Genomic DNA, 123,562 nt, shown 5'->3' on the forward strand with positions numbered 1-123,562 from the left:
GTAGTAAAAATATTTGGTCATTTCATTTTCAACTCTTTTTTTGCAATAACATTTCGTTCGTTTGTTCGAACAAACTTACTGCTAAATACTATACAACTTTAAGAAACTGCTTTGAATAGAGCTAAGCTTTCATCTAAAGACCTTCAATAGAATGCTAGCCTTTTTGACTTCCGCGTCCCCACAAATATCGGAGATATTTAGGTTTCTTTCAACGGTACAGAAAATGTGAAGGTACTCCTCTAGTGTGATTTTGGTTTGAACCTTAAAAGGTAGGTACATTCGGCAAAGCCTGGAAATAAGTTCGAGTGTTATAATGCGTCTTTTGAAGCTGGGTGACATAACGATTTGATTCATACCAGTACTCGCAGTTAAAAGCCGTCGCATACTAACGGCGACCGACGAAAAAAAGCAAGCATTTTGGTATAAAAAAAATTCCAAAACTGAATATCTACTTTCTGCTGACACAGTGTTATTTTTTTCATGGTGGGTCAGCCATGAACATCATTCTTGACAGAAAATAGATTCGGAGGTTCCCAAAACTCCGCTGCGTCAACATGCCATATGTCATCGCCCATGTGTTTGAGTACCTACTTTTAGAATCTTATAACTGCATCATCCAACGTCAAAAAACGCATTAAAAAAAATTGAGGATCTGCAACTTTTTATCGAGCTTTCGGGTCCTGTTAATTCCTCACAAGTAGATCTGGTAGACTAGATTCTGACTAAAAATTTTAGTGTGACAGAGTCCACCCATGCTTTTACGTCAAGGGATAACTCTCTTTAGCTAGGTTAAAGTGTTTGAAAGCTCTTATACGAAAGGGGGAATTAATTAGGTCTACTGTCATTTATGACCTCTGAACTCTCATTTCTCCAAAATCAAAGGAGTATTCAGCTCTCAAATTTTAGTTACACAGTTTCTATTGGAAATTTACTTCCGTAAAAACGAAGAACGGTTATCGTCATTTGTGGCTGCAAAAGCCCTCTATAGGTTTGGATTGCTTTAAGATGATGTTTTTTCAAAATCCATTTCGTTGTGTTTACTGAAACAACAGTCTAAATAAGGCCCCATAGTGCAAATAAGGCCCCATATGTGACTAGATCCACCTGGCTATCCAGAATGTATAAGATACAAATTAACTTTGTTTGCGGTAAAAAAGTTGGTTTAATATCATAAAACTGAAAAGTAAAAAAAACACATCACATAAACAAACAATCCATCTAACGCTGTGACCGACGGACGACGAACGACGGACTATAACTATCAATTTTATTGCAATTTCACATCGTGTAGGTATAGACGATCGGACGATAGTGTAGTTTATACCGCATGTGAATAAATTAATTTCAAAGCAAATAAGCACAATTAGACAAAACAAAAAAGTAATAATAAAAACTATTCATATAGCTACCTTCATACATATAAACACCGAGAATAGCCATAATTTCTAAAAATAGAATAACTGCTCATAGTGCATATCGCAGTTCGCGGCGTTTGTATCAAAATTGATGCTGGTTAGCGGCGGGCGGGGACATTTGCGGTTTCTTTAGCATTTTGTCAATTCTTGTCATCGATCTGTGGGAACATGGTTCGCACGTTTATTTTAGTATTTGTTTTACTATTGCGATACACGTATTTGAAGGGAAGGCACTTTACAAGTCTTGCAAATGCAAGTAAATCAAATAGTGCATTTGCAAAATCGATCGGACTCAAAATTTTGACCCAACACGATAGGAGATATCTTATTTAGAGATAGGCAAGGTAATTCCCAAAACTTAATGTTTTATTAATATTTGATTTCTTGCAAAAAGAGTAGGTATACCAACCAACTTTTCAAATTCAAGGCCGTAGCCAGGATGATCACAGGCGTTTGATTCCACACCCAAACAAACTCGGAAAACTTAAATTAAGATACATATCTCTTAAGAAGTGAATGCTCTATGAATACCAGTCTGAATGTAAATATTCGGTTAACTTCATTTTAGCTTCAGTAAAGCTTTGGTAAGAAGGATGTTGGACATGTTCGAGATATCAAAAGAAGAACTGAATACAAGTTTGAGTCATTATAACAATGTCTTTATAAGGTAATACTAAATCATTACAGTAGCTGTGAGTTTTTACAAACATCCTCGAAAGAGCTGGTTTAGCTTATTAATGCAAGTCTTATCGAAGTTGTGAAAAATAAAAAAGGTTTTTGCATAGTAAGCAATTTTTAAGTGTAAATTATTTTTATGTGTTTGATATGAAAAGATCAAGATGAATTGAAAATTCCACGAATCGTGTCAAGGAGAGCTTCATAGAAATAACTTTTTTTTTTTTTTTTTTTTTAATAATTTAACTATATGCCTGTAAGACCTAAGGTCTTTTAAATGCAACTGCACGGCACTAGTTAGAAGGAATAGAAAGATAGGAAAGATTTTTTGTTGGTACAGTGAATTGAGAATAAGATGATTATTAACTCATATAGTCCCACGGGTGGTTTCCAAGCTGGGGGATTAAGAAAAGAATGCTGCCTGAGGTAGGGCTCGAACCCACAACCTTCAGGTTAGCAGTCAAGTACTACATCCACTGCACCATTGCCACAACAAATGCTGAAACTTATTTTAGTAGAGATATACACGGAGAAAATAGACCACTTAAAAACAAGCGGATTCCGCATTAAAATAAGCTGTTTTTTTTTGGCAAGATAATGTCCGCCTTAAATTAAGCGGAAAAATCTTCTTAACTTCTTGAATGCGAAAATTTAAAAGAAATATTCTTAATTTAAGCGGATAATCATTTTATTTTTATGTGGAAACATTTTAATTAAAAAAAAAAAGAACTTGGCAATTGGGGAACTAATCTACAACTGTTGGGTCATAAGGCGAGGGCTTAATACTTTGTTTAGATTTAACTAAGTAGATTAAGAATAAATGTCGAGATTTATGTATTTGTACCTATACACTATAAGTAGATTTAGAATGAATGACGAGATTTATTCTAAATCTACTTTGATAAATCTTGGATTTGGGTTCACCTACCACAAATCCGAGGTTTTTGCCTATACCCTGAATCCAAGATTTAGAATAAATCTCGAGATTTATTCTAAATCAACTTAATTAAATCTCGGATTTAGGGTTAGGTAGAAAAGTAGTATTACTATCAGCCTATCTCACTGTTGGAAATAAGTATGATAAACTTTTACTTAAGCTAAGGTATAACTATAATTTAAAAAAAAAATTATTTTTAATCAGTTTTTTTATGATGAAAATTCACATTTGGGGTATTCATTCAACGTTGTAAACTTCAGGTAAACCTGGTAAAATGGTAAATGTGGTAAACGAGCTGTCAAACCCATACAAATTTTTACACATTTGCCATTTTAAAACGTTTACCAAGTTTGCCCAGAGCTTACACCGTTTCATGAATACCCTTGAAATGTAGTTCCCAACTAACAATTTCGCTTTTATAACGAGAAGCTTCTCGTTATGATTAATTTCAAAGCTGAAAGACTCGTAAGAATCTAAAAAGCGTAACCTTTTTTCACTCCTATTATACGCAGAGAATTACAATGTAGATACTTAAGACTCAAAGCAAAAAGCTGTAGAGAAAAAAACAAAAAAAGACCACTTCGCGGGCTGAGTTCTTAAGTGTTAGTAGGAGAAAAAAAGGAGTTTGCGAACGTCCAGAATAACGGTGTCATTAGCTGCGTGTTATTATATGACCAATGATCCATATTTATAGATTTTAATTAAGCCTAGTACGTAGATCGAGCTAAATTTTGCTCCCATACAAATTATCGAAATATCGGCTTAATTTTTTCGATAATTTATATGGGATCTGAATTTTAACTCGAACTGCGTACTAAGCTTTAGAAAATAAAACGATCAATGTTGCAGTGGATGTAGTGCTTCACTGCTAACCTGAAGGTGTGGGTTCGAACCCTGCCTCAGACAGCATTCTTTTCTTTATCGCCCAGCTTGGAAGCCACCCGTGGAATTATGTGAGATAATAATCACAATAGTAACAATTTAGCTTTCAGAAGAAGGACAGGTCTTATGCAAATCATTTTGGCGCATTTTACCGAAATTGCATAGGACTTTCCTTCACAGGTAATCCACAAGCTAATAGCTTGTGACAAACAGCTTAAAATGGCCTTATGGAGGTCTTCCTGCAGAGGGTTTATCTAATGCACAAACCGGATTACTTGCGTAGGATGTAATAATAAGGCCTTATAGAAGTTGTTGTAGGTGTTGTAGACAATTTTGAATTTATGCATACAAAAAAAGAATTAATTGAATTTTATTTAATTTTTTTTATTTTCTTTTGATTTTTTCTGTTTTGCATTTTTTACATATTATGTTATTTATTTTAATTTTTTCCTATTTTGTTTCTTTTCCTTTTTTAGAAATTCCACTGCTTTTTCTGTTGTTCTGAAATGATGAGAATATTATTTTAATTGAAAAAGAACACATTTTTTTATTTTCATCACATCGCCCGGCCAGGAATCGATTACACGTACCTCTGCATACCAAGCCAGCACCTTACCAGTAGACCATGCTCTAATATTAAAGATGAGTGGAAAATTGGGAGCTAATTGAAACCTCACATTGAAATGCAATGTTGTTTTCTAATGCGTTACAAACATTGCATATCTGCAGGATAAAAACTTTGCATACTTACAAGTGAAAACATTGCATACTTACAAGAACCTCTTGGAACAGGTCTTATAGAGGCCTTCTGTCACTTGAAAATACAAGGCTTCTTTAGAACGGTTCAAACAGGTCTTATAAAGGTCTTCTTTAACTGATATTTACAAGGCTTCTTCTTAACACTGATTTTCGTCCCATCAGTATATTGCCTTGATTATCTAAGATTTTTGAAAAGGTTCTATCAAACCAAATTTCAAACCACATACGACAGCATAACTTATTTTGCCCGGTGCAGTTTGGATTTCGGGCTGAGCACAGCTGCTCTACGGCCATGGTCAAAGTTCTAGATGATATTAGAATTGAATATGATAAGGGTTTCTTAACCCTTCTCTGTTTGCTCGATTTCACAAAAGCCTTTGATTTTGTAAATCATGGTATTCTATGTAAAAAACTTAATCTATATTTTGGTTTTAGTAGAAGATCGGTACGTCTAATTCAAGACTACTTGGAAAACCGGAGTCAAAGAGTGAAAATTTGTGACAGATTTTCTAACTCGATTAATCTGCTTGCTGGAGTTCCTCAGGGTTCGATTTTGGGTCCAATCTTATTCTGTATTTTTATTAACGATCTATGCAAAAATGTCATGTTTCATCTCTATGCAGACGATGTCCAAATTTACCTTTCTCGACCGTTTAACCTATTGGAGGACTTATCGTATAGAAGGAACGAAGATTTGCAGCGGATTTATGAATGGGCTATTTGCAATGGCCTAACACTAAACCCGGCCAAATCTCAAATAATTGCCATTTCTAGACAGAAATTTGATACAATAGACTTTCCACCTATAATACTATCGCAACACAAACTTGAGTTCGCGTCAATGGTTACAAGCCTTGGTTTCAAAATAAATTGTTTTCTTTCAGCCAACGACCATATTAACCTCGCTGTTGGTCGTATTTATGGTGCTCTTCGAAAGCTAAATATGTTTGCCGGATTAACGCCAGTCGATGCGAAATTGAGAACAGCAAATCCTTGCTCGTTCCTATAATTGAGTATGCTTCAGTAGTTTACGCCAAGCTTGATTCCATCGCTGTACATAAACTGCTTGTTGCTTTTAATAGCATAATTCGCTACATTTTTGGTTTGCAAAGGTTTGACCATGTTTCGCAATACCATCAATTGGTCCTAGGAAGCAGTTTTCAGCATTTTCTTGATGCAAGATGTTGTATTTTCTTGCATACAATAATAAACAAAAAAAACACCTTCATATTTATATGATAAGTTAAACTTTGCCCAGTCTGCTCGAACCTTGAATATTATTACCCCCTTATGTACATATCTAAATTCATCGAGATTGTCATCGAGTCCTTAAGTTTTTTCTATTATTTAGTAATCAAACAGTATGAAATTTATTTATTCTAAAGAAAGAGACAACTATATAGAACTGCATGGCTCTCATACCTCATTTTGTATGAGGTTATGTTGAGTCGGCTCCCGCCATTGGAAAAAGATCTTCGTAAAATATTAAAGTTAAATTTTCTTAAAGTCAAGTTGCTAAAGCATATTTTTTTTATTCTTTATTTTGTATATTGATTATACCAAATGTAAGTGACCTGTAATTATGTAAATTTATAAAATTATTTACCTATTGTTCTTTTATAGGAAATAAAATTAAATTTGAGATTGGATTTGTGAACTCAAAAATGATTGTTCTTTTTTATTAAATTTGGGTTCTCTCTTCTCTTCTGGTTGATATTTAATTTTATCTTTGGATATTCTTTTTTTGTGCTGAGAGCAACAGAGATTATTTTATGTTTATGCCACCAGGCTATGGAACTCCTTACCATTGTCTTTAAAACAAGTAGTAGGAATATTAGAATTCATCTTAGCACGCAAACAGTAAAAAGAATATATTACATTTTTTTTTTTTATTTAAAATTGTATCTTTTGTTATTATGTAATGCATAAGTAAAAATTAAGCTAAATTTATTAAATTTCCAAGTCCAACTTAAGGTACTATAAGGGCCGCAGTTGTACAAACGTGGTTCAGCCTCGGATCAAGAATTTAACTCGCCGATTTCGGCGGATTAGCAGTAGATCAACTTTGGTTCAAGGATGGAATTAGCTATTTCAACCTATATAGACCTAGAACCAGTGCTAAAAACCAATTTTACCACCGAATTCAGAAGATAAAAGTTGCTGAACCACGGATCAAATATTTGTACAACTGGACCTAAAAGACTCAGTCTTATTTGTACACCATTTTGAAAAATAAATTGAGAATTGAAAAATTGAACACTTCTAGATAGCCTTAAGGAGACCTCCTTTTCTTCTTCTCTAGTAGATAGGAACGTCTAGCAGTCTACGACCTCAAAAAGAACGCATCTATTTTTCAAATTCCTTGTATAACCATTGTATATAGAAACTATAGTACTATCATGAAAGTGAATTTATTAGGTCCGCTTCCTTTAACTAGGGTGCGCTGCGGTAGCTTTATTCCAATTTTTGGAAAGTAGAATGAAGGAATAAAATACGTGTGTAAGAAAGAGAAAAATACTTTCATCTTTTTAAAAGGATAAAGAGAAAAAACCGAAATCATATGTTTGAAATTTGAATTTCGACTGCTTGGGAATAGGGAAGGAGAAATGTAAACAAAATATTGTTTGTTTACAACGCTTTGTTTATTTCTTGTTTCCTAGGTGATAGTAATTTGAGTATTTTTGAATCAAATAATTTATTTTTGCGAATTTGAATAGATTTTTGTTTTGGGACTTTTATTTGTTATATTCTAAGGCAATGTTGCAACATTTAACTTATCTTGTATTGCTTATTATTTTTTAGGTATAGTTTTTACTTTATAGTTCAAATTGATAATATAAAAACAAGTTTTAAACTGCATCATTTTGAATTATAAAGTAAATAAAGTTAAAAACTAAATAATTAAGCGTCATCGAGGCACATAAAATTCAAAGGAAGGTTATTAGTTTTTGACATAACAAAATGCTAAATATTTTTTTAAAGTTTTATGATTTTTGTCAAGTTTGTATTAATTAATAAAAACCTGAAACATTGAACAAAAATCTTAAAATAAAAAAAAAGTTCAAAACTACATTGTATGTGTACAATGTACATACATATTTTTAATTAAAAAAATCTACTTCTCTAGAATAATCAGTTGTAGAGCGCCCTGTAATAAGAAAGCAAAAGCTTTTGTTTTTAAGTATTAAAGTACATAATAATATAGCATTACTCGCTTTATTATTTCATTAATGAATAAATTAGAGTTAAGTTAAATGTTGCAACATTGCTTAAGAAAATATCAAACAAAAATTCAAAAACAAAAATGTATTCAAGTTTTCAAAACAAAATATTCTATTCGACAACAATCACCTAGGCAACAAGAAAAAAATATTTCAAAAAGAAGAATACAAACAAAAAAAAAAAAACATTTCCAAAGAAGAATACAATTTTAAATTTTATTTCAAACGTGATTGCCACATTAGTCAAATTGAACTAAAATATTTAAGCAGATTATTATAAACGCGAAATACATACACTAAAATACAATCATCTCATGCCAAATTCACTGCAATTATTGACGAATTTTTTCGAGACCATGTTTGAAATTTAATGTTTCATTACTTTCTAACAAGTTAAAAATGCTTCTCACTTATTAAAGAGAGAAGATTCAAACAAAATATTCTACAGAATTTACGTTTTGTTATTTTCGCTGTCAAAAAAATGAATCTAAATGAAATTCAAAAATATTAAATGTTTCTCGACATCATTATTTTGATGGAATTTTATAACTGTGTTTTATGAAACTTAAATATTTTTGCGATTACTATTTATCGTAAGACTTTTTATATTTGTCTTGTTTAAAAAAAAGTATTTACTATGTATTTATTTCCAAATTTTTTAATTTATTTGAAAACAAAAAATTTTTACTTATGGGCAACCGTATTTGTACGTTTTAGTTTTTTTTTTTTCAATTTTTAATAAACAACTTTCATTTCTACTTATGCATCTTTCTATCTCCCTCTATCTACAAAGCTAAATATGTAGTCACTTTCCCCCGAATTGAAATTTGAAATAATATTCCAATATCTTAAATAATATTCCAATATTTTGACGACTCCTTCATTATCTGATTATTCTTAGTCCCCACTCCTGCCAAAATCATTCCATGAATAGGTCCGCTCTCTTGAACCAGACGGCGCTTCAGTCGTTGGAACCCATGATAGTACTATAGTTTTTATATACAAGGGTATAACAAAAACTTGCCAACAACCTTTTCGTTAAAGAATGTGTTAAAATAACTTTGAATCAATATATTTTCTAGGCCATGTTAATTTTCATTTCAGTATTCTTTATAACTAAACATTTCTTACGGCAATTTTATTCACTAGTTTAAAAAATACACCTGGATGTAAAATTGTCAAAAATAAATCCAAATCCAAAGTATTTATCCCGATTTTAAGCCTGGTACGCTGCTCGCGCTAAATTTTAGCTCCCATACAAATTATCGAAAAATTTTAGCCGAGCTAAAATGAGTTCCATACAAATTATCGATAACTTGTATGGGAATTTTATCTCAGCTAAAATTTAGCGCGAGCAGCGTACCAGGCTTTAACTATAAAAATAGTTAAAAATGACTATTTTTTCTCTGTGTGATAGTGAATATTAGGAATTTTGATTTATTTTTGACATTTCAATTTCTTTACATCCAGATGTATTTTTTAAACTAGTAAATAATATGGCCGTTATGTAATTAATTAATAAACTCACCATTTCATTTCTTTTATGTAACTTACAATTTTTATAAATTTGTTTTCCATACACCACCAAATAATTTAATATTTTTCCTCTCTAACACCCCTGTTATCATATTTCTCTCTATTTTGAACTACGCCATCTACCATCCAATCCGCACATCAAAAATTATAAACGCCAAACGCATTTCGTTTGTTTTCTTCTTCATCTTCGTTGTACACTTCGTTTCGTTTGTTGGAATTTTTTTTGCCCCGGCGACACTTTCAAGTGAAATTCGTTGTTGGCGCATTTTTTTTTTTTCATTTCAACAATTTTCATTATCTACAAAAATATTAATAAATAATAAACAATTAAGTAAACTTTTCAATTTGCATTCGATAGTGAAAAAAATATTAACAAAAAGAATTCAAATTTAGATTATATAAAACCGCGCTCTCCCTCAAACAGCGCGTCTAAATAAATCAGAAATCCAGAGCTAACCTCTAAAAAAAAATCCACCAAGAAGACAGGAATATAGAAAAAACGAAAAAAAAAAAACGATTTGCAGCAAATTAATAAAGTGAAATAAAACTTTGCGACGTTTCTTCTTCTCTAGCTTGTGTTTGTGTGTGGCTCTTGTCGAAAAAAGTGCAATTTCTCTGCCTGGCAAAATTGGCCAAATCTTTTTTAATAATTATTATATTTCAACTCAACCCAAACGTTGCAAATAAACTACAATCATTTCGCCCAAACGAAAACAAAGTTTCCATCGCATCCGAATGGAAGTGGACGCCACGATTCCGGATGAAAATGTCGATGATGACGGTGATTATATTACCGCCATGAAATTGGCCGTATCCGAGGACGAGGATGGCGGCGGCGGGGGCGATGCAATGGCCGACGACAATTCCGTAGATGGAACTAGCGCTAAATTAAAGATAAATATCGAAAATGGTGGCTCTGAGGCTGCATCTGGCAGCAGCAATAGCATAATCACAAGCAACAAGCGTAAGTTGCATCAGGACATGCTGCAGCATCCGGAGACGGATGATTTGTTTGGTTTCGATGAGGAAACTGGGAAGCCAAGTTATGGCTTGCCAGATGATGAACCAATGCTTGAAAAAGTAGAGGAACCCGAATGCGTTGTTGTTCCGCCGAAAAAAAGTCGACAATCAGTCGAAGAGAGTGTGAGTAAAATCGAAGAAGCTGTTTTAGCTTCGCCATCGCCCACACCATCGACTTCGACTGCAACAACTGTCGTTGTTACTCCAGAAGCTGTTGTTGCTGCTGCTGTGCCAGTTGCAGTGTCTCCTCCGATTGTTGCAGTGGTGCCAGCAGCTCCGCCACCGACTCCGGTGGCAGTGGTTAATAAGCCACGACTGCCGACAGATGATTTCTATAAGAAACCATTTGAGTGTGGTTGGAAAAGGGAGTTGGTTTATCGCGCCAATCCGGAGGCAAGTAAGGATAAGGCAGATATTTACTTTATTGCTCCGTCGGGCAAGAAGACTCGATCTAGAAATGAGATCAGTGCTCTTTTGGAAGGCGATTTGACCATTGAGCATTTCTGCTTTGCCAAGGAGCCTTTGGGGGGTACTACAGAGCAAGAAATCGTGCGCAGTGCAAAGCCAACAAATCGTTCAACATCAGAGGTAAATTGATATATTTTTTGGTAGTATTTTTGATGAGGAAACTCACATAGTTGATAAATGTTAATCTAAATAGAAGGTATTTTACTTATTTTTGAGGTTAGACTGTTTAGATGAGAAAAGTTGTCCATACTGAGTTGTTTTGCTGATTGTGCAGGGGGGTTACCTAGTCCGTAATTTGATTGCTTTTGAAGGAAAACCGGTTCGAACAGGTTTTCGAAATCGGCCAAAGTATGTTTGTTGTTGTTGTTTTGATTTTTATTCTGATTTTTTTCTCAAAAAGCTTTTCCTCTATTTCGTTTTCTTTTGAATAAAATACTATTTAATATTAGTTCCACATCAAAACTTGCCTAATTCAACATAATTTGCAAATTTTAGATACTTTAGATATCTGAAAAGGCTCAGCAACGAATGTCGTTTTCCATTTTGAGTTTTTAGTTTAAAGTTCCCACATTTGTTCAGCCAAACGGGACATGTCGGGGTCGAATTACAGCACACGATTACGATCATACGTTAACGTTTTGATTATTTCTGTCTCTATTTATTTAGTAGAAAAAGATAGGGACACATAGCAACGATACGATAACGAACGTATGCCGTAATTCGACCCCTGATATTTAACTATTTTCCAGAATTAATTCATTTATTTTCAAAAAATGATAAGTCCATGATTTTAAATATTTCAGATATGTGTAGCATAATTTATAAATAATATATTCTGTAGAACTTTTGTCTAGCTACAGAATATCGTTTCGTTTTTAATTTTCTAACTGATAGTTCAAAAGATAAAAAATAAAAACACTTTTGGACTTTTCATACTTTCAAAAAATAAACAGGGTTAAAATTACGGCATACGTTCGTTAACGTATGGTTGCTATGTGTTTCTATCCCGTCATATTTTATTAGAAATAATAAGGAAAAAACCAGGAAAACTGTTTTGGACTTAAGTTGTTTTAGCAAGAAATAGCATTATGTGGTATATATTTTAACCAATATAATCACTTTTACGCATTTTGTAATGAATTATTATTGAAAATTATTCTTTCAACAAAAAGAAATCTGGTCTATTTGTAATAATTCCTCTATATCTGTGGCAAATATAATCCAAATTGAAGACTTGAATATTGTTAAAACAATCAGGACGATGCAAATTTTAAACTCATCCAGATATAACGACACCGGCCATCTAACAAAAACCTCTTAAGTCCATGGACTTAAGTTATTTTTGGAATAACCGTTATAATTTGAAGGAGAAGGAATGTATTATCTTATCAGTTTTTTGTCCAGAATACGGATATACCTTTAAGGAACGATGTTCAGTAATTTAAAAAATAGTAACTTAGTGGTTTTTGCAATGACCGATTCAATTGTATTTGAGATTTAAATACAATAATCAGAGTGCGATTTTGTGCCTTTGTGGACAAGGAAGTTTTCAAGACGGTTCAAAAATGGAATCAGGAACAGGAGCTGGGGTGTTCTGTAAACCTCTCAATATAAGAGAATCATATAAACTCCCAGACGATTGTAGTGTCTTTCAGGCTGAAATTGTTGCTATAGAGAAAGCGGCAGAATTGGTACACAAAGAAAATCTAATCTCCTCGGAGATTACATTCTTTGTGGCCAACCAGGCTGCTATCAAAGCTTTAGCCAGTGAGACAATAAGATCCAAGGCGGTTTTAAACTGCAGAAAGAAAATCAATAGCATTTGCTACACTTAACCAAGTAAAACTCTGCTGGGTTCCTGGGCATAGCAATATAGAAGGGTATGAAATAGTGGATGAACTAGCTAGGTTAGGGTCAGCATCAAAAGAGGATAGCATTACTCAATTAGTAAAGGGACCAGATATCCCTATCGGTGTGCTCAAAAGGAAAATAGACTTAATGACTAAAGAACAAATCAATAAAACCTGAAAACTAGGAACGATTGTATTATCTCTAGAAGTTTATTACCTAAAATCAACGAAAAAGGAACTCGGGATATTTTATCCCTGAGTAAAAAGAATATTAGAGTCTTGATAGGTGTACTAACGGGTCATTGTGCCATGTGGTACAATGGCTATTAGAATGGGTGTAATTGCAATCTTCGTTGCCATGTACCACATGGTTTACAGATTTGTGTCTATATAAAAAAGTGATGTACTTAATGTAAGCTTTCCAACAATGTACATATATCTCATTCGTGGACGCTAGGTGGATCAATTTGCCTATTGTCCTTTTATATATCTGAAAAGTTCAGTAAAGAAAATCGTTTACAATTTTGAGATATTTTTTTAAAGTTCCCAGGTATTTTCTACCAAATGGAACATGAAATTTTAAGGATTTTTTCAAAACTATATAAGTATTATCAGTCTCAGTCAGATTCTGAAATCGGTTTCGTTTTCGATAAATATAAGAAAATCATAATCTTTAGAATTTACACTCGTTAACCCCCTGAAAAAAATTGTATACAAAGCCCTTTTCTGTTGCCCTGGACTCCCTGTTTGCAAAAATACGATTCACACAATACGTGCATAATAACCGAACAGAAATACGTTCATATTAGCCGTGTTTTTGTGGAACTCAGTATTATACTGAGTTAACATTTTATGCTGTGAATAACAACAAACGATTATTACTTGAGAAACCCTTTCCCGCTTCGCAGAGCATTTTCTGAAAAAAATGTATTTTTGAATTTTTTTTTGTGTATTAACATTCCCCTAACAACTAATAGCATACAAAACGAATTAAATCGAATTGCCTTTTTCTTCGTTTGTTATGAGCGTACAAGCAAACAGTTAGATTTTATATTGTATAAACATAGATTAAAAATCCTTTATTGTTGAAGATTCAAAAATGTATGAGTAAACAAAGAAATAAAAAACTTTTTTTATCCTTAGCAATCATTTATTGTTGTTTCCTGAGCTCAGTAATGCGTTACCAATAAAACACGACTATTTTAAAATATTTTCGTATTTGCTTAGATTTGAATTGTCCACTTCATGTTTATAAACTCAAAATTGGTCAATAAACACCATCTTTCATTTCATGTTTCGTTTCAAATACAATTTAATTGTTCCATAAATCAATATATGTAGGTACATACATAAATTTTATCCAATGATACCGAGTTTCAGACTATGATTTTAAAAAGGATTGTCGCAATTTGGTAAGACCAAAAAATGTTCCCTTAAAAAACGGAAATAACAGAGAGAACGCTTTTCAGGAGAGAAATTTCTCTTCTCAAAATCAAATCGGATTCAACTCAAAAGCAATTATGTTTTATGTATACAAAAATACTCAAAGTTTAAATCAAATCTTCTTTTATGCTGATGCTGTAATTTTTATGTAGTTACCCTCACCCAACAAATTTTAAGAGAAAAATTAGGCTAAATTCGTTAACTCCATTATGCAAACGCCTTGTGCAAACATGATGCTTTGTTGGTAAGGTAGTGTTTTCTTCCTATATAAAAAGTTGTGATGCAAAAGCAGTGTTGTTTTTTGAAGTTATAAACACGAATTTGAACTTGTCCAACAAAATTTCACACGGCAGTCATGAGAAATTACCGAAAAAAAGTTAATTTAAAAGTTGTCGTTTCTTATTAAAAAAAAATATGTATGAATCTGAAATGAGGAGAAGTCGTTTAACAAAAAAATTCCAGGGCAAACATGAGAACTTACGAAAAAGAGTCAGAAGAAAAAGTGACCAAAAAAGCCCGACTCAACATAAAAAGTGATTTTATTTCATAAAAACGGTTTATGTAAAATAAAAGATGTGAAAATTACCAACATTCTATATCATATTCATTTTTTGTAGGGCTTATAAGACCTACTCAAAAGACCGTTACAAAACTATACAAATCGGGGCTAAATATTCTTTTTTCAGTAATGTTTCGAAGAAAATTAAAAAAAATATGTCCAAGTTATACCTCAAACTTAATTCTAATCCTATTTCAAACTTAGTTTTATTCGGCCCTTTTAGAGATCAACTTATAGAGCTGCTTATAGTTTAACAGTTCAAGTTCTCACTTCCTCAATTCTTGTTTTTGGTATTTGGCATTTATTGACAAATAATTGTTTATATTTTTAGGTAACAAGCACTCCAACCAACACAAGCAGTGGAAAACGCATTTCAAAACCCAAAGCTCCCAAAGGAGCTTCTCCACCGCCACAAGGATGGACAGCAACACGAGCTCTTAAAAACTCTTCATCTTTGAATTCAAATTCGAATCAATCAGCAGCAGCAACTACCGCAACAGTGGCGTCACCCAAATCAACGCCGAAATCATCTAAAAACAGAAAGTAAGCTACAACAATTTTCTATTGTGTCGTTTTCAGTTTTAATTCCCAGATAATTCCCATCCATAATAAAAAAAAAATATATAACAATCCTTTTTCCGGACATGGACAAGAAAAAAATCAAGATGCTATTCCTTCATAGAATTCTATATCATTCGCTAATTCCTCTCTTTAGATAAATCCACTTTTGTCTGTGCCACATTTTTCTTTTTGTCCACACAAAACACATTTTCATTTCTCTAGAACCGGTGGTGATGTAACAACAACAGCAGCGGCTCAACAACCTTGCACGATACAATGTGCTGCTGCTATGGGATTGATTCCACATTTGCAGTGCATCAAGTGTCTTTGTTTGTATCATCATGAGTGCGTTGGATTGGATCGAAAGGATAATCTGTATCGGTTAGATACAGATGGTAGAGGCGCTCAGGGCTACAATCGCAAAGATTATGTTTGTCAGGTTAGTTTGGGTTGTTTTTGGACTTACTATATCGATAGCCTTCTAATGGCATCGAGAAGACTATCTAAGATACTTTTTTTTATTTTGTTTGTAATAATTCCTTTATTTTTCAGTCTTGCGTCCCCACAGTGAATACAGCAGCTATCTTTAAGGAAAACAACTTAAATCCTAAAGAACCAGACATGCAAATTCTTCTCGCAGCACTTTCTCAGCCACCTCCACCTCCCCCTCCATTACCAGCTCCCGTTTCTATAAGCACTCCTCCTGTAAGTGCTCCATCTCCTAAACTAATTAATGCAGCAATTATTGCTCCTGCACCAGCAGCACAAGCACCACAACCTACAGCTGCCGCTGTACCAGTTACAAAACCTAAATTTGCACCACCTGAGCCTACTGTTGGAGATCTTCCTCAGTCCATAGCTGTTATCAAAGGAAAGAAATACGTTGTTGTGAAGAAACCATTGATTCAACGTCCCACAGCTGCCGCTGCTGCTGAGTGAGTAGAATGTATAGTGTCTCACAGGATGTATTTATATATTTTTATCTATATTATCGACAACCATACACACAAAAAAACGAAAAAATCTTATTTACTAATTAAATGTCCATGTCCCTAACTTCCACTAACAAAAATTAAATTTGAACACGCTTTTTTCATTTTGCTTGTTTTTTGAGCACATTTTATAAAAATATATGATTTTTTTGAATTTGCAATTATTGTTTCTTTTAGGAATAATGCTAGTATTGAAACTACAGCTGAAAACGATGTTGTTACAAATGATCGTTCCAAACGCAATAACACATCTAATTCACATAGGAAACAGCAAACTGCCGTGGCCACTTCGACTACATCAGTGACAACAGCTACAGCAGCCGTACAGAGTTCACCGCCAGGCAATAGTACTGCCCAACCGACAAAGGAGCCTTCAGCATTATCAGCAGCTGCATCATTAAATTTTGCATCAAATTTCTTTGCAAATGTATCAGTAGGATATGGTGCTATACTGCATATACTAAAGTATCTTAAAATTCATGTAAGTTTTTTAATTTTTCCTTTTCTCAAAACGATCATTTCTCAAAACGATTGTGTTAGAACGAAATCAAATCGTCTTTGACGTTGAATTCGAAGACATTAGTTTTACTTTGACATTTATTGTATTTTCTAGCATTACTTACCAATCCAATTGTATTAAAATAAAATATTCAACCCTTTAGCACAAGTTGCATGATTCTTAGACCGCTGAAGTTTATGTTCATTTTATTCAAGTACGCTTTATCTCCTTCAATATTGGGCAGGAACTAAGAAAATGGACCATGACTTCGTTCTCTTCGGTATTGCATAACTAGAGTGCACCGAAATGCGATATCCTCACGATGTGGCCTATAATTTAGCTTGAGAGGTTCTCGTCTCGCTCGGATTACCATTGATATTCGTCCAGTCCTGGTATTCGCATAGTTTTTCTATATTGATTGGCTTTTCTACATCCAAGATAAAGTTTTCAGACTAGTAAACACAATTTTGGAACTTATTCAGCAAGAAAATTACTAGTTAATCTATGGAAAGCATGTGGGAAACTATGAAATTCGCAACAAAGCACGTTGGTAAACCTTTTTTTTTTAAGGAAGTTTTTCTAGACCGCTTCCAAGAAAACTTCACTCTTAGTAATTTATGGAGTGCAAAAGAACTTTCATCCATCCATTTAACCTTGTTCCAGAAAGAAAGAGTCTTACCAACGTGCTTTTTTGCGAATTTCAAAGTTTTCCACATGCTTTCCATAGGTTAACTAGTGCTTTTCTTGCTGAATAAGTTCCAAAATTGTATTTACTAAGTCTCCTGGGAATCGTTGCTTTCGTATAAGAAATTCTTCCCTAAGGATTTCATTTTCAGCTCCATGATATAAGGCTTCAATCTGGGATTCAAAGTGAATTGTGCAAAAAAAAACTTGTCTTTTTTTTGTCTAATTTTTTGTTTTGTACACATCCATGGTAGATTCTACTCAGTCCTTGTACTCTTGTGTTTTTTTTATTAATTAGGACATTACTTGACGCAAAAAAATCAGTTCTCAATTCATTTGTTTAACAGGTAACGGGAATTTTAACTTGTAACAAAAAATGCCCTAAACCTAAACCAAATATCTCGAAAACGGCTCTAACGATTTTGATTAAACTTTGCAGACGTAATATTCAAAGCAATTGCAATAAAACTGTTTTTTCGTTTTTCTCAAAAAAGTCAAAAAAGTGGGAGGTACACTTTTTTGACTTTTTTGAGAAAAACGAAAACTTTTTTGAGAAAAAACGAAACAAATTTTTCAAATTATACAAAATAACTCAAAAACGGCTCTAACGATTTTGATTAAACTTTGCAGACGTAATATTCAAAGCAATTGCAAAAAATGTTTTTTTCGTTTTTCTCAAAAAAGTCAAAAAAGTGTACCTCCCATACAAATTTTTCAAATTATACAAAATAACTCAAAAACGGCTCTAACGATTTGGATTAAACTTTTCAGACTTAATATTCAAAGCTATCACAATAAAACTACTGCAATAATAAAAAAAAAAATAATTTTTTTACATAAAAAAAAATTTGCCCTACATGTCGGCTCTTCCCCAACCTCAACAAAATTTCTTTCAAATTTATATAGAGGCAGCTCCTAAAATCTACAAGTACGCTAACATATGTAAATGTGCTTTGAACTGCAAGAGCAAACACAGGCGACCCCAGTCGTGCTTTTTATTTATGAATCTGAGCCTAAACATGTTCAACAGTTGGATACATGCTTAAAATAAGAAAATTGTATTACTTTACCTTACCAAAATTGAAAAAGAATGCTGCTCAAAATGTCACTCAAAAAATAGCACTTCTATACAAAAACAGCTGTCTGAGAGCCAAATTTCACTCTTATGACTTACTTTGACCACCATGAGATTCACCATAACATACTTAATAAATAACCATCAACTTTACCAATATAAAGTTTCGCCGTTAGATATTATTCTTATCACTCCATTCCATATTGCTGATTTATTAGCGCTGATTTATTACCGCTCATTATATTATTTTAGCAACTTTTTTTTTACACTGATTTGAGACAGTTTGTAAAATACACAGTTCCTGTTGATCGTATCAAAAGCCGCTCCATATGTAGTTGAAACTCAAATCAACCTCATTCTCAACGTTTCCCATGTTTGCCTCATTTCTCAAACAATCTTTCACTGATGATTCTTTTATACCAGATGAAGTATATTTTTCTAGGATTATAAAAATAGTTCAAGTTATTGTAAGAACAGAGTTATAAATTATTATTTGCATTTAAATCACTTCAGTATTTGTTAAAAATTATGTTTTTGGATTCATCACATCCTATTCTGCTATCCACTTACATTTATGTATGCTTTATGTTGCTTTGGTTACCAACTTAATTAAGGTTTTTTTTTATTATTATTAATACATTTATTTTAATTATTCCATTTATGCACATAACCCCCGGAGGAAGAACATAAAATAATATTAATTTAGTTATAGGAAAAGTGGGGGTAAGACCGTTTTTGTACTATGTTGTATAAAAAAAAAAGTAAAATTGGCAACACTTGCAATATAAAATAGGTGCCTTTTGGTACAAACTTACATCTGTAAGTAATGATTCTGCCTTCTACCAGCAACTGTTTTCTAGATCCAATCCAAAATATTATTGGATTAAGTGCAAAATGTGTACCAAATGGTACCACAAAGCTTGTGCTGGAGTGAGAAATAATGAAAATATAGCATAATTGTGTTACTAGTGTAAATAGACTGCATTTAAAACAAAAGAAGCGGTCTTTCTACCAACAAAATTTGATAGGGTGGTCGTTTTCTGTTAAATGTTTTTTCTAAACTTATTATCTTTGGTTCAATATTTTTTATTTTTTTTTATAATAACGAGAGTTCCTACAGTAAACAATTATTAACCTAATGAATATAGACTTTATTTCAATTCAAAGTTATTTTTTATTGGTTTTTAAGACAATCAAACACTAAAGGGGCGGTCTCGCCCCCACTTCCCCTATATACATTCTTGTATCGTATCCACAAAATAACAATAACACACATTTCTAAACACACAAGAATTATAAACAGATCCATTTATAACATGGATTAAATTTACAAAGTTCAATTTTGGTGTGTAGCACATTTGGTACGTTTACCAACTTCACTATCACAAACACACTCATCTGAATTTTCAGATGAAAATTTCCACCTGAAAATCGTAACTAAATGTAAAAAAACGTAACTTAATGCCACCTAACTTTTTATGACATGTGACCAAACAGAGCCCACAAAAATTCAGATCTTAAGTTCAGGTGGCCTGCGTTGAACGCGGGAATTCTCTTCTGCATTTAAAATCAGAAACACTCACACATTCATACTTTTTAAACGTCAAATTTGACAATCTTCATTTTTTGTTTACTTTTTGATGCGATAGTTTAGCAAAATATACAATTTAATTAAATAAACTCTTGAAAAGTTCCACAAAATTAATTTGAATTATAATTAATATGATTATTTATATTCCTACAATTATAAACCGTTTGCTATTACTCTCTTCATCATCGTCAAGTGATGTGATAATGTTAATATTTTTGCAGCAAATTTTTTATAAGGGGAGATTTTGAAAAAAAAAACACACACATTTACAAAGACTTAAAACTTCAAACTGAAAAGAACTGTGTTTGATTGTTTCTTTGGGGTTTGGGATCGGAGAGCTATTCCGGATTACCAATTGAAAACGACATAAAATTTATCTTGGTTGGAGGGGATTTTATAAATATTGATATTAAATTACTTCTTTGTTTAGAAATCACATTATAAACTTACCATATTCGCTTCAGTTCTGAAATTTGAGTTTCGGTTATGACTTTTTATTCGCGTTCATATCTCGTTCATCTTAAATCCAAATACAATTCAATCTTAAAGTAATACAAATTACATATTATTCCTTTTTTTCAACAAACTTTTATTATTTTAAAGCTAATTTTTGTTTCATTTTATTTTTTAGGAGCGTCCACGAGCTGCATCGGTTTGCAAGATTTGGAATCTTGTTGCAAAAGATCGCGCACTATGGCAAACTGTGAGAATGAAGAACTCTAAGGTTGGCAATTGGGCCGGTTTCACAGCTGCCCTCCGTCGCGGAGAGACTAAGCATTTAGATCTACGAAAGCTCTTGGTATCCAGTACCAAATTAGAAGAAACTTGGTCAGAATTCTGCAAACACATTGGCATGGTGCCATCTCTCGAACACATTGATATGTGTCGCTGTTCGGCCAAGGTCGTAGAGAGCATATTCCTCACGAATCCCAACCTGACGATCTTAAGTGCATTGGCGATAAACAATGAGAGTTTGAATTTGATTAATCTAGACAATCTAGTTATGTTGCAAGAGCTACGTTTACGCACATTGGACAAGTGTACCCTCGAAGGAGACCTATCGCCGTTACGCTGCTTGACAAATCTTCGGCATTTGTCCTTGACATCAATTCGAGATCTTGGAACCAAGGGAATCGAAGTTATTGGTGAATTAAATAGTCTCGTTTCACTTGAATTGGGTGACTGCAATGATTTTGACTCGCGTTTCACCGACAATGTTTTACCCAAACTATCAAACTTAGAACGGCTGCGGTTAGAAATCGGTCAAGAGCAATGCCGTACATTGGACATTTTAGATTCGGTAGCTAAGCTGGAAAATCTTAGCCAACTTGAGTTTGTAAATTTCGATATTAAGCCTGGCTTTGATGACAAACTTGCTCAGTGCACAAATATACTGAAGCTCTTGATCATCCCTACATACATCTCACAATCAGCCACAACTAACAATATTGTGCTTAATGCAGTTTTAAAACTTCAAGACACCCTGGAAGTGTTTACATGGGGCGTTACTGTGGAACTGCTTCGTGTCACCGCACTCTATGTGGACCAATGTGAAGATTCAACACGAAAAGAACGTCATCACTTCGATGAATGCATTCCTGTACTGAAGCCAGTACCCGGTTCGACTGCTGCAGATACCCCTGGTGATCAACCCAGTCCCGGAGCAAATGCTGTCCCACAGATTGAGATTCTCCCGCTAGATAAAGTTGAAGAAATCCTCCGAGATAATCTGGCTACCACGAAGTTCACAATAGTGAAAGTCCCCTACCACGCTACATGGAAGCAGCAACTTGTAGAATAGTGCTGCTGATCATTTCGAGGCCTCACACCTTCCTCTTAACATATCCAGAGATGTGCGACCGACCAGACCAGACTAGAAAAGACCCGACGACGCCGCGACAGAATGAATTAATTAATTTCTCTTTTTTTTTTGTCATTTTATTATTATTATAATTATGCTTGTAAGCAAAATTGAGTAGAAGGACTTTTTAAAAAAGCACGATTTGTGATCATTTTGGTTGATAGCAAGGATCACAAGTATCAGCCTAAAGATTCCATTTTGTGTCAATTAATCAAATTTTTTTTTATATTTTATTATTATTGATAATAATTTCATTTATTTTTTTCGAAACAAACACACAGCAATATTGAGAGAGAACCAACTTAAGATATTGGTTTCGTTTATTTTTTTTAATTTTTGTGTTTCTTTCGGTAACTAAGAGTTAATAAAGTAAAAAAAAATTAATAAATAATAAATATAAACAACAAAAATTAAGCGTTATAGAATATGAATTTAATTATATTAAAGAAAAAAATATTGTAGAACGCAATACAATGAGAAAAAGAGATAAACTTAATCGAGAAATAAAGGAGATTTAATTATCTTATAAATTAATGTAGTTTTATTTGTATTACTTTTTTTTAAATATTTAGCATAGTATTTTGAATTTTGCATACTAAATCTTTAAATCAATAAATAAGATAAATAAATATTTGTATCATTTAAAATTTGGATTTGAATGTAAAATAAATCATTTAATTATTGTAAAAAGTAAGTTTATGTTGGAGGTGCGATTCCAGTAACAAGAAGGAATAATTAAGTCTGATAAGAAACTACTCAAACAAAAACACATATTATGCTGTAACGTCTACAACTCCACAAAAACTCAAGCAAAACATGAAAGTGAAAGTTTATCAGAAGAGAATCGAGATTGATTGAGGAATAGATGATTTCGGAAAATTTTAGAAATAGCTTAGAAAGGATGTCAGCGATAATGAGTTTCCAATTAGTCGTCAATTGAAAAAAGTAAGTATTTAATTATTTCTTTTTTTTTTAATTAATTGCAAGTAATTTAGGTTTTGGTAAAAAATTACATCCGAAAAAAAACAAGACAAGGAGGCCTAGAAAAAAAGTGTATACAAAATCATTCCGTTGGAGTAAATTGTTTTTAGAATCATCTGTCCATTCGAAAATCTGTTAATACTGCCTAAATTTTAAATGTTGATAAAAACCGGAGCATAAATAGAAAAATTGTCAAATCAATTAAAGATCCTCTGCTAGATGCTATGATGCGGTTGTAGAACGAGAACATTCAAGTTGAGATTTTGATTCATTCAAAAGAAGAGCAAGAATGAATGAAAAGGAACCAAATGTGGTAATTTTAATTTCCGTACTTTTGATATCTGACTTTTTAGTAGTATTGGCTCATACTATACGTTTTAACGTTATTGGGCATGTTCAGAAAAATTTGGAACTAACTATCTATCAGAGGATAGTGAGGCAAATCTTCCTAACTCGATTTAACCGTCTATCTAATTTTTCTTTCAGAAGATGACGCTGACTAAATATTTAGTCCCTTAAGTTTCCTGAACGTGTCCATTGTAAAATCATAAAATGTTCGACAAACAATGCTACAATACCATATATATTGCATTTTTCTCTTTTAAGTTATTTAATATTTGCGAACATTTTTGGCTTCAGAAAAGTCTTTTTTTTCTTGGAAAGAACAGAAAAAATCAAAAAAAAACATCGAAAACATAGAACTATAGTTTTCTACGCGATTCTTTGCATTTTATAACTTACTTATTCCAACATTAAATTAAAGTAGATAAATGTCTTATAGCTCAATAGATTTATTGAAAAAATTGTCTTCTTCGCTGTATAAAACGGTTTTACTTCCGATACGTCAAACTTGGTGAGTAGCATTTTTTTTTAACCAAAATTAACTGTACTTTCCTTCCATATACCAATTTGAACTCATGGGACAGTAGCTCAGACAGCTACATGTAACCCACGTAATAGGATCACTCCTTACATCAAACAGAAACTGTTTGAATTAGTCCAATTAGTCGAAAATGTTAAACGTTTTTAATGATATTTACATTTTTTGTGTTTTTTTTTTTTGCATTCTACTCAAAACTTCTCCCTGTATTGGCCAATCGGACCTCAGTTTCGGATTCAAAATTATGCTATTTAAATGCAAAACTAGTTATGTAGTAATTTAACCCATTCGGCATGCAATTCAAGTGATGAAATTATTGAATGGTTCATATTGTAATTGGTTAAGAAAAAATTGAGACATTCTGGACATTATTGAACTTAAATTAAACAAAAAAAACTAATACATTGAATTTGTCATTGTATCATTAAAAACTAAAAACGTTATACTTTTGATAGTCCTTTAAAGATTAATTTATTAAAATAAAGTAGGTACCATTAGTGGTTCTTCTTCTTCATTATCTACGACGACTGTATATGTGCCCTTAATTATGAAAGTGGACTAAGTCACTCCTAAAAATGGCCTCAAATCTAGCCTTAAAATAATTATTATTTAAGGGGTAAAGTTTATTTGAAAGCGAAATTGCAATAAATAAACTTTTTTATTGCTCCTCTAGTGATTTCATAAAAGAAATGTAATTAAATCGTTATAAGAAAATTATTATGTAAGTTTTTCTTTAAACAATGCAAAAAGTGACTTAGTCCACTTTCATAATCATGGGCACATATATATTTCTATAGTGCTATCATGAAGGCGAATCTAGGATTATTTCAAGTCACCACTATGGCACTCAGTGTGTTTATTTCATTCAAATTCTGCTTTTCCAAGTTACCACATAAACAATGTAGATCACAACGCTCCCACTTTTATACTTCCCATTATGGCTCCACATGTCTAGTTCGCCGTCGTACCATTAGCTACTGAAATTAAAAAAAAAAAAGCATTTAATTTTGGAATTGTTTTTTTGGACTTTAAAAACATAGGGGGAAGTGGTCACCCTTCGTACAGTTTTTACTTATTTATTTTTAGTTATTTATTTACTCACTCCAGCTTCGAGAAAATGGACTTTATTTGTAATATGTATATTATTACACTTACAAAAAAATTTGACACTTCTAAGTCAAAGGCTTAAATAGTTATAGCCATTTTACTGGGATTAGATTTTTGTACGAATCCTCCCCACCCGTGGGGTACCTTCGTACAGCACATGGGGTACATTAGAGTGACCGCAACTCCCATAGAAAAAATTTTTTGTCGAATTTTTTTCGGGGGAACCCCATAAAATGTTCCGCCTTTGCAGATTTTTAGATAGCCAAAATTTCAGCTCGATTGGATAACTCTAAATGGTGCCGACACTTGCTCAAAGTATCAAAAATCTCTGTTTTTTCACTGTTTTTCGAAGAAAATTTGCTCTAGTTCCCAAACAGATCGGGTTATTTTCACTTTTTATATATTTAATTAAAGGTAGTGTTGTTACACATAATTCAGATGCTTAATTTGTTTAGTTTTACTAAAAAAGAAAAATATTGTCATCAATTTAAATTTTCAGTACTTACCACAAAAAGAGCTGAAGTGCAAACTTGATTTAAAATTAAACTTTTTTTAACTGTTTTATTCTGCGTATAGGGATAGAATGGATGTTTCTCTATCTCTGGGCCCTCGGGTAGCAAAAGTATGAGGTATAGTCGTCGGGTGAAAGAGCTATTAACAATGAAACTTTCTTTGTTATTGGATCGATGTAAGGCATCTGATAGAAATGCTTCTCGCATAATTATAGCTACAATAGAAGCACTAGGGCAAAATCCAATTGACTTTGTAGTTTAAAAATCAAACTTACATTCAACAAGAAAAAACTTTTGCTTGGTTTAATGCCCCAAGAGCTTATCTGGCTCCTAAACCAGATCTTGATCTTTTGCGTAATTGCATTGAATACCGCAAGATAGACAAAGATATTTCAGAGAAGGCTCTTGCTAAATTCGCAAACCATTTATGGTATTTGAGTTCAGAGCAGGCAGGTCTGGCGTTCTTTGACCTAACTTTACCAGATGGCGAACAAAATTAGAAACGGCCAACATAATTTTGAAAACCAGTGAAACGGAAACCAACAGAATAGTAAATCCAAAGCTACAGACACATGAAGATGAACAATTTGTCACAGCAGGGTTAAAAAATATTGTGAACAAAGAAACATTGAACTTTTTCAGCCGATTGAAAATAGACACAAGTTTTCTCAAAGAACCTGCAAATCTTTGGCCCGAAAACCCGCATTTTAAAGAAGGCTTTAAAAAAGTGCAATCACTTAAAGTCGTAAATGACATGACAGAAAGAGGAGTCAAATTAATAACGGATTTTAATAACCTTTTAACTAAAGATGAGGAACAAAAACAATATGTACTTCAAGTAGTCAGTGAGTGCCGAAAATTGTATCCTGATGCTTCCAAAACTACTTTGTAAATCTCTTGATTAAATTTTTTTAGTATTTACTTCATTAATTATGTATAAGAAATGTAACACGATGTTATTTTTTTTTTTTTTCTAGGCCGTGTGTGAATTGCGTAAAATAGTTCACATAGTGTAAAATATTTGACACTGTTGAGGTGAATAAAAAATTTTCAGCTGTTAAAAATTTATTGGGCTCTGGGACCTGGTTAAATTTGAGTTACATTTTTTTTGCAGATGGTTTTGTTTTGTTTTGTTTTTTTTTTTATTAAAAAGGAGTTCCATAGCAGAAAAGAGGCAGAGAAAAATATTAAACAATAAGCCATACAGCTGAAATTTTTTGTTCACCTCAATAGTGTCAAAAATTTTACACAGTGTTAACTATTTAACGCAATTCACACACAGCCTTAGAATTCTGTTAAATGTTTTGCACTTCAGCTCTTTTTGAGGTAAGTACCTACTGAAAATTTAAATTGATGACAAAATTTTTCTTTTTTGGTAAAACTAAACAAATTTAGCATCTGAATTATGTGTAGCAACACTACCTTTAATTAAATATATAAAAAGTGAAAATAACCCGATCTGTTTGGGAGCTAGAGCTAATTTTCTTCGAAAAACAGTGAAAAAACAGAGATTTTTGATACTTTGAGCGAGTGTCGGCACCATTTAGAGTTATCCAATCGAGCTGAAATTTTGGCTATCTAAAAATCTGCAAAGGCGGAACATTTTATGGGGTTCCCCCGACCAAATTTCGAAAATCGATTTCTTGCGGTCACTCTAGGGTACATTCGTACAGGATATTTAAAACGTTAATTTGACTAACTTTTGATTTGTCAAATGCCAAATTTGTGTTTTAAAACATTTAATTACTTATTAATTTATTAATTAATTGAACTTGATTCAGAAAAAACAAAAACAAATAAAAAACTCAATTTTTCACGATTCGACGATTCTGAAACAAATTATTATTTACATATATAAAAATACCAACCTTAATTTACTATAGAATGCGAAAAACTTATTATAGAGGTTTTAATTTCATTTCAATAAAACTGTAACTCCGTGTTTTGATTGTTATCTGCTCAAGAAAATTTACTGGCGGGCATACGTATGCGTACGAATGTGCCCCATATTTGACTGTACGAATGCTCCCCAAACTGTACATAATGCAGAAAAATCGATTTTTGAAAAAATGTACTGAGATTTTGCAATATTTATAATTAAAACACAAATTTAACACTTTAAACAACAATTCTTCATTACTGTTTAGCCAAAAACATACTTAACTTAAACACAACATGACATCAAATGTACATACAAAAATTACTCAGAGCACTAAAAAACACTAAAAGTCTTGTGGCGACCGAATCCGTTGCACTTAGGATTCAAAATTTATCTAGCAGCTCGGCGCCTACTATGTCTATGCACACTAGTAAGCACGTGTTTGAATACCGTTTAGTTTTTGTTTTAAGCTCACTGTACGAAGGGTGACCGTGTACGAAGGGTGACCACTTCCCCCTAAGTAAACGGAGTCCGTCATTTCACTCTTATTCATTTCTTCAAGTTTTTAATTGTATTTTTTTTTTGTTATTTTCACAATTAACTTCTAAAATATTTTTGCAGGTTGTGAAGCAAAAAATCCCTGTGGCGTTCAAATCGACAACGAAATACTCAGAAAAAAACTGACCATAAAACAATTAAAAACAGAATTAATTAATTTTAAATTAAAATGTTGTCTTTCCGCTTAGCAACAATATTGACAATCAATTGTTGTGTGAAAACTACATACATTACATATTTCCAGGTTTATCCAAATAATTTCTTGAAATTATAAAGTCAGTCCATTGAACTCCTTGTTGGAATTGGAAAGAGCATCTCAAAACATAGAGGTATTTATGTACAAGTACATAGTAGATACATATTACATATGTGCATATTATATTAAACTATTCATCTATATATCAGTAACTTCCATTTGAAGGATACAAATATTGAACCTTTAACCCTTTAACCAAGTATTAATAGAGTAAAAATAATAAAGTACAAATAGATTTTTGCAAGAAGAATGTGTGTAACAAACTGACAACTCTCATGTTACAATTTATAAGTAGTTATCCATACTCCATAGGCCATACCTACCAAACAAATTCAAATTTTTTTTTTAAATAATTCGTTGAGATTTTTATTTATAGAACAGATTGATTATGAGCATTTTAATTTACAATCAAAATGATGAACTTAATGTAATTTCTTTTATTTCTCGTTCCAAATACGTGACTTGAGGAAAAGAATTATTTTCCATCGCACGATTCACACAATTTCCATACCCATTAATACCAAAGATAATATGTTTATTACCTCTCCACTCGAATCTTATGGCAAGTTATCATTACAAAATAATAATTTCTTGTAGCCAGATTATGGCCTCATTTCGAGACAGTTTGTAATCAAAACTGGATTAGATGATATTAAAATTTCGATACGACTTGGATTTCCGCAAATATGGAAAGTGTAACTGAATAATTGTTAAATTGTAGCTTTATGATTATTAAAAAAATGAAAAGGTTTATTAATAAAAAAAAAAATAAAACTGTCAGAAGTGGGATTCGAACCCACGCCCACAGAGTGGACTGCGACCTGAACGCAGCGCCTTAGACCACTCGGCCATCCTGACTAGATGTTGAGTGACTGCTAAATATCTCATTTCAAAATAGAAATCAAAAAGTTGAAGTATCTAATGTAAACAATTAAAAAGTTTATAGGAAAAACGGCTAAAAGCGTTTTTTTTTATTTTTTCAAAATATGTATGATCTATTAGCTAGCATAAAATAAGTGATTAGGAGGTAATTTAGGATAAACTGTATTGATAGTAGGAAAATCGATTGGATCGTAGCAGAAGACTAGAAGTGGGTTGTGGGAGGGAAGAAAGGAGACTTTTAACGATTTCTGGGAAAAGTAGGTCTATTCGGAGAATTTTTTTTTTAATTTACCTATGAACTTTTTTTTCATATTATATTAACCAATTTTCAACTGATTTTCATAAAAAAAAATATACCGTTGGATTTAGAAATATAAAGTATTAAATAAAATTTCATCAAGAAGTGATTTTTGAAAAATGTAGGTATTTATTTTTTATTTTTATTTTAATTCCTTAAAATTTTTTTTTTAATTTCATAAAACGATATCCTATTATGGGCTGTCCGCCCATTAAAAATGTACATTTTGTCTTTTTAAGATAATGAATTTATTTTGCCATAGGAAAAACATAATGTTAAAAATATATTTTTTTTTTGGTCCAAAAGTATAATACAACGTGTCCAGTAGAGAATGGTTAGAATTCTAAAAAAAAAATTCTGTCCCTTGTAGGTTATAAAATATTAGCTATTATCGTTGAGTGTATTTTTTTTGCATGATAGTGCAATTTTTTTTTTATCATGCAAAATTTGGACAAAATAATTTTTTGAAAAAGAACGAAGAAGAAAAACCCTAACAAGTATATTATAATGTAGGTATAATCATTTTCACGACGATATGAAGATGTTCCAAACGAGTGGACGGATTTTCTTGAAATTTGGTAGGAACAGATAATTGTTTCGGAATTTCCAAAGTTGTTTTTTTTTTTTTTGTTTTTTAATATCTCACTTAAAAAGTGAACCTCCTATACAAAATTTTGAGTTATTGCAATTTTCTTGAAAACGACTCTAACGATTTTGATTAAATTTAGTATATTGTACATATTGATCTAAGCTATTCTAACCAAACTACGTTTTTAGTTTTTCTAAAAAAAAAATGGATAGTGAAAATATGGCGTTGCCATTTTGTGATAAAACTTTCATTTTTTTTATTTACGCATATCTCGTTAAAGGATGGTCCAATTTTATTCAAACAATACACATATGTAGATATTTATTATCAATACAAGATTGTGTGTTTTGAAATTTTCCAAAAAAAAAATTAAATTTTTGTTCATGATTTTTTTTTCTGATTTATGACCAAATTGTTAAAATTCCAATGTTAAGCTCTAATACCTACATATTTATAAACTTTTTATCATAAGAGCAAGTACATGCGACCAAGTCATGCATTTTATTTCATATTTATTTTTAGTAGACTGTTAGGTAAAAAAAAAAAATTAAAAATTTGTACATTTTTTTATTGCCAATAATTTTTTACCATGACTTGTAACTAACCATGGCTATGCATAGGTACGGCTTTATAAAGATCAACAGCGTTTGACATTGTTTTTTTTTTTTTGTAATATAAGTCATTTTTTTGGAAAAGTGCAACACCTATACAAAATTTTAACTATTAATGTAATAACACAAATATTTTAGAAAATTCTAAAAAACAGGGGTTGATAAAATGAAATTATTTGAAATAAAATAAATAAAATGAAAATGAAATGAAATAAAAAACACTGAACGAAAAAAGCTAATATTTTATTCAATTATAAAAGCTAATATTTTATTTCTTTTTTTTTTAATTCAGATTCATATTAATTGGAAAAGGTGTAATTTCTTTGGTGGCTAGCTTAATCTTTTTGGGGTGCTCAGTTTGAAGTTGTCCAACAGAATTTCTCATGACAAAAATGAGAATTTTACAAAAGTTTAAAAAAAATGATTATTCATTATTATTAGGTTTGAAAAAAAAAATATTTTTAAATCTTTTATAAACCGCCTTTTTATTTATTACTACAATGTATGGTGACAAAATGTGTAGGAATTTATGCAGTTCCGTTTCCATTTCCATTTGAAACCACAATCCGCAATGAAAGTTCAAGCATCTTTCTCCGCACTATACAATAAAAAGATATTTGATAGTTCAATTGTTCACACTTTGTTTTGCATCAAATTACTCAAGAAAGTATATTTATTCTTATATACAAATACATATGTACATACATGCATTCATGTTCACACAATATAATAAATATAATTGCTTTCCATAGACCTTATGCGGCTGCTGGTTTTGGAGATCTTGAAATATGCATCCACGAATCTCTTGTGCGATTGTTGGATTGCATTTTGGAATTTCTCCCACGCCCTAGGCGTCCACAATTCGTTACACATTTTCTGCAGACCAGTTCAGTAGGTTGAGTCACCGTGATCACCATATTGCTGGACAAATGTAAGTCATTTTTTTATTCAGTGGTATTATGGTGACGTGAAGTGAAACGCTTCCAGTTCCACTCGGATACTTGTCCATGGGTATACAATATACGATATCAGATTTCGCCCTCCTTTTAGTATGTGATAGGTAGGAGGTATGTATTTTCTTTTCATCAGTAAGTCAATTCATAATCACCACGAATGAGTTAAAGGGGCTAAGAACTTTGATGGAGGAGTGCTGGTGGCATGCAGCCCTATTCTGCTATTCGATTCACGTGAATCGAAGGATTCCCTTTTATTCTCATGTCAAATTGGCATTGAAAAACTTCTAACTTTCGATAGCAAAGTGTTGTTCCCGCCTGTTTAAGAAATTCTAAAGAAAAAAAAATTGTGTTAATTTAATTTTAACCACCTTTTAAGCATTTATAATTTAAGACTTTCACGTGAATCGAATAGCAGAATAGGGCTGATGGTATCAAAGTGGTATTTTATTTTAAGGATGTATGCAATGAAGAGGTTCAGTTCATACAAGCTTTTAAATCACAACCGGATGTTGGGGTTGAATACTGTCTCAAATTTATTGTTTTGTTCAGGTTTTCCTCTTAATATCTAACAACGTCCTCTTACTCTAAAGCCTCCGTTTACAATGTGTGTATTAAAAAAAAAAAAAAAAACACATAATATTCAAACAAATATCTACCTATCTACTTATAAAAATAAAGTTCAATGACAACATTGGTCAAATAGTTGTATGACTAAGAACGATTGAAAATTTCTTATAAAAATAAAATAAATCTATTATATTTAAAAATATAAAAATTAACAAAAAAAAAACAAAAACAAAACAAAATTTTAAATTTTAAAAATTTAAAAATTAAAATTTAAAAATTAAATATAATTTTTGTTCTCATATCTATGCTAATATAAACTTTTGTATAATATTTTGCATACTTCTTATTTTTAGCAATTTAATATCTTAAATCTTTTGTAAGTAAATATTTTTGATACATCTTCTCTTTTTATAATTATAGTAATTTTATTTTACTGAAATGTCATTTCCGGCAGACGGCAACATTGACATGTCCGTATTCCCAATCGAATAAATTGTTATTTATCTAATGAATAAAGGAAGAATCTAATCTAATATAATATAATCTAATCTAATCTAACAAAATAAATCGAAAACGGTCACTGTGGTGTATGCGTAATATTTTCTCTAAAAAAAAATATTTTAGAATTTTATAAAAAAAAATTGATTCCTGAGAAAATAAGAGAAGCAGTTAACATAAGTATTATAATTTAATACTTTTTCGATTCATTAGAAATGATTTCTTTCGATATTTTTTTAAATCTAAAAACTATTGGAAATAAAACTACACATAAAAATGTTAAGTCATTTGCTGTAACGTGCTGAAAAAAAAAACACTTCCACTTTGCTATACAAAGAAAAAAATGTAGATTAGATTTGCCTTATTTCTCGAATTTCAAAATTCTTAGAAAATACTATACGTCGAAATCGCTAGGAATGGATTATGTATAAGTAGTCCAGCCAAATTTTAGTTCAAGTGGAAAGTTTTGATTTAATTGTTTTTAATGACTATCTTCTCCTGTTTGGGAATGAGGGGATAAAATGACTAAAAATAAAAAAAATATATATTGAAAACTTTGGTTTATTTTTTAGAAAATCAAAATCGTTATTTAGAGTGAGACAGGGAAAATCATTTCGATTAATTTTTGACAGGGCCAGGATATACCACCAGTTTTCAGGCGTTATCAATGAAAAAAAGGATTAAATAAATTAATTTCATGAAAGAAAAGGGATGGCATTGTTAGTGTAACTATTTATTTTTAATAATATTTTACTAAAATAAGTCGAACTTTTTAGATAAATTGGAGATATAACCCCTTCCTCTACGATTTCGTTGTTTTCTTGTTGTTCAAGTGTCAAGTCTTGTCTTGTCTTGGGTTGAAGTACCTCTTTTATTCTATTCATTTTTTGTTTTGTTTTTTAATTTAAAGAATATTTTGATTTTGAAGAAGCCTTTCCTATTCATAAAACTTTACTATATCTTTATCTTACTTCCTTCAGAAATGTGGCTTATGTCTTGAAAAAGTTTAGTTTAGTTAGTTTTTAAGAAAATCAAAAATAGGAAAAACTACTCTGTTATGAAAAAAAAAAAAAAATACATTTGGGGGCATGAGTACGATAACTGTGGTAGGTATTGATCACGTTTTTTTTTTTGTAGAGGGATTGAATACAATCATTTTTTATGGCCCATATAGACGAGAGGAGCAATTTAAAAATGGATTAAAATAAAATCAAAATCACAGCAATACTTACAAGTATACATAAATGATACCTTATTCTATAGCCAGGATCTTAACTTAATTCTAATTAAGTTATTTCCATGAACCGTTTTCAAAATAATCGATTTAGGCCCAATTTATTGACTCTCCATTAAACTTAAATCGCCATTAAAAAAGGGAATTTTAAAATAAAAAACCAAATTCATTTAATTCAGTCTCTTTTAAGGATTTTTTTTGAAGTTTGGCATCATTAACTAAAATATGGGAAAAAAGTCTATTTTTTTTTTGTGACTTCGCGTCGTTGACCAAAAAATTTATAAGAACTCTATCGAATGATGGAAGGAATAAATAAAGAAAAATGAGCCGATACAAATGTCTATTAAATTATGGGTATGGATTACATTCTTCAAAGATAGGCCTAACATTTGTGTAAATATTGTGACGTGATAAAGATCAAATTCTGTTCAATCTATTGCCAATTTTTTCTGTGTGTCGCTTTTGTGTTCAATCTATTGCCAAAATCAAGCTAGCCAGCTATTCTTGAATTGCACTTTCGGGTAAAAATCGCTTATGTTCCAAAACCAGTTGTCTTTTCTTCCAAGGTACATTCGACGGTTATTTTATAACGATGCATGTGCTTGTGCATAATGTAGTAATTCGTTTTCGGAGGATATCCCACTTTAAAATATCAACATATATGTGCTTCTTCATCCTTTTTAAAATGTAAAAAAAAATTAAATCTGTTTGACTTGACAGAATTTAGCTATTGACAGATTTTTTATCAAAATAAATTAAAATTCCCTGGGATTTTTTTAACGGAGTTTTAAACTTAAAGTTTCCATTAAAAACAAACTATTTAACTAAAGGAGAGTGAATAAATAGAATATTTAATGGCGTGTATTTAATTGCTTCAATAGTTTAATGGCGTTGTTAACTAAAACGATGAAATCCAATATTTAATGGAGGGTGAATAAATTGGGCCTAAAAGTCAAATTTTGGGAAGGAAAGTTAAAAAAGAGATCACATCTAAACTTTCCTTTAACGATTAAAAACAAAATTCAAGTGATTTTGATGTTTTGATTAAAGGTGTTGAAATTTATTACAATATGGCATTCCATTTTTATTAAAGTAAGAATTTAAAAAAAAAATTGGCATTTATAGGAATCCAACTTATGTTGTAGGTCTCCAACGTTTGCACCCAATACTCGTCGTGGGGTACCCTTAGACTTAAAATCTATGTAAGTTGGTAGTAAAAATGTTAAAATTTAATTGTTCAGCTATCCCTTAAATATCTGAGAATCAACAAGAACGAACATTTTCCATGCATATTTTAACTTTATGAAAATGTTCCCTATTTTAGGAATTAATTTAAATTTTTTATTTCATAATTCTGATTTTAAATATGTAAATACATTCTATTTTTATTTTACCAGAAATTTGCAAGAAGTGTTAACTTCCTTGTTGGAATGAAATGGCTCAACTTTACTTGGAAAATGGTTAACTCAATTTTTTAAGATAACACTCAAGATGCTCTTTCCAATATCAATCTCACTCATTCCGAGTATCACAATCACAATTCACAATATACAATATACAAACAAACCATTCTCCTAACAAAAACGTTAACAAAACAAAAATATTCAAACAACAGCAACCACGAGTACAAAGTGAAAAAAGAAAAATAAAGAAAGAATTTCTTAGAAAACCAACAACAATGTTGTTAATAGAAAGGAAAAAAAAAAAGAGAAAATAATTTTGTATTAACGAATAACGTCAAAGCAAAAAACAAACCCCAAAGAGTGGAAAGAAAACAAAACACAAACAAAAACTGGCTACTCAACTCACTCAAACCCCATCCAACCAAAAATTCCAAACGAACCTCGAACGCCGCACTGAAACTTGAAGTTGCAAACAGTCGATTGTTGGACGTTGAAACGAAGCGGTCTTCTACGCTCAAAAAAAAAAGATACTTGAAAAATCCCAGAAACAGAATTCCCATTCATCCCACGCTTTGCTAAAGTATCGCGCGCAGGTTCGTCTACCTAATTTTTGTTGATGATTTTCATCTCTTCTTCTACTTCATCGGTTTGGTGTTGTTCTTGTTCATTTAATAACGGACTCTTCGTGAATTTGTAATTTACATAAATAACGGTAAAATATTTTCATTCGCAAAGTGCATCATCAAAAAAGAAGAAGAAGGTAACTACAGTGTTTGTGTGTTTTGATTTTGACTGGGGTTGGTTGAGTGTTGTTTATTTTTCTCCTCGAGAAGCTTTCTTTTGGAGCTGGACAATCCCAACTCATTTTTCATCTGACAAAAGACACATCCGTCTAAACGGTTGGCGAAGCATCAAATCAAGAATCGCGACTTAAAACCGATTCAATTCAGAAAAGATCAACAAGGAAGACAAACCGGCAAAAAATAAAAAATAGAAACTATGAGGCAGATCGGTATTAGTGAGGTGAGTTGTAACTTCTTTTCTTTCTTTATATTTTATTTTTTGCTTAATTGTGAGAGAACGAGTTTCGAATTTCTTCGATTGATTTCATCTCGTTGATGCGCTCGCTGCTGATACGCTCGCTGAAATTGAATTAAAGAAACAAAATGTAACCAATACTCTATGGACCAGAGACGACTCCGAGCTAATCGATGCAATTGATGACGGTTCGGTGAGGTCGGAGGAATTAGCGTGGTGGTGACTTGTTTTACTCTTTTTTTTTGTTAATACATTCGTGATGCTTAATGCAGTCGCGGATTAATTAGCATTGAAGTGAGAATCAAGGAAAAGTTGTCAATTCAGTAGCATCGGGTTATTTCTAAAAGTTGATAATGAAAGCATTCCTTAAGTTCTCCAAATTACCGAAAGACGAGTTTACCGGGATGATTTCAAGTGATTTCACCTGCCAACCTTTTGTTTTCCCAACTTGGTTTAAACATTAGTTGGTTTTGGTTGGAAACCCTTTTGCCTAAAAACAACTGAACTGACTATGTTATTGTTAGGGGGTTATTAACCCTCTGTCGGCACACGGGTGCGAATTTGGCAGGACAAAAATAAAAAGTGGTCACAAAAAAGGGTCTTTATAAAGGTGAAAATACATTTTTTTGGAATTGTGAATACAATATTCGAATTCCTTGGAATATTCTACATTAATTTTATATATGATTCTCTATAAAATAGTGAGACCGAAAAAAGTTCTAGCGACATGAAAAAGTATAAACCAAATTCGCAAAAAAGAGGTTTGCCTACGGAGGGTTAAATATGTTGCATTTGCATATGAAAATTCACATTTAATGTAGGTTCAATAAAAGTCAGTTATTTCGCGTCTTTGAAAAGTATAACAGCATCTAACTGACGAGTTCACTGTCGAACCTCGTACCTTTACCTAATCGAAAAAAAATCAAAGTGAAGGTCAGTAGTTATTTTTTTTTTACTTAACTCATAAGTCGAACCATAACAATAGTTCTTCAGACATCATAACATCAAGATTTTTAGATTTGCTGAAATATTAATTCTGACCTCCATAAAATTTTTGGTTGGTTTTTATTGTCTGTACGTGACCTCACTTTACTTTGTTTTAAAATTTTTATTAGAGTAAGATCTGAGTTAAATTTTTCATGTTTTTTTTTAAAGATGAATGATGTTTTCGACAAATGCAATCTTTAACTTGCACGAAACAGTCGGAAAATATAAAATAACGCAGATCTGTCAATACGTGACGCTAATATATACACAAACATTTTTAGAACTTGCTACATTAATTTGAAATTTTTTCTTTCATTTTGAGCATTTATTTGTATTCCGAATGAATTGAGTTAGCTATCGAAATATCAACTAAGAGCTATGGAACTAACAGGCTAATTTTTATATATTTTGTTAGTACACGGAGAAAAGGACCTCATAAAAACAAGTGGATTTCTGTTAGTTTTTTTTTTTTTTTTAAGATGACTTACGTTTTATATTAAGCGGAAATCCACTTAATTTAAGATGAAAATCTTTTTACTGTCATAAAAATAAAAAGATTTTCATCTTAAATTAAGTGGATTTCCCATTAATTTAAGAACGAAGTCATCTTGGCAAAAAGCCATGCAGAAATCCGCTTGTTTTTAGGTGTTATTTTTCTCAGTGTATAAGTCTCAAAAATCTTCTGTGAGTGTTGTAATTCGGAATCGTTGTATAATCCCAGAAGTTTTAAAATTAAATAAACGACTCACGTTATCGTTTAAAATCGTTAGAACCGTTTTTTTATTTAACTAGTTTTTCTTTAAAAAAAATTTAAACTTTTATAAAATCTAAAAATGATTTTTTTTTTTAATTTAAATTTTAGAGCTACTAAAATGTGTTTGTATACAAATTTTCATTGAAATAAGTCGTTTACGAGAAAATCACACATTAAGAAAAGGGTTATGTCGGAAATAGGTAGGTACCTTTAGCAACAGTTTGAAAAATAATTTTTTTATTTCAAAACTACGACGTTATTTGCCACATTTACATTTTATTTTTGTTATTAAAATCAGTAGAGCCGTTTTGGAGATATAAAACCACTTTGTGCATGTGGCAAGTACCTATCGTAATTTTTGGTCTTTAAACTTCATTTTCCCCGCTAGGGAATCATCCAAAACTGATAAATACCAAGTTTGAAGAAAATCGGTCTAGTTATTAAAGTTGTAACTCCAATTAAATACAGATAAAACTAGCAGGGGATCCATTGGCATTCTCCATCATCGTAATGTCATGTCTGATGTCTCATTGTTATCTGGAGTTCGATTTTTGTACGTATCCTTAACTTGCCCTTTATCGCACTAGTTAAGTCAATGAGGAGTCAAATGCAGGGGATATGAAAAAAGTTGTGACGTCACCTAAGTTTGGATGCAGAATTGAAGAAGGTTTTGTTTTGCAAGGACCTTTCTGATTAGAAACACAATTATATTTTTTTCTCTAGTAAACCATTTTCTTATGGAAGTAATATTTTCAGAGTTACAACACCGCAAATAGTGGGATTTTTTTTTTTTTTTTTAATAACATTTAGAGTTATTTAGAGTTAACTGAAAATTATTGAAGAACTCATTAAATTGGGTAAAAATGTCACACCCGTAGTAGTTAAAAAAAAACATCAACATCAAGTGACGAAAAAGTCCTGATAAAACCAATTTTAACATTCTTTCATTTGATCTTGATTTAACAAACTACATAAAACCTAAATAATATTTTTAATTCCAAAACTTATCATAATGAACATATGAATATAATGAATCATTAAAATCGATAAGAGTCAGTTCTAGGTAATATGTTTTAATTACTGGCTACTGGGCATTATAACTATTTATTGATATAACCAAGATTGCAAAACTCGGTATCTGGATTAAAATCTTTAGTTTTTTTTTTAATACGCTAGCAATAGTTTCCTGCTCCAGTGATTGTAATCTTCTTTTGTTATAAACGGAACGATAAGATAAGATATGCGAGATGTTTATTTATTTTTTTCTTTTTCAGTTGTTTGGTAATAAAATTTAATTTACAGATTGAAAAAAAAAATATTAAGGTTAATATTTCAAGGTAATTGTGGTAGAAAAATTAAAGAAATTATTTAAAAATATGATTTTAATTATACTTGTTAACTCAAGATAAAATCTTGATGATGATTTTTGTTATCAGTTAAAATTGTTGTTAAAATTAACAAGACACGTTTTTTTTTATAAATAGACTGAAGGAAAAAAAGAAATAAAGATATCTATGCACATTAGGGTGGGTCAAAAAAATCGAAATTCTTTTTTTTTTAATTGGTACTCCGAAAAATCGGTTGCTAGACCCCTCTAGAATATACACACCAAATATGAGCTCTTTATATTAATGGGAAGGTCCTCCGCTTTGCAATTTTCCATTTTTACATCAAGCTTCTACTAAAAAAAAATAATTTTTTTATTAATTGACTTTTTAACAAATTTCTTTTCCTATTCTTGTAGGAAATTGAACGCTCTACAAAAAAGGCCTTATACACTTTTTTCGTTTATCTAACCGTTGAATAGATATTTGAGGTCCAAAAATCGAGAAAATCTTTAAAAATTCGTTTTTTGTTCTTAATTTTGTAACAAATTGAAAAATTATAATGATCAAACGCGCAAGACATATTCTTGTTGGAAATTGATTGTTCCACAAAAAAGGTCTTGTTAACTTTTTTCATTAATCTAACCATTCTAAAGATATTCGAGGTCAAAGTTAAAAAAAAATATAAAAACATTTTATATTTTTCAAAAATTTCTAATTCACTGAAACTTCATTATTTTCAAATTAGCAAGATATATTCTTGTAGGGGATTAAACGTTCTACAAAAAATTCCTTGGAATGAAATTGATTGCTTTAACCGTTTAGAAGATATTCGTATCCAAACCAATGCTCACTGATTTCAATAGTTTTCTTATGACCCGTATGCATTGCGACTTGGATACGAATATCTTCTAAACGGTTAAAGCAATCAATTTCATTCCAAGGAATTTTTTGTAGAACGTTTAATCCCCTACAAGAATATATCTTGCTAATTTGAAAATAATGAAGTTTCAGTGAATTAGAAATTTTTGAAAAATATAAAATGTTTTTATATTTTTTTTTAACTTTGACCTCGAATATCTTTAGAATGGTTAGATTAATGAAAAAAGTTAACAAGACCTTTTTTGTGGAACAATCAATTTCCAACAAGAATATGTCTTGCGCGTTTGATCATTATAATTTTTCAATTTGTTACAAAATTAAGAACAAAAAACGAATTTTTAAATATTTTCTCGATTTTTGGACCTCAAATATCTATTCAACGGTTAGATAAACGAAAAAAGTGTATAAGGCCTTTTTTGTAGAGCGTTCAATTTCCTACAAGAATAGGAAAAGAAATTTGTTAAAAAGTCAATTAATAAAAAAATTATTTTTTTTTTAGTAGAAGCTTGATGTAAAAATGGAAAATTGCAAAGCGGAGGACCTTCCCATTAATATAAAGAGCTCATATTTGGTGTGTATATTCTAGAGGGGTCTAGCAATCGATTTTTCGGAGTACCAAATCAAAAAAAAAAATTTCGATTTTTTTGACCCACCCTAATGCACATATTGCACATATAGTCTGTATGATTAACCCAACATATCACAGCACATACATATACATATCATCATAGGACAACTCATCATAGACAATTCATCATGAGGAAAGTCATAAGAAGGTTCGATTTGAACAAATTCATTTTAAGCTCAGATTTTTAATGTTCTTATTTTGAGAAGGGGCTTTTTGGTTGTTATTCTTTTTCTTATAGTTTTTCTTCAATAAATAATGGTTTCTGTGACGAATTGTCCTTTGATGGGCTTCCCAGGAAAAGTAAAATTGCTTATAGTCTGCAAACAAGTCAAGTGGCATTTCCACAATATTCGTATTGGCGACCATAACTCAGAATCTAGAAATGCTTCCCTTTTCTAGTTGAGAAGTTCTGTTATCTGACGGAAAGTCTTTCAAGTTTGAATCATCGAACTCAAGTAATGCACAAAATTAATCAATTCAAGCACTTTCTGTGTTACACAATATCGCTAAAACTTTCCCACAAAGTCAAAACGCTAAAGCTTCACGTAGTACGTGGCGTCTAATACTCGATTGCAATTATTATTGTTTGTTCTTGACAATCAATATGAATTGGTTTTCTTCTTCTTTTATGTACTTTTTTCCATTTTGCAAAAAGAAACAATTCAAACAAATTCCTCTTTTAAAAACAAATGAAATTTTAAAGTCAGCCGAGAAGATAACAAGAATATTGATAAGATAACGAAAGCAACAAACGTTGAAGTAATAATTTTAAATTGCTTTCGGTACTTAAATAAAAATTTCTGGTATTAAATTAAAAAAAAAGAAGATAGGTGGAAACACTCATAACTTGATGTTGAAATATTTTTGTTGTTGTTTTCATTTTCCAAATACTACTGACTCGACTCTGCATAGCGGAGGGGCTTCTTTCTGATGGTAGTTTCGATGCCGATGCCCCCTCATGTATGGGTACCATATAGATAATAATTAAAAGCATCCATTGGAACGCCATGCCATCGCCAGAGGTATGGGAATGCGTGGCTGAGAACATTAAGTTCAATGGTCATCGCATCCATTCAGCTACAGCTGCTTTTTTTTATATTGAATGTGCTTGAAACTGGCACGGCTTGGAAGTTTTTTTTTTACTTCTTTTTTGTTTACGCCGGACATTACCTGTGTTCGGGGCTGTTTGGTCTTATTGTTTTCATTAATAAAACATTTTTTTTATTTATATAAAAATGCTTGTATATAATTTTACTTTCAAAATAATTTGCCCGTGAATGAGTTTTTAAAATATTTGTTACTTTTTCCATGGAGCAAACGCAACATTTATAAGTTACGTGCAGCGGAAGTGATAGGTATAGGTAACTAACTGTTTGGAAAAATTTTAAATAAATAAAAAATATTTTCTAACTAATTATGTAATTAAAAAAAAAAGTTTGCAATTTAAAAATGTGTTTACCTCGAGTTACTGGTATCTACCCGTAGCTCAGCGCCAATCTTTTCAAAGTAGGATGAATCTACATACATACATATTATATTAATACGTGAACACGAATTCTGTTCTTCCCCTTTTGACTTACTTGTTGCCTAAGCATTTTCACCGTTGAGGTGTAAAAGTACAAATGTACCAAAAATACTAAAGTACTACTTACAAGTCCAAGTTTTGTGTGGATAAAATACGAAAAAACACTTTTGAAACCATCTTTGTAAGTTATATAGTTAATAAAATTATTTTATATTACCTCGTGGCAAGATCGATGGACCCCGCCAGAGATCTAAGTTCGATTCCCAGCGTCCACCACCAAGGTTACTACATCTGCGAGGAATTTACAAAGCCTCCAAGAATATTATTGTCATGAAAAAGTGCATCTCTGCTTATCCTTTCGAAATCGGCCTAATCACACACCGTCATTGACCAACAGATATTGAAATCATTTAAAAAAAGAGCAAAAAGGGGTTAAGTTGGTATTGGAAATGATCCCACAAGTTATTAATTGTGTTTATCTTTACAACATTGCATTTAATGTGTGGTGTTTTTTTTACATCTTTAATGTAAAAACTTAAATAGTACAGGAAAGATAGACTTTTTCGTGGAACGAAATACAAGACGGCTGATTTTTTCAAATCTGAAAGAAGGGTATTGGAAAAGCTTAAGTCCTGGTTTTCGGGACACCAACCCTCTGGCGAAATCCGACATTTTGAAAAACGCGAATATGTATATATCTCCCAAACTGTTGGCTTGATCGAATATGTTACTTAACCAAAAATGTAGGTAATATAAATACATATCTTATTTGTCCATTCATTGTTCTTCAGTGAGCACAACACTTTTGAGGTTATGTCCTTTTACTTTTCAGTTTTTCGGTTTTTTTTTTAAGTTTTTATCATTCCCGTTAATAGTTACATAATTTTTTGAACAGTAAAAGTTATAGACCATCAAATTTTAAATAATTTGGTATATTTTTGAAAGTCATGCGATGTATAAGCCGAAAGTTATTGATCTGAAAACTATATTTTAATTACTGGAAAATTAGTTTAAAGGCAGGCATTTTGTGGAACGAAATATGGGAAGGCTGATTTTTTCAAATCTGAAAGAAAGGTATTAGAAAAGCTTAAGCCCTAGTTTTCGGGACGCCAACCTCCCGGTGAAATCCTCCATTTTGAAAAACGCGAATTGGTCTATATCTACTAAACTATTGGCTTGACCGAATAAGTTACTCATTCAAAGTTGTAGGTATTATAAAAATCTTTTCTTGTACATTCACTGTTTTCAGCGAGGACAACACTTTTGACACACGATATATCCTTTTTTTCGTACCTTATGCAAAAATATATTAGTATATTGTTTGAAAATATTGAGAGGGATTGTTCTTTAAAGTTCCGTATCATTGGGTTGAAAAGTCATATAGCCTTCAAAAATATACCAAATTAATAGAAATTTGATGCTCTACAACTTTTATGATGATACAAAATTATGTAACTATCATAGACTGAGAAAAATTAATAAAACCTATAAACTAAAAAATAAAAGGACATAACCTCAAAAGTGTTGTCCTCGCTGCAAAACAGTGAATGCACAAAAAATGATATTTTATTTATATTACCTAGATTTTTGGTTAAGTAACTTATTCGCTCAAGCCAACAGTTTGGGAGATATAGACATATTCGCGTTTTTCAAAATGTCGGATTTCGCCAGAGGGTTGGTGTCCCGAAAATCAGGACTTAAGCATTTTTTGCTTGCTGAAATACCCATCCGAAAAATGCGTTGTTTTTTTTTTTTGTTTTATTTTTTTTTTACATTATTCTTCTTACTCCAGTCAAAGCGTCGGAAAAAAGGGCCTAACCTTGCGCACAGAGGCACTGTCATTTTTTATTTCATGGATCGATAGGGGTATATTTAAAAGGCTTAAACCCAATTTCTCACCACCTGATCATTCTTTTTAGCGGAGTTATTCACAAAAATGCATTTTTTGGGATATTTCACTTCCAAGCTAATATCTTTGCTCCAGAATGTCGTAGACCAACAAAATGAACATACATTCTCTTCCATATAGAGCTGTAGCAAATAGTATGTATTCGTTACTAAAATGCGGGTATTTGCTTCAGTAACGAGTAACGAAACGTTACTTTCGAAACAGTATCGTTACTCGCATGTTTCGTTACTGGGTACTGAAGTAACAAAACATACGAGATACGAAACATACGTATTTCAATACTAAATCATCCGATATATGAGATACGAAACGAGGTGATACACTCAATTTGTCGCATTTAGCATCTTGTATCGATATCGTTACCGTAGTCGGAATGCTAACTCCAGATAATTATCTGGAGTTTGATTTTGTCTTGATAAAAACAGTAGTACCAAGGTATAGTTGAGTTTTCGATAATAATTTATACAGAAATATCAAAAGAGACGTTTTAGTATTTTCTCTATGTGGCCGAAATATACCCACGCCGCAAAACCAATGTGTTTATGACCTTTTTGTTAATGGTCTTGAAATGTAGCTTAAGAATGTACAAAAGTGTTTTGGTTTTTGAAAAAATTTGTTAATTTTCAGTGCAAAATTTTCAACTAAAAAAAAAAACCGAGAAAACGAGGTTTGAAAATCACTGTCAATAGAAAAAAAAATGAAAAATTGTTCGACATGGTTGTATTGAAGTGTTAATATTTCGAGATCTGCGCGATGTACTTTTGAAATAAAGGTCTCTAAAGAATTGTGATAAGATTACTGAACGGATATAAACAAAAAAATTACCAAAGTTTTGTCGAAAAAATAGAAAAAAAATAAAAAAAAGTTTCAACGTTTGATTAAAAAAAATCGAAAAAAAATCAGTATAGCTACCTTCAAACTCTTATAACATGAGAACGACTCAACTTAAATTAATGTTTATGGCTTTAAAATGTAGCTTAGATTATACAAATTTGATTTTTGGTTAAAAAAAAAAAATTTGTTCACCCTTTTACCACGAAACATACTTAAAATACCAAACATACGAAACGTATTAAATACATGAAATATATGAAAAGTACGAAACGTACGAGCATGCGAAAGTAACGAAAGTAACGAAACATGCGAAACATACGAAAGACACGAAACATACGAAATGTAAATATCTTTTTTTGTCCATTCATTGTTCTTCAGTGAGCACAACACTTTTGAGGTTATGTCCTTTTACTTTTTAGTTTTTCATTTTTTTTTTTAAGTTTTTATCATTCCCGGTAATAGTTACATAATTTTTTGAACAGTAAAAGTTATAGACCATCAAATTTTCAATAATTTGGTATATTTTTGAAAGTCATGCGATGTATAAGTCGAAAGTTATTGATCTGAAAACTATATTTTAATTACTGGAAAAATAGTTTAAAGGCAGGCATTTTGTGGAACGAAATATGGGAAGGCTGATTTTTTCAAATCTGAAAGAAAGGTTTTAGAAAAGCTTAAGCCCTAGTTTTCGGGACGCCAACCCCCCGGTGAAATCCGCCATTTTAAAAAACGCGAAATGGTCTATATCTACTAAACTATTGGCTTGACCGAATAAGTTACTTATTCAAAGTTGTAGGCATTATAAAAATCTTTTCTTGTACATTCACTGTTTTCAGCGAGGACAACACTTTTGACACACGATATATCCTTTTTTTCGTACCTTATGCAAAAATATATTAGTATATTGTTTGAAAATATTGAGAGGGATTGTTCTTTAAAGTTCCGTATCAGCCTTCAAAAATATACCAAATTAATGGCAATTTGATGCTCTACAACTTTTATGATGATACAAAATTATGTAACTATCATAGACTGAGAAAAATTAATAAAACCGAAAAACTAAAAAATAAAAAGACATAAACTCAAAAGTGTTGTCCTCGCTGCAAAACAAATGATATTTTATTTATATTACCTAGATTTTTGGTTAAGTAACTTATTCGATCAAGCCAACAGTTTGGGAGATATAGACATATTCGCGTTTTTCAAAATGGCGGATTTCGCCAGGGGGTTGGCGTCCCGAAAATCAGGACTTAAGCTTTTTTTGCTTGCTGAAATACCCATCCGAAAAATGCGTTTTTTTTTTGTTTTATTTTTTTTTGACATTATTCTTCTTACTCCAGTCAAAGCGTCGGAAAAAAGGGCCTAACCTTGCGCACAGAGGCACTGTCAGTTTTTATTTCATGGATCGATAGGGGTATATTAAAAAGGCTTAAACCCAATTTCTCACCACCTGATCATTCTTTTTAGCGGAGTTATTCACAAAAATGCATTTTTTGGGATATTTCACTTCCAAGCTAATATCTTTGCTCCAGTATGTCGTAGACCAAAAAATGAACATACATTAGGGGTATTCACGTAAACGCGGAAAACCCGTAAAAACCATAGAAACTGTAGAATTTTCTATCGGTAGAAATGAGCTGTCAAAATTTGTATGGGAAAAATATTCCGCAAATCATAGAATTTTATCTCACAAATTTGAAGCAGAAACCGTAGAAAAAAAAATCAGATAAACTTTGGGTGTGTTCAATCACATATCGGATAGGCTATCTGGGATCCCCGTATCTGGAATATCATTTTGAACGCGATTTATGTCTTATTATTCAGATAACCACAAATAAAATATGTTAATATTGAAAAGAGAATATTGTTTTATTTGAGCAAAATACATTTTTTTAATTGTTGTATAGTATTTGCAAAATTAGCTTGACTCATTTTTTTTTAATTAAACAAGTTCAATTTGACGTTTAACAAACAGCTGTTTGTTTCCCTTGTTTACGCAATTATTTTCTTCTGGGGTGTTCATTTAAACCTTTTGCGGAATTTTCTATTTTTCTGCAAAGTAGAAAATTATCTCGTTACGTGAATACCCTTATTCTCTTCCTTATAATATTTTCTATTGTTGTATGTAATTTCATTGTACTTACTACAAAATGGCAGCCAGTTAAAGTCAAATTCTAGTTGTCCAAAAATATCGTTTTTTGGGAATAACTCGGCTTCAGAATTTCATACGACAAAAAATAAAGCTGTTTCGTTACAACATTTTCTATCGATTTGGTGCACATTATTTTTGTTGAGACAAATAAAAAATAAGTAATATTAAGTCAAAGACGTTTTTTTGTTTAACAAACTCTTGCCTTATTATTTTGTAAACGGTGGAAGTATTGGCTAACAAAATAAAATACTGTTGTAGTCCTTTAAATTATCTACAATTTAAAAATAGCCTTTTACGACCCACGGGAGCCGAGTTATTATAATTTTAAGAAAGCATCATTCCGTAAGAAAATTAAAAAAAATTCCCTTGTTTATAAGTCGAATAATAGTTCTCAGTGATAGGGGTTGTTTTCATTGTTTCTTGTTATATGAGAATTTGTCGCATGTTTTTCGTTGGTCATTTGGAACTTTTTTTAAAAATTAATTTCTCGGTTTGTGTGGGTCGTAGAGAGCTATTTTTTTTTAAATTGTGAAATTGGGTTAAAGCCTTTTAAATATACCCCTATCGATCCATGAAATAAAAACTGACAGTGCGCAAGGTCAAATGAAGCTTTGACTGGAGTATCTACAACAACAGCAAAGTTTGTCTACTCCATCTTAAAGTAAAGTTTTTAATAAAAAAAATACTGATTTGAAATTTTCAAATATCTAAAATTTTGTTCTCCGACTTTTTTGACTAGGGCATGGGCAGATTTATGTAGTACAGGAAAGTTAGGAAAAAAAAACCGGAATTTTTGGGGACGAAATTATAGGAGGCTGATTTTTTTTCAAATCTGAAAGAAGGATGTTAGAAAACCTTAAGTTCTGGTTTTCGGGACACCATCACCCCCTGGCGAAATCCGTGAATTGGTCTATATCTAGGAAACTAATGGTTTGACCATATAAGTTATTTTATATACTTGGCTCAGCACAATTATTGTTAATCTGTCAAATCAACCAATAAACATGACCTTTTGTCATCAAAATCTTTTCAAACAAAACGGTTGAGTAATAATGAAGTATATTAACTTGCTGATTTTGTTTCGCCACACGCTTGTTAAACGGTTTGTTAAAGAAAAAGCTAACAAAAGATTATTTCACAGCACCAATATAACATCAATAGTAAATTAATCCCATCTCAGTGTCATCATCCATCAGTGATTTGATTGCATAACCTACTTAAAACTCAAATAGCCATAAAACAGTTATAAACAATGTTTTTGTATTGCCATACATGTTAAATCAAACAATGTGTCGCTAATCGCATGCTGGTTAGCTCCTAGCTTGTAAAAATATTTCTCAAGACTCTTGATGGAAGCCTACATTGAAATTCATTAAGCAATTTCATTCATAACAATGTTTTCATTTCAAGTGCGCGCAGATGACATGAATCAATTCACCAAAAAACCAACATCACGCTTAAACTATCTCAACTGCTTTTTCGCCGTTATAAAAAAACGCTTGAAAAGTAAAAGTATATATCTTTTAAAGAGTTTGAGCTAGAAAATAAAATTAACGTGGCTCATCCAAGCCTTTAGAAAAAATATTATCAGAAGCAATTTTAACTTTTTTTTAATGTCTTAATTTTGTTGTAGGTATTCTTCTTGTTTAAGCCTGAGTTAGGTTTCAAGTATCACTGGCGACTTGATGTATAGCTTGTTGGCGCCACGTGTAGGTTCTTTTCTTCACCAAACAAAAAAAAAATAATTTAATGAAAAGGTTCCAAAAAAGTAATTTTTTATGATGATGAAGTTTTTCCGTTGAAGAGTATAGATACTTCTTGAAATGGCCCAGTTAGTTCCAGTTAAAGAAAGTTAGATGAGTAATGGACAGATAAATCATTCAAATATACTAAAACTGACTTCGAGTATCTTATATATTTCTTCATTCTTTTTGAAAGTAAAGAAGTTTTAAAAAATTATTGTCGAATAAATTAAGATAAAGAGAGGTGCTATGCTCTATAGCCGCTATATGGTCTGATCAGCAGACATTAACTGTGAATCTTACATAATTATATGAGATGATATTTCATCTCTATAAAGCCATGTTGGGTCAATGAAATAGATTTAAGTTTGTAATTAATATTTTTCTTCTTAATAAATTCCGAAAATAAAAAGGTATGCATATGGTTACCTGGTTTTCATCATTAATTTTCATCGTTTGTTATGTTTTACATATTTTAACTGCCGTATTTTTATTAATTAAAATATGAAATGGTATCTCATATTTCGTTAAATGTAAACGATATTTATGATTATGCTTTGAGGTTTTGGGTCGATTAGACCTTTTTTTTTGGAATAATTATCCAATCGATTATTTGTTTTGTGTTTTTTTAATAATTCTTTTGTTCTGATTTTAGTTTATGAGCATTTTGTCATTTTGTGTTCACATTTATCTAATACACGTTTTTTCTTTATGCATTTTGGTTTTAATTACAAAATTTCATAATAATGCTTTAACCAGTTGATGAAATTAGACAACTTAATCTGCTTTAGAAATATCTTTGACAAAGAGCCAGGGGAGATGTTGAACTTATTGGACGTAAAAAGGCTTTAAATATAAAGAAAACACAAAAAGTTTGACAAACTTGATTAGCATATTCGAAAAAGAGCCTTGAGGTTAATAAAAAGGTAAAAAAATAAAACATATTGAAGGGAAAAAGGTAAAAAAAAGTAGAATAATTATTTAAAACTACTGTTTTTTAATATAAAGATTTTTGCTATTTTTAATCCTTATAACGAACTTTCTGGATTTTTCAATCCCCAAAAATAACTTTTTTTTTAAAAAAATAAACTTTTGTCGTTTGTTGTTTGTCTTGATACAAATCATCGTTTGTCCACCCTCCGTTTAGGAAATATTCAAAAACTAATTTTTTTATATAAACTTTGAATGAGATACCATTTTTTGTTTTCTAAAATTACCAAAAATTTAGTTTTTAGTAGTTTCAAAAATTCAAAATTTTGTTTCGTTTAGTAAACATTCAAAAAACAATTTTTTTTTAAAGCTACTTTTATACAAAATATCACCTTTTTCTTATTCTAAAATTCCCAAAAATTATTTTTTTCAAAAATTCAAACGACTATCGTTTGTATACTGACCTCGAGGCTCGAGGAATAGATAGAACGAAAAGATACCATCGTTTTTCCACCATACGTTTAAGATATATTCAAAATACAAAATTTGAAATGAAAAGCCCGAAAGTCCTCAAAACTCAAAAAAAAATAAGAACTCTAATCAAAGATTTTTTTAAATTTTTATTATTTAAGGTGTTTTTTTTTGCTTATGAACATGAAAACAAATAATGCTGCTTTCTGTTAACCCTACGTCAAAAATCGGATGGTTTTTCCATTCAGCCAGAGTGATTAAATTAGAAGTAACTAAGAAAGTCACTGTGGCGTATGCGTAACTTCTGTGTGAAGGGGGTTGGGATGTTGAACTGTTCATCTCCATAAGAGATGATGATGAAGTTAAGTAGGGTTGTAATTGCTTGTAATCACTAGGACAAGATTAAAAAGATAAAAAACCTCCTCTGGCTGAGAGAGTTGAGTTATTTATCAACACTTGAAATTCAATAGAACTTTTTCCAGGAATCAACCTTTTCCGTCAACTGCTTAAGCTTCTGTTCAAAATAATCCGCCCCTGCATAAGGAAGATTTTAAACGATTACACCTATCCATTACTTCTGAAACAAAATACTAACTCGATATCAACTTATTTCAATCGAATAGTCTTGTTTATTAATTATGTTCTTACCTTAATTGTAATGCAATCTGTCACGCACCAAAACCACACAGATAACTGCAATATAAATATCGTGGTTTGAAATAAATCTTTCCACGTATACAGACAAAACCTATATCAATGACAATACGAGCAATATGAAAAGTTGCGCTTCATCAGTCATCAAAAACTATATACATTCAACAGTAATGAAAAGATAAAGATCACTAAACTTACAAACAATTGAACTTATTCAAGTGAAGTGCAAATGTTTGAAAAAAATCAAAAAAAAAATTATAGAAAAGTGAAAATCGTTTATATAAAAAAATTGTTTATCTTACTTGGAAACAATATAAAACTAATGCAATTGAATATTCAAAGAATTCATCATAAATAATGGACAGATAATGGAAAGGGGAGAGGGATGGCGGGGGAGATCTTTATAATTGATTGAAACATAAACCCAGCATGGCGTCTTTCGTGAGAATAAATTTTCCACCGAGGAACATGTGAACCATACATTCAATTCACTCTTATCCTCCTTTAATACCAACACAACTATAGGTTCGTTATAATAATTTATCTTATGAGTCTTTTTATTCAAAAAACGAAAGTAAGCTCAGGGTGTACCACATATATGCAATGCAATAGCAATACGGCTGAATAGAAGCGTTGCTCGCTATAATAAATAATTAACAAAGATAATACAAATAATAAAAAATAATTAAACAACAAAAAAAAATCCCATAGGTAACGCGACAGCGACAATGAACTAATAATAACCATGCTCTTTCGACAGCGAAACAAGCATACAAGAAAACTAGTAGATACAATTTAACTTAGCATGAAGTACTATGCACTATGCAGGGTAAATTATGCACAACTAATATCTCTATGTACTTGTAGGTATAGTGTTGGCAATGAAAGTCGTTGGTTGTTTTTATTTATATGCAAATATGGGAACCACTCATGGTGCTGTATTTCTTTGAAAAAAGGGTGTATCACCAACTTTTAACTATAAAGCGATAATGAAATGAGATACATTTATGCATAAATGGGTTTGGTGTAACACGTCAACAAAACCGAGCTTCAGTTAATTTGTTTCCTTTTTACAGTGAATGCCCTTTCTTTCAACGCATTTTTATGTGGCGCATTTCTTTATCCTCGAACCTTAATTCAATTTTTTTTTTCTGACAAGTAACACAACCGGAATGATATACTTACATTATGAAGGTTCTCTGTTAAATGTTTTTAGACGGCGAAAATAATTCTACATTTTTTGTAAAAGTGAGAATTTTAAAATTATTCAGAAACCGAAACGATTTTTGTAAAGTTAGATGTAACATTATGAAAACTGTCGAAAACATTTATTTCTCAAATTCTGGTCCTCCGATTTTTAACGGATATTCTTGTTGTGTATTTAAAATGTTTAGTAAAAGGAGCCTAAAACAGTCTTTGATTCGTCAGATAGTTGGCACAACGCCAAAACCGCCAATCTGCATTTTTGGACATTTTTACTTTAGGCGTCATTTTACTTGCTATCGGTCCCTCTATTTACTGCGTGGGCGCACGGTTGTCCAAAATGACTTATCTCGTTGCAAAAATCATAACTTTTGAACGGATTGAGTTAGCGGTACAATTTTTTTTTTTATTTGAAGGACATTTCTAGGGCTGTTATACCAATGAATTTCAATAAAATTATTTCACAGGGTGTTTCGGAATCATCGGCCAAAAACAGATTTTCTTTAAAAAAAAAGTTTAAATTAAAATTGGTATGCCATTTTGTAGAAATCACTAATCCACATTTAAAAACAAAATTTCAAAAAAATACAATGTCCCGTTTTCGAAAATTTTATTTTTCAAAAAAAAATTTCAAAATTTTTTTAAAAATCCAAAAATTATTTTTTTTGAAATTTTATTTTTGGCTTATATTTGAGTTATATAAGTGCTTCTTCACAAAAAGTTTCGTTGAAATCGAATAAGCCGTTTTGGAGAATATCGGATTTGAAAAAAAACGGTTTTATGGCAGGTACCGTAAAAAATCCATTCGGTTCCATTCATTAAGCCGAATAGGGTATGTGTACCAATCAATTGTTGATTCAAAATAAAAATATTTAGCTGCGCATGCTTGCGCACTGCCGAGATTTTGTACTTTGAAAAAAAAATGAAGGCAGAAGGAACAAATTTTCTTTAAAAAAAATGTTTAAATTAAAATTGGTATGCCATTTTGTAGAAATCACTTATCCACATCTAAAAACAAAATTTCAAAAAAATACAATGTCCCGTTTTCGAAAATTTTATTTTTCAAAAAAAAATTTCAAAATTTTTTTAAAAATCCAAAAATTATTTTTTTTGAAATTTTATTTTTGGCTTATATTTGAGTTATATAAGTGCTTCTTCAAAAAAAGTTTCGTTGAAATCGAATAAGCCGTTTCGGAGAATATCGGATTTAAAAAAAACCGTTCTATGGCAGGTACCGTTAATAATGATTTTCCAAAAAAATTTTTTTCATTAGAAGATAGACCTTGTTTTCAAACTTACATTTGAATTTTTTAAACAAAATCGTTGGAGCCGTTTTTGAGCAATTACAGCTTTACTGAAATTGGTGTATGACAAGTACCGTTATTTTTGGCCCAAAAAAATTAATTCCAAAAACACCTCTGGAGGGTCTCCAAAAAATGCTACATACCAAATTTGAAGTCAATCGGTCCATCCGTTTAGGATGTAGATCCTTATACAGACAGACAGACAGACGGACTTCCGGGACCAACTTTTTTGGCATTCTCTATAATCGTAATATCATGGAAAAGTGTAATCTGAACTTTTTTTAGATGTGAATTAGTGATTTCTACAAAATGGCATACCAATTTTAATTTAAATATTTTTTTTTTTAAGAAAATCGGTTTTCGGCCGATGATTCCTAAACACCCTGTAAAACAATTTTCTTGAAATTCATTGGTGTAACAGCCCTGGAAATTTCCTTCAAATTAAAAAAAAAACTGTACCGCTACCTCAATCCGTTCAAAAGTTATGATTTTTGCAACGAGATAAGTCATTTTGGACAACAGTGGGGCGTGCGTCGATGAGGAATAAAAGCTAAAGAGTTATTTGATGAAATGGTCTTTTGTGCAGCTTTAGTTCAAAATGGCGAATCAAACCCTCCCTTGTTCTTGAAAAATTTCGTTCTTTCATTAGAGACAATATTTAAACTAGATTTAGGTACAAAAGTTGGAAAGAATTCACAACATTGCCCACTGACTGGCATATTGTACTACAAACAGTGTCGGAAAAATACAATTTTTTAAAATTCCATAAGCTTTAAAATCGTGATAAATAAAATGCACGACTGGGTCGCACGTACTTGCAATTGCAGTTTAAAACACTTTTATGTTTACTTGTAGATTTAAAGAGCTGCGTCTTTATAAATTTTAAAGTTTTTTTTTTTGATTTTGGGTAAGAACCGACATTAAGGGCAAAATTTTGTTAAATGAATTTTTTTTTTGTTATTTGACTCTTTTTGAGAAAAACTAAAAATGCAGTTTTATTGCAATTGCTTTGAATATTACGTCTGCAATCAAAATCGTTAGAGCCGTTTTCGAGATATTTGGTGTAACTTGGAAAATTTTTATGCTAGGTAGGTACACTTTCTAAGTGAGATATAAAAAAACAACTTTCAGAATTCTATAAAAATCATCTGTATCAAATTTAAAGAAAATCCGTCCACGCGTTTTGGATGTGGAAATGTGTACAGATGGACGCACAGACAGACACGGACGGAGTTGCGAGACCCACTTTTTCGGAATTCTCCATCATTGTAATGTTAGTTTTACTTACAACCTCAATTTTTTTTTTCGACACAAAACCAATACTTGCCCTATAAGCAAGTTAGAAATTATATATACATAGATATTCAAAAACTGGATAATAAAATTCGGTATTTTTTTTTTTTTTTTTTTTTCATTTTTGGCAATGTTGCGTTCGTCATAATGTTAGAAACTCAAGGAAAATCCCCAGAAAAAAAAACCTTTCCATTGAAACAAATCAGTGGAGTGGCTTTTGACAAATCAATTATACATAGGTATCATTGAAAAATTTACATTATTGGAAAGCCCTGTGAGTGAAATTTACTACTGCAGGTAAGCATTTGAGGTTAGAGTTGATCATTGAAATAAAAACTGACAGATGAGAACAGAAAGAGATTAGAACATCGTCAGTGAAACGATTTGTGTTCCTAATATGGAAACGAAAATCAGCTGTTCATTGAAGTCAATTTCAAGCAGTGAAATGATAAAATTGTATTTTTAGAAAGGTTTTAATCAAAATCACTTATTTTTTTAAGTAAAAATATTTTATATCTCATTATCTTCATGCTGATACACATTTTAACCATTTTTGTTTGCTTCAATAGCTGAAAAATGCAAATAAAAAATTTCAATGATAGCTATAACTGGCCCCTAAAAATGAATGAATGAATCCCTTTGGGTTTAAGGTTTTCATGTGATAACTAACATTCTAATTGGGCTTTATTTCAATGTTTAATTATTCACAGGGTGTTTCGATACATGTTGCAAATCCTTTTTTTTTCTCTCAAAATAACACCTTCTCACAAGAAATATTAACAGTGGGGTTTCTGTCTTTCACACGAGTTGAATAACTTTTTAGTTGTGATCGTTTTTTATTAAATTTTAAATTTTTTGTAAAAAAAAACTACAATGCCCTTATTCAAGTGAACCGGAATGTACACAACCTTGACAAACAACGTGATTTTGTTTCGAGTGATCTAATAAATCCAAACACTGTAAGATACCAAAAGAATCGCATTAATTATACCATTTGTAATGACAACGCCGCTGACAACTAATACCAAACTTTTTTTTAAACTCTTTATTCTCATTCATTTTCGATACTTGTTTAACCTCTGCCTGTCTATTTACGTGACTTTAAGCCTTAAAAAAATAAACGAACATAAAACCAAAAGTAGATTTATGTGCTTCTTTTTGGTTTACTTTTTTTTTAACTACCAAAAGACGCAACACTTTGTAGTAATGTTTATTCTTTCTTTCAGCAATGACCTTAAAATATTTCTTGTTTGAAACAGATAAATCAGAAAACGAAAGCCATATTTAGTCTTGGAATCTCAGAAATTCAAAAAAGTCTCCAATTAAAAAAAGAAAAAAAAAAAAAAAACAAAATAAATAATTTCACTTGGAAATGTACTTAAATATAAAACCGGTAACCGGTGTAAAAAGAATATTTATGCGTAGCAAAATCCCCAAAGGCAATATAAAAAAAAAAAACACAAAAATTGCAGTTTACTCTCGATCTTAAAAGTTAAACCAAACTTGATTTTTTCTACTTCTTTTTTTTTCGTCTAGTTTTTTATACTTTAATTTTGTACATAAAAACAACAAAACTTCTACTCTCCCAGGAGTCATGAATTTTTCAATTAATTCAAGTAAATGACAGATTCGTTTAACAGTCCAGATCAGTTGAAATAATCCACTTTGGTTGAAAGTTATCGTTTTTGTTTTAGCAATCATAAATTAATAAACATAAAGATTCTATTTACATAAGTACCTATATCAGACTCTCCCAACCGACAATTCTGCTTCCACAAAGCCTAACTAGGACGACCTCACTAAAACCAGCTCCTCTTCCCAATTGCAACTAATTTCATATAATCTAGCAATTTATATATCACGAAGTTAAGTAAGGTAGGTATGTGTTTTAGGTAACTTTTTGTTAGAAGTTCCTGCATATTCCGCGACTCACGGTTGACGGAAGTTATTTTTCTTGTCGAATAAGTTTAACGAATCATTTTTTTAAAGACGGTGATAGCAATTAGCGAAATTAAAACATTTTAGAAACATCTTGACTTAATAAAATAAAATTTCTAGTTTGAAAGGAAAAGTATCATTGGTAACAAATTTTCATGCAGATTTAAAAAATTAAGGAGATATAATAATAATATTGATATAATAATTTTATGATTTCGAAAGAATTCACTGTCGATGACTTCAAGATTTTGTTAACTATTTTTGGTCTATTTTAGAAAAAAGTACTAAAAAATAAAATAAAACTCGAAAAAGCATTTACAATCTACTCCAACTAAAGCGTCGAAAATAAAATGCACGACTAATTATTTAAAATTTGTTTTTCATCTTTTCAAATGTTTTGAAATCCAATCAAGTTCCAATTTCTTGCGTAAGAAAAAAAATTTGTTTTTTTCCTAATTGGACGATTTTGTTTAATAATTTTATGAATACAAAAATTTAAAGGAACTTAAAAAAATATTAATAAAAACAAAATTTCTAAATTTTAATTTTATATTGGGGTTATTCCATGAGTGCATATGCATATAGGCATATTTTTGTATGTTTTCCGCTCTTAGCTATTCACTTAATCAAGTTTTAGTACATTTTACACTTATGAGTATTTACAGTGAACTCTTGCTAACTTGAACATACGATAATTTGAGCAATCCAATAACATGAAAAACACTGCTGTACGGTTATTACAAGATCAAGTTGACAAGTAGAGCATCTCTTGGGTTATAGATAAAAATTCTGAAATCTCTTTATCTACTTGCAAAATATTAAAACAGAACTAAAATTTTCCTCTATGATAAATTGATTCTATTTAGACCTCCATTTATTTGAGGCATCATTTATTTGTTTTAATTTTTAGATTCTCTACAATTTCTTTACCTTCTTGTTCAAGAATACAAACTGAAAACTTGACTTTATGGATTAAATTTTTCAACGGAGTTAATTTTTGTATTTTTATTTTAAGCCTTTCTTTCAAGTACCTATACATTTTAAGTAAGATCTCAAAATTTCACTCACAGAACAGTAAAAGTTATTTAAATATAAATGTAATTAACTGAAACTTTATCTGGTATTCAATTGACTTGGTGTGTATTTGCAACGTATCCACATCATATGTAAAAGTGTGTATTGAACAAAAGTGAAGACCGCAAGTCGTCCATGACCCAAAACTTTCTGCTGACCAACATAGTTAGTTATATTCCCTACCTTCAGTCAGTTCATTTATGATAATTATTATTGGTTAGTTAAGTAGCAGTTTTTTTTTTAGATTTTTTTGGATGGGACATTATGGAAAAAAGTTTTCTCAAGAATTATTATTTGTGTTGTGTTTAAGTGCCACTTTAGGCCACAATGAGTCAGTAAGTGTGGTATTAAGCTGAGTTTTTTTTTCTTTTTCATTCATTCCTTGTTTCTTTTCTTTTTTTTAATTGTTTGGGTCGATGATGCTTTTAAGAAAACGATGGAACCTTTTTTTTTAATAATGCAAAAGCGTGTCACGGGTTCCGGTTGGTAGAATGACTTAACTTGAGCTGAGTTTGAATTTTGGAGTTGAACGAATTGTGTGTTAGTGCGCTGAGATTAACATTTTTTTTTAATTTTGTGAATTAATTTTTTTGTTTGCACTTTTTTTTTGTTGAATAATTTTGTTTCAACCAAAAATGTGAAGACCTTAATTATATGTAAGAAACCTTAATTAAAGAGTTGTTAACAAGTAAGTTCAATGTACTTTTAATAGCAAATACAAACAAAAAATAAAGTAACAAACCAAGCTGAAAAAAGTGACTGAGTTTTATATCAGCTAGTTTATTGAATAGAGGCTGAAAAGTAATAGTAATTGGAAATATATTTTTTTCGAAAGTAAAAATATGGATCACAAAACAGTTAAATTAAGAGAAACCACATTCCCCTGGTATTGTCTTAAAAATGAAAAAGAAAACCGAACTTTTTGATCTCATTCGCTGAGATTTATTGTGACGAATTATAAACTTACTCATAATAATTAGCATATACAGAATTCAACGCACTACTCAAGAAAGTGCATTCAATTATTTAATTTGTTTATTTTACATTTTCGCAGCTTGACCCAAATTTATTTGATGATGCTAATTACTTGAATAACTCAAGTCACGTCTTCTTCTAGAAAAGTTAATTACCTATTTGCACTTTGCAAACAAAATTAACAAATTTATACTTTATTTGCTAATATTTTTGACATTTTTACCAGGCTGACATTTTCAAACTGAAATATAATTGGAAATTGTAATAATTGACAGTTTTTCTTCTTTTCCACATAAACAAAAAGATACAAAGTTATATTCATCGTGAAGTATGGTTTAAAGAAGAACTTGTTTGACATTTCTATGTTAAGCTTCTGAGATGGCATTATTATTAATGCCATCCGTCATCATGCGTAAACTTTATTTATTTATTAATTTTATTTATGATGCTGATTTGACCAATAAGTAGTTAGTTAGTATAGGCTTGTTACACCATATTAAGATTAAACAAGTCAACTAAATTGATGTAATTGACGACCATAACAATTTTTTAATGAATCTTTAAACAAACTAGCTACTCTACTACAATGCAAAACGTGTAGCAATCGTTAGCCTTGAATGAATAAAGAAAAAATAGATAATTAAAATCTCAGAGATTACTTCAAAAGAGCAACAAAATGGATCCTGTTTTAACCTGACAATGGAAACATAAGGCATGTGACAGGTTTTATCATAAGATTTCAATTATGGAAAATTAGTTAACCAAGGATTTAATGATGACTTTATAAAAAAGATTTTGTCATACTTTGTTAAAATAGTTATTTCGTAATGAGTTATGGAATCAATGTAGTCTTAATTAAGGCATGCCTCAGGGTAGTTATTCAGGTCCAATATTATTTTACTTTATTCACAATGGCTTGGTTTTCATACAACATTTTCTGCGTGAAAAATGAAAAGTTATTTAGTTTGATGTTATAAAATAACAACTACAATTTTTAAAAAGATTGCATTTCATGCTTTTTAATAAATTAAAGTATAGAAAAGCCATTCAAAGCAAAAAAATTAGAATCGAGTATGATAAAATCAAATGAAGGATTTCAAGGTTTTCCAGAATTATCTATTATTTTATCCACAGGCTTTGTGAAGTTAAGAAGTTTATAGGTTTTAATTGCCGAGCACATAAAATCGGAGAATGTCCAAGAATGTTTCTGTACAAAAAAATTGAATATTAAAAGAGCAAGACATTATTATTTGTATCTCAAATTAATACAAGAGCTGTCAAGAGTGACAGAGAAAGATATGTAAGCAAAGAAATATATATATTTTTTTAATTCATTAAAATGTTATTTTGGTTTTGTAAATTTGGTTGTTTCAAATAATTCTCTGATTAGTTGTCTTTCGGATGTTGTAGTTGTTTTCTAAATTTAAATAACAGTTTATATGTGCTATAATTTCAAACCGTTTCTCAAATTGTCTTGTATTGTTTTTTTCAAAATCCCTACATAAATAGTTTTATATAAATATAATCAATTTGTTTCCAATTTTATGTAACGCAATTCAATTATTTTTGTTTCTTATTTCAGGTATGTGTCAAAAAATTGGAATTCCTTAACGTTGCAATCGTAAGTTATGTATAATTACAATAAAATGTATAAGAATTAATTTATTTATTACAAAATTGAACCTTGGAAGTATAGTTTGACGAAATGTATGTTATTCTCATATTAACATCTCTACCTGATTATTGAAAACCCAAAAGGAGGTTTATGTGTTTGACCGGTATAAATGTAGGTTCACATGTGACATCCTAGCTACTTAAGTACCTGTCGCAATTTTACAAATGAAATATCGCTGCAAGCGTCTTGCTTATCCGCTGAGTAATAGCTTTATGAAGTTGAATAAAATCGAATATGGCACCATCTAGAGGCACAATTCATAAACATTTTTTTTTTTAATAATTTACAGGAGCGTTTTGCTTTAAACTTGATAGATAGTTAAAGGTTTTATGTGAGAGGAAATTAAATTTTATTTTAACCATCATTAAATGTCGCTAACAAAGTCCTACTTTCAAAATAAATAAATAGATTTTGAACTGTTATCAACGATATCCACGATAGAACAATGGGTTCGATTTTATGTTGTGCTTTAAAAGAAAAAACCCTACAAAAAAAGTTAAAAATTTATTAATTTCCAAAAATTTAACTTTTTTGAGTAGTTTTTGTTTTTTTGTTTATTTATTTATTTAAAATTTAAATATTCACATTTTTTAATAGATATGAAATGCTTAGTAAATTTAATAGAATAGAGAGGATATTTTATTATCAAAAGAAAAAATGCTACTCAATAATGCATTTTTTTTAATTAAATTATGTCAAAGTAAAAAAAAACTAGAAACGATTAAAAAATCCACTTAAAAGAATCTTTAAGTAAATAAAGACTAAAAAGGTATTTTACTCTTTATTGCCTTTGTGTATTTCTAAAGTGTTATTTCTCCAGAAAAAAAAAACAGTTTTTTTAAAGGGATTTAAACGAATCGTGGACAGGTGATTTTCGTAGACTTTTGAATGTCAAAAAAAAAATAAATATTTACAAAGCTTTTAGTCTAATAGAGTTCATTTCGAAGCAGTCTATCAGACTTTCCCTACAAGAAAGGGGAACTTCATTCAAAAATATCAATTGTTTTCTTTTTCAACACCTTTTTTCGGCATTGGTATGTATGGCATTCATAACAGCCCCTAATATACGTACAGTTGAAAAGTTATTAAGTGCAAAAAATGCCACTTTGGCAACCATTAGCAAATATTAGTCACTTCGCACTTGTTACCAATATGCACCTTAATGTCAAATAATAGCAAAGTGATTTTTTTATATTTCCTAAAACAAAGCATTCCCGTTAGAAGTGTCATTATTTTGCTGTATAAATTGATAAAAAATCAATACAAACACTTGTTTCTGTCGGTAGCGTTATCATATCTTTTTTTCCTATTCTTTTGCAAACCTTGATAACAAAATGCGGCAGTTGGAAGTCACCACTCAGCAAATTTATCGAAATTACATTCGCGTTTGCGAAAGTCTATTGACGTGAAAAGTACCTACCTACGGAATTCAGTAGTACTTAACTACTTTAAGTTTGAATTTTTTTTTTTCATTCAAAATTAAATAAAAACAAGTGTGCATCCGAAATCTATAACATCATTGTAAATCTTAAGTGATACTCAATACAACTTTTGTGACGTGTTTCATTCTTTTGTTTGTGATCAAGCCATAACCATTTGTTCGAGTATATACATTTATATGAGGTGAGATATTAATTTCATCTAGACAAGCAAGTACTTTTAAGTGTCATTTATTTTCTTGTATGTGAATTAGTTCTACGAAAAGAAGATGACTAACAGTATTTTTTTCCCTCTCCATTTAATCAAAATGTTATCACCTTCAAAAGACTTTCTACGTTTTATTTCATTTGAAAGTTCAGAAACTGCAATATTTTGTTTTATTATGTTAAATTTATCGATCATTATTTTGAATGTCAGTATCAATGGCATTTTACTGACGCAAAATGTTTAACTGTACATTTTTTAAACAGCTGTCACTTGGTAAAGTTTTATCTACTCATTAAAGAAGTAATTTAGAAAAAAAAAAACGATAATTAAGTACAACGAAGTTTTTATTTCACCCTTATTTTTGGTTGTCAATTTATTATTATAACGATAAAATGAATCAATCTATCCAAAAGTGTTGTCATTGATAAGCAATTCTAGCGTAGGTGTAACCTTTTTGAAAGCCAAATTGATAAGGGAAACATTTATTTTGCTGGATTCTTGCACCCTGCAAAAAAAAACTGGTTTCATACAGCAAGCATTATATGAAAAAACTTAGATTGAACTGTGGAAGCTTATTGTTATCAAAAATTAAAATAATTTGTTTAAAAAAAATTTGAGCTAATTATTTTGATGTACATACTCAGATTCTGACCGTAATAAATTATTATTTACTGTATAGATAATGATTAAATATTTGAAATTTTCAGTTATTGATTTTTTTTTAATGTTTATTTATTTTATAAATTCGTTTATTCATACAATGTCACACCCGGTTACAAAAATAAATTATGTCACACCCGATACATTTTTTAATTGTAAAAAAAAAACAGTTTTTTTATAAATTTCTTCAAATAGGTAGGTACATGCTTACTGGAAACTCAGTAAAAACTTTATTCATATTGAACAAGATATCCCCGACTTTTCATTCAAAAATCTACAATATGGCTTTTAAAATTCACCGAAGCAGAACGTACCAATTTTCTAAAGTCAAACCTGTTTAATCTTATCTTAAGATATTGTGACGTTAAACATTTTTTTAAATATATTAACAACTAAATACATTAGGAGTTGAAGCTATTAATTGCCTTATTTAGTAAATAGTATCTACGCAAACCAGGAACAAAAAATTAAGTGACTGTGTCACACACGTTACAATAAAGTAGACTTTATTTCTTTGTACAGAATTTAATAGTTTTTTGTAAAGTGATCCATTATTGAGCTATTGATAGTAAAAGTCAAGTTTGGTTTTTGGTTTGATGACTGATAATGCAGTCTAAACAAAATCATAGAGGAGTCAAACAAAAAGTAAAAAAAAATCGTAAAACTAGAAAAATGTAGCTTTCACATCCTTTTTGTTTTGCCATGATACGATTATTTTTTACTGAAAAACAGTCTACGAAAATCACTAAAATAAATCATGAATTTTTTTATTCCTTTAATTTTTTTTGCTAGTGTATTTAATGTGATCTAATGGTTGTTATCGAAGAACTTCAAAAACATTCTAGCATAGATGACCTGTAAATATCGACTGCAATTTGTATTGTATCTTCAGTACCTTCCCATTCATATAAGAAATTAACACCCCATTTGACCACTTCATAAAAAATGATTACAATACACGAATATTGAAGATCATTCGTTGCTTAGTTAACAAGGAAAAACATAGAATTCTGTTAAGCTCCACCATTAAATATAAGTACTTCTGAGTTCTGACTGCATTCATCTACTTCACCTCTGTGGTAAAAGTAGTTCAAAGTACTTAAAACTCTTCCAAAGTAGCCCAATCCACTTATTGTATTCAAAAATATGCATCATCGAACGAATGTGCCAGTGAGACAGGAGCCCGTTACATGGGTTAATGGCTAATTAATAGTTAATTGAATGTTTCATTCCTTATAACCTATGATAAGTATCTATCAGGTATCATAAATCACGAATAAGAAATTGGATGGCTTTTTAAAAATAATAGTCCCAAGTAGAGAGAGAGGCGCTTCTAATTTCTTTCTTACTTCCGTTAACAATCCCTTCTCTCGAAGAGTATCAATTAATTTTAAACTCTAACAAAATAGTAAGTTTCTATAAAATTAATAGTAATTTGCGTTTTGGCATTCACTTCTTGATTCATCTTCGTTTGTCAGTTTAGTAAAAATAATGTCACATCACACACAGGCCACTTTATTAGCTGTCAATTGGCATACACTCGTATTGTATTGTTTTTTTTATTGCCAAATTGATATCTTCTTTTTTCTGTGTGAAGATCTTCATTTCTCTTGTATTTTCGCTTGCGAAATATTCAATTTACAGTTACAGTTTGAAGAGATGTTGCACATACGTAAAGAGCCCGCATTATAATATTTTTACATAATGAATACCATGATTGGGATTAACACAGTTCCTGGATATGTCGCAATAAAAGCTTATTTTTTCTTTTTGTTTCAAATCAATAAATTTTTCTTTAAGATTTTATATCTTTTTTTTTTGCAATTTATTGATTTGCGAATATGTTATGCTTCGTCATTGGCAATTGGCGATAGAGTAGATGCGTTGAAGTGCGTTGATGATGTTTGATGTAGTCGAGGTATTGATATCAGTGAAGATAGTTGTTTGACACAAATGAACAAGAGTTTGATTCTTAATTGACAATTGAAGGACAGATTTGAATTGATATTCTGTTTTCCTTTTTCACATCAAAGTCAAGTGAGTTATTGTTAAGATCAGTGAATAGTGATAAAAAAAGCGGTTTTGTTTTTGTTTGCAAACAAATTAAATTAAAAGTATGAATCTTTGTTGTGAGTTGTTTATAATGTGATATGAATAACGACAGATAACTTTTAATATTCTTTTGGTAAAATAATATTTTTTTTACTGCTTCACATGTTTATTGTTTGTTTATTTTGAAACTTAGAAGTTAAAGTGCACATTTGATGTTAACGAGGTTCAGAAACAAATAGAATAATATTTAACGATTATTTTGCTACAAAAGTTAACGAAACAAATTAGTTTTTATATCAGTAATTGACGTAGAATACTACCTAAGTATTCATTATCCACTACAAAAATATTAATTTGAAAGTATTTCCAATTATCGGAGTGGTAAATGATAAATTACAAGTGCTTCTGTAGTTAGACATACACACCTGTACACATCCTTAACGTTTTATATAGAACGAAACAAATCATGTTGTATGTGACATATCATAATAAACCTAAAAGGACATTTTAAAATCTACTTGCTGGTCCTGCGAACTTCAAACCGCCATCAGAGGAACCAATAAATGTTCTATTTTATTAGTGTAAATCGAAATATGAATAATATATCGGTTGGGAGGAAATCTAGGTCAGTTTTCAATACATGATAATTGATAACTATCAATTCAGAAGCAAAACCATCAAATCAGATAGTTGAATGAGCTTGTAACAAACGAAGACGGAGTCGTTTGTTTGAAACCTGGGCTGCGCGCTATCGTGTACGGTTTCCGGAGAAGTATTTAAACTCCCTCTAGCTCTTTCCGAGTGGAGAGATATTCATAATCTTGTGAGATAGTAAGCATACGTACAACGTGCGTCGTAGTCCTCCTAATCTAGATGCTATAGATTAAAGATCTTAAAGTCCATCGAAATCCTCCGTTTCCTGTCAAGGTTTTGTGCAGTTCGCTGCTTATCAAAAAACGAAAAACAAAATAGGTTACAGTATACAGCCCTGTGTGACTCCACTTTGAACTTCAAATTCGTCTGACACTCTTCCTCTAGGATGTGCATTTGAAGTTTATACACAACGCATGTTACTTTAAGCAATGAGCTTTTTTTGTGATTTTGCAAAGCAAGAAATATAAACTTCCGCTTGACGCTGTCAAAAGCGTTCTTAAAATAAATTGACTGAATGAGTTTAATAATGCCTCACATTCAAGATGAAATCTACAGTTTTAAGGTTCCGACCCATAGAATCCGTCGCGTGCGTTACGTCCAAGTTTGCAACTGACAGCCCGATAAACCCACGTTCTTATCAAAACCGACCCACAACTGACGGACTCGACGAATGCGTTTTATGGTTCGGTTCTCATAAGAACGAGCTGTCAGTTAAATCGGCCGACGTAATGAATAAAACGGATTGTATGGGTTGGGCCCTTTACGGAAATTTCCAATGCGACTTAAAATTTGACAACCGATTCATGAAACTGCAAAAGAATGCATATGTATATCACGTTCAATAGAGAGCAGTTTCTTAACAATATCTAGAGATTTTGAGGATATGAGAATGTTTTAAATAGTTCGACTGAACCTACATTCTCTGCTAGATCAATTGAAAAGTTCAAATACACTATACCACACATTGTGATTTTTTTTAATGAGACAGTATGTTCCAGTTTAGTTAATGTCACTACCGTATCACTTAATTTTTAAATGAAAGTAAACATTTCCAAAACAAAAGCAAAAATATAATAATTTACACCAACCCACATATGTAAATGTATATTGATGATGGCTCAAGCAATTAAAGCTTTTCATATTTTCGTTTTATTATTTCGAACAAGTAGCACGAGTGCGTAGCGCGTATCTCAATTCCATTTATGCAATTTGTGTTGTGTTGTTTTGTGTTTATTATTAACATCATATACAACTCGTTTATTTGCTTGTCACTTTTTAACTTCAACCATCAGGTGACGCATATTAAAAAGGAAGAAATGTCGTTGTGAATTTTGTATGTCAAGGCCGACACAGACTGCTCGGACTAAAACTATGTAACCCGCTTTGTTTTGGTTTTGTCAACCGTATTTGTAGCAAAACAGATAAAAACTACATAATTATTTTTAAACCGGATGTGGGTGTTCATTACGTATTATGCTCGTTACTTGAGTAAACAATTAACACGTATCAACCATCATCATATTTGGTACAACTGCATTTCCTAGTTAATTTTATATAGACAAACATTTTCATTTTATTTTCTCACTTCACCAGACACTCGGGCATGCAATGCCGTCTTTACCATAAGGGCACACGGGGCCCGTGCCCAGGGCCCCCATTCTCAGGGGGGCCCCGAAGGAACGAAAATTTCTGTCACACATTTATTCTCAAAACATTTTTGTCGGGCAGACCATCTACCAAAAAAATTTAGTTTTTATAGGTATGGCAACCAAATAAAGTTTTTTCTACACCTATACGGAAAATACAAAATGTTTTTTTAAAAATGAAAACAAATTATGTGGCGTTGTATGCGGACATTTAAATCCAAACGACCAAACCCAAATTAAAGGACCATGGGCATTTTGGGCCCAATTTCAACATTGCTCAACAGTGATGAAACGCATGTCAAATGAAAGGTCTTGAGGAGTACTTTAATTTATTATATGGGGGTGAAGTCGAAATCGAGCGCAAAAGTGGTGTTTTGGACCATTTTATAAAATAGTACTAAAAATGAAAAAAAATATATTTAAAAAAAGTGGCAACTCTTACTATAAAGTGTTTCACCTTTTTCAAAAGCTAGACATCCCACCTTTAACTCAGTATTAAAATAATGTTATTTCTATCAATAGTTTTCGAAAAAAATGATTTATAAATAAAAAAATATAAGAAAATAAGGTAAAATCAAAATATTTAGTACTAATTTTTTTTCACTTTAATATTTGTATAAACCTTTTTATGTCAAAATATTCACTAAAATCTGTTGTGTCGTTTACATTAAGAAATCGGTTCTATGGCAAGTAGGTACCGTTAATAACGGTTCAAAAAAATATTTTTCTTATTTCAAAAGTGCATCCTTATTTGCAGCATTACATGTTTTTTTTTTTCAAAGCAAAATCCTTATCCGTTTTTGAGAAAATTGCAATATCTAGAAAACTTTATATTGGAGATATCCGTTAAAAAGGAGACATTAAAATAAAATAAAGTAAAACAAAATAAAATAAAATAAAATAAAATAAAATAAAATAAAATAAAATAAAATAAAATAAAATAAAATAAAATAAAATAAAATAAAATAAAATAAAACAAAACAAAACAAAATAAAATAAAATAAAATAAAATAAATTAAAATAAAATAAAATAAAATAAAATAAAATAAAATAAAATAAAACAAAACAAAACAAAACAAAACAAAACAAAACAAAACAAAACAAAACAAAACAAAATAAAATAAAATAAAATAAAATAAAATAAAATAAATTAAAATAAAATAAAATAAAATAAAATAAAATAAAATAAAATAAAATAAATAAAATAAAATAAAATAAAATAAAATAAAATAAAATAAAATAAAATAAAATAAAATAAAATAAAATAAAATAAAATAAAATAAAATAAAATAAAATAAAATAAAATAACGTCTCTTGGAAATCACGTACATATCGTCTGTATCGAGTTTTTAGCGAATCTATCAATCCGTTTGAGCTTTTTTTTCCAATTCTTCAAACAGAAACTTATAACCGGTACAGGGAAATTATTGGCAGTATAAAATGTACAATTATTGGCAGTGGCAACGTTTGATGTCTCAATGCGCGTATTATTGGCACCCCCTACCGATAATAAAGACACTAGGTACTTTATATGGAACGATATATTGGCAGCCCTTTTCAACCAACCATTGCTTTTTAGCCAACCATTGTACTTATTTTACTTTCCAAAAGGGCCCCAAATTCTTGTGTGCCCAAGGGCCCCAAGATAGTTAAAGACGGCCCTGCGGGCATGAAATATAAACGATAAACCCATTCATCTAAGCTTTAATAGAATAGACAGACACACACTGGTGGTGCGTTTTTAGACCAATCCGTCACAATTAATCGTTACGTGTAAACATAAATTCCACATACGAAATACGACTTGTTAATCTGATCAGAATACCGTGAAAGCCATCTAAAAATGGCAACAGACACCCCATTTTTGCGAGTGCATATACAGGGACGTATTTGAATTAAAATGATACAGCCCATTGGCAAAGTTCTCTAGTTTTTTTTTTTTTTTTTGGTTCAAACTTCAAACTATCAATTCTAACCTTTTGTTAATTTACTGGTTTTTCGAAGAATGTTCTATATCTATGGCATAGTTGATAGGGCGAAGTTATGGAATGTCAGCCAGCAGTACCCAGTGCGAACCCTATTAGGTTTAAAAAAGAAAGTACAATTCTTGTTTTATTGGGGGGAGTAAAATAGGTTGTTTAATGAAATGAAAATAATTTTATTTCTTTTCATTTTTCATCTTCAACATTTTAAAAAAGCAACTCCTTCCTTAAGGTTTTTTTAAGCATATTCAAAACCTTATGAGGACATTTTCATACGAACTACAAATTGAAAAACGTTATACTTTTTACATGCAGAGAAACCTTACCGAAGCTTTAACGAAGTTAAATTATCGTTTTGTAACGATTTATCGAACATGGCATTGGTGGTGCCCTTAGCCTGTGTTGGGTAAATACACTCCTGTTTCAATTTCATACACAACACACAGACCTCGTTTTATAATTTTGTGTTCGTTTAATGCCGATGTCACTTTGAATGGAACAAATACGGCTTTGTTTTTAAAGTTTTTTTTTGGTTGTTGGATTATTCCGACGACCCAATGTAATCATGGGCTAATAAACTATGTTTCTTTACCTACAAGCACGAAATAAAGTACCACGTGCGGGTGTGTTCCATTGAGATTGAAGGCATTATGGCAAATAAAAACAACAACAACTATAACAAAACATTTCGCTCAGAGATCATTGGCCCAGATATTTTCACGCAATTTGCCGATACTGTGTATTATATTTCGTTTCTAATATCTGGCTAGGAGGTACTTGGAAAGTCAGATATCTAGATAGATATCTACAAACTACAAAGTATATAAAAGTTGTTGTCTTGTCTAACAAATGATCAAATAAATTCAATAGATCGTGCTCTCAAATGTTCTTAACCTCAAAAAAAAAAAAAACATAACAAGGAAATGTTAAGGAAGAAGGAAAAGTTCCCTATAAATGTGTCCCGTCGCGGTCGTTCGTCGCCGCCGAAATAAATGGTTTGACATAAAAACTATTGACTATTGCACATAGAAATGAAAGAAGTTTATATTTTTGTTTCCTTTGTAGGTACCCTACGACTATAAGAATCGAAAATAACGCAATTAGCCATTTCGTTCAATTGGCAGATCACGACATTTTTGCTTCACGTTTTTGGTGTTAGACTTTTTGTTTTGTGTATTTTTTTTTATTTTTGTAAATTTTTATTTGATTCTTTAGTGAGTTAACTTCCGTGCACTTTGTAGAGTACACAAAGTTCACGGTCTTTTGATTACGTGAACAAAGTTCATGTTGAAAGACGACTGATGATGAGTAATAATTGTGTATCACTTACTAAAGCAACAATTAGTGATAAAATTGTCTATAGAATGTGGCAAAATGAAAGAAAATTCTCTGAATGAACTTAATTGTCCGTTAAGTTTTATATTGAAGAACATTTCGATAGGTATACCTTCTTCCAATCAAAACAAAATAATAGTATAAGCTACGAAATTTTAAAACGATGATAGTTAGAAATGTCAAATTTCATCTTTGACGCCTAGGAATTGAAGATGAAGTTTGACATTGGACCGCTAATACACTGAGGAAAAAACGCAACGTAAAATGTTCAACGTTGATTTAATGTTGAAAAAATTAACATTAAACGGGTTGGGGTCGAAATTCTGTATGTTGCAAAATTCTGTATTCAAAATACTGTATGCCAAAATACTGTATGTCAAAATTCTGTATGTGCAAAATGCTGTACGAGCAAAATTCTGAAAGTCAAAATTCTGTGTAGCAAAATTCTGTTTGGTCAAAATACTGTATATCAAAATTCTGTACATCAAAATTCTGTACATCAAAATTCTGTAAAAATGCTGTAAAAAAATATCGTTTTGATAATGTAAAAAAGTGCGCGCGCACTTTTGTACATTATCAAAACGATATTTTTTTACAGCATTTTTACAGAATTTTGATATACAGAATTTTGCCGTACAGAATTTTACAAAACAGAATTTTGCAAGTCAGTATTTTGTCCATACAGTATTTTGACGTACAGAATTTTGTATTTACAGTATAATGACGTACAGAATTATGGTCTCACAGTATTTTGACCCTACAGAATTTTGTCGTACACAATTTTGACAAGCAGAATTATGACCCGCTCCCACATTAAACTTCTTCAAAATAAAATTTAAACAACGTAAGAATTTTTTTTATTTTTGTCGGACTTCAGCTTTTGTTGCATTTTATCACTCTAATTTTTAACAGTTTGATAGCACTTTGGTAAAGCATTCGCCTAGTAACCCAAGAGTTGTAGGCTCGATCCCCAGCGGCTGCCCATTTTTTTCTTTTTTTTTTTTTAATAAATTGATGCTTTTTTTTAAAGTTGGAACAACTTTGATTTAAAGATGTTTTATAACAGTAAACCACTTTAAACTAACGATGTTCTACTTTGATTTTTAAATTTTCGTCTTCAACGCAAAATTATTCCGAAAAATAGTTGAATCAACGTGGTTTTCGTTGATTTTAAGTTGTTTTTTCCCTCAGTGTATCTCTAGAAATCACCTACTTATTCCTTATATCGGATTGTCGAGAAACATTTTGAGAGATCCGATGCCTTAGCATATTTCGATGCGCTGAATCTGAATGCGAGATCCTTTTCACCCCATCAACTCCTGGTTTTGAGTAGTGCAAAATATTACAAAAAAAAAGCCAAAATTCACCTCGGATTCGTGTGTTTGTTGTTCACGCCATTTGTTGTTTTCTTGTTTGTAATGGTGTTATTATTAATATGCGTTTATGTTTTTTGTAGCAAAGTTTATAAACTAACGTCAATTGAGATTTTGGTCTGACTTCCTTAAACTTATAACAAAGCAATTAATGATTCGTTAATTGCTTTCTGAATTCAAATTCCTCTAAATAAGATATTAAAATTTTTCGCAAGCTTTTATCTTCCTAATAAAGATAGATAATGAAAGACAAAATGTGTGATTACTCCATTAATCTATAATTAGCAATTACTCAAAAGCAATAAATTTTGACATGTACGTCAATTTAAGTCATTGTCTACGATAAAATTGACAAAAATGACTTAATGTAGGTACTAGGCACAATTTTCGTTTCTCTTATCAAGCAGTGTAATCTTTACATTAACCAAACTACACACCTCATTTACTTTCAATTCCAAAAAAACATGTTGAAGGAATTTTCAATTAAGCCATTTTAACCGTTCTGTCCCGTTCGTTGCCAGTATATAACAATCCCAATTAGTACCTCTTAAAGACTTCAAAATAAAAAAAAAGACAATCTTACAGATACATTATTTACTGTACACTGTACAGTGTTGTATATTTTGGTATCTGTCTATATAAAATGTGACACATCAAGCAGTCATCGTGACAGCTTCACCTTTAGATGATATGATGACAGTTTGTCAAATGCGACTTCTACTATATACACTCTCGTGCTTAAATATTTAAACAGTTGGTATAGATGATGCCTTCATAATAGAATAATCAACAAACCAAAAAAAAAAAAAAAGAAACAGAACAACAATGAACCAACGAAACACTCAAGTGTAAACAGAACTCAAGTGTGGAGAGACAAAAAGTAACGATATCTAATGACAGGTTTGTGCTCTATAACGTCTTTGGGCGTACCTAGAGTACCTATATTTTTTTTTGCTTTTTTTTTTCAAAAAAGTTACTGCACCGCGAAATGACTCCGCTAAACTTTATATACACTTGGATTTGGATCTTGGTCATGATAAAATAAAAAGGTTGCTGGCTTTAACACGTGTATCAAAAGACGTGTGGGGATAAACGACACGCGGACACATTTCTCCGCATCTTGAAATCATGCAGCCGTATTTCATTTCCGCTCAAGCCACAAACAACAACTAGCTAGCTGGTATATATTTGTATATCTTTCTAACTTCTAAGCAAGATTCTATAGAGGAAGAAAAAGAATCTCTCGTATAATATGTATATCTTATGTTTGGTTTGGAATTCCATTCCGCAGCTTTATTTGTGGAAAAAGATACTCTGACTCTCTATCTTTAATACACATGAGAAGTTGATTCAAGCATTGCGTGATGTTGTTTAAGGTTCTTGCCCTCTATGATGGTGGCTTAGAGAAACAGCGGCAGCAGCAACAGCAGTCGCAGCATTAGCAAAAGTGGAAGCGAAGAGCTGTTTCTGGCTGCTGCTGTGCTGTTAGGTCTTTTAGCTGTTGCACTCCCATGGGCCATCATACAAGTTGTTGTCCATGATTAACTACATTTCTTTTTTAGATTTGAAGAAGGCATTAGCATTTATTTGAATTGTTATAAAGATAGGCAAAGGTTTTCTGTGGGAAGACTTGATAATAATATGTTGTAGACATACACAGGCACACACATGTAAAGGCTATAAGGTTTTGACGTTTTATGATTTATTGGAAACACCGGCATCAACACCGGCACCACTGTTGCAGTTGAGTTTTGTTTTTAATTGAATAGGATTTTTTTGTTATTCATTTTTGAAATGACGTTAATTATGATTAAATTCAAGTTATTGTCATTCAAATAGCTCTAGTTGAATAATGAAACATAATAATGAGAAGCCTTGAGAAATAGTAACTAGTTTTTGAATTTACAAGTGATAAATTGATTGATTCTATGATTTATAAGATACGAATACGAATATTCAAAGATGAAGTGTTTGTGTTATTATTATAGCGATGCATCGTTCTAGGGGTATTTTTGATCAAATTGAACTCATATGCGGTCTTATTGTCAACTGAACATTTTCTACCTAAAACATTTTTGTTTGCCTGAAATCTTGAAGGCTATTGAAATTTTGACACGAATGCAAAAATTGTTCCGCCAAACTTATTTCTTGTTTTCCATTAAAAAATTTAGTTCAATTTTTCGCTTGAATTTTGTAGGGGAACAAGAAATAATTTTAGCGGAAAATTAAAGATACATTCGGGTGAAACTACATATAGCCTTTAAAATTTCGGAAAACAAAAATGTTTTGAATGAGAAATTCTACATGAAGCTGTTAATTAACTCGACTTTTCGAACTTTGCAACTTGTTGGCAGTAATTCATAATAAGAGAAAATTTAAAAATTTTAACATTTTCGGATGAAATTTTGTTGACGTAAAACTTTGAATAGAGATGATTATGTACACATGGTTACAAGATACATTCAAAAGCTTTTTTGCCTCGAAACATGTACGAGAAATTAAGCCCAATTACTAACGAAATCACAGCAGTTCTTTTTTTTTGGCCAATATCCAGATGTTTTAGATTAGATGTCATACTCTATCCCTATAAATCACCACTTAAAACAAATTAGGTGTCTGATTCTCCTTTGAACTTTAAATGCGTCTCACAATCTTTCTTCATCAGGACGTGGCATTTGGACCCGTTGTATGTTGCTTTTATAAAAGTAGTCCGCTTATCTTTTCTCCGAACAGTAAAAGCAAGCCAAATAAACTCGTCGCTGCTGACGCTGTCGAAAGCCAAAGAGTTGTTGTATCAATACAGGTAGCTCTAGGGCTGAATCCTGCTTGTTCAGCATCATGTGTGGCTTTCTGCTGTTCCTTTATACGTTCCAGAACAATTTCTGCAATTATATTGGCAATTGCAAGCGAAACACTTTTTGAAACATCCCTTTTTTTTGAAGCTTGAAGATCATTCCCCTTTTCAACTATTCAAAGAATCGTTATTTCTATGTTTGGATTTCAACTTTTTTCAAACGTCAAATATCAGTTTTAAAGCCAATTTTATGACTATTTCTATCAAATCCTATGTGAACTAGTTTTGATCAAATTAAATCTATGACTTAGTTAAGACCTCAGTTCTAAATTCAACTATTTCAACTGGTATATCCAGGTATCCTTAGACCTGTAATCATCAAATCTATATATGAAAATACAAACTCATGAATTTTAAACAAAAAACGAAAAATATTTATAAGCTTCTTATAGCATAACCCAATGCAAAATGGCAACAGCTGTGCACATGGAACAATGAAACTCGTTGTTGCCTTTGGACCAGATATACCTACTCGTTGGTACATAATAAAAATTCCGATCTCGAATGTCCTATGAAAACCTTTCCAACACCCACACGCTTTAGCAGTGGACCAGCAATAACAACAACAACTTGAAACCAGCCATGTGATATCCATACAGAGTCAAGCCATTTGCTTGATTTAACCGATCTGAATCTATTACTTCCGCTGTTCGCTTATATATGCACTGCTTTATACTCTGCGCGAATTGAAATATGCGCACATACAATCGAGAATTCTTAGGGCATGTTCGCATTGTGCCTTAAGTCTAAACAACAAAATACCGCAAAAAAGACGCTGGATTCTTGTTTCCTTTTTTTTTTGCTTTTATTGCAACAGAGTGACAAGAGTGTAAGGTAGGCCATAAAGCACGTCACGCCCACTAGATTTGCACCATCAGGGTCACCGATCTGTGTGATTTTTTGTATTTTCTGCCTTGAATATGAGAGTTAAATCTTTGCAAGCTATATACTTTATAGGGATTCATCTCTTGAAAAGAGAGTTTGAAGTTTAGTGGAATGTGACACAGAAGGGATAGATATAGAAGCAGCCTCAGAAGTGCTCTGTTCTGTTGTTGGTAATCAAAGCAATAGCGGTATGCTTAAAGCGGTATTCTAATTTTCAACCCAAATCACCCAGGCAGAACTTTATTATTTCTTGTTCTTGCTTGCGAAGCGGAAGTAATGTGAAAATAAGACGACTATGGTGAGCATCAGTACATAGGAAAGCATTGTGTTACAGTTTTGTTTTTTTTTTTTTATTTTTTATGATCAGCAGCTGGACAAGCTCCATCCAGGTGAATGGCTTCGACGACGACGACCGAGAAAGATCTTTACATCGACCATTGCTTGCTGGCGCAATATATGCATGTAGGTACTGTTCCTCTTTGCTGCTACCGGTCTGGACCGTAATTTGTTTTCTTCTTATTAGTGCTACTGGCCCGGCCAGACAGAGCGAATCGGCTGGCGGGTCTAATTGCATATCGGAGCTTGGTGCAGATTGTTTTATTTTATGAAGTGTACCAATGACCTAAGCACAGTGCTAACGAACGGAGGTTAAGTTTCATAGGATTTGACCTCAAAACATCAAGAATAAAGAGATATTGTTTGTCCACTATTGTTTTTGGAGCACCGCACCGGACAATGAATTGTGAAAATAAAACTAGTAAAGCACAATGTGTGTCTGCATTCTCTCTTTTTAAAAGCGATGTTTAACTGGCTCCCGACGTGAAACTGTGTAATTTGATTCGAACAAGATTAGATTTGCGGTTGTTAGAATGCATTATTTTTAAAAATACGACTGAGATTTCTTTTTTTCGTTTTATATAATAATAATAAAAATAATAATAAATTATAGACGTAAACATTAAAAATAAACATTTAAAATGGAAAAATTTGAGTGATGCATCATACCATGCCAATTTTTTATTTTTTTTTTTTTTTTTTGTTCGATCTCATTTGTTTGTTTATTTATTTTATCAGGTTATTGTTTATACAACAGGTTGTTATGTGAAAACGATAAATAAAGTTAAAATATATTGTTTCCTATGGTACTGTTGACACAAGCTGGAAACCTACATATATGTTATTGACACACACTCAGTTCCTGCAAAATTAAGTGCAAAATTTAGAACAGCTTATGGGGGTCAGTGTCAATTTAAGGTTATGTATGTTTGTTATGTTTCTATACAACATAATTTAAACCGATTTTATTGCCCGCGATTTTTGGAATTTTTGCAATTGCTGCAGAATTTTTGATCCATAGTAATCTTTTATCATAAAGTTGATAGTGGGCGTAGAAAGCCCGCCTCTTTCTTAGAAAATTTCATGGTTCTACGTTGATTATGTTCCTTAAAGTGTAACAAACATTTAAAATTTTCATTAGTATCAACTATCAGGTCTACCATTCCACCAAGTGCTCAGTAATGTTATGTAATGTTATGTAATAGTTCACCGAAAATGGGTGGCATCCACGCCCTCTGATTAAAAAACTGCAAATTTAAACTCTGTTCCTCTGAATGGTCAAAAATATAGCCATTTTAAAAAATTTCAAGGTTCTGCAGAAGTGATCTACAATGTTTCAAGAATTTAACGGAAAATACCAGATATAGGACGCTTCTTGAATGGAGAATCTCAAAATGACCGAAATTACTCAATTTCTCTTGTTTAATGAAAATTTTAATGCAAAAGCTAAATTCCAAATTTGCAAACAAATGGACTGTTTGTTTGGGATGTTTTTAAGATAGATACGAATAGTGTTACCTTTTATCTTCTCATAAAGAGGATTTACAATTATTTCCTTTCTCGAGTAAAAAAATTATGCTTCCACAATTTCTAAGTCATTTTAATGAATAAAAATTTATTTGATTCAGCATGAATAGTAAAACTGTTTATAAAAAAAAAATTTATAAACCACAAAATGTAGCTTAAAACGGTCTCCGAATTCTAAAAAAAAAACGGTGAAAAAATGTTGTATTTTGAGATTCGGTCCAAGAGCAAGTACTCTTCTGTTTAGAAATGTAAAAAATCTAAAATTGACCGAAAAATGAAATCGTTGAAATGTTAAAACATTGAAAAAATTTCGAGGGTCTATGAAAAATTTCAAGTGTCGAAATATGATGTACTCAGTAATACATACAACCTCTGATAGGTCACTTCCAAAGTAATTAACATGATTTTTATTTTGTATAACACAGTGATATCTGTTAAAATACCCATCATACCAAGAAAAATATAATGAACAAAATGTAAAACTTTTAACTTTGATTGGGTTGAAATTGCTTCTGAACAACTCAATACCAGCCCTTGTTCCCCCTGGAAAAGATTTGTTTCTTCACACAACAGACTCTTTTTACATTTAGCATTAAGAGACATTTCCTTGGACCTGCTGTCAAACTCATAGTTCACCTTGGTTGGAAAAGTTTTAAGAAATTATTGGTTATCAATTTTTTGGGATTAATGTTCTTTCATTTTTTTTAATAAATTATAAAAAGCAAGAAAAGTAGGCCTTTTGATGTCTGCAAAATTAAACAGTGAATACAAAATATTGAAAAAAAAGTATTAATAAAAAGGATTTAATGAAATTATACCCATTTGAAAAAATAAAGAATCATAGTTCTTGTATCGTTTCACTTTTTTCACATTTTTATTGCTGACAATGTTTTTTTTTTTAATTTCATTATTTCATATCATTTTTCAAAATAATTTACTTAAAATTCCATTTTTCTTATAAAATAAAACGATTTCCTCAGTTAGAATGTACCTAAACAAAAACAGAATTTTTTTTGCATTGCTTCAAACCTAAAATTACTTGTTTATGTCTCCAATAACAACATTTTTAACAAAGCCATTTTTAAAATTAATTAAAATTAGGATCTTTGTATCCCTTAATTTTTCCAGGAGAGTATATCAATCATTTTAGGTGGGGAATAAGCTCTGTCTTTCTTACGAAACCGATTTTAAAGATTTTTTGCTAAAGGTATGCAAGTTCAGTGAGATGGGGACCCTGCCTTCTCCCAATTTACTTATTTAACTCTCGATCTTTTCTCCTAAGAATTGTTTAAAAATGTGCAATACTCCAAGAATTCTATGAAGACATACATTTCTATAAGTTATGATTACAAACCTTTTAATTTGCCCTATCCGGTCATATTTAAACAAACAAACATTTCAATACACCTATGTACCTACCTAAAAAAATATTTTTTTTTTACTTCCACGCAATATTAATTTTACAAATTTTTTTTTTATTTATTTCCAGGTAAGTGAAGACATTTAAAATCACGGAAGATCCATTAAAAAAATCTAAAAATTGCTTAACATCCCGACCCATCATTTAAATCTCGAAAGGTAAACAAAACCATGGAAACTATTTGCCACAAAATAGGTACCTATCATCTATTCAAATGTTTTCATTGTAACCCATTAAAAAAAAGAAGGTATTTCACCCCAAAAAGTGAACATTATTATTCGAAAAACCACTCCAACGCGCCACTACTATTGTGATAATTCCACAAACAAAAGTATTTTTTTTTTTAATATTTATAATTCACAACAAAGGTACCTACAGGTAAACCCCATCATCATTATTATGCAATGTTAAAGATCATCGTTATGACTGTAAAAACTTTTACACAAAAATTCAATGTGATCGAAGCGAGAAACTTAACCAAACAAAACTTAACGGCCATGAATTTGACCGAGGAAAAACATGCTCGCAAAAAAAATATTTGTAGTAATAACTTCACATCACGATTTTTTTATATAGGTACCTACTTTTTTATTTTTTGTATTATTGCTTTGCAATTTGTAATTGTTTTAAATAAATGCACATTCATTACCGTGAGATGAATATTATTTCTTCTTATTTTTTCTACTCGTGTGTAGTATTAACAAATTGCATTAAAAAAAAAAAACTGAAATCGTCAAGAAATGATCATCTAATTCAGATTCCAACAAAAAATATCAAAAGAAACATTATTTTTGCTACAACATCATACAACTTGTATGATGTAACATTTTGACTTTAATGCGATTTTCCGCACATTCAACTGAAAAAAAAAATACAGCACACAAACGCAACGCCACCCAATCATTGTGGATTCCCTTCACGCAATTTACTTTCATAAATAACGTGTCATTCATAAGCGGATTTACCGTGAAGGAAAGACAGCGAAGGGCGAAAGCCGCCATGTTGCCAAAACTTGTGATCTACGGGATGTACAGTGTGACCTCACCTTTAGTCATATGTTTTGAATATTTAGCGGAATGGCATAGTAAGAATAAAGCCAGAACTATAATTGTCGGATCGTCGGATGCAAACGGAGGGGAACAGCGCTAGCAACCGCACTCGACGGGTGAAAACTTATCGAAAATACAAAGAAAACAACAACAATTGACAGTAGCTTCCGACTCCATCCGCCAATTATAGTTCTGGCTTAAAATGCGGCACTTCCGTTTCTTTGGTTTTTGCTATTAACTTTGACATTTCTGTCAAAACATTTTTAGTACGCATTTTGATATTACTGCTTGGAAAATTCGTGATTTTGAATGCCCCACAAAAAAAAACAATTTATCACTATCGTCACACATTCCTGTCTTTCTGAAAGTTGAAACGTCAAAAAGAACTGCAAGCAGTTTGACATTTACACTTTTTTGAGGTTCGTTCACACTCCAACCTCTTTTTTTCTCTAGTTTCTGATTATCTACGAGCTTAATTTATCGTCAGATTAGAGATTAGTTCCCGTAATCATTTCCACTTTTGCGTTTCCTATGCATAATGCAATTTTTAAATTATCATAATACAACATGGCTGCCATGATCATGAACTGTCAAAAATCTCCAATTCTATATAGTTTTAGTTACCTTTGCGTTTGAACAAGAAAACGTTCTCAAATGGATGTCACTTGAATCAATAATAAATATAATTTGACAGCAGCTGGATGCAATTCTTGATTGACTGCACAAAATTTACTCCCTACATTAAGGAGGAACTGAATTTGGGAAAACTCTTCTTTCCGTTCTTTTTTGAACATAATAGCATTCACCGATTTTATTATTTGCCTCAAATTTGTCTAACGAGGGCCCAATTCGATTACCGCCAATGAACAGGTTCAAACCAATTAATTTTTATGAGGCCAAGTGCATTATATGAACCTTGCATCAGCCATGCACTTGGCATTTAATTATTTTATCTATTCCGGTTTTTGAGTGCTTGAAGTTAAGCCAGCAACTACGTAACTTTTCCACATAAAAGTATAGACATTATGAAAATGACAAAGAATCGTGTGTTGTTTAGACGTGTGATTCAAATTTGTTAAAAAGGTGTGTTTGATTGTATAGCAAACATTTTTTTCCCTGGAAATCCGACCATGTAATTGTACCGTTGTTGAATTGAAGATGATCTGACAAATTGAATTGAAAATTTGACAAGTGCGAGTGCTTGTTTTGTAAAAACGTAATATGGCAAACATTGGAAAAAACATGTTACTCCCTTTGTTGTAGAAGTTATTCAATGATCTTTTTTTTATTTGTTAAAAAAATGTATCTCATTTGGAATAAAAAGCACGTCTTGAGTTATGACATTGGACAGAGTTAAGACCAAGAGATGAAAATGTTAAACAATTATATGGTCTTGGGAAAAAAATGCAGTTGGAGATTGTCAACCTATCAAGAGTAAAATGTCAGTACATGTCATTTTATTATGCAATCGATCATTGGGTGGTTTTTGTAGTTTTTTTTTTCTAGATAAATATTTTTATCGATTTTATATGGATGATGTCAACTCAAGGTAACACGTATTGGTACCTACTCGCACTTGTTATTTCATGAACTCGTAACTTTGGATGTAGCTATGTATTTTTTTTTTTTATTTCCCGGAAAAGATAAAATGATCTAATGGAAAAGTTGGCAATGTTTTTAGTGTTGTACATCATTGATTGAAATCTATCGAAAATGGTTTTGTGTTAATGCGTGTTTCTGTAAAATTACGTAATATAAAAAGGAACTGTTGTATTTTTTTAACAACATGATAAAATGCAGTAAAATAAAGTAAAGAAACAGAACTAAAAATGACTGATCTTAACCTCCTTAAACCACCATAGTTATATTTTCTTAAGGCTGTCGAATAAAATCAGCTCAATAATTAACGTTGAATCTTAGAATAAGAATTACGGGATGAGCATAATGAAATGAAATGCTCGTGCTCACACGCAAAGTAGTGTCAATGCAACAGATAGTTCCCATTTAACCTAACCTAACCTAACCTAACAGATAGTCATTACTTCGGTATTACTTTTTTTTCACCCAACCGTGATAATAAGAAACACCAAATCTCAAAACAGCAAAAAGAGTCCAGAAGATTTAAAATTATGTTTAACCTGCCTCGCTTGGATAACTATCCTTTCGCACCAAAAACGTCTCCGAATTAACAAATTATGTATATTTATGAATAGAATAAAACTCATCTTTAAAAATTTTCTATTGTATTACAATCTGGTAAAATTTCGGGCCACTACTTTTGGTTTACGGGTTAAAAAGTTTCGGAACGACAAAGTTGGCAATAGCCCTGTTCTATTGGGAGGTGGCAAAGTACTTCTAGTAGTTTACTAGCGATTTTCAATGGAACGCACTTTGAACGAATTCAATACAACTCATATCTACTCGAGAAGAAGAGCATGAGTATAGATGATAGTACATCTACTAGTAGCAAACTACCACCTCCAATGGAACAGGGCTAATATTAACTACCCAATTCCCGAAGACTAGACTGAGTAGCTAAGTTTTGTGAAGAAGAAGACAAATGCAATCTACACTTCAAAGAAAATCACTCCATGAAACGTAACTTGTAACTCCAATGTCAATTGACAGCATGTAAAATTCAGAATTTTTAAGAGCAGTGATTTCAAATTGTTTTGACATTAAAATTTAAAAACAATAATGTCAAAATTCGCCCTTGTTAAAACAGTTATGTCTTCTCATTTTATACGCGTTGAAGTTATACTTTTTTTATCATTGTCAAAAAACAGAGTTAATTTAATACATATTGGGAAATATAAACCCTGTTCCTTTGGAGGTAGTCTACTAATGAGGAACTTCCTCCGAATGTCAGTTCTGGGCTGGTGAAGATGTAAACAAACGTATTTTTACTGAAACATAGTATTTTTGTTGTAATCAGCATTGGAAAAGATGTTTGTTTACTTCTTCACCAGTGGAGATTGACCAATGAGAAAAAAGTGGAAAAGCCCCATAGAAGATACTTTGGTTAATCTAGTACTATCATCTACTCATGCTCTTCTTCCCGAGTAGATACGATTTGTATTGAATTCGTTGAAAGTGCGATCCATTGAAAATCGCTAGTAAACTACTAGTAGTATTTTGCCACCTCCCAAAGGAACTGGGCTAAGGAAACCAAGCAGATCCAAAGTGTCAAATGGAAATTGACATTTCGAAATTTCAAAATGGTAGCTTAATTCAAAAAGATCTCACACAAAACGACACCTAGCGAAAGAAGAAAGGATTTTTCAATGATGGTTTAGGAACCAGTGCACAAACTTAGTAGTTTACCTAGCAAGATAAAGTGCCTTACTTTCTTAAATTTTTAAAGTTAATTGGTCTTTCGCTCAACGATCCTGAAATTCTGACACCCCGTCTACGTTTTTATACTATTATCCTCAATTTTACATTGAAGGTTTAACTTCAGTTCAACTGAAAGTTAAAGTGAGTTTAAATTTTTGGTTCAGTTGAGCTACATTTTAATAATTATTTTTTCGTAATGTGACATAACCTGCCCAATATGTACAATTTATTCAGCTACCAAACTTTTCTTTTACTCTTATTTTCTCTCTCTGAGCAAAGATCATGCAGAAAACATCAAAATTCTTAAGTTTAAATTAAAATACAAATTGACCAAGGGTTAAACGAAAATGTGAAACGGAATAAATTTCTGAGCTGAAGTTTAAACCAACAGTGGATGTAAGTTTCCACTGCGAAAGCGTTGTTCATCAATTTCAAATTTCTTAAATCGAGGGTTTAATGGGCTTAAATAATGTTTAAATAACCAAAAATCATGTTTGAACCAGAGTTTAACCACAGCTTATCCATTAAAATCGACATTAGATGCTCATTATCATAGCTCAGTATGGACAAGATATGGAATTTTTCAAGGGCAGATGAATGACGCTTAAGGGTTGATATTATTTTACATGTATAAATAGTGAAAAAGACACAACGGCAAGTTGCAAAAAGAATAAAGGTGCAAACTTTAATGCTTGCTAGATCATTTCGAAAAAAAAATATTTGTTTCCCGGAAAATATCTGACTTGTAGGATACGGAATAAGGATGAAAATTCAAAGCGGACTGTTTCCCATATATTTCTTCTGTTAAACGTGCCGACCGAAAGCAAGCAACCAGCTGGTTACCTTATTGTTCCCGTCATCGAATGATAATTGGATCAAATTGTTGTTAACCGGTTCGTTTGTTTTATACATGTTAGATACTAAGAGAGTGATAATGACAATGGTGTTCACCAGTTAGAAAACCACAGTGGTTCGAAGTCTCGGCTAATAAGCCGCGAAGCCAAAGTTTTATGTTTTTTGAATCAAATTTTGGCTTTATTGATAACTTAATTTCAGGCGGGACTCTTACTATCGAAACTTGTTAGAATTCGATTGAAAGTGCTTCAGTTTAAACTGGTACATAGTGCATTTTTGGCCAACTTACTAGGATCGATAAATTTATTGCTCTCTTTAATTTGTCCATTTTCATTAAAAATACCTAATTATTGTCTACCAGGAATTATTCGCATTACATAAAATGTTCATACTCAATAAACTTAAATAATGAGGAACTTGTTTGTTTTTTCTCACCAAATTATGTGTGCACTTTAAAATGTTGTATTAAGTTGATTCATCAAATCAGCACGAATATGTCGTAATCAGGTGGCAATTTACATTGTATCCATCAAAATACTCGTATAAACAGATATTTTGTACGCCAATTATTATAATAAACTAAACCAGGCATGGCATTGGCAATGACATCGCACATCGCTCGCTCAAAGCACCTCAAGCTGAAGACAAGAGAAAATAATATTTGGTTGATTTTATTTTTATAGAAAATTGGAATTGAATTATTGTTGTTAACAACTCGTTTTCATTGCTCAGAAATATTTCGGAGTTTTGCTTTCTTTTTTATTACAATTTTTTGTTTTTTGCTGTTCACAAGTTTTATGTTGCAGTAGATATTTGGTGTGGATGGCATTTGTTGTGACGACGACCAACGACGGACGACGACGATGAAGACGATGACGCGTCCCATCCATCGACGTCGCTCATCGTCGATTGTGTTGTCGGTAAAAATGAAAAAGAAGAACAGGTGGTGGGCACATTTTTGGCGCAGCAGATGGTAGGTTGGCGTTGGTTGGCAGGTCACCACAGAGCACGAGTGAAGCGAATCGTTTGGAAAGGAGGAATATTATAGTCTTCCCTGCAGCAGATGTTGGAACTGCTGCATATTCCTCATTGCTTTAACATTTAGCTGGTTCGTTGCTGGTTGATTGCTGCTGATACTTATAGCAGAGTTGTTTGGCATTGTAGCAAAAGTAGCAACTGTCCATGGGCTATGAGAGACTCAAAGCAATATCAACCAGCAACCAGCAGTGGCACATGGTGAAGGTAGTAAAGTCAGAGTGAGTGGAAACAAACATTCAGGTTTTCACTTTCATTGCACTTTGCTGACAGGCTGGCAATCGTTTAAGCAAAGTGAAGGTCATGAATATGCGAGCGAGGTGTTTGAATTTGGCAGAAAAAAAGAAACAAATAAAATTGTAGGGGTGTGCTTTCTGTGCACATGTTTTTCAAAAAATAATAATAATAATCGTAGATTGCCTACAAAGTATAGTAGTTATTTGAAGAGGATTATTATCATTGATGATGCATTATTTACGAGAAACTTGCAAATTGTTGAGTTTTGGTCAGATATTGTAAACACATCTGACAGAAATGTGTAGGAATAATTCGTCTCAGTCAGTCTAGCAGAAAAGTAGAAAGTGTGACAGCTTTTCGTGGAAAAGTGATGAACGAATTTCGTGACAATCTGAAATTTGAATAAACAATAAATAATTTCGATTAAAAGTTACTCATCTGAATCATTTTGACAGGAACGGTTTTGTTTAATTTGCTTCAGAGTAAGCAATTAGATTACGGGACTACTTTTTAATTTTTGTCACTTTTACACTACAGTTCAGTGAATTTCTTTCATGAATTTAGAATGTTTCAAAGGAAAACGAAATATGGATCTGAGAAATATCCGGTTTCTAAAGAAACTACTTATATAATGTTTTTATGTACAAGGGGGTTCAAAAAGTTCGCGGAAAGACAGCGTTTTAGAAGCCATAGAGAATTTCTTTTTACCTCGATTGTTTGGACATTTATTTAAGAAAATTAAAGCAAATTGGTTAAAACCGGATCATTAGTGTAGGGATGTCAATTATTTACGGTTACCCTTGCAATTTAAAAACAATGATGTTAAAGTGGTAACAGACGTTAAGAGTGAAATGAACACGATTCTCTCTGGAAAATTCATTGCTACAATTTTTTGGGAAGCGGAACGGATTTTGCTGATCGATTATAAAAATAGTGTGTCCACACTTTCGATTTTTACATATCGCACGTTGAGAAAGATATTATCAAAGCTCGTAAAGTGTCGATTTTGAATTAGATCGATATTCGAGTTCGCAAGAACTACAAATGGCGTGACTCTTTCTGCAAAACTTGCCGCAAGAGCAAGTCATCTATTTGTACGTTAATTTACATAATATATTTATGATTTTCTTATTTTACTAATCCTTAAAATCGTATTTTTTGAGTTGAGTTGTGTATTCGTTACTAAAATACGGGTATTCACTTCAGTAACGAGTAACGAAACGTTTCTTTCTAAACAGTATCGTTACTCGTATGTTTCGTTACTGGGTACTGAAGTAACGAAACATACGAAACGTACGAGATACGAAACATACGGGTAACGACGCGATTCCAGTTTCAATACTAAATTCGATGTAAGAGATACGAAATGAAGTGATACACTCAATTTGTCGCATTTCGCATCTCGTGTTGGTATCGTAACCATAGTCAGAATGCTAACTGCAGATAATTATCAGGAGTTTACTTTTGTCTCGATTAAAACAGTAGTGCCAAGGTTCAATAATCATTGTGTTGTCGATAATTTATACAGAAATATCAAAAGAGACGTTTTTGTATTTTCTCTATTTGGCCGAAATATGTATATCCACGACGCAACCAATCTGTTTATGGCCTTTGTGTTAATGGTATTGATATTTAGCTTAAGAATGTACAAAAGTTTTTTGGTTTTTCAAAAAATTAGTTTATTTTCCGTGCAAAATTTTCAACACAAAAAAAAAGCAGAGAAAAGGAGGTTTGAAAATCACTCTCAATAGAAAAAATATATGAAAAATTTTTCGACATGGTTGTATTGAAGTGTTAATATTTCGAGATCTGCGCGTTGTACTTTTGAAATAAAAAATTACCAAAGTTTTGTCGAAAAATTTGGAAAAAAATGAAAAAAATTAGCTATCTTTAAACTCTTATTACATGAGGATACAGCAACTAATTTTAATGTTTATGACCTTAAAATGTAGCTTAGATTATAGAAATTGTTTTTGGTTTTTTTTTTTTTTAATTTTTACACCCTTATACTTACCAATGTACGAAACATACTTCAAATACGAAACATACGAAACGTATCAAATACATGAAATATACCAAATGTACGAAACACACGAAGCATGCGAAAGTAACGAAACATGCGAAACACATGAAACATACGAAATATTCGAAAAATGCGAAACATACGAAGTAACGAGTAGGTAACGATATTATTGATGCGGGTACTAGTATCAAAAGTAACGTATACATGCGGGTACTCATTTTGTCGTTACTTTTACAGCCCTAGAATACGCCCATAAGAATGTGTTTCCAACAACTGGGTGGTCGGTACAGTTTATACCTGATAGCCGGCTGTGGGCGAACTCTAAAACCGAATCATCGGCCGATATCGGGTCGAAGGTTTTCGAACGACTGTCTGCATACACTCATTCCGACCTCGGAGAGTGCTTGTGTGGAGTTTGACTGTTAAGCTTGGATGTGAAAGTAATGTTAGTAATCGTCAAACCGGACAGCTGACGAAAACTCCAAACAGGTTCGGATTACTCCGGTTGATCGTTTATTATCGGGCGTCATTGGACGATGTCTCTTTAGTGGTGTATGCATGCGCTCTCTTTAATATGCGCTCTCTTTCCTTTCTATATCAACCGGCTGAATTTGGCCAACAAACGCCCAAGCATACTTCGGTCAATGACGGATTAGGTTACGCGAGCCAGACTTTGCAGTTGGAAGAAATGTCATGATATGAAACTTTCGATTCCCATATCTCAATTTTCCCAGGGGGGCTTGAGAGCAAACCGTCAGATCTACCTACGTAAAAGAGAACATCAAATTCCATGACGGAAGAGGAGTAAGTATGGTTAACAAGTCATTGAGTCCTTTGAGGTTTTCCAAGACTTCCAAAAAGACAAGGAAAACAGCCCGTCCAAAAAACATAAATTGGAGTTCTAAACAACTTCTTCACTAATTTCTTTGAGTGTTGCAACTTAAAATGAATACAATGTGCAACATTGAAAGCAAGCCTCCCCTTAAGCAAAATGTGTGCCTTCCTATAAACATTGTACCTTACTGTGCTACTCAAAATGCAACATACAAACAAAATACATTATCCATTGATCTTGTCTACATGATGTTTATCTAAAACCTATTATTATACACCGTTCTATTAAATGCATAAAAATACTTCACCAGGAAAAAGAACATTCTTAACAGTTATATTTCAACAACTACCGGAATTTCCATCTCATGTAACTCTAGAACTTGAATTTAAAAAAAACCTATTAAATCGACCATTTTGCATCTATGAGATGACATACCGACCAAGATTCACCATCAGCATCACCCTACCTATATATTATCCGCTTTGAATGTGCGACACTTAATTGTAATCAAAGAAGATTGTTTCAAGAGCTCTTTTATTATAACCTATAAGATCTTCTTGATATCGTGCGGTACAAAAATATCGCCATTAAAACTTAACCGGGATGCATTCTCGTCTCCTAGCAGGACTGCATTCTACAACTAATCGAATGCCTAGTTATCATCAACGACAACAACTTCAACGACGACGATCGACGTTATCCATGGTCCAGTGCAATTATTTTAATGACCAAGACCAAAGTCATTCACAATGTTGACTCTGGTTCTTGGGGTCTCTCACATCCACACAACACAGAAGAACAATGAAAACCAAGTTGACTCCTGCTAGAAAAAAAAAAAAGAACTCGAACATCTTTTCACACAAACAACAACGAAAAAATAGCATCTCTTGCAATATATTCTGTGTGAAACGGGTTTTGATTTTTGCTCTGCTCTGAACAACGAAGGTCTATGTCAAATGGAGTGGACATTGGACATAAAACAAGCGCGCGGTTTTACTTTTCATAACGTTATCCTCTTTTCTCTTTACCTCCTCTGGGAAACTTACAATATCGGTGTCTGATTTAGACAACTTGGTTCCCGGGCGCCATTTATTAATATCAGTGGAGTGAATTATGTTTTCGGTGACCTTGCCTTTATACTTTAAAATTCCCAAAAGTCATCTTTTCACAGTTATTTATAGATTAACCACAGAAGTTCCAGTAATATATTGAATTTTTAGCTTTTAAAGCGCCCCCTACAGTGTCGCGTCTTTGAAAGCCCCTTAATTTGAGAATCTATAGATCCGTTCACAAAGCTGCACAAAAAAAAAAACTTGGACCAAATAGTGAACTGATTTTCTTTCTTTGTTCTAGATTTGTGTTTACCAGTTTTAAAAAATCTTTAGACGTTTGTTGTGTTTTTCTCTTTTTTTTTTGTTTTGTTTCTTTTTTTTTCAAATAAAACTTCTAACCACGATCTGTTAAAGTGGTCTTCGGACAACAATCGACGTGTTATAGTGACGGCTTGATACTATTGACACTGAAATGAGTCTTTTTTTTTGTGTTTGTTGTTGTAAAATAGACCAAAAGATTAAAAGCTAAGAGATCAGCAAAGTGGATATGGCCTGAAATCGTTATTGTAAAATATAGAAGGCTTTAGTGATTTTCTGCATGGACATTATACTAAATGAGTTGAAAAAAGGAACAAAAAACATTAACAAAAGAAATGAAATCTATGTTGTTTGCAATTTTTTGTTTGTATATGAGGTTTTCGGGTCAGTAGAAAAAAGAAGATGTTGATTTTAGATGACAAAGATACAACATAAAGACAGAGGAAGCAATTTATGGATTTTTTTTAGATTGGTGCTATTTGCATTCGAAGGCTCTTGATTAATGTGATCCAAGAACACATCTAACTACCTACATAAATCGTAAATTGTAGTTTTGTCCATTGGTTTGTGGATACGGTCAATTATCCACAAGCTTACAGCCACAGAAGTATGCAAATCCAGGAAGCGCCCGTTCTCATGCGGAGAAGGTATTTTTGAAACAATCCAAAGTTCGTCGATAAAGGTACAACTCACGGTAGTATCCCGTCGTTCTGGACATTCTTGCCATCCTTGGAATTGACGGCCTCCAAGAATATAACGATAATGAAACTATCAATCTAACCTTACCCATTTCGACTTGATAGAAAATGATATATAATACTTTCACCAACCTTTAAGTGGGGTAATTTTTGTTTTGTGTTGAAAAACGGGACATAACTTCCCGATTTTATCTCTGTTGAAAAAAACACAACAAAACTTTCTAGTGAAGTTGCAAAACATAATAATGTGTATAAACAGTGAGATATGCGTTGCGTATGGGCGGCATGTCACACCCCTGCATCCCTCTGGGCTCATTATAGGATTTGAGGTACAGGTTTAAAGTTGGCTATATGCAAAGTTATTTTTGGATACACAGTTCAAGTAGGGGGGTTTGCATATGAATCTGACTATTCTTGCGAGGCCAAAATGATGCTTAACCATTTTTTTTTTTTGTTATACGATTCCTTAAAAAAAAATTTAAGTGGGACATTACTCCACATATTTTTTTTTTTTTTTTTTTGTGGACTTATGACTTTTATTAATTAACAAAAAGTGGCAAAAACAAGACGAAAGTTTTGTGGGCTTATGAAATGAGCTCAATTTGTTTGTTCGGAACGTGCGACCACTGCAGTGCTTCAACGATTCCATCTTCACTCTGAATTTTTAAATGGCACATATCTTAAAAGCTTTATCTTCTTCAATAACGGTTGATAGGTACTTAGAAATTTCTAATTTAAATTAAAAAAAAAACTTGAATTATTTGGGTCAGAATAACTGACGTTGTTCTTGCTCTTCTACGTCGTTATTCGATTTATTAAAACAAAAACAAAATTGTATTTAATTTTGTTGTTAAAACTGATGAAACAAAATATAGGTATAAATTCCCTTAGTCAAAAAGTGGCCCCCGATCAATCCCAAACAAAAAACAATATAACAATCGGATATCGGAAGTGTATATACGAGTGAAACTATAATCGAACAATAAATTAAGGTGTGCCTGAGCACCAAAGCCCTATTCATATCAGAATACTAAATCACCTAAGAAAAAGAGGAAATAAAAAAGACAAACTTAATTTAGGGAGAGACTACTATAAATGCTTACCTTATATTGACCGAAATCTTAATTTGAGAATTTTTTGTTTATTTTAAGATAATCACACGCGATGATATTAAAAGTAAGCTTTTTTGTTTTGTTTTGTTAGATTTTGTTGGTCTTCTTAAATTGATTAAAGTAAACTTTTTTGTTGCAATGAATGACAGCCGGTAATTAAAGTTAATGTGAGGCAACTGACCGGTCTGTATATCAAAGCAAAACTTGATATTTGCATTCAATTAAACAGTCATTAACTTTGTGTGACTTTAAATAAAATATTGTTTAAACAATATGTCCCAGAAATGGAAAGGAGATATTTCCCATTGGAAAAAAAATTAAATTACAAAAAATTATTTTCCTTTCTGATTTTACTTCCTGTTAACACTCGGATGGGATTTAAAGTTTAGTGAACTATTATTTTGCAAAAATTTTACAAATGCTGGTGTGCTTTGCTTCCGGATTGAAAAATAAATAAAGTTAAGAAAACTTGCGATGAATAAACTTATTTTTTCATGCATAAGTGTTTTTGGCAATGAAATTGCATATTTTGATTTAAATTGTTATATTTTTTTTAAAGAAAGTAATTGCTTTTGCGGCTTACCATTTCCGGTTATAATTCACTTAATTTAGCCCCGGTTTATTACATACTTTCAACTGTGATTTACCAATTTTGGCTGTGATTAACCAAATTAAGTTTTAGTGTACCAGTTTCGGCTTTTGTACAATCATGTACAATCATTTACTATTTTCTCCAACCGAAAACTACAGAAAACAATTTTGATTTGATTATTTCATGAATCATTACTGATTGGTCATGGTGTTGTTTTTTTTTGGATTTAGGTTATCTTGGTTAATACGACTTGTTAGCTAAGGACTAAACTCTCAAGACAAAGCTTTTGAAAAGTTTGATTTTCCTTATTTCAGTAGTTATTCTTTGATATTAAGGGATTAGTTCTTACTACAATAATTTTGTCTTGATAAAGACCACTTTTCAGTTCTATACTAACTAGCTATCACTTAGAAACGGTTTGAAAATCCTGCTATTGGTCTGACGTTTTGCCATTGCAACACCTGCATTTTTCAATCATTTGAAAGAGAAAAAAGACTCGAAAAATGGCAAATAATTTTAATTTTTTGTTACAGTGAAAACAAATTATATCAATTTTTGAAAATTAAAATTTATGCGTTCACTGTGGTGTATGCGTAACTTTTTTGCTGGTTGTTTGGCAAGTAATGAAACCACTTGAGCTTGCTTTGAGGGCTATAGCTTCTGACCATTGACATTAACATGTTATTAGTCGAAACACGTTGCATATGAAGTCCTGGGCCCTGTAGAATTTTCAGGCTTAGGGCTGATAGATGAACCACATAGCTAGTAAAGGGCTGCAGGCGTAGTATCTTTTAGTTTTATTTGATTGAATGGTATCGAAACTCTTTGAGGGTAATGAATAAATTGTAGTATAATCCCTATAATCGGTTTATAACACCCAAGTGAAAGAAATATTTTGAAATACGACGCCCTCTCTTGTAAGCTAAACACAACACGCTTCTGTCGATTTATTTTTCTTAATGGGTTATCAAAGAGAAGAGATGGTTTAAATATTCCCCCTAATTTTGTATTTTTATCCCAAGAAATTTGATGCTTAAACATGTGTGTTTGAAACCATTTATCTATCTTTCCGAGAAATAAATAAAACTACAAATTAAACCAAATTAAATTGTGAAGTTATGTAAATTGATATTTGGCCTCTGACCTTGATTACAGCCTTCTTTTGTTTTCATTTCTTTTTTTTTGTCTTTTTGTTGTATGATTAACATTCTGTAAATTTAATTTTTTATTTATGCAGTAAATTTTAACTCTGAACTAACTAACAATTTTTTTTAGATGACTCTGTATTATTAAATGAAAACATATTTTTTTTTAATATGAGTTGGTTTTGTTAATTCAAAACATCGATAAAATAATTCAATTAAAAGATAATATACATCATTTGAGTTAATATTGTGCAACATTTTCTTAAAATACCAAACTAACGATACATCATCGCCTTGTGCTGGCCTTGTTAAACAAAGTTAATGTCCTTTAATTAAATTGAAAGCAATCACCTCTCCATTATTTACTTCTAGTCTGTTAACTTATCAACAATGAATGTGCACATTTGGAAAAACCATGAAGCCATATATTTTACAAAAAAAAAAAACGACCACTAAAGTCTAATTAATAAAAATAACAACAACTTGCGATATACTAACCTGCTATCCCCTCCTTGCAATTTATTTTTGAAAACAAAAGAACTCTGCAAGCGCAGTAATCTAATCTAAGGCATTAGCTCTCTAGGTTATACGGCGTGCTAATTAAAATCGATTAGACACACTGTTCAGGCCACAAGTAAGTAATCGATTTTGGGCGTGGGAAGTATAGTCACCTATAGTCACACTATGTGGTGAAATTCAATACACTATATAGGATTATAGAATAGTTATAGAGGAATCCAATGTAGATATCTATACCCAGACCCACCTTTACTATAACTTAACTTCAAAGTACCATGACCCTCGCAATCGTATATCTATTCTAATTCCTTTTTTTTTCTAATTCCTTTCTTTGTGAAAAACAGAAAGACGATCCCTTGAAGCGAATCCAAGAGGAAATCAACGAAGTGGCACGTCGTGAGCGTGAGTTACGTGAGAAGATGCATCCACTAGAGGAAAACAACACCACAACCATCATCAGCTGCAACCAGAACGGTAACCAGAACGATGCTAAAATTTCGATTCTCCCATCGTCGGAGCAAATTTCCGTATCGCAGGACGATAACCTTTCATCATCGGCAGCATCATCACTGACAACATCCGTCAATAGCAAAGAAGATCATCTTGATGGCCATCATTCAGATGATTCTGGGATTTCAGCATCATCCAGTCCCGTCAATGGAACTTCAACCAACAATAACAACAACAACATAGTGATCAATGAAAAGAAATACATTCGCCCAAATGGTTACACTTCAATTCCATCGCCACCACCACAAAAGATTCTCACACGAACCGTGTCCACACCACAGATTTTTACACCATCACGTCGCATAACCTTCGGTCCAGCATCCAAGGGTCTCATGCAACGATTCATTGCAACTCGTGGCAAAATCGCCCTCAACAATGCCGCCGCAGCCACTGCCGCCAATGGTAGTGGTAATGTTGTCGGAGGTGGAGGTGGCGGTGGTGTGCCCAATTCCCATCAACCAAACACCCCTTCAGGCCCAATGGTATCAGATTTTCCACGGGCTGCCACATACATTCCGCCAGTGACAATTACACCGCCAATCATAGAGCGTGACGCCGACGGCAAACCAATTCGACGTGGATATATACCCGTCGAGGAGAAGATTCAAAAAGAGTTGAAGGATCTCAAGAGTCGTGAGAGTGAGTTGAAGAAAATTCGAAAAATTCGACAGTCAACACCAGATTTATTGGACTCTATTGAAAACGAGTAAGTTCTTTGTTTTTTTTCCAGATTAAGTATATTATTTTTAATAAATGGATGTTTTTTTTTAGAGAATTGGAGTCCGATGAAGATTCAGATGTTGAACATTGTTATGGCCCGGGAAAATTACGATCTGCCAAGTCAATCGGAGAACTATGTGATTCTTCAAATAACAGTCTGTCCCCAAGGTGAGGTTTTTTTACCTATAGTTTATTTTGATAAACGAAATTTTGAATTTAATGGTTTCGGTTATTTTTAAGAAGAAGGAATCGCTATCGGAAACGTAAGGCAATGGCTTTGTGGCCATGGCCACCAAGCAACAAAAATTTGTGAGTTCGGGCTTTTTTTTTGTGGTAGAACTTCTTGTATCCATGTAGAGAAATTTCCAATTTTTGTTTAAAGTAAATATTAATTAAATATATTTATATTATTATAGTTAACGATTGTAGCAACAGACTTTCTTTTTATTTGTATCGTTTTTAAGATTGTTTTTTTTTTTTTTGTATTTATAAACTTTCTGAAACTTCCATCTTTGAGTATCTACTTTTTTTCGATATTTTACCCCATTAGCTCTCGTATTTGTATAATTCTGTTCGTCCAAGTACAAGTGTTAAAGTGTTTAATTTTTTTCAAACAGTCAAGGAAGGAAGTAACGATGATAACGTGATTGCTTCACGATCCATTTCCTCACTGAGCTTGACGAAAATACTTTAATTTTACTTTTTCTGTAGCTCGACACAGATAATTTGTCAGATCCAACGAAGTTTTGAATCGATGATCAATGACTTTACTGCACCAAAAAACGATCTTCCACTCTTTGTTTGTCTTTTTTGGCCTCACTGAGCTTTTCTTTCTGCTGATAGTCCCGGTCTCAATATATTTTTTTTAAATGCCATTTTAGTTTTTTATTCATAATAAGATTGACTTTTATTCAGTACTTTAACAATATTTTGCTACCCGTAGCTCTCATGACTTCTAAAAGGGTAATAGAATGTTCGACAAAAACGGCACTATATTTAAAGGGTTCACAGCTGCTTTGTACCAAGTTCCAAAAAGTGAATTCAAATAAAAAAAGACTAAAAGTTAATAAATTTCCAATAAATAATATGTAATGATTTCAAATTCGTATCTTTATCTTAGAAAAGAATCCATTTTTTCACAAATCGGTGCAGGTCCTATAACAAAGCCTTGACCCGAGTTAAGCACAAGATTTGGATTCTTTTTACACCGTGTACTACAGCCTTTTAAACTCCGTTAATTAATTATTATAAAAGTATCTACCGAATTAAAAAAAAAAATCATTTGTATGTGTTGTAGAGATGTATTATAACAGGCGCGTTAATAATCTTTTAATATAACAACCAACTCATTAAATTTCCTACCACTGATCTTCTTTTCTGAAGTCCAAAATTGTATGAGTATGAGCTTTATTTGTTAATTAATCTAATTACATATATAGAGAAAAATATAACACCTCGTTTTTTTTTAAAGGCAACAATGTTCTTACTCATTGTTCAGCAAGAATATAAAACACCTTGTTGACCACAAACAAACTCACTCATGTTCTTTAAGTACCAATAAATCCCCAATAAATCGGCATCAGGAAATGGAAAAAAGTACGCATACGCCACGGTGACCCTAGGTATATATTTTACTTGTTCTGAAGGATAAGTATGGGTTTCGTGTGATTAAAAATGTTCAAGCTTTTAATCAAAACCACTATTGCAATTGGAAATTCAAAGGCTTATTAAATTTGGTGTTCTAAGTCATATTTCAAATTAGTTAACGGAAGTATGGCGTTTGTTTTTTTTTTTTTTTGATAAAAAAATCCTCTTCATCGGCTCTTCTAGCATAAAATGTTGAATGACTGGAGTTTAACATTTGGAATGGTTTATTAATATATATGTAATCTCTTTGAACTACAAGAGCAAATACGGACAGTACTTGCTAGTCGTGTATTTAAATTTGGTATTTAGCATTTTATTTTATAAAAGTTGTTTTTAACATTAAAAATAGCTATGCCTGAAAATTTTCTTTTATAACATAACTGCCACAGTCGGCGTCGCTTACTATGACATTATATTGTAGCTCTATAAAACATACAGGTTCACGTACCTACTTAAAAGTAGAAAAAATCTTGTTAGCCTATGATTCAAAACCCTCTTTTATAAGTTATTTTCATTTTTGTAATTAAAATTAAATAAAAAAAAAAAAACAATTAAACTTTAGCTACTTTATGTCGTTTTTATAATGTTAGTATCCTTATTTTTTTGTGATTAAGCTTATGTTTAAATTATAAAAGTATAAGCTATCGAAACTACTATTAAATTTGTTAAACTTAATGGTACCTATTTATTTTTCCTTTTGCTGAAAGATTTTGTGTTTTTTTAATTTCCAAGTAGATAAGAACGTCTCCCTTGTTTTTTTTATAAAATTAACACTAACAGTAAATCATTCCTATTTTTTCTATATATCTTTCAGAGCAACGCCGAGTCCAGATTTTGAGAGCAAGCATCTTTATAGCCGCAGTGGTATGCGACCCGCTCTGTCTCTCGCCCAACTTTGCGACCTCGATCCACAGGAGGCACCATCATCATCACATCAGCTTATTGCCAAATGGGAAAGCCTTATTCAGCAAAATGCATAGGCGACTCATCATTTCAGCACATAATTACACAAAAACCAATATAAAACGAACTGCATGATTTAATATACGCACGTTAAAAAAAATGAAAACGATAAAAAAAACATACATACATAACATACTATCCATATTTTTGATGTTTGGAAAAATCCTATATTAATCACAAAAAAAAAATTATATAAACTTGGAGTATTAAGTCTATATTAATTATTATTATTAAAATTAAGTAAAATAATATGTGAAAACTCCTGCTAATAAGCAAATTTATTGTAGTTGTACCTTAAAAAAAAAAAAAAAAAAAAAACAATGTTTTCAAACATTAAATTTATTTAAACAATTATTATTTTCTACTTATGAAATATTTTTTTAAAAAATTGTTTATTTTGCTTCTTCCTTAAATTGAAGTCAATTCGCGTTATCATCGATTTTTCCATTAAATTTATTTGTCGACAAAGGAAAATAAAAAAAAAAAGAAAACATATAATCTTCTGTGAACTATATATTGTAAATATTTAACAACAAATAATTATACATTTTTATTTTCTTATTTTATAAAACAAAAAAGATATAAAATTATTTTTATGAGTAAAATAATGTTTTTAAATTTAACTTTACATACGTTCCAGTCGAATCGAGTTTTTATTTGTTTTATTTTTTTTCTCATTAAAATAATAATAATAATGAAAACGGTAAGTCAACTATAAAGGATCTAAAAAAAATGTGATTTTAGCAAAATTTGGATACACTATTGAAGAGAGGTTGATTCTGAGTACAAATATCAGTTTGGGTTTGGTCTTGTTGGATAATGGGTTCGTCTGTTTCACATAAAACTCGTGTTGAGAAGGTACTAAATTTGAACCAGTGCCCTTCTTTTAATAAACCAACCCCTATTTATTTTTTAAATAAGCGCCCCATGAGCGTCTCTAACGCGGTATTTTGTTTCTCTAGATATTCTTTTACTTCTATTAAAATTTTTGTGGGTCATAGCTCCATAAATCAATTATGGACTTACAACCCACCCAAGTGGCTCAAAAGTTCACACAAAATTCCTGTGGACTTTTGGCCCATCGATTAAAAATTTAAAACCAATTATGAAAGCAAAAATTCATTATGCGGCTGAGTTCTCATATTCTAATTTTTTTCGCAATATTCCCCTTAGACGAGAATATTTTTAAGAAAGTTGGCCACCTAGGTTTCTATAAATTTATTTTATACCACAGGTGTTTAAAATTTTTCATAAAATACTCTTTTTACATTTTGCATAAAAAAACAGATTTCAAAAATTTTTTAAGTACAATGTGCAATAGCTTTAAAATTTTTAAAGTGTTTATGCACTCATCCAATTATTGTAGAAAATTATAAAAAAAGAAATAAATAAAATTAATTCATTCGTGGTTGTAGTGAACGAAAACATAAGATGATAAAATTTAAAATACACTGAACGAAAAAAAGCCAATATTTTATAAACTGGTTGCGATAGAAATTTTTTCTATCTGTTTTTAGAACAGTCATAAGTGTAGCTATCAGTCGTTTTAGGGTTGCAGATTCTCTATCGGACACCCTGAATTGTATTCGGATCTATTCTAAACAAAAATTACCAGGGAAATGGTTTCGGGAGAAGGGCCCCAATCGGAAAAATGGTGAAAATTTCCATTTTTTTTGCTTTCCCCATATTCTTAACAATTGAAGAACGAAATTCAAGCTAAAAAAATAATTAAATTTCAGGAACTTTTTAGTTGGGAGCTTTTTTCAGAATAGGCCTGATTATGACGATTATAACTCAACTTCAACTATTTGAATCGTTATACCTAAGAAACAGTGGGTCTTAGGAAAAAAAGTGTCATGACACTTCTTATAGAAAATAACCTGGTCTACAATTTTTGTATTGAAATTTTTGATAAGACTTACCGTTTTGCTGAAAATTGTAAAAAACTAGTTTTTGTGACCTTTGACCCCAAGTAAAATTTTTTCCAGGTCTCGGATCGATGAGGTCTTTTTGGATTTAATTTATGATGGTGTTTCCAACAATCCTACCAATTTTCAGCTTGCTGGGAATTAATGTAACCTCATCCCCTTATTTTAGTCTAATTTGACCGGACTAAAAATATTATTTTGTATGAAATATGTTTTATTTCAACGGCATATAACGGATTTTAAAGTCATTCAAAAAATGTATCGCCAGTGATAAAAGTAACAGAACACCGGGCACTGCTCTTTTAAGTTCCGTATCTTTGGCTTTAAAGGTCGCATAATCTTTAAAAACTATTGGAAATTTGATGCTATACAACTTGATGAGTGAAGAATTATGTATAACTATCAGAAAGATTAAATAATCAAAAAAATTAAAAAGAGAATGAAATAAAATCAAAAGTATTGCCCTCACAGAAAAACACTGTACAGTGTGCATGTGCACACATAAAAGGATATTTGTGTCTAATAGAATCAAAAACAATAGATGTGTTTTTTATTACCAGCGGGTTTCAGGTTAAGTCCCGAAGTGTTTTTTTTTTTTGTCCAGTTAAGACCGGTTGCAATAAAAAACACATTACAAAAACATTCCACTTAAAAAAAAAAATGAGTTAGAAATGCAGTTTATCTTTAAGTGTGGTAGAAAAATTTGAGAGTAATACTACGTTTCCACCTACCCTAAATACAAGATTCTGCAGCTAAGTAGATTTAGCATAAATCTCGAGTTTTATTCTAAATCTCGGATTGAAAGTAGGTGAAAATCATAGATTTAGGGTAGCTGAACCCAAATCCGAGATTTAGCGAAGTAGATTTAAAATAAATCCCGAGATTTATTCTAAATCTACTTAGCTTAATCTCGGACTTCGCGTAGGTCGAAACATAGTATAAGTGAGATAAGTCACTTTTCGCAAAAAATCGATTTAGCTAGTAAAAGTGAGTGATGTCAGATCACTCGCGTGATATTTCAGCACCGAGTTGTATGTATTGGTATATATATATTGACATATCGCTGGCTGAGAATTATAGGGTTGTATGTCTGCAGGGGTTTCCATAAAACATACAACCTTATAATTCTCGACCAGCGATATGTAGGTAGGTAGGTAAAACAATTTTTGTCAAATAGATCTTGATCTCTCGTAGATTTCGAAATATTTGCCTTTAATTGCACCCATATCAAAGAAGTTTTCGTTAATTTTTTCTATTAAAGCTTTTTTAAAATCTTATTTTCTCCGCTTTTGTTTTTACTACATAAATTTTTTTGGAAAATTTTAATGGGAACCATAAAATCCACAAAATAAATTATTTTGAATATTTGACAAGAGGAATGAAGTTTAAAACGACATAATACAAAGATAAAAAATATGATGAGTTCAAAACTAAATTCGAACTTTCTGATTTTGCTGAAATACCTAAATCTATATTGCGAGTGAAGTCTCTCTAAATCGCTATAGATATATATAGAGAGCTATATAGGTATATATATGTGTGAAACATTTATTTCAAAAGTTCCTTTAATTCCTGAGAAAAAGTTTCTCAAAGCTCAAAATAATGCACAAATTTCAAATGGACTTGACCCATTATTATTCTGAACGCCTCATTTCGTTCCACGAAAAAGTCTATCCTACGATTTTTACTTGTTTCAATCCAACTCTCACGCTCTGACTTTTTTTTACTTTTTCGCATCTAAAGCAAATCAATCTGCATATTAAATGAAAGCACTTTTATTGGTAATTTGTGAATTTATTCATTCGTTTACATGATATTAATAAGTTTTTTTATTTTATTCAAATATCGAAAATTAATTTTACTGTATTTCATGTAATTGGAGTGAAATAAAATAGTCCGGTACTGTTTCTACTATACTTCTACATCACCTTTCACTACTCTCCATCAGATGTCACTAGTTCACCATCACTTCTGAATGCATTCAATTCGAAAATAAAAATAAAAATTCATTTTCATATTCGAAACTTCACTCAAGTCATTTTTTCGCAACCGCCATGTTGTAATTTGTAAAAAAACCTTTAAGCAAATTGGATCGTGACAATTTTTCCTTAGTAAATTTTTATCAATTTTCCGAATTAAATATTCACAAAAGGTATTTAAAAATATATTATAATATCCCTTTACTTCATCTACTAATAAATTTCATTAAATTAAGTTTGCAATTTATCCAATTTTCCTTTGAAATAATCAGCACAAAAATGTCCATGCCAACCATAACCTCTAAACTCTCATCATCCATCCATCCATTTATTTGCATAAATATTTCTTTTTTTTTTTGTATTATTTTATTTTTTTGCTCTCTTCTATCCACAGCTTATCTTTGTGCTACAAAAAGAAAAACGCAAGTCGATTTTCATCTGGAAAAGTCTTCATTAATCACATAAGAATTTGTGTTATATTTTTATTACGCACTCATCGCATTTTGATATAAAAAATATAATTCACTAAAAAGTGACAGCGCAACCCACCGCAGCACCACCCCCCAAGTTGGTTGTTCATTTTCTTGTTGTTGTCACCAACAAGAACCAAAAGAAGGGATTAAAAAAAAGTGGAATTGGACAAAACAAAATCACGAAACAAAAAAAAATCACTTAAATCATCGCAGATTCGCATAAATAATTTTATTTTTAATTTTGCAATCGCTCGCAATCGTCGTCGTGGTCGTCCGTTGTGTTGCAGACGTTAGTCTCACAGCAAGTTGCAAGCAAAAGCAACAAATTTTTAAAACATTTTTATTTTTCTAGATTTTTGTGTCTGTGTCGTCTCCGAATTTCGTTTCGACGAGATAGAGAAACAGTTTATTGTTTGCTACAGCATCTCGCAAGAACTCTTTAACTTTTTTCGTTTTATAAATTTTTCTTATTTTAGTTTGAATTTTGAGAGAATTGGTTCGCTTTTTTGCCAAAGTGGCAATATAAAATATTGAATTGTAGTTGCAGTCGTTGTTGTTGTTGGTATACTCCGATTTTTTAAACGTGTCGTTGCAAAAGTTGTTCGTCATTACTACTTTTTTGTTGTTTTTGTTTTGTGATAGGAGAGGATAAGTGCAGAAAGACTAAATTAAAAAACAGCAGCGAAAAAAAAAGTTAACAAGTTTGTTTTTTTTTTCGTTATTTTGCTTTATTTTTTTTGGATTGTGGAACATTTTTTTCGTGATCATTTGCCTTGAATATACTCGTCGTTTTACATTTGAGAGCTATTTCGAGAGATCCGAACGCACCCCGGCGGGGACTCACATTGTTTTATATGACTTTTGAAAGAATACTTGGTAAGTTGTTGTTTTTTTTATTTCATCAATAAATTATCTTTAGTTTTTATTTATTATTTGTTTATTGCATGAGAACATGACTCAAGTAAAATAGAGTAATTTAATGAAAAACTACAAAACAAATTAGAATTTATGAATGATCTTTCTGGCACGATGAGATTATTCTTATTCCAAAATCCACAGGAGTGACGTTACTTATTATAAATTCATTTATGTATTTTACACCTGAATATTCATAAAGTCGTGATTTAGGTTTGTGTTAAATGACCTAAACTAAACTTTTCCAATACATTTACATACGTAGAATCACTTGCGTAACAATTTGTCGACGTTGCAGGATGTAACTCAAATTATAATTGGTTTATTTGTTTATTTAAAGATAATTATTGTGGATACTGATACTGAATGATTGGAAAGTGATATTTTAAATGATTTGGTTTCAAATTGGTTTCCCAAGAATTGTTTATTGTTTCTAGTCAATTTCTGATCCCAATGTTTAATGACATTAAAATAAAGTAGCGAAGAAAAAATAATAAAAACAATGGGCAGGTTCAGAAACGTTAGGGCCTAAATATTTAGGTAATTTCTCGCTTTCTGATTGGTCAACTGTCAAAAAAAAATCCTTCCAATTTAGGTAATTTTATTGGAAAGCTGACTGGAAAGTTAGACAAGAAAATTTTACCTAAACATTTAGGAAAGTTTTTTTTGTCAACATGACAGCTGGTTATTTTTAATTAATGAATTACGTTAGCAAAATTAAATCTATTTGTTTGAAAAAAGAGTAAAAAGTGCTTTATCGGTTATAATTAATATTATTTATTTATTAAAGAATAGTGAAATTTGGTGCCTGCCCCATGCGGTCTGTAAAAATCTTAAGTAAATTTCGATATTTGACAATAATGAAACATCCAAACAAATTTAGTCAATTTACATTTATTTTCGTTCAGAAAATGACGTTGCCTAAATATCTAGTCCCTAATATTTCCTGAACGTGCCCAATAAAAATAATGTCGTTTTCTATTGACTTTTGAGATTTTTGTGTAAAATTCCCAGATTTTCCACTGCAAATAGAATATGAAATCTAGTTTTGTAATTGTGTGCGAAATCTGTGCGTATAAAAAAAATAAAACAACAACAAATGTTCAGACAAATGTCAAACAGAGGAGTGTGTGTGAAAGTGCGTGTGTTTGTATGCGTGAATCTTGATAAAAATTCAGAATCAGATTCTTGAATCTCATGTCGTTTTCTATTGACGAATCTCAGAATGAGATTTGTGAATTTGACAGCTGAAAGGGGGGGTGAAGAGGGGAAATAGTGGACAAATCTCAGATTTCATGATCTATTTGCGTCCTGAGATTCAAAAAAAATGACAAAAAAATGAATCTGAGATTCAAGAATCTGATTCTGGATTTTTATCAAGATTCACGCATACAAACACAAGCACTTTCACATACACTCCTCTGTTTGACATTTGTCTGAACATTTGTTGTTGTTTAATTTTTTTTATACGCACAGATTTCGCACACAATTACAAAACTAGATTTCATATTCTATTTGCAGTGGAAAATCTGAGAATTTTACACAAAAATCTCAAAAGTCAATAGAAAACGACATCAGATTCATTTTTTTGTCATTTTTTTGAATCTCAAGACGCAAATAGATCATAAAATCTGAGATTTGTCCACTATTTCCCCTCTTAACCCCCCCCCCCTTTCAGCTGTCAAATTCACAAATCTCATTCTGAGATTCGTCAATAGAAAACGACATAAAGTAACTGGATGACGAGCTTTGCTCGGTACCTTGAAATGTTATAACTCTCAGTGAAAAAAAGTAGGTATAAACCATTGAATTTTTCCTAGTGGCATTCTAAAGTTATGTGGGTTACATTTCCAATTTAAAATCGTTTTTTTTTTACGTTTTACACGAGCTAATTCTCTGTAACTGTTTTTAATAGGTCTGTTTAAGATAGACCATCAAATTCTCTGTTGAAAGTTAAAAAATAAATTTAATTTTGGGAAGAGTGCAGTATGGCTTTTGAAAAGTTTTTTATTTGATATCTGATATCAAAATTAGTTTCTTCTGAAGTCTCTTCAAATCTTCTATCTATAAAGCAAGGTGTACCGCAAGGCTCAATTCTTGGCCCAATTTTATTTTGTATGTTTGTAAATGATTTGCCATCAGTTTGTAAATACTCCACCGTTCATTTATATGCGGATGATGTGCAACTCTACTCGAATAAACCTAGTGGTGATGTAATACAGCTAATCAATAATTTAAATGAGGTTCTTGCACGAATTCACGCTTGGTCAGTGGAAAATGGACTACTTTTGAAGCCAAGCAAGTCACAACTCATTCTAATAGCTCATAAACTACCGCAAATTGATAGCCTACCCAGCATTAATCTGTCTGGTTGCTCTCTAAAAATTGTAAAGTCAGCAACAAATCTTGGTTTTATAATCAATACTTCTTTATCTGGTTCTGAACATACTAATTTTATAATAAGGCTTGTATATGGGTGTCTGCACAAACTATGGATTACTGCATCATTCACACCCACTGATACTAGTCAAAACACTTATTTTACCTCTTGTAACATACGCTGAAAATATTATTACAAGTAAACGCACATAAAAATTCTTTGAACTGCAAGAGCAAGTACGTGCGACCCAGTCGTGCATTTTATTTTTAACCTCATTGTGTTAAACGAAAAAATACTTTGAAGGAGAAATAGTTTTCATTCATATCTCCGCTGAATTGGCTGAGGACAACTTTATCAAGGGGCACGGTAGTGCCCAGCCAAGTTCTCTAGCAACTTTGGCACTACACCCTTATTTACAGGAAACAACTCAGGCCATTTTCGACCCCCCTCTAACTTCCACACCAAAGATGCTAGAAATTTCAAACTCACTACATTTGTTGAGCTCGTAAAAACCAAACTCCTCACAAAATTTCAGCCTCCTACGATGAGTAGTTTCTGAGATATAGGGCTTCAAAAATCGCAAAAACCGTAACTGACTCACTGACTCACTGACAGATCATCAAAATTATGGAGAACTTCCCGATATCGTAGAAACTTGAAATTTTACACGGTGATAGGACTTGTGGTGTATACAAAGGAAAAAATCGAAAATTTGAGATTTTCAATTCAGGGGGCGTGGCATCCGCCCATTTCCGCTGAATTTTCATCATATATTATAGAGCACTTCTGATTGTCGTAGAATCTTGAAATTTGGTAGAATAGTAGAGCTGGTAGTTAATACAAAGGAAAAAATTTAAAACTTGAGAATTTCAGCCAGGGGGCGTGGCAACCGCCCATTTCCGCTGAATTTTCATAAATTATTATAGAGCACTTCTGAATGTCGTAGAATCTTGAAATTTGGTGGAATAGTAGAGCTAGTAGTTTATACAAAGGAAAAAATTTAAAACTTGAGAATTTCAGCCAGGGGGCGTGGCAACCGCCCATTTCCGCTGAATTTTCATAAATTATTATAGAGCACTTCTGATTGTCGTAGAATCTTGAAATTTGGTAGAATGGTAGAGCTGGTAGTTTATACAAAGGAAAAAATTTAAAATTTGAGAATTTCAGCCAGGGGGCGTGGCAACCGCCCATTTCCGCTGAATTTTCATAAATTATTATAGAGCACTTCTGATTGTCGTAGAATCTTGAAATTTGGTAGAATAGTAGAGCTGGTAGTTTATACAAAGGAATAAATTTAAAATTTGAGAATTTCAGCCAGGGGGCGTGGCAACCGCCCATTTCCGCTGAATTTTCATAAATTATTATAGAGCACTTCTGATTGTCGTAGAATCTTGAAATTTGGTAGAATAGTAGAGCTGGTAGTTCATACAAAGGAAAAAATTTAAAACTTGAGAATTTCAGCCAGGGGGCGTGGCAACCGCCCATTTCCGCTGAGTTTTCATAAATTATTATAGAGCACTTCTGATTGTCGTAGAATCTTGAAATTTGGTAGAATGGTAGAGCTGGTAGTTTATACAAAGGAAAAAATTTTAAATTTGAGAATTTCAGCCAGGGGGCGTGGCAACCGGCATTCCCGCTGAATTTTCATCAAATATTATAGAGCACTTCTGATTCTCGTAGAATCTTGAAATTTGGTAGAATGGTGGAGCTGGTAGTTTACACAAAGGAAAAAATTTAAAGTTTGAGAATTTCAGGCAGGGGTCGTGGCAACCACCCATTTTCACTGAATTTTCATCAAATATAGAGATTTTATATTCTACAGCCATACCTTGCAAAAAGTAGTGAAATCACAACAAAAACATTACTGTTAAAAAAAGAGCCAAGTTCTCTTATATTGAAATTATGCTGGCACAAAAAGTACTGAGATGTAAAAGTGTACCAAGTTCTAAAGTTTGGGTTCAAATTCGTATCAATAAAATTTTGATTGTTTACTTGGCAATTTTTGAAATAACTTTAAAAATCGATAATTAAGAAAAATTGTCAAGAGAACAATCAAAATTTTATTGATACGAATTTGAACCCAAACTTTAGAACTTGGTACACTTTTACATCTCAGTACTTTTTGTGCCAGCATAATTTCAATATAAGAGAACTTGGCTCTTTTTTTAACAGTAATGTTTTTGTTGTGATATCATCTTTCTCTATCAGATCAGAACAGAAAAAAAATCCAGGCCTACTTTGACAATGTTAAAAGAAAGTTACAGAACAATTGCCGCCATGTACAACATGCAATCGTGACACGTTGTAATTTGAATTTGGCATAAGAAAATATTTCGGAATAACTAATTAGCATTTCTCAAACTTCATGCAAATTATACAAAAACTGACTTGATAAAACTTGCTTCAATTACATACATATGTATATTTTATCAGTGCAGTGTTTATTACAAGTATATAGACAGTAAGTAGTTTCGGTTAATCGTAACTCTTCTTATACAACGATTAATAAGAAGTATCGATTTTATTTTAAATGCCATCATCGTGCAATTACATAAATATCCTTCGTTCGTATCGCATTACAAATCTATTGCAATGTCGCACTACAACAACAACGACAGCACCTTAGTTGATAAACGGGAAAGGTAATTCCCTGGAATTAACCGTTTACATCGATCGTATTATTCCACACCTAATAAAATTGAAAACCTTATTCCCATATGTCTGGTTTTCTTCTATTAATGTTGAGACGACTTTATTGGATTATGGTCTACCTACCAAAGTAGCAGCAGCAGGAAAAATAAAATAAAAGCGAAGTTTTTTTTATTGGTATAGTGCAGTGACGTGCAGTCCAAGAGGTGAATGTGCAATTGAACAATCAAGGACGTATCTTTGTTACGTCTGTCTCTTAGGAGCTTTTTTTTTCTCCTATACCGAAATGAAATACGAGATCATGCCTATGCACATTTTCTTCATAAACTGGTTAACCAACTCTACCTGTGCTGCCGTGCTTGGTACTTGTTTCATCTGAAATGCCATAGATAAGTGTTAAGACCGGCACACATACCAAAATCCCTTCACAAAAGTAGCTCGAAAAGCAGCAGCAGACAAAAAAAAATGAAAAACTGCAGAAATAAATTGAAAAGAAGAAGAAGAAAAAAAAGAAACTCGTTTTGTGATATAATTTCGTAATCTGATGTGTAAAGTTTGGATTATTCGCTTTGCTGGTTCCTCTATTTGTTTATTTTTTAAAATTTATGTTTCGTTTTTGTTTTTGTATGGTATCAGAAAGAAAAAACAAAATTATTTATTTATGTACGTTGCAATCTTTGATATACCTCTAAAACCTCCTCCCTCTATCTACTCCTGAAGCTGCTATTGGCTTCTCTTGGGTTGCATTTCAAAAGTTGAACGTCCGCTTTTAGCTTATAGTCATGTAACACTTGACACTTTGGTGCTTGCTGCTGGTGTGCCACACAATAGTCGTCAACCACGACAAACCTAGGTAGTTTCTTGCTATCTAAATTGTTTGCTATTTAATTTTGTGTTTATTATATTTTTGATTTCATTGCTATCTCTTTTTTTCTATCGAAAATGATAAAAAAAAGTTATGGCTAATGCGGTTTTCTTTTGGTTTTATTTCGTTTATTGATTAGTACCTGGGTGACCGAGCTTTGCTCGGTATCCTAAATTGTTATAACTTTCAGTGAAAAAAGTCAAATGTAAACAGCAATTTTTTGGAGTGGGTTTAAGTTTGCAATGACCAGTTTTTTCGCGGGTTACAAAACATCACATTCCCACCTTATAATCCAGTTTATTTAAGTTTGAATATACGATCAGCAATGAATAGAAGGGTTACAGGAATCTGCATTATCGAAAATGCTTATAGGAATGAGATCCTTTTTTGTTCAAATTTTAATTTACATGTCAGAAAGTTTTGGATGGTGAATATAAAGTTAATCTTTTTTTCAAGTTTAGCCTTGTCGGCAAAGCTTAGTATGAAGAAATACTATTTTTATCCCTGTCTCTGTTTTATTCTGTGTCAGTGGTGGATGCTTCACTCCTTTCTTTTTTTACTCATACAGGGTGTCCCAAAAGTAATGGATCAAACGAAATATGCTGATTGGGGAACTTAAGGGCTCTCAGAATTTGGAACCTTGTTCATCCCAAATCCTTAGGGTTTTCGATTTAAGGCAATTCTTGTGAAATTTCGAAAAATCCCTACTTGGCATTAGTATTTTGCTTCCTGTGCCCATTAATGATATTTGTTTTTTTTTTAATTCTTTTACGAAAACATTGCCAAATAATTAGGAACAATTAATTACTCAAAATATTTTTTATTCCATATAACATTTCGCTGCAAATTAACTAACAGTTTCAAGTTTTATAAAAAATCTATTCCTAACTTTTATTTCCGACCAACACCGCAAAAAAATGTACGGTGTGAGAATGGTTTATTATTTTAAAAAGTTGCCATGTTATTGTAGCTGCAGTTAGATCGCAAAATATTACAATTTGAATTAAACAAAACAGGGTTTTTCAGAACAAAAAACAACCAACTGAAAAAAACTAATATAAGGGAAAATACTTCCAAAATGTTGTATTTGCCTAGAGGACCAAACCCTCAAAATTTCATCGAAATCTTTAAAGTTGTTACCAAAAAAAAATTCTATGTTAAAAAAGTGGGCGTGGCAGTGGGCGGATTTTTCCAAAAATACTTCCAAAACTTTTTACTCGCTTAGATAAACAAACCCTGAAAATTTAATCGAAATCGTTAGAGCCGTTTCCGAAAGAAACTTATATGTTAAAAAAGTGGGCGTGGCAGTGGGTGGATTTTTCCAAAAAAAAATTTTTTAAACTTTTTACTTTCTTAGACAAACAAACCCTGAAAATTTCATCGAAATCGTTATAACCGTTTCCGAAAAAACATATATTTTAAAAAAGTGGGCGTGGCAGTGGGCGGATTTTTCAAAAAAAAAAAATTTCAAAACTTTTTACTCGCTTAGATAAACAAACCCTAAAAATTTCATCGAAATCGTTAGAGCCGTTCCCGAAAAAACTTATATGTTAAAAAAGTAGGCGTGGCAGTGGGCGGATTTTTCCAAAAATACTTCCAAAACTTTTCACTCGCTTAGATGAACAAACCCTGAAAATTTCATCGAAATCGTTAGAGCCGTTTCCGAGATCCCAATTTTATATATATTTATATACAGTGCTGCTAAAAACATTCCGGATTTTTTTGTCATTTTCATCAAATAAAATTTTAAAATACAAAACTGGAACAAAATATTGTTTTAGTATTTTTTCTACATCCTTAATATATCAATTAAGGAATTTGAACACAAAATAATGTTCTTTAATATATTAAAAAAATTTAAAAATCGAAAAATGAAGGAAAGTCAGAATTTCGTCTGTGCAAAACTAACCGGATTTTTCAAGGATTTTGATTCTCGTTGCTGAGGTAACGGTTTTAAGCGTCACTTCTGTAAAATTTTTGTTTGCAGTGACAAACAAAGTTGTTAGCTTCGTGAATTGTACAAATTATTTAATGGAATAACGGAAAAAAACGCATTATAGTCATAAAATTCGTTACTAAGTCGTAGAACACTTTCAAGTCGAAATAAAACCAAATGTTATCCCTGTTTGGGATGTTGTAAATTGCAACGTCAAGTGAGTATGATATCGTCAAACAGTAAAAAAGAGAAAAATCAGTTAAAGCAGATCACTAGGGTGGATGCGATAACAAAATATTCCTAAAAACTGATAGGCGAATAAAGAGTTTTTGATTAAAGATCCTTTTGCGACTTCTTAATCGATTTGTGAGGAGCTTAATCTGCTTTCAACATCAAGTACAGTAAGGAAGGCTTTGAGAGATTTGGTATTAATCTCTTTCCGCTCGGAAAAAAGCCATTCCTTAATGCTAAGCATTGTCTAAAGAGGTAGGCAATGAAAGGATCTTAAGAAAAACTTTAAATTTTAAAATGAAAATACTTCATCATGCTTGTATTTACAAAAAATCATCTGAATTGCTTGATAACAAAACGGAAAAATATGTTTTTCAATGATTAAAGCAATTTTAACTTGTTCTATTCCGATTGTAAAATGGCAGCCAGGCGCTAAAACATAGACATGTTTGAAACCAAAAAAAATATGCTCCCTACCGTGAAACTCAGAAGAGGATCATTGATGGTTTGGGGTTTTTTCAGCTGCAGGTTCTACCCCGTTGCACTAAATCAACGGATTTATGAATCATTTCCAGAATGGAGAGATGTTGGAGTCGATAATGGCTCCATAAAAGGAGAAAGAAATGCCTTTACAGTGGCTTTTCCTGCAAGTTAAGATGCCAAAAATTCTTAAAAGCTCGTAAAACGGTATTTCGGGGTAGACAACACTCCTGGTATGACATAGCCGCAACAATTATCCGACTTGAACCCGATTAAAAAATTTGTGGGTCATCTTTAAGTGACAAGTAGAGAAGAAAAAGCACACCTCAGCAACTAACGTACTTGTAGCTTTGAAAAATAACTAGGAGCATATTCCTAGTTCTATTTTATTAAATTTGGCCGAGTCCAAGTCTCATTGGGGCCAAGCAGTTTTCGAAAACAAAGGTTTCTCAACAAAATATTAACTTTAAACATTTACATTAAAAAATCCGGTTAGTTTTTCACATCCGTAATTCTGGCTTTGCTTCATTTTTCAATTTTTAAATTTTTGTAATGTGTCAAAGATCATTATTTTCTGTTGAAATTGCTTAATTGATATATGAACGACCTAGAAAAAATATTAAAACAATATTTTGTTTCAGTTTTGTGTTTTAAAATTTTATTTGATGAAAATGGTAAAAAAATCCGGAATGTTTTTAGCAGCACTGTATATACATATATATATATAAACAATTTTAGCTCGTTTAAAGTTATAAGATGTGGCACCTTGAGTATGTTTTTTGTGGAGTGGGATCTCTGTACTCTTACATTTTCAAAAAAAAAAAGTTACATCATTTGTGTTGTGTTGGTTAAATGATAAGAATGTTATTGGACTTGATTTGCAATTCATTGTCTGAATTGTTTTTAGAATTTTATTTTTTTTTTTCATCCATAATTTACGTGAACTGAAGTTTGTTTGGTGGCTTATCAGCAATTTGAGTGATAGTCGGTAGTCATTCACGATTTTTTCTACAATGTTCTTCGTCATAAATTTTAAGTAATTGCAAGCAAATCAATAAAAAATAATATATTTTTTACGTTTTTTTTTTTTCTTCAATAAAATGGACGTTTATAAAAAATATCCTTGAAGGTTTTTTTTGCTTTGGCGTGTCTTGTTTCAATCCGTTTTGACATATTAAACCATTTTGGTGATCAATTTAACACTGTTCAGTACTTTACATTAAATTCTCCATTTGACTTTGCTTATCAATTGCCTTCTCAGACACAAAGTAGCGGCGGCGGCGGTTGGCAATAATAATCCTTCGTTTATTTTGTCTGCATTTAAAGCGGAGGCTAGGTTGACGTAGTCCTTACCTACCTCCAAGATATGGCTGTCCATGATGACGTTTTTCAAATACTTTGGTGTTAGATGTCTTTTTTTTGTCGACATTTTGTACTAAGTATGTATTTTGTCCTCATTGACCGTTAAAACCAAAATCATTTTTTTCCGCTTCGATGCTCACAAAGATGATACCTCTGCTGTTGACTAAGAGTTCTGTATTATTCTTTCAAGGATTATGATATGTTAAAGAAATCGAATGACAGCGCCACGCCTTGTCAAAAACCTTTATTGAAGGCAGCTTGCAAAAGGACCTACAATATCACGTTCAAATCCAAAATTCATTGCATTGAAAAATTTCTCATCACTATTGCTATTTTTGTTTGAGCTAAATTTCAAAACTTTTAAGGGCATGTTAAAAGTATTATTAAAGATTACACAATTTTATTTATATAAAATTAAAATGTTGAAAACCAGCTCTCACGATTTTGATTAAAAAATTTGTTTAGAAGTTTTTAACAGTACCTTTTATAAAACCGTTTTCTTCATTTCTGACCCCCTTGTAAACGACTTAAATGATTTTAACGAAAATGTTCCATTTAAATCGTTTAAAAAATCTAGACCTCAAGATTAGGAATAATGAAGTTATAACGAAGAAAAAATAACAAAAATAATACAAAATTATTAAAATTATTTTTATTTTAAGTGAAGTAATAAAAAAAAATTATTTTTTTTTTTTGAAAAATCAATATTTTCAAAATCATTCAACAAATAATTCTTTACCTCGGTTTTCTCTCATAGAAATATGGTTACCGTAACTATAGGGCAAGTTTAAAAATCGAACTCGAGATAACAATGAGAAATGACATTACGATCATAAAGAATGCATTTCGCATTTCTGTCTGTCTCTATCTTGAGCTGAAGGGACTTACGAAGAAGAAGAAACAAAACAAGAATTTGTTTTTGTTTTATGGACTTTATAAAATAAATTCAATTTGATGTTTTGTTTTTGACCTTTAGTCCAAAATAATGCGTTTCGCCCAGGCACAACAGTTGGGCTCATCAGGGGGTCTATTACGTAATACGAAACGAGCGGCAAGTCAACGATACTGAAGTGAACGATAAGCACGACAAAGAGCGATTATGTAAAACGAGAAAGCCGTTTGGCCAAACTAAACCGAAAAAAATATTTTTTTGAGGCTCACATGAATTCTACCAGCAAACGCAATAATATTATGACAGCTAAGCGAAAACGAAAATTAATCGATAGTTAAAAGGCAGTCGTAAAGATAAACGAGTATCGTTGAAGTAAAACGATTATCGTATTACGTAGTCGCATTTCAACGAAAACGAAGTAGTTTCAACGATAATCGTTTTACAAAATAGGGCCCCAGTAAGATGCTGTTGTACCCTTCTTATACGCAAAATTTTTAGTTGAGGATTACCAATATTTATATATTTTACAGTGAAAACTCACTGTAAACTATATTATTTTAGGGAAATTTGATTAAATTCGTACACCTAAAAAGAATATTGCCCGTGGTCTGGCTAATATTAAGAAGAAGAAGAAAACGTAAACAAGAATTTGTTTTTTTTTTTATGAACTTTATGAAATAAATTCAATTTCATGTTTTGTTTTTGCCCTTTAGTCCAAAGGGACTTACTTTAAATGTGGAAGTTAAGAGTTTTTTGTGAATCCCTAGAAAGGAAATTAAAATCTTAAAATTAAGAAAAATTAAAAATTTTGAAAAAAATCAATTTTTGGAAAACGGATGAATGAATTTTATTGAAACGTTGTTTTTATGGGTTGATTAAGGGGTAATAACACCTTGTAAACCATGAAATCGAGCGTCATTTTCATCGGCGTATAAAACAAAGAAGAAATATTATTTTCTTTTGGTGTTTGTTTAGTTTAATTAAGTATATTAATAGTTAACAGAATAGGCTAATGTTAAATTTTTTAATGATGTGAAATTTTTTAAATGGCGGTGTAGTTCAGGATGATAGTAAAATCCTGTGCTCCCATCGGGCGACCAACTAACTCCTACAGTTTTTAACCAATTGGGCTGAAATTTTGTGTGGAGCTTAGAAATACTATTCTCTAGTGAAGTACGTAGGATTTTTTTGAAATATTAGTTTTTAAAGAAATGGCATTAGTTTGAAAAAATTATTTCATTCCAAAAACAAAATTCGTTGAAAAAAAGACTATAAAATCGTTAAATTTTAATATTTCAAAAAAATCCTACGTACTTCACAAAATTTCAGCCCAATCGGTTAAAAACTGTAGGAGTTAGTTGGTCGCCCGATGGGAGCACAGGATTTTACTATCATCCTGAACTACACCGCCATTTAAAAAATTTCACATCATTAAAAAATTTAACATTAGCCTATTCTGTTACCTATTAATATATTTAATTAAACTAAACAAACACCAAAAGAAAATAATATTTCTTCTTTGTTTTATACGCTTATGAAAATGACTCTCGATTTCGTGGTTTACAAGGTGTTATTACCCCTTAATATTTCCGTTTTAAATGCACAATTTTAGAAAATGTTTGAACATTTTTATTTAAAATAAAAAAAAAAAGGTTCGAAGTACAGCACATTCTCGATTAACGAAACTAATTAAAACAAGGGTGGTTGTAATGACCGAGGTTGTTGCAATGACCGAGTAAATATTTTTTAGGCTTAATCTGAGATGAAAAGCGAAAAGATCAGAAAACCAAAACTAACAAATATATTTAATGCAAAACAAATTTTTGTTCAATAAAATTTAATTGATATGAAACGAAACAAATGGAAGTATATTCATTAAGATAAGTACGTAATTACGTATGTGTAGTTTTTTATACAACTTTAATTATTTTATTTCGAAAAAATGGGACATTTTTATTTGGATTTTTTTAGTTTGTTAGATTTTAAAATTGACATATCCCGAAGTTTTTGAATAATCAACACTTTTTCAATAAGGGTTGGATTCTGGTCAGTTCATCGAATTTTCGTATTGAAAGTTGCACTTATCGAGTCAATTTTTGTAGAAGAGTTGAGATTACTGCGTCAACAATGGTAAAAATTTAGGTGTTGCGAAAATCGAGGAGTTGCGTGAATCGAGAGTTGCGTTAATCGAGAACGTACTGTATTTAACTTTAAACATGATTTTATATTATTATAAGTTCTTTATCTTTAAAAGAGAATGCCCATTGCATTAAAACAAGCAAACGACGGCATTTAAAAAATAATTAGGTTATGGCACATCATCTTAGGGTATTTTTCGATGCTGAATCTCATGGAACTAAAACTAAGACAATCTGACTTGCTTGAAAATAGTTTTGCACACACTTAATTTGAAATTAAGAATCGTCATAACAACTGCCGGGGATGGACTCATTCGTGCCTTTTATTCATATAATAAAGGATCCAAAGTCATAAAAATAATGAAAGTAATTTATGAATACCTTCGTTGTTTATAAATAATAACCAAAGGTAAATGAAAATATAGTCATAATTTGTGTTATTACTTGACATACATTTTAATTAGAGATTTAGCTCAAATAAATATATACAAAAGAAGAAATTCCAATTCAGCTTTATTCATCCTATGTAGGTAAATGGAATGCTTTTTTGTTTTTTGTTTGATCGAATAATTGGTTGGAATGGACGACATCGACACACGATACGACTATAATGTGTTACTCACTACGACTACACTACCAACATCCAGTTGACATACAACCCTTCTCATTGTGATTTTTTTCATTAAAAAAAAGGTTGGATTTTTTAGATTAAAACGCAAAAATCTGTATAAAAAACTAACTCATAACAATAGGTTATTATAAAAGTATGTACTCTCTTTTTTTTATTTACTGTACAGTTAAGTGAAAGACAAATAGAATAAACAATCCAAATGAAAAGCCTTTTGACACTTTTTTTTATTTTATTTTATTGTTTATTTATCTACCCCTTGTGTATATGTGTACCTGGTTAGCTGGCTGACTATTCATGGGTAATTGGTCAAATAAAAAATAACCATGAAAATGCGGCTTTGGTGTACGTAAAATTAAACAACAAATAGGTACCTAAATTAATTTGTTTACGAAATGGAAACAGTTGAAATATTTTTTTTTTCTTTTTATAATCATTGAAAAAAGGATACAACAAAATTTAATTAAAATTGATGTTTTTTCATTTTAGTTTGTGTGTATGTGCGGATGAATGTTTATTTTATTCGCAAACTTGTTGTTGCTGTGGAATTTTTCCGGGACGCATTATTACTTTTTTTGCGTTTGTGGATTCTTTATTTTTTTTAAGGTAACAGTAAGCTTATGGTTTAGACAGTATAGTTTAGTAAGAGTTAGGATGGTTAGATGTGTTATCCCAAAAGCTTTTTTTTGGCGTTTGAAATTGTACATGCGCATTTTTTGTATAAAGAGTAATTTATATCTAGAATCTTCAAAAACAGTAGCGACAATAGTTTTACATCAATTTGACTGCAATGATAAACTCAAGTTTTTTTTAAGAATGTAAATTAATTCAAACAGTTAAAGTTTTTTTACCGACTTTTTTGTCCTCATAACTTTGGACTGACGAACCAATTTCGATAATTCTTTTTGTATTGGAAAGCTAATGGCTGTAGTGTGGTCCCATTTCGTTCAGTTCTGGCCATGGAAACTATTAGAAAAACCTTAAAACCCAGTTTTGATCCATGGAAGTCGGTTTGGTTTTTTGATGAAAATGATAATTATTCTAATTGTAAATCAAAAATTTCAACAATTTTATTGATTATTGTTTTTACTGGGCCAAAAATAGTTTTACCTTCACCGTCTTCTAAAGTATATTGGTGTTTTAGGTAATCAGTACAAATAATGTAGTAATGAGCGATCAACCAAATCAACAGATGAGCAATACGTCAATCAAATCAAACAATTGTTTTTTTTTTTTTTTAATAAGGAGCTCAAAGTCATTCCGGAAAAGGACTTTTTGGGTTGTGATGATAATTGGCCAAAACTTTGGTATAGGTATATTGCATCAGCTTGGGGACTTCTTTGAAAGAGATTAAATAGATTTTGAAATGACAATGCCTCTGAAAAAGCACAGGTTCCCGATAGATCACCGAAAACAAGCAGAATTGAGCGTTGTTAGTTGAAAGATGGAACCGTCAAATCAACTCCGCGTTGTTGTTATGTGTTCTTTCTGTTGTTTGTTCTTTTCGTTCTTTGTCTTTCCATGTTGTATTAATATCTTGTGTTGTATCAGCCAATAGTCTTAGTGTCCAGTGATGCAGTATTTATAGTCCGTAAGATTTATCTTCGGAGTAGAGTAGAACGTAAATGAAAATCTAAATGCAGCTTTCGAAGAAAAAATAAAGATTTTTTAAGTTATACAGCCCTATTCTGCTATTCGATTCACGTGAATCGAAAGAATTCATTGCTTTATCACTTCAAACCGGTTTTTAAAAAAAATTAACGTTCGAAAGCAAAGCGTTGTGTCCGGCTATCTTAGAAATTCTAAAGAAAAAAATTTTGATTTGTGCTGTGATAATATGTATTGGTCCTCAATCAAACAGTTTGCAGTGGAAATTCTGCCGATCAAGGAGGTCATACCTTGGCACAAGGAAAACGTGATCATCAAATATGGGTACCTTCTCGGATAGTCACACCACCTTCAGTTCACTGGTTTTTGTTTCACGTCATTTAGATGCCGAGACACATTCTGGGAAACTCTGAAGCCGATAATTTCGGCAGAATATGGCCTAAATGGGATCTTAATGCTTTCTAAATCTAACGAGATTGCATATTAGATCCCCAATAGGTAGACACGCTTGAAGACTTGGCGTCACTTTAAATTACTTTTACACTACACTAACTTTTCCTCACCTTATATGTTCATATCCAGCCCTTTCCCGACGACGAAAATTAAACTCGTCTTCGACGCCGAGTGCTCAACTCATATTATAGATACCTATTAAATATTATGGATTTGATTCGAGCCCAACAGAATTATGGTATGAATACACTGCCCGTCACTTGTAGAAACAAAAACTCTGCTTGAGAAATAAGCTTTTTACGTTTTGGTCAGCTAACTAAGCAAATTTTTGATTTTGCTTTTTCAAAGCGGAACATTTAACAAACAATGTTGTAAAACAAAAAAAAAAAAAACAAAAAAAACTTAAAGGAAAAACCGTATTGCTACAAGTTGCGTTTTTCCACTCAACTATGACAGAATCGAAATTACCACAATTAATACGCGGCAAAATTACCGCTTTTAGAGTTTAGAAACTTCCGTAGATTAAGGAGATCTCTTAAGTTACTACCCAATTTCGAAATGAAATTATGTATTTTTTTTTCCAAGAAAGCTGTTGAGCTTGATATCTATTTTTGTAGACAAAAAATCAGAATTTGTGTTGATGTTTGAAATAAGTTTCCATAGAACTGGCATCTGAAAATCTTTATTCAAAGAAAAGATTGGATTCCGTGAAACAGTGCTGTAACTCTAGCCATAAACACTTGGTTGTAGCAGCTTTAAGATGTTGTTCAAGATTATAAAGAAAAGAATTATATTTTGATGTGTCTTTGGTAAAAAATATACCAAAAACAAATAATTTTTAGGTGCAGTATTTTAAAATTAATTACTTTCCTTTTGTATGTTTAAAAGCAATCATCCTGCTGTGGCATTTCATAGAAAGTGGTAATTTTTGATTTAAAGGAAAAAGAGTAAATGATAAGATTTGTTGTAATGTAAAACTTCTTTTGAGGGAAGTAACTATTTCTGAAGACATAACTAGTGTTTGCGAACTTAACTCCTTAGCCATTCAAACTTTTCATCAAGTTTTAAAACTCCTAAAATTGGTTGTTTAAATGTCGTGCACAGGACGCAATAAATAATAAATTGGACTAAAAACTGTTACGACACTATTGAATTTGCAAACAACAAACAAATTTCAGGTACAATTTGATGGAATGCCCCCGAAATCGTTTTCTATTGAAAAAGTCCTAGTACAATTTTATTTACTTATCGCTTAATTCGACTTATTATGTTATTTTATACAACATCAACTGTTACTGTTACCTTCAGTCCCTTAAGAGAGAAAGCTCACCCCAAACCATTGCAAAACCAAAATCTCTTTTTTTTCCTTAAGCTTTTGATTTTTCCCTCCCTCTATATTCGTTAACAAAAAAATCGAAACATAAAAACTTTCTTTTCACCTTCCTGTCAATGTCTCCAGCCTGGTGCACTGCAGTCGAAAAGGATAAACGCTTTAAAGCAGACGAAGAATTAAAATACTCTTGTGTGTGATATAAAATACTAATATCTCAAAAACCTTACTCTTGAAAGTATAAAAAAAAGAAAAAAAAAAAAAAAACATTCAAGATCATAGATACCATCTTGTCAAGTGTCTGAAAAAATTTATTCAGTGAAGAAAAAAAGAAACAGTTTTGTATTTTAAAGATTAATTGAAAAGTTAAGAAGGATTTTTCCAGAAAATCAAGAAATAAACAATTCACTGCGAGGAGAATTTTCTCATTCCAAGTGCAAAAAGCATCTTTTCAAAATCATCTTGGAGTTGGTCAATTTTCCCCGGTCAGATTTAACTCAATTGTTCTTGCATCATATGGTGGGCGGTTTGTTTCCATCTGTGGCATTATTCGCCGACGACGAAATTATTAGTAAGTTTTTCTTCTTCTAAAAATAGAATTAATCTACACACATCATCTATTAATATTTAGAAATTTGCATTTTGTGTATAACACACTACTCTGCTTCTAATGAAGCACCGCACCGTGTCGCCGGAATGACGTGGCAAAGTTTTCGTTTTTTTTTTTGTTGTTGTATTTTCGTTTTTGCAGTACTGTGTGCTGTGATGTATGTGGAAATTGTAAAATCAATAGTTTTCATCTAGCAACCTACCACCACGAAGAGCAGCAAGAGAGATGCACATTTTGTTGGGTGGCACACTGTGGCAGGCTCTATAGCATCTAGTAGTGGTATAGGCCATGCCGATCTCTATGGAATTTTCTATCGTCTATTCCAACGATTCGCTTTGGCAGTATGTATTTTTTTTTATTTTACCTTCATTCATCCCGGAATAGCAAGCAGTTTTGCCTTTGGATGCTGCGAAGGGATTTATATTTTGTTGATTTATGATTCGCTGCTATGCGGAATTTTTTTTTTTTTATTTAATTGCTTTTGATAATGAAGGAAGAGGAGGAGGAGGGTTGTGGAATGGAGAGGAGAACTTATGTCTGTAAAAAGTTTTTAATTCTACCACTTGGCATTTGTTTAACAACCATTCAACATTAAAAAAAAAAGATAACAGGCTGAAATGCGGAGTGGAGTAGGAGGAGGAACCTACGGAAGTCAACGCATTTGGGAAAATTTGCGTTATTTTTCTCCTCTATAGGAGGCAGAGGGTATTTGCTTTTGATTATGGGCTTAAATATTTGCGCACTGAATAGTAGATGAGTCACTAGAGACAAGATGAAAATATAATATACTTTTGAAGGTTTTTTTTTTTAGATGTGCGTATGTATATTTTTTTTTTTCATTTTTGTGTGTAAAATATTTGAGTTTGTTATTTTTTGGTACAGTTCTAATGAATAGCTAATAGTTGTATGGTTCGATTGAGGTCTAATCGGTGAATTATATTCATATTTGTAAATTGGTTTTAAAATTTTAAACTTTTATTTATGTAAATTTATTGTGAGTAGCTTTAACATATTTTTAATTGTTTGTGTATCCTTGAATTCATTCGTCTCTGTTCAATTTAATATTAAATGAAGCTCTTTGTGTTTTGAACAGAGTGTTGAAAATTGAGTCACATGACGAAATTGAATTATTTCACACTTCTGTATTTAAGACACCTCTGTAAATAGACCGACATTTTTGAGTAGTTTTTTTCTCGTGAGTGGATATTATTTTAAAATGTTGATGAGTTTTTTTTTCAAAATCGATTTATTGAGGGTTACAATATTCGGGTTATAAATATGGTGATGCCAGATATTTAAATGGCTGCCAAAATCGTTTTTGTTTTATATGTCTTCTGAATTCAATTACATCCTGACAATAACATAACCACCAAACCGCTAACAAATGACGCTGAAATGTTGTCGTTTGAAGATTTTGAGATTGTCACTTGAAATTATGTATTGCACCCTTACACTCTCATTGCCCTTATTGCGAATTGTATAAATGGGAGAGAATATATAATTGGATGCCAAGTAAAGATAGACACCACCCAAAAACAAGCTGTAACCGTATTTTTAATTAATTTCAATTTATAGTTTTTGAAAATAAAAAGTTTTTTTTTGAGACGGGTTTATTTTTAGGCATCGTTCTTCTTTTTCAGAATTACTAAAGTATTACGATTAATTGTTAAAACCTTTATAAAACGGTTTAGTAACAATTTCAAAAGCAACTTTTAAGTCGATACTTATAATGGAACTACAGCGCGGTTAGTGTAGGACCGCATTCAATATCCTCTTCCAGCTCGATCTCTAGCTAGTCGTCTCCAATTTCCCATTTCAAGTCGATGAAGATCCACTTCAAACATCCGAGATTGAATTGAATTTTTATAGGCCGGAGGGTCTGTATTCATTCGCTTTACGTGTCCCAGCCGTTTATAATTTTATAGCCGTTATATTTGTTTTAGCCCATAGAAACAGCAATTGGAAGAGTTATCCTACATTTGATTTCTGTGCTTATGTCATTTGCCGAGTTTTCAGTTTTAGCCAGGTAGACAAACTCCTTGACCTCTGTATCAGTCGATAGTCATGTTCTGATTCTAGTTATGATAAGTCCCACTTTGTTAGCTTTTGATTCAAAGATTGATAAAGCACCATTTCCAGCACGCTTGGTTTTTCCCTTAATCTATAATTTCGATAATAATATAATCAGCAAATCGAAGATATAAGTTTTAGGTAAATTGATGGTGTAGATGTAGGGTGTACGTAATTGATGGGACACGAAAAGGTTTAATTTTTCAAGAGACTCGAAATCGTGCCCTGAGAAAACAAATAGCCGTTCCCAAAAATTTAAGTAAATTCAGTCAAAATTGGTTATATCGATATCGGTAATTCCAAACTTATTTTGAAGTGTCGATAGAGGTTCATACAAATTGTAGCATCGAAGTACCTACTTTTCAACATCAGAACCAAAACAAAAATGCAAATATTATTTTTAGTCATAAAAGTTTTTGCTTATTTTAAATCTTGAACTTATTAAAAAAATCATACACTCAATTTTGGCTGCATGGGAAGAACATCGTCCTGTTGAAAAATGGTTTTACGATTATTTCCAAAAAGCTCAAGCGGAGACAGAGAGATCCGGTATACATTTTAATGAACCCTCATGTAAACTTCTGCAGTGACTTTTGATTCTAGAAAGACCATTTTAGCTTTTGATAGTCTGATTTGCATGGCCAAAGTAGAGAACATAAAGTGTCAGAAATTAAACGAAGACTCAAAAACAATTGATGTGTGGCTGTGCGTAGCACTCATGAATTCCAAGAACCGCACTAAAAAAGTGTAGTAAAATATTTGACTAAAATCTTACAGCACTGTATATATTTCAGTTTTTTTTTATTTTGTTGTCTTTGTAGTAACTTTCTTCTGACCATTTCCCCGGTTTGCTTTTCTTTCTGTGATCGAAGTGAGTACATGTTCATTTTCAAGTATAATTAAATTTTGAGCAACGTAACTCACTTCATCAATTGAATTAATAATGGAATATAAAATCATTGTTGAAACGTTAAATTCAGGACCTTTGTTGTTATCAACAGCAAATAATAACTAAAGCAAATACAGATTTAATTTACTCAATACAATTCTTAATACCATCTTAAAATAAAATATTCATCATTTCCA

The 123,562-nt window shown here is 31.5% G+C and overlaps 2 protein-coding genes and 1 non-coding gene across 13 annotated transcripts; 2 read left to right on the forward strand and 1 right to left on the reverse strand.

Annotated features, from left to right (window-relative positions):
* The first annotated feature begins 9,628 nt into the window (after window positions 1-9,628).
* On the forward strand, window positions 9,629-22,535 carry LOC129918310 (uncharacterized). Of its 2 annotated transcripts, XM_055998779.1 has the most exons (6): window positions 9,629-11,033; window positions 15,097-15,308; window positions 15,549-15,765; window positions 15,879-16,261; window positions 16,496-16,799; window positions 20,799-22,535. In XM_055998779.1, the coding sequence occupies exons 1-6, from the start codon at window positions 10,161-10,163 to the stop codon at window positions 21,966-21,968; spliced, it is 3,159 nt and encodes a 1,052-aa protein (XP_055854754.1). In that variant the 5' UTR covers window positions 9,629-10,160; the 3' UTR covers window positions 21,969-22,535. The 2 variants fall into 2 exon arrangements, with proteins under 2 accessions (XP_055854754.1, XP_055854755.1); XM_055998780.1 differs by lacking the exons at window positions 15,549-15,765; window positions 15,879-16,261 and having other exon boundaries at window positions 9,637-11,033; window positions 20,799-22,532.
* Window positions 22,536-28,976: 6,441 nt separating this feature from the next.
* Window positions 28,977-29,059, reverse strand: Trnal-cag (transfer RNA leucine (anticodon CAG)). The gene has a single exon. It is a non-coding gene; the product is annotated as a tRNA-Leu (tRNA).
* Window positions 29,060-35,262: 6,203 nt separating this feature from the next.
* On the forward strand, window positions 35,263-97,601 carry LOC129917783 (uncharacterized). 10 transcript variants are annotated; one of them, XM_055997921.1, is made up of 7 exons: window positions 35,271-36,262; window positions 60,440-60,478; window positions 78,973-79,061; window positions 94,054-94,925; window positions 94,991-95,107; window positions 95,180-95,248; window positions 97,401-97,601. In XM_055997921.1, exons 4-7 carry the CDS (start codon window positions 94,129-94,131, stop codon window positions 97,564-97,566), a joined length of 1,149 nt encoding a protein of 382 aa, XP_055853896.1. In that variant the 5' UTR covers window positions 35,271-36,262; window positions 60,440-60,478; window positions 78,973-79,061; window positions 94,054-94,128; the 3' UTR covers window positions 97,567-97,601. The 10 variants fall into 10 exon arrangements, with proteins under 10 accessions (XP_055853891.1, XP_055853890.1, XP_055853896.1 ...); XM_055997916.1 differs by lacking the exon at window positions 78,973-79,061 and having other exon boundaries at window positions 35,263-36,262; window positions 95,183-95,248; XM_055997915.1 differs by lacking the exon at window positions 78,973-79,061 and having other exon boundaries at window positions 35,264-36,262.
* Window positions 97,602-123,562: the final 25,961 nt, after the last annotated feature.

Source organism: Episyrphus balteatus, chromosome 4, assembly GCF_945859705.1.
Source record: "Episyrphus balteatus chromosome 4, idEpiBalt1.1, whole genome shotgun sequence".
Lineage (NCBI taxonomy): Eukaryota > Metazoa > Arthropoda > Insecta > Diptera > Syrphidae > Episyrphus > Episyrphus balteatus.

Bases quoted from the DNA above. Each gene is read 5' to 3' on its own strand.
- LOC129918310 (XM_055998779.1), top strand. From the start codon at position 10,161: ATGGAAGTGGACGCCACGATTCCGGATGAAAATGTCGATGATGACGGT. The intron at 15,766-15,878 runs GTTAGTTTGGGT...TTTATTTTTCAG, and splicing joins GCAAAGATTATGTTTGTCAG to TCTTGCGTCCCCACAGTGAA. The intron at 16,262-16,495 runs GTGAGTAGAATG...TGTTTCTTTTAG, and splicing joins ACAGCTGCCGCTGCTGCTGA to GAATAATGCTAGTATTGAAA.
- LOC129917783 (XM_055997915.1), top strand. From the start codon at position 36,239: ATGAGGCAGATCGGTATTAGTGAG. The intron at 60,479-94,053 runs GTAAGTTATGTA...TGTGAAAAACAG, and splicing joins AATTCCTTAACGTTGCAATC to AAAGACGATCCCTTGAAGCG. The intron at 95,249-97,400 runs GTGAGTTCGGGC...TATATCTTTCAG, and splicing joins CCACCAAGCAACAAAAATTT to AGCAACGCCGAGTCCAGATT.